General features: G+C 49.4%; 2 protein-coding genes across 10 annotated transcripts; one reads left to right on the top strand and one right to left on the bottom strand.

Annotated features, from left to right (window-relative positions):
* Positions 1-11,865: 11,865 nt before the first annotated feature.
* On the top strand, positions 11,866-63,913 carry CFAP100 (cilia and flagella associated protein 100). Of its 8 annotated transcripts, XM_042912799.1 has the most exons (18): positions 12,961-13,045; positions 14,888-14,961; positions 21,482-21,542; positions 22,893-22,967; positions 30,346-30,446; positions 32,994-33,186; positions 35,386-35,453; positions 35,544-35,707; positions 35,917-35,997; positions 36,465-36,646; positions 37,026-37,058; positions 37,135-37,261; positions 41,296-41,344; positions 41,430-41,581; positions 60,248-60,383; positions 61,515-61,720; positions 62,676-62,769; positions 63,710-63,913. In XM_042912799.1, exons 5-18 carry the CDS (start codon positions 30,387-30,389, stop codon positions 63,821-63,823), a joined length of 1,659 nt encoding a protein of 552 aa, XP_042768733.1. In that variant the 5' UTR covers positions 12,961-13,045; positions 14,888-14,961; positions 21,482-21,542; positions 22,893-22,967; positions 30,346-30,386; the 3' UTR covers positions 63,824-63,913. The 8 variants fall into 8 exon arrangements, with proteins under 8 accessions (XP_042768684.1, XP_042768717.1, XP_042768743.1 ...); XM_042912750.1 differs by lacking the exons at positions 14,888-14,961; positions 21,482-21,542 and adding an exon at positions 11,866-11,931 and having other exon boundaries at positions 12,938-13,045; XM_042912775.1 differs by lacking the exons at positions 14,888-14,961; positions 21,482-21,542 and adding an exon at positions 11,906-11,935 and having other exon boundaries at positions 12,938-13,045.
* A 404-nt stretch (positions 63,914-64,317) lies between these two features.
* ZXDC (ZXD family zinc finger C) lies at positions 64,318-102,262 on the bottom strand. Of its 2 annotated transcripts, XM_042912732.1 has the most exons (11): positions 101,287-102,262; positions 98,621-98,773; positions 98,444-98,522; positions 97,393-97,523; positions 92,108-92,278; positions 87,858-88,546; positions 86,640-86,702; positions 85,897-85,981; positions 68,644-68,813; positions 67,204-67,305; positions 64,318-66,029 (listed from the first exon to the last, which is right to left on the bottom strand). In XM_042912732.1, the coding sequence occupies exons 1-11, from the start codon at positions 102,260-102,262 to the stop codon at positions 65,943-65,945; spliced, it is 2,706 nt and encodes a 901-aa protein (XP_042768666.1). In that variant the 3' UTR covers positions 64,318-65,942. The 2 variants fall into 2 exon arrangements, with proteins under 2 accessions (XP_042768666.1, XP_042768675.1); XM_042912741.1 differs by lacking the exon at positions 86,640-86,702.
* Between the last annotated feature and the right edge of the window lie 4,515 nt (positions 102,263-106,777).

Raw genomic sequence — 106,777 nt, 5'->3', positions numbered from 1 at the left:
GGCCTCTCCACGTGGCCAGGACTTCCTCACCACGTGGACACTGGTTTCCAGGGCTGAGAGGCCTGACAGAGAGCCAGGAAGAAATCTTATCATCCCTTCTGATTGAGCCTGGAAAGCCAAACAACCTCCCTTCCGCCACATACTATTTGTCAAGACAGTTGCAAAGGCCTCCAGGCTTAAAGGGATAAGAAATAGTCTCTGTGTCCTGATGGGCAGTAGCAAGGTTCTGGAAACACATGCGGGGCTGGACATATTACTCTGGCTATTTGGAGGAAATATTATCTGTCACAAAGGGCTACAAAATGCCTTAAATATCCCAGAAGAATAAAATTATTCCCACCTAGAATTCTGTACCCAGCAAAACTATCAGTCAGGTGAATGTCTGGAAATGCAATTCTTAAAAGTTCACCTCCTGTGACTTTCTCTCGGAGAGCTACTAGGGAATGCTCCACCAAAGCAGGAAAGTAGATCAAAGAAGCAGAAGACACTCCTTGCATGGATTCAATCCAAGGAGGAGGAGAAGGGAGCCCTCAGATGACACAGATGGTACAGAGCAAGAGGGTGGATGGGTCCAGAAGAGATGTGTGTGGGAAAACATGCACATTTATGGAACTGATGGAATATCTTGTGTGTCTGTCCATTAGGAAATGATAGTTAGAGTGATTGTAAGGATTTGTGATCATGACATATAGAATGGAACGGAGGACAGAAAGACCAATTGAATAAAACAGAGCCCAGACACAGGCCTGTGTGTAGATACTATATGGCCATGATAACAGTGTAGGTCAGACTGGCAAAATTTAGTATTTATTCTTTATTTTATTTTTGAGAGAGAGATCGAGCGAGCAAGGGAGGAGCAGAGAGAGGGAGACACAGAATCTGAAGCAGGCTCCAGGCTCCAAGCTGTCAGCCCAGAGCCCAACATGGGGCTTGAACTCATGAACCAAGAGATCATGACCCAAGCCAAAGTCGGACGCTTAACCCACTGAGCCACCAAGTCATCCAAGAGTGGCAAAAATTTAAAAGCTTGATGATACAGAATGTTGGCAAGGAAATAGATCAAAGGACACCTGAATTCCCTGTTTATGGGGTGTAGAGTGACCACTTTGGAAAATGGTTTGGTATCACCCAGGAAAACAACAAAAGCATATCTTCTAACCCAGCAATTCCACTCACCGGTGCGCACCCAAGAAAGATTTTTGTATCTGCACATCAGGAGATATGTACACAATTGGCTTTAGAAGCATTGTTTGTAAGAGAAAAAACTGGACACAGCCCAGTGTCAATAGCAGTAAAACAGAATAACTGTGTTATATTCTTACGATGAAATGCTACCATGCAGTGATGAAAACGGTTGAGCCACAGGCACATGAGCCAACACAGATGACTCTCCCAATGCTGAGCAAAAAAGCAAGTCCCCGAAGAAGAAGGGAAAAGGCTTCCATTTCTATGTTCACCACCAGGCAAGACTAAACAAGCTGCTGTCTAAGGACACATACCTGGATGATAAAATTGAACAAGCCAGACAAGGTACACCACAGAAGTCAGGAAGAGGATGCCCCAGGGATTTCTAAGAGACTGGAAAAGTTCCAGTGCTTAGCCTGGGTATTTGTTCTTTTTCTTAAATAAAATTGTTTTTACACATTCTTCTGTATGGTGTATACGTTTCATAATTTTAAAAATGGGAAATCGGGGCCCCTGGGTGGCTCAGCTGATTGACTGACTCTTGATTTCAGCTCAGGTCATGCTCTCACGGTTCATAAGTTCGAGCCCCGCATCGGGGTTGGTGCTGACAGTGCGGAGCCTGCTTGGGGTTCTCTCTCTGTCTCCCTCTCTCTCTGCCTGTCCCCTGCTCACTCTCTCTGTCTCTCTCTCAAAAAAACAAACAAACAAACAAACAAAAAAAAAACGGGGGAAAACTGAGAAGGTGGAGAATGGAGTGTTTAATTTCAGAAAGAATAGCAAACATTGTACAGGGAAGTGTCAGGAGGGAGCGACACCAATGTAGTCACAGCAGGACAAAGACACGTGGGTTCTCAAACCCTGAGCCAGCCACGCCAGGAACCTGATGGACAGAAGCCAGGGCTGCATGAAGTGCTCAATCTTCACCTGCCATGAGAGGAAGGCCACTGATAAATTATCTGAAATCAGTAAATCAATAGATGGACGTTTAAACATATTATTTACAAAAACTGAGAAACATATCAGAAGAAACAACCAAAAGAGTCTGAGAAGAGGGGAGGGGTGTCATAGGGCCGGGAAGTGCTGGGTTTTATCACGCGGCTTAAATAAATGCTGAGTGTGTATTTAATAAGTGGTTGTTGGGGGCTTGAGAAATGCACATTAAAATGATACTTGGGCTTTTCTCTCCATCAAATTGGCAAAAAAGACAACCATTATTAATTCTCGGCGCTGGTAAGTGTTGAGGAAGCCAGCAGCCACCATGGGGGTGGAAGTGAGTTGGCACTCACAATTTATGGGGCATTGTCTATTTTTTCAGTGTTTTGAAGGATCTATGCATCCATGGTTGGGTTTGGAGTTGGCTCATATTACGTTTTACTGCTTTTGATTTAAAGGGGTGCTCTGATTGGTCAGAAGGTGGAAATCTCGGGTTAGGAACTGGGCTTGCACTCAAAGCCCAGCAGAATTAGGGTACAGCCTTCTCGGGTTCGTGTTTCAAACTGTGAGCCTGAATCGAGATCTGGAATTAATGAGGATTCTGAGGGGGCCAAGGCTAGGATGAATGGCACTGGATTGGAGTTTGTTAGGACGTAGATTTATTTCTCCAGTAGGTGTGAAATCAGGCGGCTTAGAATGAAAGCGCGTTCGCATGTGGGCAAAAGGAGCTGCGTAGGCCTGCCCCCATCATCTCCCTGCGACTTTCTGCAGCAATTCAAGGCCGATGCCTTCGAGGTTCCCAGCCCAGACGCTGTGGTCCCGGGAGCGGCGGCTGCGTCCGCTTCTGCAACCGTGCTGGAGCGGACGAGCAGGACTCCTGTCCCTGCGCTCATCGCGCACTGGGGGTAGCTGGACATCGGCCGCGGGCGAGGGAGCCAAGGTCGCGGTGGCTCTGTTTGCGCGGTCTCGCTTGACGTGAGCCCGCAGGGCAGCGTCTTTTCAACTTGTTTACCAGCCTGCGTCACCCGGGAACCTTTCACCAACACCTAGGACAAAAGGTTCCTCTTTTGTAAGTCTCCTTTGGGCAGAAAGGGCATTCGCCAGAGCTAGGGACTCCAACTGGTGCAGGGCGCCACCCCGTGGTAGATTCGGACAGCGCGCACCCACCCATCTGCCCATTCCTCCTTTAGCCCTTCTGTACCCACCATGCATGCATCATCCATCCACTCCATGCTCCCATCCACCCACCCACCCTCCCATCTCATCTAATAATCATCCACCAACCCCATTCATCCACATCTCTACCCCTCCACCCAGCCACTGCATGTGGCTCCATCAATACACCACCCACCCATCCACCTACATTTGTATAACTCAGCCATACGTACACTCTCTCCACCCATCCACTCATTCGTCCCCCAGAATTTTCATCCTTTCATATAAATATTTATTTTTTCCATTCATATCCATCCACCATCCGCTATCCATTGACTCATTTGACAAAATATGGAACACCTTCTGTGTGCTAGGTACTGTGCAAAGCATTGGAATCAAGGGATCACAGGACACTCTTCTTGTCCTTATGGAACCTACAGGACACCAGAAGCAACACACAGAGGCCCTTGCTTTGAAGGGGGTGCAGGGCACTGTGAGGATGTATCAGCCCAGATATGGGGGCCAAGGGTAGCTGGGCTGAACAAAGGACTTCTAGGCTGAGGTTTACAAAACAGTGGGAATGAGCCAGGCAAAGAGGACTAGGAGGCCAGAGGCTGGTGCCCTGGAAAAGGATGCCATGGAGACAAAGGCCTGGAAGCCAAGTGGGCTAGAGGGGTGGAAGCTATTTGGGCGTGTGTGTGCATCTGTGGAGATCTCCCTGTGCATCCAGGGGAAAGTCTGCACAGTGTTCTTTGGTGCTAGATGGTTGGGGTATCAACACATTGTCCATTCAGATCCCCCCATCTCCTTGCTGACACAACTCATGGGGTCCAGGCATGCCCCCTCTTCCCCAGGGCCATATGCCCCAGGGCTGGGATGTCCCACTGAGTTCCCATTTTCCATGCTATGACTGGTTTAGGCATGTGAAAAATCTCTCTGGCTAAGGAGATGTGACAAGTGTTCTGAGGGGCTTCTCATTGTGTGAGATGATATTGCCTTATTAAGTCATTTCTCATAGAGCTTTCTGTTTCTTGTAGCAAAATACAACCTAAATGCTATCAAGAACTATTACTGAGAACCTCTTGTGGGGCACAGTTCAGGAAGTGACACCTTGCTGCCTCAAATCTCCTGGTCACAGTAGAATGTCCTGCCCTCCCACCCCAGCCCCATATCTGGACTGCGTCTTCAGCGCCATGGTCCCTCTATCTTGTCCTCTTCCTCCTCTCCCTCCCTCTCTCTCTCTTTCTCTCTCTCTCTCTCTCTCAATCTTGCTTTCTCCATGCCCTCAAGCCTGGTCTAGTCTCAGCCCCTCTTCCTGGCTAACCACAATCCCCAAGACTGCCTGGGACCCCCACTCCAGCCACCCCAAGCCCGTGAAGGCCAAGCAGGGGAGCGCCATCTTTGATCTGGAACGACGTCATTGTATCTTTTCCAGCCAATTCACAGAGTCCCCCAAGACTTGGCCATCTGACTCCTGAGCCATGGCACTGAGTCGGCCTCTGATGACCTAGGCTCCAGCAGAGCTGCAGGGAAGAACTTGGTCAGGGCCCCCAGTCCCACAGTGGATTAGCACCGGCCCTGCCCTCAAGGGGGCAAGATAGGGCCCCAGCCAAGATCTTTGTGTCTTCTCACCCACCAGGTCACCCTCAGCATTTCCTGCAACTGTTACCCAGGCCCCTAACGGCTTTCTATTTGATGCTTTTCAGTCTCTTAACCACTTGAAATTTCTTCTCCTTTTTAATATATTTATTGATATATTCACACATCAAACAATTCATTCATTTAAAATGCATTTAGTCATGGGGCGCCTGGGTGGTTCAGTCGATTGGGCGTCCAACTACCGCTCAGGTTATGGTCTCACAGTCCATGAGATCGAGCCCCACATCAGGTTCTGTGCTGACAGACAAGTGCCTGGAGCCTGCTTCAGATTCCATGTCTGTCTCTCTCTCTCTCTCTCTGCCCCTCACCCACTCGTGTTCTGTCTCTCAATCTCTTTCTCAAAAATAAATAAACATTAAAAAAATAATTAAAAAAATAAGATGCATTTAGTCAGGGTGCCTGGCTGGCTCAGTCAGTAGAGCATCTGCCTTTTTTTTTTTTTTTTTTTTTGCATCAGACTCTTGATCTCAGCTTTTGGGTTCAAGCCCCACATTGGACGTGGAAGCTACTTAAAAATAAATAAATAAAGGGGCGCCTGGGTGGCTTAGTCAGTTAAGCGTCCAACTTTGGCTCAGGTCATGACCTCACAGTTTCCGAGTTCGAGCCCCACATCAGGCTCTGTGCTGACAGCTCGGAGCCTGGAGCCTGCTTCAGATTCTGTGTCTCCCTCTCTCTCTGCCCCTCCCCTGCTCATGCTCTGTCTCTGTCTCTGTCTCTCTCTCTCTCAAAAATAAATATTTTTTAAAAAAATTTTTAACAAATAAATAAATAAAATAAATTTTAAAAATATGTTTAGTATATTCACAGGGTTGTGCAACCACCACCATAATCTAATTTTAGACATTTTCTTCACCTACAAGAAAAAACCTACGTCTCCATTAGCTGTCACTGCCATTTTTCCCCTAACACCACCCCTCCCCCTGGTCTCTATGGATTTGCCCGTTCCAGATATTGCAAATGGAATCAAACAACATGTGATCTTTTGGGACTGTCTCCTTGCACCTAGTGTAATATTTTCAAGGCTCATCCATGTTACACTATTTACCAGTACATTTCTTTGTATTGCCTAGTAATATTCCGTGTATGAGGGTAACATATTTTGTCGACCCAGTCATCAGTTGATGAAAATCCAGGTTGTTTCTCAGCCACTATGAAGAATGCTGCTAGGAATATTCATGTACGAGTTTTTACGTGGACACATTTGCGTTTTGCTTGGGTCTACACCTACGAGTGGAATGGCTGGGTCATAGGGTAACTCTAGTGTAACTCTTGAGGAGCTGCCAGACTGTTTTCCAAAGCAGCTGAACCATATTACATTCCCACCAGCCGTGTATGAAGGCTCCGATTTCTCTGCATCCTCATCAACGCTAGTTATCAGCTGTCTTTTTGATTAGGTCTATCCTAGTGGGTGTGATATATCTCGTCGTGGTTTTGATCTGCATTTCCCTGATGACGAGGTATGCTGAGCATCTTTTCATGTGTTTGTCTGCCATCGATATATCTTCTTTGGAGAACTGTCAATTGCGATCCTTTGCCTGTTTTTAAATTGGATTGTCTGCATTTTTATTAATGAGTCATAGGAGTTCATTATATACTCTAGATACAAGTCCTTTATCAGATGCATGCTTTGCAAATACTCTTTCCCCCTCTTTCCACTTTCTTGATGGTTATCGTTTACAGCACAAAGTTTATATTTCAGTGAAATCCAATCTGTCTTTTTTTTTTTTTTTTTTTGTCACTTGTGCTTTTGGTGTCAGAGCTAAGAAACAGCCACCTAACTCAAGGTCACAAAGATTCACTCCTGTGTTTTCCTCTAAGAGTTTTAGCTCTCACATTTAGGTCGATGGTTCCTTTTGACTTAATTTCAGTGTCTGGTATGAGCTGGAGTCCAACCTCCTTCTTTTGCATCTGGAAACCCAATTGTTCTAGCTGCACTTGTTGAAAGGCCGTTCTTTCCCCCATCGAATTGTCCTGGCACCCACTCTTTAAACTCTCTGTTCCTTTGGCTTTGTTTCTCTGTTCTAAGGAACACGCTTGCCTGGTTTTCTTCCTCCTTTTTGGCGCCTAGCTTCCCTTTTTGCTGCAGCGGGGGCCTCTTTCTTCCCCCTGGCGATGGTGTCTTCTCACTCCCAGAGAGCCCCTCTCCCTGACTTTTCACACCTGCTCCAAGGACATCCTGCAGGCCCCTCCCAGCCATCTACAATTCACCCTGTTCTCTCTCCCTCAGCACTCCCACTCTCCAGGTCAGTGCAGATCCTCCAGGAAGCAAATGCTAAGACAGAAACAGATGTACAAGAGATCTGTTGGGAGTGACGCCCGTTTGGATAAAGGGCAGGAGGAGCCCCAGGCTGTGGCTCTGAAGAAGTCTTGTCCAGGCCACAGGAAGCAAATCTCGCCCACGGGAGGAGTCCCTTGCAAGGCAGAAGTGGCCTCTGGTGCTCCCACGGTGCCTGGGCATTGGCTGGGGTGGCCTGGGGAAGGTATGGCTTCAGTATAAGTTGTGCTTCATCCCAGATGTGCAGTAGCTGGAGCCTGTCAGCCAGCTACACTCCTAGAAGCTTCTCTCCAGAAAGCAGACCTGAGCCCATGTTCTGCGCCCCACCCCATTCTCATCTCAGCCAACACGCTTAGGCTGCCTGAGTCCACTTAGCTCTGTCTACTGCCACAGCCAGCCTCTGACCCTGTTTGGTTCAGCCTCCTGCCCTCCTAACTGCCTCCACCTTAAATCTAAGTCAACATTAGCTCTTGCTGGGAAATGGTTTCCTAGGACCTCTCCCCAGCCCATCATTTCCACGGAGCTAAAGGTTCAACTAAATAGCAAATCTGACGGTGGTTTTCTCTTGTTTGTGCTCCATGAGCAGTGATGGGACAAGATTCTAGCCTCTGTGACCTGGCAAGGACCTCCCTTCCTTTTCCTGGCACCCCTCCAAGCCCTCCCCCCCACCACCCCTGCCTCTGCCAACAACACCTGACACCCCCAACCTCACAAGATCACTCATGCTCCCTGAACTGGGGCTCAGTCTCCCCTGCTCCTCAAATCCTTTCACTCATGGCCCTATCTGCCTATTTACATCCTATGTAGCCTTTGTTTTTTATTAACATTTATTTATTGTTTGAGAGTCAGAGAGAGACAGAGCACAAGCAGGGGAGGTGCAGAGAGAAGGAGACACAGAATCGGAAGCAGGCTCCAGGCTCCGAGCTGTCAGCACAGAGCCCGATGCAGGGCTCGAACCCACAAACCGTGAGATCATGACCCGAGCCGAAGTCGGTCGCTTAACCGACAGAGCCATCCAGGCGCCCCTACAGCCTTTGTATTTTAAAGTTTATTTGTTTATTTTGAGAGAGAGAGTACAAGTGAGGGGGGCAGAGAGAGAGAGAGAGGGAGAGAGAAAATCACAAGCAGGCTCTGTGTTGTCAGCGCACAGCCCAACATGGTACTTGATTCCATGACCTTGGGATCACAGCCTGAGCTAAAATCAAGTGTCGAACACTTAAGGACTGAGCCACCCAGGTGCCCTAGACTCTATGCATCTTTTTCCAAAAGTGTATTTATTTTGAGACAGGCAGAGAGAGAATCCCAGCCTAGAGCCCAATGCTGGGCTCAATCTCACCAACCGAGACATCATGACCTGAGCCAAAATCAAGAGTTGGACGCTTAACCAACTAAGCCACCCAGGTGCCCCTTATGCATCCTTTAATCTGGTCCCAATGATGTCACCCCCGCACGATGCCTTCCATGATGATTCAAGCCAACAGAATCTTACCCTGGGCTTCAAGACCTTTCTTGTTATCCCCCTTAACACTGTAGTCAAATGTGGATGCCAAAAGTCACCCTGTTTTCTCCCCAGACACCAGTGAAATCATCTGTCCATCTGAGCTGGCAGGGAAGCAGTCTGATGAGCGGGACATAAAAACACACGGGGCCAGAGCACCACAAGGACCGGTGAGGGCAGAGGGGTAAGGAGGCGACCCCGCGTGGGAAATGGCGTGGTGCTTCAGACTCATTGTCAAGACGTGGCATCTTTCCCTGATACACAGCTCACGGAGGGACTGCAGACCACAGCTTGAACTGGGGCCACGGCCACGTGCAACAGGTAAACTGGAAACAGCACACATGGTCAGTAATGCCCGTGAAGAGCCGACACACCGTGAAGTAGAGTAGACGTGGTTTAGTCTCTTTCCATGTCCTGCAACCTCGGAGGCTGAAGGAAGGGGCAAAAGGAAATCCAGACGCAGGGCACACAGGCGAGTTGAAGCATCTGCCCGCTGGGGTGCCCTTCCAGTCCTGACGGGGAAGAGTCACCGAAATCCTCCTGCGTCTCCTCTTGCTGCAGGTTTGCTCCCTTCTGCTCCACAGGAAGCCTCCAGACATCCAAGAGCTATCAGCACGTGTGTTGCATATCATCCAGACCCGTCTACTGCAGTGGGAGAGAGGTTCTAAGGTTGGCTTGCATTAGGGGCACCCAGGGTCCAAGCAGCCCAGGCAGACAAGTGCAGGTGGGGCTGCAACGGGATGCTGCCTGGCTGACCAAGCAGGAGAGTCCATCTCCAACCCCGGGCCCCACGCCTTGGCCCTCCCCAGCTGGCCGAGAGAGCACTGCATCTCCCAAGGCCAGTGGGAGGAGGCATGGGGTGGCCTTTGATAGCCTGGACTACAGAGCCAGGCTGCCTGGGTTTGAGTCCCACTTCCACCACCTACGGACAAATGCCTTCGTGTCTCCCACCCTCAGCTTCCTCGCAGAGATCACAGCACCCTAGCTGGGATGCCCCTTATGCAGACAATAGCACATGGACCTTCTCAGTCAGCCACACCCCTCAGATCGTGCTATAATCCCGGCACACAAGTGTTATCTGAGGCCCCAGATGTTTATTATGAATTTTCGTAATGTAATTGTTCAAACTTCAACATTCAGAAATATTGCAAGAATTTTGTAATAAACACTCACATACCACCACCTGGATTCTACAATTAACACGAATCTCTCCGACTCTTCATCACCACGTATCCATCTATGTGTGTATCCAGCAACCCATCTCATATTTTAAATTAGCTTTTAATTGACAAATTGTGTTCATAGTTAGATCTTGTAGGCTCAAATTAAGAGTTTAAAAAGGCCACATTTTCTAAATAACTGACAGCCAAAGACAAGAACGTACACATTGACTAGAGAATGTGTCTTTATTATGAAGTATGCCCTTGGATTTCTTGGGCTTTTTCAAAGTGTATGCATCATTGCTTTGGATAATTGTATACAATTATAAAACAATTCCAGGTCAGAGTCCATACGTGTCTGATTAAGAGCAAAAATAAAACTCCACTGCCTGTAAATCCTGTCTTGGGCACACCCTGGCTTTGCTGGGCATGTTTCTTAATCTCACCGTGATTCAGTCTCCTCACTAACCCTGGAGGTACTAACAGGACTTACTTCACAGGCGGACTGTGCTAGATGGGCACAGAGAACAGCAGCAGGCACACAGAAGCATTCTGTAAAAGTGCACAGGTAATTCACAATAGTTCGTAAACTCACCTGTTAATAACAATGAATTGGTAGTATGCTCAGTAGCTTTTCCCTCTTCGGGTCAGTCATTTTCCAGATTCCTAAAAGTCTCAGACCAATAAGTGTCTGAGATAAACCATTTTGAAAGTGTTTGCTTTCCTGCTGATACCTGACTCCAGTGCACAGCTCTTTATTCTGCTGCTGCACAGACAGGCAGGGGCTAAACCATTTGGGGTTTTACCTGACAGTGTAAGGAGCCTCTATCCTGGGGGTAAACACCACTTGTCTATTCAAGGTATTGAATGCTAGCTGCTGTAATAAATACTCCCACACATATGTGAGCACACTCACACACACACGCACACAAATCACGTATATGGCTTAACATAATATTTCCTTTGTCCCTGTACAAAGCCTATGGTAGATACTGCCAGTTGGGACACTGTCCTCCAGTGGGAATTGAGGGATCCCCGCTCCTTCCACCTCAGGGAGCCCCTCCATGTTCCTTGGAACTCGTCTCCCTACCCGCTACACCTGCCTTGGGCAGAGCCAGGAGCTGCTGGGATTCTCCCTGGCATCTACTGGCTGGCAGTCTGCTCCAGAGCACAGAATACTGCTAGAAAGACAGTGAGCTAGAAAGACAGAGCCCTGACTGTGCTCCAGCTCCAAGCAGCCTTTGTCAATCTGCAAATTCCCTAGATGCATGGGACTATGTGGTGAGGACTGGAGGGGTTCTCCTGTTTTGAAGGAACAAGGGATGTCAGCTGGGGAGGCAGAGGGCCCACCCTAGCCCACATCCGCTGGTGAATCTGGACTATCTGAACTGGATCCCTGCTCTTTAACATCTCATTTCTTCCCTGTCTTTTGATAGTCCTTGCTCGTCATTCTGTGTCTTTCGTACATGTCTCATTCGCCCTCTGGAGTAGGGATTCTCAAGCCTTAGCCAGCAATGTAACCAGCCTGTTACCGCCCTGGTTGCACGGCTCTGCCCCTAGACTTTCTGCTTGAGAAACAGGCAGAACATTGACTTCTCCAAAGAGTTCCCGGCATCTCTGATGCTGCTGGCCCCGGGGCCACACTTTGAGAACAGCCCCTCTAGAGAGTGAGGTCCACTCGACAGAAAGGACAGGTCTGTTTTTGCACCACAGGTATCCCGAGGTGCACACTGAAGAAATGAATCGGGGAACGACAGGAAAAGAGCAGGAGTGAGGAAGGAGGAATGACGGAGGGAGGAAACTCCTGTTCCCCAGGCCCCATCCCGGACACCGTTCGGGCGGCGACCCGACAGCTCGGACAGCAGGACTCCACGACTTTCTGCGCCGGGACCCTGCAGCCTGCAGGCCCCACCCCCACGCAGCCGGGGCGTCTAGGCTTTGTGACGTCACCGCCCTGGCCTGCAAGAAGAATGGTTGCCATGGCGACGTAAATAGAAGGCCCGGACGCCCCGAGCCGTGAACTGCCGCGCGGAGGTTTCGGAGCTAGCCGCTGCGCACGGGGGCCGGTGGGTGCGCGCGGGGTCGCATGGGGGGGTGCGCGGGGCCGGGGATGCGCGTGGGGCCCGGGGAGGGCTCCTCTGGCGCCCCTTGCAAGCCCCCTTTGCAAGGCTGCCCGTGTGTCCTTACTCGTTACTTTGCTTTATCATATACCTAGCTGTCTAGCCACCCCTGTGTCCTTCCATGCCTTGTGCACCCCCGCTGTATGGCCCACTGCTCATCCCAACTGAGTTGGGGTGTTGGGAGGCGGGGCGCTGCTAACTCGTCCCTCTCCAGGCCTGGGCAGTAGCAGAGTGTTGCTGGAATGGCTCGGACTTTGGAGTCCAGGAATCTTGAGCTGGAATCCCCGCTGTGGCCTTTCTTTGCTGTGTGACTTTGGACGCCTCGCTGAATCTCCACTTTGCTTCTTCCTTTGCAAAAGGAAAATTTCATTCAGCGAATCGTTAAGACGCTCCAAAGACGCCACGCTAGGCGCTTTGATGAGCACATTGGCTCCACGTGAGAAAAGACCCCTGTCCTCTTGGAGGTTGCTTTCAGGGGGGAAAAAGGCAATGCACGGATTTTTTTTAAGTGATAACTCAGACAGCGGTAACTGCAGCGAAGAAAGTAAGGTGAGGTCATATGGGGTTGGGGAGAAAGAAAGCATGTGGACGGTGTGGTGAAGGAAGACATCTCTGAAATGGTGCAGGGGGAGCACCCTCCCACCCACAGCTGGGTGTGGGTGAACGTTTTTTGGCCAAGGAAGTGGTACATGCAAAGACCCTGAGACAGAGCAAGGCTGTGCAGGAAGTCTGTGTCTTGTGTGGCGGTGCATGCTCTAGAAACAGAAAGATAAGGCAGGGCAACTGGAACCAAGTCAAGGAGGGGAGAGAGGATGAAGGAGGGGGGAGGCTGGGAGATATAGGTGTTGGCCACACTGTGAGCCCTCAGTAGATGCCAGCTGTTCCCAGCCACCCAGGGATACGGGGGTGAGGGCCTGGGGTCATCTGGCTCAAGCACTGTGTCACTCCTCAGGTTGGAATCGCCTTTAGCCAAGGCCAAGTTTTGCAACAAGCCTTTGTTCCTCTGCCCAGATGTCCAGGATAACATCCACTATGGTCTCCAAGGACATGATTTACAACAGTAAGTATGGGGCTGGCCTAGGCTCAGAATCAGTGACAGCCTAGGGAGCTTGGGATAGTGAGGTCCAGGGTCAGTTGAGGTGAAGGTGTTTCCAAATCAGGCCATGAGGCAGAAATCCCAGGTGTGCCAGGTTCCCTAGAAACTCCATGTTCCATTCCTAGGGCGCTGTAACAAAGTGCCACAACAGACTGGCGGCTTAAACCACAGACATTTATTGTCTCACGGCTCTGGGGAGCTGAAGTCCAAGACATAGGTGTCCCCGGCAGGATTGGTGCCTTCTGAGGGCCACGAGGAAGAGTCTGCTCCAGGCTGTCTCCTGGCTTCGTTGGCTGGCAATGTCTGGCGTTCCTCGGATTATGGATGCGTCATTCTGCCTTCATCGTCACATGGCATTCTGCCTGTGTGCGTGTCTGTTGCAAATTTCGCCTTTTGATTAAGGTCGGGAGTCATACAGGATAGATGCCCACACTACTACCCATGACCTCATCTACGTCTACAATGACCCTATTTCTTACCAGGGTCATGTCATGAGGTGCTGGAAGTTAGGATTTCAAGTACTCAGAAACATTAACTTGGAGGGGTGGGGGACACAATTCACCCCATAATAGGTTTTGTAGAAGGTACCATAGTGGAGGTGGGGCTCTCTCAGCCTTTCTGCAGCTATGGTCACTGGGATGAGCCCAGAGGCTGGCCCCAGGCCCTTGTGGGAGGACATCCTGCCTCCTCTGAAGTCACACACCTGCTGCCAGGTGCCCCCCCTGGGTGGCCTGGAGGGAGGCCGCCAGGGCTGGGGGGGGGGCGGGTTGCAGAGTAGGAAATACTGTCATCTGTGTGCTCTTAAATGCCTTCAGCTTGTAATTTGTTTTTGAGTAGGTAAACTATTGCCATGGTTCAAAATTCCAAAGTGTTCAAAGCCCCCTCTTGTGAAAGGTCCCACCTGTCCCCAGATACGCAGTATCGCCGCCTCAGAGGTAGCCCTTGGCTCCAATCTCTCACCTCCTTCCACAGAGCTCCATTCATAAGCTCTGTGCACACTGGCATATAGATACAATTCATACAGTTTGTCCCTCTCTCACACAGATGGCCACACAAGACACAGGCTTCCTGCACCTTGGTTTTTTCCATTAACCCAGATACCGTGGAGACGCTTTCTTATCAATATATGAGTACCCTTAGACTTCTAGTGTTGTGAGCAGAACAGTAATCCCATAGTGTGGATGTACCATAGTTTATTTAATCAGTCCATGCTAATTGGCATTTAGTTTGTTTTAAAACATGTACAGCTATCAGGGCCCCCCAGGTGGCTCAGTCGGTTAAGTGTCCATCTTGGTTCAGGTCATGATGTCACGATCCATGAGTTCGAGCCCCATGTCAGGCTCTGTGCTGCCAGCTCAGAGCCTGGAGCCTGCTTCAGATTCTGTGTCTCCGTCTCTCTGCCCCTCCCCCACTCGTGCTCTATCTCTGTCTCTCAAAAATAAACAAACATTAAAAAAATATTAAAAAACATGTACAGCTATCAACATTTGCCCCCACTATTGCCATTCTGTGCTTACTCGCTCTGTTCCAGAGTGAATTAAAAAATGAAGAAAGGCTGAAATGGGGTTACCAAAAAAAAAAAAAAAAAGATAGCTTTGAAATGTTTGCAGACAACAAATCGATTCTAAACACACATACATACACACACACACACACCAATGCAGCAACATGACTGCACTAGCACAAGACCATTGAAGACTTTATAAACTATGTTGATTCATCCAGAAGAACCAGGAGGGTGGTTACATGGCGGGGGTAGGGGGTACCCTGTAACCCTCAACACTATGTATATCACTTCCCTTGCAGGTGACATGTAAACAGGAGGCTTTCCTGGTCTGGGTTGAGGGTCTGTGCCTTTGGGAGGAAACCAGGCCAAGCAGGTACCTCAAGTGTACAGACCCAGGGCATTACCAGGCCAGGCCAAGCAGGGGCACACAGGGGGGTACGTGAAATCGCTCCATGGGGGCGGATTGTTGAGCCTGACATCCTGGGTTCAGCTGCAGGAGCTGGGGACTAAGGTAAGGGCCAGAAAGACTGAGTTCCCTGGAGGGGGAGGGGAGCCTGGGCCAGGTACAAGTAGGCTGTCTGGACCCCAGCCCTACCCAGAGAGCCGAGGGCGGAGGCACTGGGGTCAGACACACCCGGTGGAGCACCGCACCTCTGCGAGCCTCAGCTACCGCATCTGTGGAATGGGAGCAATCCCCAGTCCCTAAGGCTATTGTGAGATGCAAATGGAAACACAGGTCAAGGGCTCAGCATGACGCCCTGTGCACCGTAAGTGCCCTATAAACAGTAGCCTCCTTGACATTGCTATTAGTCTCTCCACCGTCACCATTATTACAACCAGTACCCCACCTTCAGGGCCTCGGCTGGTCTCCCAGTGTGAAGCCTGAGTCTGAAGAAGATGCTCAGAGAATACAGGTGGAGCAGTGGTTAAGGGGTCTGGGCCAAGACGGCCAGAATTTGACATCAGAGAAGTGAGCTCTGGGTTTGCTCTTCATTCACAAACCTTTCTTAAGTGCCAGCTGGATGCAGGCATCTGTTCTAAGCTAGGGATTCAGGAGTGAATAAAACCCTCCCCTTGGTGGGGACTCATATTGCGACAAGGGAGGCAAACATTGGAAAGCAAACAGTCTGTATTTACCAGCCAAGAAGCAGTAGAAGGGAGACCTACCAGAGGCTTTGGGCAGGGGCATAGGGCATAATTTAAATGGGAGCAGTAGTCCGGGAAGGCGTCTCAGAGGAGGTGACATTCGATACCTATCAGTAACGATCCTGAAGGATGAAATAAGAGAGGACATTCAAGGCAGTGGAGAAGGTCCAGCAAAGGTCCTGAGGCCAGTATGAGCTTGCAGTGTGAGAGGAAGAGACAGAAAGCCAGTCTGGCACAACTTGGGTAGGGCCTTGCAGGCTGGGGAGGATTATTCAGTTCTGTTGAGGTGCTAGGAGGGGTTTAAGCAGGGAGATTGCACCATTTCTGGGCCTTATGACTTCAATGAGTAGGGATGCCATTGTCTGTGACACAGGAAGAGGGGCTGGTTCACCCACAGCCTCCCTGGAGATCCTGGGCAAGGCGTCACCCCTGGTGCGGAGGTGGACACTTGACAGAGACCTTGTCCAGGCAGAGGAGCCAGGGAAAGCCCAGACTAGACCCAAGGCTTCCCAGTCAGGCTTGTGGGGAGGGGTCTGCAGGACCCCTGCAGAAAGTTGGAGAGAAAAGCAATAAACAGCTTCCCTCTCAGAGCTGCTCCATTCCTGCCACTCCGCTGCCTGTGTTCCTAGGCCAGAGCAGAATGCTCTTCCCCTAGATCTCCCTGTGGCTCCCTCTTCCGCCTCCTTTAGGAGTTCATTCAAATGTCACCTTCTGTTTTATTTTTCTTGGTGCCACTTTCCACCTGCCAACGTGCGTCAGCGTTCCCAACTTGTCTGTCTCTCCCCAGCACGTCGTAAGCTCCACCCAGGCAGGGGTGTTTGCCCGTCTTGCCTGCCATATTTGCTTGGCAAGTAACAGGTCCTTGGTACAATCCTGTTGGCCTGAAAGCTTTCCCCTGAAGGTCAGAGTTCGGCAGGGATGTCTGCTAGCTATTCGACACTGTGCTAAAAGCTCAAGCCAGAGCATTTATGTTTCTTTTCTGAAGATTTTGTTTTTTGGGGCATCTGGGTGGCTCAGTCGGTTAAGTGTCCAACTTCAGCTCAGGTCATGACCTCGGGGTTCGTGAGTTTGAGCCCCGCGTCGGGCTGTGTGCTGACAGCTCGGAGCCTGGAGCCTGCTTTGGATTCTGTGTCTTCCTCTTTGCCTCTCGCCCACTTGTGCTCTCTCTCTCTCTCAAAAATAAATAAGCATTAAAAAAAAGATTTTGTTTTTAAATAAACTCCCCACCCAGTGTGGGGCTCCAACTTACAACCCCCAGATCAAGAGTCACATGCTCCACTGCCCGAGCCAGCCAGGCGCCCCCTCTGTAAAGGAAGACGGGAAACTACTCCTATATATAAAGATAATCCCAAGGAATACACCAGAAAGCTGCTTATGCAAGTAAATGAATTCAGCCAGGTTGCAGGGTACAAGATCAAAACACCAAAACTATTTGTGTTCCTACACGCCAGCACCAAGCCATCCAAAGTGGAAATTAAGAAAGCAACTCCATTCACAAGGGCATCTAAAAGAGTAAAATCTCTATGCTTGGGGTGACGTCATGGGAAATGTTAAGAGTAGGAAGATCCAGGAATCCGTCTCTCCACCAAAACAACTTCTGAGCTGGCAGGAGCTATCAGAATCCCAATTTGGAACTCTAGAGTCTAGATGGACACTTGCAGTTTCCAGGGCAGAACTGGATGAAGAGGCTGGGAGGGGAGTGGGGGATGGGTGAAATAGGTGATAGGGATTCTGGAGAGCACTTGTCATCATGAGCACAGGGTGATGTATAGAATTGTTGAATCACTGTATTGTACACCCGAAACTAATATAACACTGTATGCTAACTAAAAAGAAAAAAAAAAGAGGGGCTCCTGGGTGGCTCAGTCAGTTAAGTGTCCAACTTGGGCTCTGGTCATGATCTCGAGGTTCGTGGGTTCGAGCCCCACATCAGCTCAGAGCCTGGAGCCTGCTTCGGATTCTGTGTCTCCCTCTCTCTCTCTGCCCCTCCTCTACTCACATTCTGTCTCACTCTCTCAAAAATAAACATTAAAAAAAATTTTTTAAAAAGAGAACAAAAGCAATCATAAATATGCCATGTAGATATATCAATGTAATGAAAAAGAACTATGAGAATGTAAATCCATATATAGATATTAAAATTGACACACAAATAAAAAAATTTAAAAAAATACAATGTAGGTTGCATTACTACTCAGGTGTGACGAGGCCAACAGATGAGGGGGTGGCTGCCATGGGAGAGGTAGTTTATTATCCTCACAGATCCCTAGAAACAGGAAGCAGGGCCACACAGGGAAGGACCAGGCTGGGTCAAAAGCAGAGGGAGCAGGGCAACTGTGGGCAGGAGCCTCTGTTGTGATTTCCATGGGAAGGAACGGGTGAGGCAGGGTATATGGGCTTAGGGTTGACTGGATTGAGTAATTTCTGGACTCGGGGCATAGTGCTGTCTTGAGATGTCTGGTACCTGGCCCTAGGTGATTGGAGCAGGGGCCAGTGGCCCTCGGTATGAGAACCTGATAGCAGAGGTGGGAGGTGGGTGTGTGAGCTCCGGATTAGTTAGTTTGTACTCTTGGACAACTCCTTAACTCTCTCTAGGGATTGGCCAACCCCAGGGTGGAGAGGCAGGGACAGTCCCTGCAGGGTCAGTAAGATCCAAATATTAGAGCATCAGATATAGAAAGGACAAGCCACAGTTAATGCACCCGTCCTCAAGGAGTTCCCCATCTTATGAAGGAAGGTGACCCCTACAGAATGGCAGGAGTGGCACTTACCAGAGAGGTGAGGGCCATTAGACTCCTCGAGTGGCTGGAGCAAGATAAGAAGCCACAGAGATGCCTGGGTGACATGACACAGTGTCCCAGACTGTGTGGATACGGGTCCCAGTCCTATAAGCCACTGAAGAGTGTGCTGGTTCTCTACTGCTGTGTAACAAATTCCCCCCAAAACTTGGTGGCTTAAAACAATAGTAAGCATGCGTTAGCTCAGTTTCCGTGGGTCAGGAACTCACGAGGGGCTTGGCTTGGGGTTCTGGCTCAGGGCATCTCCTTTGCGGTCAGCTGAAGGCGAGGCTGGGGCCGCAGCATGGGCTCCCAGCAGGCTCAGTCACGTGGCCGTTGGCTGGGGCTGACACTTCCAGAGCAGGTGATCCCAGAGAGAGCAAGGTAGGACCACAATGTCTTCTCTGACCTCGCTCCAAAAGTCACACACTGTCGCTTCCACGGCTGGAGGGGTCATGGCAGGGCGTGAGTGCCAGGAGCCCAGGGACGCTGGGGGCCATGGTAGGTGGTGGCCACCACAGAGGATACAAGCGCATGATCATTTTTGCAAATTGTGTCTTAAACGGTCTGCCAGGCTGCCAGGTATGGTCAAGACTCCATGCAGCCACCTCTTTGGGTTCTGGAATGTGTCTCTCCTTTGCCCTCTCACACCCAGGGGTGGGCAAGGCCCCTGCTGTTAAAAGCACCGAATTACTCCTCTCGGTTTTCCCTGCCTCTCAAATACCTCCCTTGAGTGGACCTTCTGTGTCCTGCGGGGAATCTGGTGGTGGCCCTTCCCCAGCTGTGTGGCCCCTTTCTGACTGTGCACCTCCCCCGCATTCACAGCCACCCCTTGAGCGCTGGCCAAACCTACCGTGTCTACTGGCGTCCCCTCCCTAACCCTGTGGGATCCTGGCTTCTGCCCCGTCACTCCACCCTGCCCATCTCGCTCTGGGGGCGTGGCTGAGGCCTCTCCAAGGGCACCTCCCCTCCACTCGCTCCTTCTCCGGCCCTCCTCCCTGGGCTCTGGTCCTCTCTGGCCTGTCTATCTGCTCCGTCGGCCTCCCTGCCAAGCTCTTCCACCATCAGGGTTCCTGGGGCTGTGTCCTGGGCCGTCCTCTCTCTCAGCCACGACCACAGCCTCAGTTTCCATCTGTTCACCAGGGACACCCACATTTCCGTCCTCTCTTCCCATAGTCCCCAGGCCTCCATCAACAGTGGCCTCTTCAGAGCCCCTGTTTGGCGGTTGCCACGGGGACCTGAACCCAGCACCCTGCCTGAGCTCCGGGCCTCCTAATCCCCACCCCTACCACCCCAGATCCCTCCTTCCCTCTCTGCCACCTCAGCAAACAGTGCTTGATGCAAGGGCGTTCTTGCCTAAGGGATGGAGTTATCCCCGGGGCTCCCTTCTCTCCCATGCCCACACCCAGTTAGGCACCAAGCACCCCCCCACGCACACCGGGCTCTTCTGGAAAGCACTGCATCCATGCCTACTCCCGCCCCGTCCTGCCACTGACTCCCACCCTCATCTAAGCCCCCAGCCGTCTTCTGTGGGGAGCAGAAGGTCCTGGTAGTGCGGAGGACAGGCTTGGCAGTGTGCAGGGGAGATACTAAGTCCCAGAGTGAAGGAGGGACGAGGCTGGGTCCCACAGTGCTGGCCCATCCCTCTTGTAGCCGGAGTGCAGAAAAGGTGTCTCAGGAGAGCAGAGGCAGAGAGACAGCTGGCTGCTGGAGAAGGAGCAGGTCAACAGGTGGCTTCCCCAGGGAGCCAGCATCTTCCCCCCCCCCCCCACCCACCGCACAGGTGCTACTGGAGGCAGGAGGCACCCACACCCTGTCTCCCCCTGCTGGGGGCGGGGAGGGGGCATGTTATCACTTTTTATGAGGACATGTTGCAGCCAGCTCACCTATCCCGGAGAATTTTTCTAAAAGTAGGCTTCTATTTTTAAAGCTTTTTAATTAAAAAAAAAAAAAAAAGCATCCTGTTAAAGCACTAGAAGAAAACAGAGATTTTTTACATGTACTTAACCTTCAGATGCAGAGTGCCTCTCTAAGCAAGATACAGAATGCCAAAGCATTGCACTGAGTAAACATTAAAATGTCCTGTAAGGCAAATGCATGAGAGACAGTCCAAAGGTAAGAGTCGTATCAGCGGGAGCAAACATACTGTCAGCAGCTCCGACGAACAAAGGAGCTAGTGTCCTCTAATAGGTAGAAGTGCTCAAGATCATTTAAAAACCACCACATCCCAATTTAGAAATGAGCAAAGGATACTAACAGAGAGAAGCCATGATAATCAGCATCTGAAAAGATACACGATCTTTTCTGAGATCAAGAAGTGCAAAGTGCACATTAAAATCGAGATGAGTTTATTGCCTCTCAGACTGACAAATTCCAGGTGTGTGGGAAACAGTCCAGCTCAAGCTGGTGATAGAGAGCAAGGATTGTGCAAGTTTGGAAATTGCATGAGATTAGAAATAGCCTCAGGGTCCTGACTAAGGGGCACCTGACTAAGGGGACCTGACTATGGAGCAAGGAGATTTGTGCATGAGCAGATATACTGTTTCTGAGAGAGAGAGAGAGAGAGAGAATGCAAGAAGGGAAGAAGGGCAGAGAGAGAGAGAGAGAGAGAGAGAGAGAGAGAGAGAGAGAGAATCCCAAGTAGGCTCTACACTCAGCACAGAGCCCGATGCAGGGCTCGATCTCATGACCCTGGGATCATGACCTGAGCCAAAATCAAGAGTCAGACACTCGACCGACTGAACCGTTCCTCTATTCTTTTTTTTCTAACATTTTAAAAATGATGGGAAATGATCCATAACAAAATTTACTCCTTTGAGCATTTTTAAGTATACAGACCAGTGGCATTGTAAGTACCTTAGCACTGGTGGGTAACCGTTACCACCATCCAAACCCAGAACTTTTTCATCTTGTAAAACTGAAATTCTGTCTCCATTGAACACTAACTCCCCATCCCACCCCCTCCCCCAGTGGCTGACAACCACCGTCCTGGTTTCTGTCCGTAGGAGTCTGACTGCTCTGGGGACCTCATGTAAGTTGGCTCATACAGTGTTTGTCCTTGTGTGACTGGCTTCTGTCACTCAGCACAGTGTCCTCAAGGTTCATCCATGGTGTAGCATGAAAGCAGACGATTTTGCAGTGAAAAAGTAAGGGGACATCTAAGCACGTGTATGCAAAAATACCTCTCGTTAGAGAAACAAAGATCCATTTGGTAGGGAGGGCTCCGGGTGAGGATTTTTCGTCGTATCAACATGTCATTTCAGTGGTCATCGTAACACAGCAAACCACATCGTTAACCCTTTTTGCCATGCCTGTGCATTGCTCTTTTAATTAAGACAAAAGTTGAATTTCATTAGAGTTTTGGTTTGTTTGGCCTGGGTTTTCATCTATTTAAATAATAGCAGTATCTGCTGACTTTTGTGATCTAGTTAATTAAATGTTGCTACCTGGCAATTGAACCATACAGTCAGCCAGATGGAGAATATGCACCCAGCAGTCTGTGCTCCTGAATTCTCCACACACCTCACTGCTCCCTATTGCCTCCCCTCTGCTCACCGTTATATATGCAGTTTGACCTGCAGGCATCTGAGTTGTCAGCCCCATGCCCTTGACCCGCCTGCCAGGGCCACAGGACAGCTCTCCTCCTTACTCTTTCCACAGCCCATCACCCAGCTGCTCGGGGTCTGCCCTTGGTATACGTCCCTCACCTCACAAGCCCTGCCTTCCCGGCATCATCCCAAGTCTCCTCCCCCAAGCTGGTCCAAAATGACCGGCTGCCCACCTGAGCACATCCCCAGGCTCCCTGGCAGCCCCCTCCCTATCTGCCAGCAGCTGGCTGCCCTCCCAAGCTGGCATAGACTGGAATCTCCAAGCTACAGATGATTTCTGAGTTGGGGTAGGAGGACCCACCAGGCCAAATGCCTCCATCCCTGTGGGTGTCAGTTGAAGGGAAGGCATCAAGGACATGGGTTTCCCCCAATCTTCCGCTGCAGTCCCGAGGGAAGCCCTGGGAGGCTCACGGCAAAGGCGCAGGCAGGACCCTGAAGCAGAGGGCCTGGGTCTGTGACCTCCGCATAAACGGGCCCTGCGCGCCTCTCACGGGGCAAATGGAAGGATGCCGAAGAGAAAAGCGCAAAACGTGTGTGTCAGGCACGTGTGCACACGGGCCATTTTTGTGCGCAGTTATCACAGCTTGCCAGCAAAGTCCATACAATCCTCTCAGATGTGGAAACTGAGGCTCAGGGAAGCTGGGTGACGTGGGGGGGGGGGGTGCTCAGCAGGCAGGCAAGGGCACTGGAGTCTCTCCCAGCCTCCTGCTGTGTTCACGGCTTCAAGAGCCAATGAGTCATTTGCTGTGGCCTTTGCTTTCGTCTCCCTGCAGAGAACATCCTGGAGTCCACGGACAATAGTTCTACTTCAGTCATTGAAGAAAAAAAGGAAAAACGCAGGAACACAGGTAAAGGGAGCCCTCAAGCTGGGAGCTGAAGTCTGCATGGGTGAGAGTCATACATCTCCCTCCGTAGGCCTGTCTCCAACACCAGTGGCAAAAGGGAAGTCTTCTGCTTCCAATGGGTTACTGAGACCCAAAATAATAGTAATGTAAACAAAGTAGGATTTATTTTTCCTCCAGTAAAGGGAAATGTGGGAGGCAGTCCAGAGCTCCAGGAGGCCCCACAAACAGCAGTTCTACGAAACTGTCCCGGTGACCAGGTCCCAAGTCTTTCTGCCTTCAAGCCAATTTTAGCCTTCGGGTTTCAACTGCAAAGTTATGTGGTCACAAAATAGCTGCTGCAGCCTCAGCCATCACATCTGATTTCAGACATGGGGAAAGGGTCAAGGGAGGAGCAAAACAGCCTCCCAGCCAGCTCAGTCCTCCTTGGAAAAATACCCTTCCCAGAGGACCCACACAGCAATTTCTGCCTACATTCCATTGTCTAAAATTTGTCCCGTGGCCATCAGTATCTGAAAGGGAGGATGAGCCATGTAACTTTTCAACTAGGCAACTTCCCCTTGTTAAGAGAAAGAAGGGTAGGCAGCTGGCTGCTTGTACTGCTTCCTCTGAGCCTCTGCAGTGCTGTTCCATCCCCCTGGCCTCCTGTGCCGCCCCCCAGGTTCGCAGGCCAGTCTGATCCTTCCACAGAAGGGGGCAGATGGGAGCACGCTCCCTGAGCCTACCTCTCACAGGCTGAGCTCCCACCTCTCATTCCCCTGCCCCCCCACCCGCCTGGTTTCCTCTTTTAATTCTGAAAACCCAAACCTGTCCAGGAATAGAGACTAAGGTCCTGTGAACTCAGGTGCCCATCACCAGTACAGAAGATTTAGCCACATTTGTTTCATCTATCCTTCTCTTTTTTTGTTTTTCATCTTTGCCAGAACATTTTTTAATTTTAATTCTTAAAATTTTAATTCCAATATAGTTAACCTACAGCATTAGAATAGTTTCAGGTGGACAATATAGTGATTGAACATTACTCAGTACTCACCATGATAGTTGTATGCTTTATTCCCCAACACCTGTTTCTCCCATCACCCCACGCCCCTCCCTCCCTCTGGTGACCATCAGTTTGGTTCTCTATGGTGAAGTGTCTGTTTCTTGGTTTGTCTCTTTTTCTGCGTTTGTTCATTTGTTTTATGTTGTAAATTCCACAAGTGAAATCACATTGTATTTGTCTTTCCTTGAGAGACTTAACATAATACTCTTAGCTTAATACTTAGCTTAGCATAATACTCTCTAGCTCCATCCACGTTGCCACAAATGACAAGATTTCATTCATTTTTATGGCTAATATTCCTGTGTGTGCACACGTGCGTGTGTGTGTGTGTGTGTGTGTATCACATCTTCTTTATCCATTCATCTATCCATGGACAACTGGGTTGTTTCCATACTTGGCAAGCATACTTTAAATTTAAATCCAGGCAGGGCGCCTGGGTGGCGCAGTCGGTTAAGCGTCCGACTTCAGCCAGGTCACGATCTCGCGGTCCATGAGTTCGAGCCCTGCGTCAGGCTCTGGGCTGATGGCTCGGAGCCTGGAGCCTGTTTCAGATTCTGTGTCTCCCTCTCTCTCTGCCCCTCCCCCGTTCATGCTCTGTCTCTCTCTGTCCCAAAAATAAATAAAAAATGTTGAAAAAAAAAAATAAAAAAAAAAAAAAATTTAAATCCAGGCAGGGCACCTGGGTGGCTCAGTTAGGCGTCTGACTTCGGCTCAGGTCATGATCTCCCAGTTCATGAGTTCAAGCCTCACGTCGGGCTCTGTGCTGACAGCTCAGAGCCTGGAGCTTGCTTCAGATTCTGTGCCTCCCTCTCTCTCTGCCCCTCCTCCACTCACACTCTATCATTCTCTCAAAAATAAATAAACATTAAAAAAAAAAAAGTCAAATCCAGGCATGTCCTTGCATTATTACATCCCACAACGTACATTTTTCAAAAATAGGGCTTTTTCTTTGCAAGACCACAGTGAAGTTACCCAATTATCTCGGATATGTCTTCCTATAGAAGATTCGTTGTAATTGATTCGAATGAGATCTGATCATCTTCTCTCTTTACAATCTAGCAGAGCCCCTCCCCCACGTCCTTTCATTTTCTACGTCTTGACTTACTGAGAAATGGCGTTAATTACCTGTAGAATGACCCCTGTTCTGTATGTATCTGTTTGCTACCAGGTCATTGTTCTAGAAACTGTTTCTCTGTTCCTCATCTTTCCTTTAATTGTACATTTTAACCTTATGTACTTGATAAGATGTTCCATTTTGTCCACAAGAATGCTTCCTACCACCTCTCACAAGAAGCCCGTGCGTCTAGCTGCCCCCCACTCGTGGCATTGCCACGCTCGGTGGGGTCTGGTGGTGACCGCCTGGCCCTCTGCCACATTCCCATCAACCATTCACCCAACAGCTTCTTCTAACCATGGATCCCTGTGCCTGAACTGATCACCACATTAAGGGTGAGGCATCTGGGTTTGGTGTGATTGGTTTGGTCCCTTCGCTAAGGTATAATTAGGTGAAATGCACAAATCATAGGTATACAGTTTGACAAATTTCAGTAAATGTATACACATTTGTAGCTTCCCTCTCATTCACCATCTAGAACATTTGCAACTTCCCGGAAGTTCCCTTTCCCCCAGAGACAGCAGGGCTCTGCTGTCACCCCAGAATCATTCTATCCATTCTCGAACCTCATATAAGTGCAGTCACACTCCGTGCTCTTTCGGTCCTGGCTTCTTTCACGCAACATCACACCTGTGAAATGCCAGTCACAAGAGTCCCTTCTTGGTTGTTGCTGTGTGCATTCTGTTGTGTGCATATGCCGACAGTATATCATTCTTTCCGGGATGGATGAACATTTGGGTTGTTTCTGGGTTTTTGATATTCTGAGCAATATTGCAGTGAACATTGCTGTGCATGCCATTTAGAGGACATAAACACTCATTTCTCCTGGAAATGAGGAAGGAGTGGAATTGCTGGCAGGATGTTTAACCTTAGTAGATAGTGCTGAGCAGTTTTCCAGAACACTTGTTCCAATTCACAGTCCCACCAGTAATAGGCGTGAGCAATCCAGACGCTCCACATCCTTTCCAACACCTGGCACGTTGTCAATACTTTTGCTATTACCTGGCCCTTTGGATATGGATTAGTATCTCATATTCCCTGTGATCCATGAGAGTGATTACCTTTTCATATGTTCACTGATGACTCTGTTGTGAAGTGCCTGTTCCTGACTCTGCCCACTTTTCTGCTGGGTTGTCTTTTCATTTTAATGATTTCTAGGAACTCTTTACATATTCTGGAAACAAGTCATTCACCAGTTCTAAATATGCAAATACCTTCCCTCACTTGGCAGATTGCTTTTCCCTTCTTAGTGGTGCATGTTTAATGAACAAAAGTTCCTAATTTTAGTGGAGTTCACTTTCCCAATCATTTTCTTATCGTTGGTATGTTTGATGAACTGTTTTAAAGCTCTCTGCTGACCCCCAAGGCCATGAAGATACTGCATTTTATACAAGTTTTGTTTTCACTTTACAATCAGACCTATAAATCATCTCTAATCTAGTTGTAACCATTTTGTTTGCAGATTCTTTGGATTTTCTCCTCTACAATCACATCACCTTGAGATGACATTATTTGTCCTTCCTTTCCAATCTTATACGTTTTATTTCTTTTTCTTGCTTAACTACAACCCTGAGTAGAAGTGCAAAGACAGGCATCCATGCCTTGTTCCTGATCATGGGGGGCGGGGGAAGCACGCAATATTTTGCCTAGAGGTTTCTTGTAGATTCCCATACTCATTTCCTGTTGATGCTATAGCAAATTACCACAAACTCAGTGGCTTAGAGCAACACAGTTAAATTATCTTACAATTCTGGAAGTCAGAGTCCATAATGAAATTTAGAAAACTAGAATCAAAGTGTCCATGGGTCTGCGTTCCTTCCAGAGGCTCCAGGGGAGAATCTGCTTCCTTGCCTTTTCCAGCTTAGAGGAGCCTGCGTCCTTGGCTCCTGGCTCCTTCCTCCATTTCCAACTCCAGCAGCACAGCGTCCTCCGGTCTCTGTGACATCACTCCAACCTCTGCTTCCATTGTCACACCTCCTCCTCATGCTGCTGGCCTTCCTGCCTCCTGTTAGAAGGACCCTCGTGATTGCATCAGACCCATCTGCAAATCCAGGACCATCTCGCATCTCAAGGTCCTTAACTTCATCCCATCCGCAAAGTCCCCTTTACCATATAAGGGAGCCTAGTCACAGGTCTGGGGTGTAGGCCATGGACATCTTTGGGGGGCCATTACTCAGCTCACCACACTTCCTCTTATCAGACCAGGGAAGTCTCCTTCTATTCCTATGTTGCTAAGACTCTCATTAAAAATCAGTTTCAAACTGTATCAAATACTTTCACTGCATTTCTTGAAAAGATCATATAATTTTCTCCCCCATTCTGTTATTGGGGTTACTACATTGATTGGTTTCTAAATGTCAAACCGACTTTGCCTTTCTGGAATGATCTGCTCCAAATGACTGCCATCCTTGATCATGGGCTCATCTTCACATTAATACATTAACCATTAGCCGTTCGGAAACATTCCCTACTTGCAGGACTGCAAATGCAATTTCTGTTTTTGGAAGCCCATCTCCACATAGCTACTTCTAGCTCTGTGGCCTCTGGTGAGCTGCTTCCCTCTCTGTGCCTCAGTTTCCTCAATGGGAGTAACAAGAATTCCCAACTCATAGGATTGCTATGAAAATCAAGTCTGGCCCACGGTTAAGTGCTCAGTGCTTGCTAACTATTGTAATTAATCTTTTCGTTGGGGACACGGGACATGCAGCCCAGGCGTGCTACCGGCCAGTTTGGGGACATAAAGACTCCGACTCTGGCTCAGTCCTCACTCTTCTGAATTTAGGGAGATGCCTCTGCCCGGGGCTGCTGGGCAGATGCAGGGAGTGAGAGAGACAGGCATGAGGATGTGAGGAGGGGGTTAGCTGTGGCAGTTCTGTCCACCCCCGTTGCTGCGCCCAGAGCCATCACTTCCTGCACACCCTCCTTCCGCAGCCCAGCCCAGTGGGCCGCACTTCCCCACTTAACCCCAGACCCGCTGCCTCCCCAGTTCCAACACTACACTCCCTGTCTGCCAGACTCCCCCCTTCTTGTCCGGAGCTGTGTCCAATTTCTAAACTTATGTCTTTTCTGGGGGCAGGGGGTGGCTTGGTGAGGGAGGCGAGCCACATGCCCAGGGCACCATCTCCTCCGACCTCCTCCCCCCGCCACCTCCCCCCACCTCCCCGGCCACCTGACACAGAGAGGCCCTTGGGCAGTCTCTTCTGGAACCCCTGTGTCGGAATCAAAGGATATAAAAGAAAGTTGTGATTAGGTGTGGGACAAGAGTGCACGACTCCAAACCAAACCTGCACAAACCCGGTCCCTTCTCCTCCCATCCACCACCTGTGTGACTACCACCCACGTGACCTCTCCCTATCTTGGGCGCCCCCCCTCCCACGGGCTCCCCTCTCCAGAAGCCCGGCTGAGAATGGACTACCTGCTTCCTCCTCCCGGCTGGGCCCAGGAGTGGATAATCTTTCTTTATTCTTCTCACTCGTTTTCAAACTATTTTGACCGGTTGAAAAGTTGAAAGAATAGTACAAAGATGTTGTGGACTCGGGGCTTTCCTGACACCTCCACAGGACAGGTGTGGGTGAAGGGTCCTGGCAGACTGCCGGGGTGACATGCTGGGGTTGCACTGGCCAGAAACGGCCCACCCCTCTGGCTTCCGCCCTGGTTCCCTCTGATGGCCTGAGCAGGATGGAGTCTGTCAGTTTCTCCACTCTTCCTAGTTGACAAGGACTCTGTGCGGCGGTATTTTGAGTCTCTTAGAACTTCAAATCCCCCCTTCACAGCATCCCCTTTCTGCTGGTGAGGGTGTGAAATAAGACAGGAAACGCAGGCCAGCATCAGACTTCGAAGTCTGGAAATGCTCACAGCCCCTGGCGTCTGTTCTCCCTTCCCGAAATCAGTTGCAAAGACCCAGTCCGTGGGGACACACAGGTGTGTGCCGCGGGGTGTCCGAGGCGGCTCCTGGGCTGCTGCACATGTCCCGGCAACGGGTCCTGATGAAATCACGCATTACCGCAGCCTTTTACATTTGCCTACAGGTCCACAAAGAATTAGTAATTTCACAGGCAGCTGCTGAAGGTAAAGTGTTTTTAGTTATTTATTTTCTTAAAGATGTTTTTATTTTATTAATTTTTTCAAGTGTTTATTTACTTTTGAGAGACAGAGCATGAGTGGGGCAGGGACAGAAAGAGACGGAGACACAGAATCCGAAGCAGGCTCCAGGCTCTGAGCTGTCAGCACAGAGCCCGATGTGGGGCTCGAACTCATGAACCATGAGATCATGACCTGAGCCGAAGTCGGACGCTTCACCAACTGAGCCACCCAGGCGCCCTGGTCAAGTGTTTTTTAAAAGAAGATATGAAATTATTAAAAATAGGTGTTAGCATGTACTAGAAGAAAATACCCCCAGAAATATTACCAGCAATTGTTTTGAAGTGGAGGAATTATTTTGTTATTATACTCTTTAGCTTCCAAGAATGCTTTAGTTTGTTTTACAACGAATGCTGTGTCCTCCAAATGGAGGATGTGGGAGAAAGCAACCATATTTTTAAGACCTTAGTTTGGTGCTTCTGGGTTCTGTCCTCCCTGATCCCTGCTGAGCTGAGCAGTGGGAACCTAACCCTTACCCAAAGGGGTGGGGGGGAGCAGCAAAATTAGGGTCCTTGGCAGCTCCCATCTCTCAAAGTCCTGCCCTGCCTCCCCAGGCCTCAGGTGTTTTGCTGTCACTCGCCCCCAAACTCAGCCTCCCCCTGGGGGGCTTGTGGAGAATCCTGCGGACAGGGCATTGCCCTACAACACTCACTGCCCTCCGCAGGCAGGTGCCTCTGCTCTGGAGTCACTGGGCCTCCCCGACCATTTGGCCCCATCACTTCCCCACTCCTGCTTCTCCCCTCTGCAGAATGGGGGTTCCTGGGACTTTAAATGAGAGGGGACAGAGGGCCACATGTCTGAGACGGGGGGCGGGGGGGGATTGGGGGCTGTGTTTACCAGGCCTCTTTCAGATGCCAGGGACAGAAGCCCAAGCCCACCTAGGTTAAACCTGACAGGTGAGTTTCTGCAGTCAGAAGGTCCAGGGTTGGATTTCAGGCACAGCTGGATCCAAGAGAACATTCGACACCTGCTCACGCTTTCAAGGAAGCTCCTCATGCTGGGTTGGGAGGGCACCAGGACTCCAGAGGCACAGACCACCTGTTTGGAAGAGCTGGCTCGTCTCTCCAATGAGATATCTCCCTCCCCAGTGCCCGAGATTGTTCCTGACCATGCGGCTAATCCTTTCCACATGTCTGGAGACGTGGATTTCTTCTTGCTCAGAGATCAGGAGCGGAATAAGTCTCGCCTAGTGAGTATCCAGGACTGAGGCCTGCCTGCAACTCTTCCCTCCCTCATGCACGCAGACCCAGATTGCCCTTCTCAGAAAAGTACTTTCCTCAGGTCACTCTCTCACTCTAGAATAGTCAATGGTTCACTATTTTTAAAAAATGTTTATTGATACTTGAGAGAGAGAGAGACAGAGACAGAGGGTGAGTGAGGGAGGGGCAGAGAGAGAGGGAGACACAGAATCCCAAGCAGTCTCCAGGCTCCAGGTTGTCAGCACAGAGCCCCACACGGGGCTCGAACCCATGAGCCGTGATACCATGACCTGAGCTGAAGTTGGATGCTTAACCGACTGAGCCACCCAGGTGCCCCTCACTATTTTTAAAAAATCAACTCGAAACCCTGACGAGCTCTCCAATCTCTGACCTGTCCCACTGTCTTACCCAGCTTCATCGCCACTCTTCCTGGGCCTTGTCAGAGTGGGCTGTTGGAAGCTGCTGTGGCCACTGTGCTTCAGCCACCAGGTCTTTCTGCTGTCCCTTGCATGAGATGCCACCCTCCTGACACTCCCTGTCCTTCAAGGCCCGTCTCAGACCTCAGGCCCCCTCTCGCCTCTCCCAGGAGACCCCCCCCTCCAACTGCTCCAGCCTTGCACAATCCCTCTCGTGGGAATTCTTGGAGGCCAAATCCACACACAAACATGCACCTATGCATGTGTGTGCGTGCGCACACACACGTACACATATGCATGGCCCTCAGCAACACCTGGGAGTCCCTGAGCTAGCCCCGGACCCCCCTCCACCGGCCCGCGCCTTGTCTGCACCCCAGCATAGTCTGTCTTGCCTCCCCACCCAAGAGCCCACTTGCCCACTCCCACCTGCCGTGGCATGGCTGGAGTGAGCAAGCGTCACTGCAGCCAGGCTCAGGGAGGACTCACCAGTGGGCATCTTCACTGAGAAGTGCTCAGCATGGGCCAGGTTTCTGGGACACGGTCTCAGGCACATGCATATGACCAGCCCTCCCGGGCTGACTCTGTCTACTTCAACTCATGGCTCAGTATCTGAGATTCCTCGGAGAACTGGCTCCGGCCGAGACCCCAACCGAAGACACAAAAGGAAATGCACGTTTTCCAGCCCCTACTCAGACCTCCCTGCCCCACCAACTGCCTAGAAGCTCTGTGGGGGCCACCATCAGTGTTTTCCCCATCCTGCTGCTATGCTGTGCACCCACTCATGCCCTGGAAGGAGACACTCCCACAAAGCCACACTGAGCAGCACACACTTCTATGAGGCCTCTAAGTGGGCAAATACAGCAGAAACACACACAACTTTCTCTGACGGACTTAGAGACCTTCCTCCAGGGCAGGATTATCTCTTCCCAGCCTGGCCCTGCTTCCATGGTCGCTTCTGCCTTCTTCCTAAACCCCCCAAACATGGCACCCGCCCCCCCCCCAGCACAGCCCTCCCCCCTCAATCCCGCACCCCAGCAGAGCCCCCCCAATGTCACATTGACCCCAAGCAGCTGCCCAGTTTCTTCTAAGTGCAGACCCTCTGCCACTGGGAGTCTAGGTGATATTTCCCCAGCTTTGCTATATGGAGGTGCAATCTAGGGGCCTCGGGCTGGGTCCCGCCACAGATGTGGTTTCCCTAAGCAGCTTTCTAAAGAGGCTGCATTCATTGCTGCACCTGGCAGCCCGGGGGAAAGGACAGATGAAGAGAAGAGGATTTGTTCAGGCCTGTCTGATCCTGCAGGCTGAGGTGCCTGGGCCATGGAAGGATGTGGAGAACCCCCAGGGCTTGGGCTGCAGGAAGGGCTGGGCTCCCCTGAGGGGGCCTTTGGTCTGCACTAGTTCTCAGGGAAGAAAAGCCCCCATCCCCACGCCATCCTGGGGTCCCCCCAAGCTGAGGGCTCAGGGACGGGAGCAACGCTGGGGCAGGTTGGAGGCCAGGCTGGGTGGAGAGGAGCAGATCCCCAGCGACCTGCCCGCCGCCGCCAGATCTGACTACTGAGCTTGCAGACCAAACTCAGGATTTCCAGTTTCTTTTGGAAACTCACAAGATCTAGCTTCCGGGAACCTTCGGTGTGTCCGATTTAGCAAATCACAATATGAGAATATGAGAATAGTGTGAATGAATTTCAGGAGGAACCATCGTTTAGTGAGTATGTCCCTGCACTACTGACCTGGAATGCACACCTGGCTCGGCATCCTGTACTTAATCTGGCAACCCCACCCCTACCTCGCCCTTAACCCCCGCTCTCAGCCCCACTGCCCTCTCACCCCGGGAGCTGTGCTCAGAGTCCCCAGGAGCGTTTTCCCCGGCACACAGCTCCGCAGCCCCCTCTGAGCGCAGCAATGCTCAGCCCCGCCAAGCGCACCCCCACCCTGACCCAAGTGCGCCCCCCGGACAATTCCCCCTTTAACTCCCCGCGCCGCATGCGCGTCCCCTCAAGGCTGTGCGACCCAGGGACAAAGCGTCGCCGCCGATGGGAGGACGCTGGTCCCAGGCGCGGTGGGGGAGGGGGTGGAAGTGGTGGCCGCCCCCGCCCGACCCCGGCCGACCCCGCCCAACAGGAGCGGGAGCAGAAGAAGACGCTGCGGATGCACCAAAAGATGACCTACGCGTCCAAAGTGTTGGCCAAGCACACCAGCCTGCGTCGCGAGCTGCAGCTGGAGGACGAGATGCAGGACCAGGAAGTGCGCGCCGAGGCGGAGCGGCTGCGCGCCTTCCACGACAACACGGCGTGGAAGCTCTCCATGACCAAAGGTGGCCCTCTTCCCCAGCGTCGGGTCTTGACCTCGGGGCTCGCGCAGTGCTGTTCACGTGCTTGGAGAGGCAGGGCTCCGGTGCAGTGGGGAAGGAGGGTCGTTTCTGTGTCTGACCCCGCCTCCCTCCATCACAGGGATGGATTCCAGCCGGACTGCCAATCTAAAAGCCTTTGAATCCCAACGTTGCTTGCATTCGGAAGGTTCCCGTGCACGTGAAGGCAGATTGCGCCCATATAAAATATAGTCCCTTAATATGGTGGAGGGAAAGAGCATCAGTGTGGAACCAGGTTCCCTGGGTTCAGATGTCAGTTTCAGCACTGAATGCCCTCGCCATCCTGGGCCAGGTGTTCGCCTCCTCTGCACGGCAGTTTCCTCTCCGGTCTGATGACAGTGGCGACCTCGTGGGTTGTGGGATTCAGCGTCTTTAATGCTACACGGAAGTCGTGTGTGTGTGTGTGTGTGTGTGTGTGTGTGTGAGAGAGAGAGAGAGAGAGAGAGAGCTGTTATTAATTTTATGAGCCAGTAGGAAATCTTAAGTACCAGCATTAATACTCTACCAGCCCAGATGATAGAGTCCTGGAACCCAACTGGTGTACTGAATGTGAATATTAATCCGAGACCCCCCAGCCTCTACCCCCTGACCCCGTGGCTTGTTATTTGGGGGAACAAAGCCCCTGAGCTCACTTTGACAGTATGTGTGCTGAGCTCTGCATGAAGAGACACAGAACTGCACGTTTTTCCTTTTGGTCTCTACCCTCCATTCCAAGATCTGGGAGAGGAAGCTGGTCTCAGGGGAAAGACTGGACCCAGCAGGTTTAGGCACCAGACCTGTCGGTATCCCAGATTTGACTTGCAGTGAGGAGCTGGGTCTCCTTGAGGGAAGGGCCTTCCCACAAGATGGGCCAGGGAGGCGGAGGCCCAGCTGGGTCTCTGCCAGGCTTCTAGGCTTGAAATACCACTCCTACACCACACTAGGGTCTTCTGGAACGGAGAGGGTTTAAGAGATGAGGCAGAGAGCCACATGGCTCTGCTGTCCTTTCCTTGGCTCCTGCTCTCTCCAAAGTCAGGACGTCTCTGGGCTTTCCTCTCCAGAAAGACCAGGGAAAGAGGATCCCGTGGCCCTTTGCCCTCTGCTTGTGCTCCAGAAGGTCTTACAGGGGCCCACCTTAACTTTCTCCCACTTGCTTCCCGCCTGGTGTGTAGACCTAGCTGATGAGGGTTTTTGGGGTGATAGTGGGGCCCATGCGGCCCGGAACCAAAGGCCAAGAAAGAATTCTTGAAGACGTCTTTGGTGCAAAAGGGTGATTTTCTTGAAGCACGGGGACATGACCTGTGGGCAGGAAGAGCTGCCCGGGGACCATGAGGAGACACTGGGGGAGGTAGAGGCCAGCGGAAGTTTCCAGTGAGATTTTCATGAGCTAAAGAAGACTCACAGGATACTGGAGGCCTAGCTAGTGTCAAGCTAAGGTTGTTTTTACCTCTAGCAAAGCAGTAGCATTAAGACAGCTCCTGGAGAAACTTACTCTGCCTGCCTCAAGTATCTGTCAATGGGCGGCGGCAGGTTATAAGGAAATTTAGTTCTGCCATTTCCTTCTGCCTTTGTTTCCCACATCGCTATGGAGGGGTAATGGAGACTTAGGTCCCGAAGGACTGTGATGCTCTATCAGTTAACCATTTGTTTTTCCCCTTTCCTTTGTTCATGGGCCGCCTGGGCAGGGGGTGGGGGGGGCGGGGAATGTTTGCAGCCTATCAGCTTGCCTTATGCTCCCTCATCGTAGCTACTATCTAAACTGGATCCTGGGGACTTAGAGCACCCCAAATAGAGATCATGCTGCCCTGTTTTTCTCTCCCCATCCCTTTGCAGTTCCTGGCCCAATAGGTCTTTCATTATTAGGTGCAGCTGGGTGAAACTTCCTGGGCAGGGCTGTCCAGAGTCTCACTCCAGGTGAAAAGAGTACTACGGCAGGAGAGGCTCAGGCCAGACTCAGGAAAGGACTTCCCACCTGGCCCGATCTCCAGCAGTGGAGAGTGTGATATATCCACAGAGCCTCCTCTCCTGTTGCTAGAGACGGAGCCCAGTCTCCCAGAGTCCCCGTAACAACCCGGGCCTCACAGCAGAGCAGGTGCCTGGAGAGGTATCCTGGCCGGTCTGGGTCTCTCTCACCCTGCCCACCCCACCCCTCTCCTCTCTTTGCAGAAAAGAAGATGGAATCTGATAACCTGAACAACTACATCAACCAGAAGCGCCAGATGTTCCGTATCCAGGTTGGCCCAGCTGTGCTGGCGGGGGGGGGGGGGGCCCGGGCGGGGGGCTGTCCCAGTGAGGGGTGTGACTCCCACTCTGGTGGCCCTCAGTACGCCCTGGACATGAAGCAGCAGGAGATCCAGCGGCTGGAGCTGCTGGTGACCAAGGAGGAGGCAGAGCTGGAGCGGGCAGAAAGGTCCCTGGAGAATGACGCCGCCCTGTTCGAGGAGTTCCTCCGGGAGAATGATCGGAGCTCGGTGCAGGCCCTGAAAGCGTGAGCCCACACAGAGGGCCCCCCAGTGCTCATGGGCCCTGAGCATCTGCGCCCACGCTAGCCTGCAGCCCGCCTGCCCCCCATCCCCTGCCCCCACCACCTGACCCTGGCAGCTCCCCGCACCCACCGCCCCGCCCCAGGGCAGTGTATATGCCCCCTTTAACAGTTTTGCGACTGGCCCCCTGCCCCCATCCCATCCCCACCTCCAGGGCTGAGAAGGAGACCAAAGCAAAGGTGGAGAAGATCTTGGAAATCCGGGACCTGACCACCCAGATCATGAACATCAAAAGGTGAGCGCGGAGGGCAAGCCACTGAGGTTGGCCTGCCGCAACTTCCCTCTGTCATTCGCCCCCAGCCAAAAGAAGCCCCCACGCAGGGCAGACCTCGTGGCTTTGCCTCTCAAACCTAAGTGGTTCAGGGACTCAAAGCCCTGCGGGACGCAGCTGCACATTTTACAGAGGAGGTGACAGGGGCCAAGAGAGATCCAGTGACTTTCCCAAGGCCACAGCACCAGGAGGCAGGCTCACTTGGAGACCAGGGTCCCCGGGGTCAGCTGCAAGTCCAAAGTCACAGAGGGTTATACCTGTGGAGGTGTGACCCACGTAGGTCCCCAGCAGGCCGGTGTCCTCTCCCAGGCACACCTGTCCCCAGGAGAGCCAGGAGCACTCTGGGCTTACCCAGGCTGCAGAGGCAGTTCCCTCTGGAGGGGTCTCCCCACGAGGAGGAAGCTGACCTCCCCTCCCCCTCCCCAATCCAGCGAGATCTCCAAATTTGAAGACACTTTGCAGCATTACAAGGCCTACAAGGACTTCCTGTACAAGCTGTCGCCCAAGGAGTGGTTGGAAGAGAGGGAGGAGAAGCGTTTGGCTCTCAAAAAGGCCAAGGAGGTCACTGAGCCCCCCATAGAGAACACTTTACACTCCACGATCCGGGACAAAGGTAACAGGAAAGAAGGTAGTTCCCTGGGTCCACCCAGACCCCGTACCCTGCTGGCAGCGGCCTTGGAGGTGTCCAGGCCACAGGCTGGGCCCCTTCAGTGCCTGTAAAGCCCCAGCCAGGGGCAGCAGCTGCCCCTTAGGGCCCACACATTCCCTCAGGGAAGACAGGGCCATCTCTAACTCAGACCCAAGGGGCTTTCCTCCCTTGTAGGTCTTTCTGAAACTGCGGGGGCCCTAAAACTGTGTGAGGGCCCTGAAACTGTGGGGGCCCTTTCTGAAACTGTTGGGAGGGCCCCAGGGAACCCTGTGCCCTCAAGCAGTATTGCTGAAGGCCTTGCTCCAGTGGAAGCCATCCGAAACCCCTCCCTTGTTTCCTGTAGGACCAGGGACCAAGGGCAAGACAGGCTCCAGAGGTACGTGGCTGGCGCAAGCTGGAGGGGCCCTGCCCCAGGCTGGGGCATGTGAAAACCATCCCTCTTTTTCCTCCAGAGGGGCAGGGCCCAAAGAAGTCCTGGAAGTTCCTGCAGGTGGCGCAGCTGGGGCAGATCCCGTCCAGCACCCTGAACCTCCAGCATAGAAGCCAGGCCAGTGTGTATAGTGGGCTGAACGCCAAAGGGTGAGTGGGTCTGGGGTAGGGCAAGGAGGCTGGGGTAGTGGCTGGGGCCCTCTGGGGACTGCTCCCAAGTGGCTCCAGGCCAGGGGTGCCTAGGACAAGCCCAGCCTCTCCGGGAAGGGTGAGACCGTGACGAGGGGGCTGTTCCCAGCTTGAAGGGTGTATAGTCTGACTTAAGCCCCAAGATCGAGATGTTTTCTAAACCGTTTTATTTCTGTCCGATTTGGTAACCTTCTGTCTGGGGTGGCCCACTTGGGTGCTAAAACGAGACAGTCAAATATAAACGGATGCAGGCAGGCAAGTGGGTGCAGGGAGTGTCAGAGCCTTTTAAGAGAAGCCAGAGTCTGGGTTTTTACATAAAATGCTCTCTGGGCCTGGCTCGTCTCTGCTGCATGCCTGCGTGATCGTGCGCAGAAGCAGGCGTTGTTGGCAGTCGCCGCCTAGTGCCCCACCGCACGAAGCCCCACTCTCCAGGTCCTCTACGATTGGTGGCCTTTTGTGTTGTTCCCAATTCTTGGCTATTTTGATTAGAGCTGCTGCAAACATTCCGGTACTTTTATGTTGGAGCACTCTTTGCATGAGTATTTTTGTTGGAAACAAGAGTGGGAGTGCTGGTTCACGAGGTGAGTAGATGCTTAGCTTTAGCGGCTTCTGCCAAAGACCTGCCATGGCTGCTACGTTATACGCTCCAGCCAACAGGCAAGAGAGTTCCGGCTGCCCTGCCACGTCCTGTTCAGATCCGGCTATCGTAGGTCCCTTCCATTCTCGGTATTCTGGCATGGTTAGTTCATAATAGAGTGTCTTGGGATGCCTGGCTGGTTCAGTCGGTTGAGCATCTGACTCTTGATCTGGACTTAGGTCGTGATCTCACAGTCTGGGGATTGAGTCCGCACCTACCGTGCGGAAACTGCTTGGGATTCTCTGTCTCCCTCTTTCTCTGCCTCTCCCCTGTGCTCTCTCTCGGCCTCTCTCTCTCAAAATAAATAAACGTTTAAAAAATAAGAGTGTCTTGACAAACAGATCAGGAGATGAGGCCACTGAAATGGTAGTTTTTTTGTTTTTTTATTTTATTTTATTTTTTTAAATTTACATCCAAACTAACATATGGTGCAACAATGATTTCAGGAGTAGATCCCTTAGTGCCCCTTACCCATTTAGTCCATCCCTCCTCCCACACCCCCTCCAGTAACCCTCAGTTTGTTCTCCGTATTTATGAGTCTCTTATGTTTTGTCCCCTTCCCTGTTTTTATATTATTTTTGCTTCCTTTCCCTTATGTTCATCTGTTTTGTCCCTCAAAGTCCTTATATGAGTGAAGTCCTATGATTTTTGTCTTTCTCTGACTAATTTCGCTTAGCATAATACCCTCCAGTTCCATCCACGTAGTTGCAGATGGCGAGATTTCATTCTTTTGGATTGCCGAGTGATACTCCATTGTAGATATATACCACATCTTCTTTATCCATTCATCTGTTGATGGACATTTGGGCTCTTTCCATACTTTGGCTCTTGTTGATAGTGCTGCTGTAAACATTGGGGTGCATGTGCCCCTTCAAAACAGCACACCTGTACCCCATGGATAAATACCTAGTAGTGCCATTGCTGGGTCGTAGGGTAGTTCTATTTTTCATTTTTTGAGGAACCTCCATACTGCATTGCCAGAAATGGTAGTTTTTAAATGCAATACCACCTCACACCTGTCAGAATGGCTAACATGAACAACTCGGGCAACAACACATGTTGGCGAGGATGCGGAGAAAGAGGAACCCTTTTGCACTGCTGGTGGGAATGCAAACTGGTGCAGCCACTCTGGAAAACAGTATGGAGGTGGCCCCGGGGGCTCAGCCTCCCCACCCCTCTCCTTTGTATCTTCTCTCATCCCTTAGGTGTACCAGCCTCTGTCCTTCCTCCTCTACGACAGCCTGACAGCCCTCTCCTGTGCTTCCGTCCCCTACCTGCTCCTGAGGGCCAAGCCCCTATGCAGATGACCCCCCCTTACATGTTTGCTCTCACTACGCAACCTCCCATGTCCCCCAGCTGATGCTTCTCAGGCAGGAAGGGGACCTGAGTGCTACCGGTTTCCAAGCTCACTTTCATCTTGATGTGTCACGGTCCTGCCTTGTGAAGAAGACTGGCCACCGTTAGTGGGCCAGGCACATGCCTCGGGTTCACTTTTATCCCTGCAACCCTGGCCAGTGGGAGCTATTGTTTACAGTTTGGTGTTGAACAGATGCTCCGGGGGGTTTAGCTCTGCATGCTTCCTCTACTGGGACTGCCCTCAGCCCTGGAGCTCCCACCATCCAGGCCCCTTGTTGGGGCAGTCCCTCAGACTAGAGGTCTAGGATCACACTATTCTGGGTCCCTCCATCTATTAGCCGTGTGACCAGGGTCACTGAGTACAGTTGAGCAGGTTGTGGGCTGCAGAAGGCACTCAGCTGAGAGGGCAAGTGGGAGCTAAAGTCCAGCCTACCCCCCAGACTACATCCATCTGGAGGCAGATTCTCAGGCACCTTATGGGCCAGCAGTGCCCTGCAGGTGACATGGGGCAGGTGGCTAGTTCTCAAAGCCCCATGTTCCTCATTCGCCAGAGGGACATCAATGTATTTGGTGTGAGGTACAGGCCTGGTGAGTGATTTGGTTGTTCCTGTGGCCCTTCCTCTGAGAAGCCCTCCAGGGTTCCCCCTCAGGGCTCCCACAGAGCCCTGCACTTATCACCTCCCCATGTCAGGTGGGTCAGAGCCTGGAGTCACATGAGCCTCAGCCCAGGTTCCTAGGGGTGGAGCCCAGGCTCCTCGGGCTAGAAGCCTGCCCCACCTGCTTCTCAGCCAGCAGAACCTGCACATTGAAGGCAGGGGTCCAGGCCGAAGCAGGCCAGGAGGGGCAATGAGAGCAGGTTTGGAAGTCATTTGGGGTTGGGTCCCATCCAGCAGGACCTTCCAGGGCCCACGCTGAGTGTTCAAAGCCCACGATTTTTCCAGTACCCCCGAGGGTCTGGGAGAGCCCCCGCCCCTGTGGGGTGCTCAGGGTCCATCAGAGGTGCTGCGAGTGTCACAGGATAGCCCAGTGGGACCATCAAGGACAAGTGCCAAGGCCATATCTAGATAGGGGAGGTGGGCAGAAAAGGCCCTGAAGGTGGCTCCTCGAAGGTAGGGGTGCCTGGGTGGTTCAGTGGGTTAAGCATCCGACCTAGGCTCAGGTCATGATTTCACAGCTCATGAGTGTTAGCCCTGCATCAGGTTCTGTGCTGACAGCTCAGAGGCTGGATTCTGTGTCTCTATCTCTGTCCCTACTCTGCTCGCTCTCTCTCTCTCTCTCTCTCTCAAAAGTAAACATTAAAGGGGCGCCTGGGTGGCTCAGTGGGTTGGGCGTCCGACTTCGGCTCAGGTCATGATCTCGTGGTCCATGAGTTTGAGCCCTGCGTCGGGCTCTGGGCTGACAGCTTAGAGCCTGGAGCCTGTTTCAGATTCTGTGTTTCCCTCTCTCTTTGACCTTCCCCCATTCATGCTCTGTCTCTGTCTCAAAAATGAATAAACGTAAAAAAAGAATAAAATAAAATTTTAAAAAATAATAATAAATAAATAAACATTAAAAAAAAAAGAAGAAGAAGAATGGTCAATGAGGGGCAACCCTAGCAGTGGCAGTGGGTGCAAAGGCCCTGAGGTAGGTCAGCACCCGGAGAGACAGAAAGAGGGCGGGTAATGCAGGAGCAGGGGAACTTCAGGAGTAGAAGGAGGCGAGGGGGGCAGCAGGGGCCCTGGGCAGCAGGTTCCAGGGAGGGGGCTGAGTTTTATTCTGTCTGAAGTGACATGCACTAACTGAATTTGAAACAGTCCCCTGACTGCTGAGTGACCATTGTGGGGCCAAGAGGAGGGCTAGTGCCCCTGCCTGGTCAGCTGGCAGGGTGAAGGAGGGGACGAGGACATAGGGAGCAGGGAGGTGCCCTGGTGACTCCAGGCGGCTTCACCGCTGGGGCGGGAGAAGATGACCACCATCTCTGTGCACCAGGTCACTGCTGTCCTGACCCTGCATCTCTCTGCAGGTCAGACTCTACCACCACTATGACTGAGGACTCAGGCAGCGACGGGGAGGTCAGTGGCCACGCTCCGGGTGGGGCTGCGAAATCCGGTCCCCCTGCACCGACCGGCCAGCCCACACGCATGGCTCTGGTTGCAGGAGCTGGACCTATACTTCACGGAGCCCCAGCAGCTCCTGGACATCTTCACGAAGCTAGAGGAGCAGAACCTGTCGCTCATCCAGAACACGCAGGAGATGGAGGAGACCCTGGAGGATCTGAACTGCACCCTGAAAAACACCCAGATCCGCATGTAGGTCTCCTGCTGGGGCCAACTGGGCAGGGCAGGGGAAGCTTCCGGCCTTGGCTGTCATCCTGGGACCCTGGGATGCCACTAGGAATTGGGCTATGGCAGCCCCCCACCTTCCCCATCCAGGGCCCTGGCCCTGCCCTAGCTTTAGTTTTCTGGAAAGCTCCACAGGAAGCCTGATTCTGGGGAGAGGGCATGTCCTTTTGGGCAGAGGGGCTGGGGGGTGGGAAGAGGTCAGGTGGGTGGAGCCACATGGGGCTGGTCCCCTCCCTTGGAGCAGCCTGCAAGTCAGAGGGAGGCTTCAAGGAAGGACACCCCCCCGCCCCCCCTCCCCCGTCCAGGTGCATTCTGCTGACGCCAGGCCCAGCAGGGCTGGGCTGTATCAGGCCTGTCAGAAGTGAGGAATCATCCCTTCATACCCAAACACTGACCGAGCACCCGTTCTGGGTCAGGCCCAGGTCTAGGCTCTCCAAGGATAAGGCCAGGCCCTGCCTCATGGAACTGACATTTGACAGAGACAGGCAGACGGGCTCATGGATTGGACGTGGAGATACTGACATGTGCAAGAGGAACACAGACAATGATATGAAAGGGAGGCTGAAGTAGGGGTGGTGGCAGATAGGAGGGGGACAGGGGAGGCTCCTGGGGAAAGTGTCACTTGAACCAGGCTCTTCCTGAGCGATGGGAAGCTGCACAGAGATCTGGTGGTAGAGGGTTCTGGGCAGAGGGAAAGCAGGTGCAAAGAAGTAAGGAAGAAGCCCACCCAAGACTCGGATGCCCCACATTAGCCATGTTCTTGAGTATCCATGTTTTGTTGGCCCGTGTTCTGCCGCGGAGAATCTCCTGCAGGTGCTGTGAAACTACTGGTTCTCAGGCGAGATTGTGTTTCCCAAAAAGCTGAGGGTAGCAGAGACAGAGGGGGAGATGAGCTGGGGAGACGCAGGCAGCCTCCCGGTTTCCAGGAACCTGGCGAGAGGACACACACACATGCATGCATAGCAGAATCCCAGAGATGCTGTCCCCTCACTGGTCTGTAGCCTGCTCAGCCATCCCTGAGTACCAACACTTTATTTCCAGAAAAGTCATAGCCTGTAGACATTAACTTCCATGAATCCAGCCCCCTCTCTCTGAGAAATATATATTTTTAAAATATATGCAGCTCACTTGCATGAGCACTCTCTCTCTCTCTCAAAACTAAACATTAAAAAAAAAATTTTAAGTAATAAAAAAATAAAAATATATGCCACAAATAAACAATCTGAATAGGCCTATCTATTAAGGAAATTGAATCAACAATTAATAACCTGTAAAACAGAAAGCAGCAGACCCAGATGGGTGTACTGGAAAATTCTACCAAACATTTAAGGAAAAAAATTTTACCAATTCTCTACCATCTCTTCCAGTTGATGGAAACAGGGAATACTTTCTTTTTCTTTTTCTTTTTTAAATTTTTTTAAAATGTTTATTTATTATTTTTGAGAGACAGAGCATGAGCAGGGGAGGGATAGAGAGAGAGGGAGACACAGAATCTGAAGCAGGCTCCAGGCTCCAAGCTGTCAGCACAGAGCCCAACATGGGGCTCAAACTCACAAAGTGTGAGATCATGACCTGAGCCGAAGTTGGATACTTAACCGACTGAGCCACCCAGGCATCCCAACAGGGAATACTAACTCATTCTGTAAGACCAGAATTAACTCAATTCCAAAACCAGGCAAAGACATTAGAAGAAAAGACTACCACAGACCAGTATTTGTCATGAACACAGATGTAAAAATCCTCAACAAAATATTAGCAAATTGAATTGAACAATGTATAAGAAGAATTATAGATCATGACCACATGGGATTTTTCCCAGGTACGCAAGGCTGTTTCAACATTTGAAAATCAATTAGTGTAATCCAACACATCAACAAGCTAAAGAGGAAAAATCACATGATTATATCAATAGATGCAGAAAAAGCACTTGATAAAAATCTAACACAAATTCATAGTAAAAGCTCTCAATAAACTAGGAATAGAGGAGGACTTCCTGAACTTGATAAAAGGATATCTACAAAAACCCTACTGCTAACTTACACTTGAAGCCTTCTTGCTAAGATCAGGAATAAAGCAAGGATGTCTTCTCACCATTCGTTTCCAACATCTTACTGGGAGTCCCAGCTAATGCAATAAGACAAGAAAAGGAAATAGAGGTACAGGTTTCCCCTGCTATCAGAGTAGAACGTCCCTATAAAACCTTTCATAAGCCAAAATAGTGTAAAGCAAAGGAGAAATTACCATTAATTTATATGGAAAATTTTCTTTGTGTTCCCAGATGTGAAAAATAATCTCTCCTGGGCTTTTCCGATACCTTAGGACACCTCTCGCTAATAGATGCATGAAAAAGAGGGAAAGCACAGATGTGCAAAGACACGGTTCAAAGCTGTGGCGGCTTGACGCTGCGATGCTGAATGTAGTTCCCAGGGAAGGAGCTTGGCAGGGCCAGTCTCGCTGCCTCCAGAATGGCTCACTGCACAACAGACACTGAACACTATTGTCACTTCTTGCTTTTTTTCATAAAAGTGAAAATCCTCTGCCATTTTCTTTCAGTTAGCAAAAACAGGTACTAATGCAGGTCTTTCCTTTCACTGAAAAGGAGAGTGACCTAATATGAAGCTTAAATGTATTTAGGGAATGCCTAAATACAGATGGGGAAGAAAGAAATAAAACTTTGTTGGCACATGACATGATCATCTACGTAGAAAATCTCAAAGTATCAACAAAAAACTCCTAGATTGGTAAGCCATTCTAGCAACGTTACAGAATACAAGGCCCCTATAAAAAACTTCATTTCCTATGTACTAGCAATAAACAAGTGGAATTTGAGATTGAAAACACAATAATACCATTTTCATCAGCACCCTCAAAAAAGAAATGCTTACAAATCTAACAAAACATGCACAAGATGTATAAGAGGAAAAATATAAAAATCTGATGATGGATCAAAGAATTAAATGCTTCACCTTTATAGGTAAGAAGGTTCAATACTGTCAAGATACCAGTTCCTCCCAACTTGATCTATAGATTTAACACAGTCCCAGTCAAAAGGCCAGCAAGTTATTTTGTCAATATCGACAAACTGATTCTAAAGTTTACACAGAGAGGCAAAAGCCCCAGAATAGCTAACACATTTTTAAAGGAGAAGAAAAAAGTTGGAGGACTCACACTGCCCGAGTTCAAGGCTTACTGTAAAGCTACAGTAATCAAGACCTGTGCTACTGGCAAATAATTCAGTGGAACAGAATAGAGTAGCTCAGAAACAAACCCATCCAAATCTGTCAGCCGATCTCTGACAAAGGAGCAGAGGCAATACGGTGGAACAAAGATACTTTGCAACAAGTGGTGCTGGGACGACCAGACGTCCACATGCAAAAAATGAATCTAGGCATGGACTTGACACCGTTAATAAAAAACTAACTTAAAATGGATCGTTGACCTAAGTGTAAAATGTAAAACCATAAAACTCCCAGAAGGTAACATAGGAGCAAATCTAGATGATCTTGGGTATGGTGGTTTTTCAATACAATACCAAAGTGACAATCCATGAAAGAAAGAATTGATAAGCTGGATTTCATTGACATTAAAATTTCTGCTTTATGAAAGGCAATGTCAAGAGAACTGAGAAGACCAGCCATAGGCTGGGAGAAAATATTTGTGAAATACATATCTGATAAACATCTCCAAACTATACAAAGAACTCTTAAAGTTTAACAATAAGAAAACAAACGGGGTGCCTGGGTGGCTCACTTGGTTGGGGATCTGACTTCGGCTCAGGTCATGGTCTCATGGTTCGTGAGTTTGAGCCCCGCATCGGGCTCTGTGCTGACAGCTCAGAGCCTGGAACCTGCTTCACATTCTGTGTCTCCTTCTCTCTCTGCCCCTCTGCCACTTGTGCTCTCTCTCCCTGTCAAAAATAAATAAACATTAAAAACAAAAGAAGAAGAAAATGAACAACCTGGTTTAAAAATGGGCCAAACACCTGAACAACACTTCATCATCAAGAAGATATAGAGAAGGCAAATAAACATATGAAAAGATGTTCGACATCAGGATGTCTTAAGGAATTGCAACTTAAAACAAGATACTGCAATATACACCTACTAAAATGGACAAAATCTAAAAGACTGACAGCACCAAACGCTGGTGAGGATGCGGAGCAATGGGAATTCCCTTGGTCGTTGGAGGGAATGCAAAATGGCGCAGCCACCTTAGAAGACAGTCTGGCAGTTCCTTACAAAGCTAAACGATCCAGCAGTCTCACTCCTTGGTATTTACCCAAAGGAGTCAAAAACTTATGTCCACACAAAACCCACATGTGGTCGTTTATGGCAGCTTTATTCATAATTGCCAAAACTTGGAAGCAACTGAGATGCCCTTCAGTAAGTAAACAGATAAACAAACTCAGTACACCCAGATAGCATATCGTTCAGTGCTGAAAAGAAATGAGCTACGAAGCCACGAAAAAACATGGAGGAACCTTAAAAGCATACGTATTATTAAGTGAAAGAAGCCAGTCTGAAAGGTGACGACTGAGTGATCCCAGCTATAGGACATCCCGGAAAAGGATAACTATGGAGATGATAAAAGGACCAGGGGTTGCCAGGGGTTGGGGGGCGGGGGGAGGGATGAGTGAGTGGAGCACAGAGGATTTTTAGGGCAATGAAACAAGTCTGTGTGACACCATGATTACATGTCCTTATACATTTGTCTAAATCCATGGACTGTACAACACTAAGAGTGAACCCCCATGGAAACTGTGGACTTCGGGTGATAATGACGTGTCAGTGTGGGTTTACCGATTGTAACAAATGTATGTCGGCGGCAGTGGGGGAGGCAGGTGGAAGGAGAGGATATTTGGGAACTCTACCTTCTGTTCATTTTGCTTTTAAAGACAAAGTCTCTACTAAAACATATATACAGGGGCACCTAGGTGGCTCAGTCAGTTAAGCGTCCGACTTCAGCTCAGGTCATGATCTCACGGTTCGTGAGTTCAAGCCCCACATCGGGCTCTGTGCTGACAGCTCGGAGCCTGAAGCCTGCTTCAGAGTCTGTGTGTCCCTCTTCTCTCTGTCCCTCCCCTGCTCGCGCTCTCTCTCTCAAACATAAAATAAACATTAAAAATTTTTGTTTCGGGGCTCCTGGGTGGCTCAGTCGGTTGAGCATCCAACTTCAGCTCAGGTCATGATCTCGCGGTCTGTGAGTTTGAGCCCCGTGTCGGGCTCTGTGCTGACAGCTCAGAGCCTGGAGCCTGTTTCAGATTCTGTGTCTCCCCCTCTCTGCCCCTTCCTCGCCATGCTCTGTCTCTGTCTCTCAAAAATGAATAAATGTTAAAAAAAGTTTTTTTTAAATTTTCGTTTCAAATATATACAACAGTAAACGAAGAGTCTGTTCCAACACTGGAAGGAAGAGCCGCCGTGTTAGAGAAAATGTCCAAAAAAAAAAAAAAAATCCCAGAATTCCTCACTGCAAAGTTCTTCGTGATAGGCAGGAACTAGAAACAGCACACATGCCCACAGCAGGGAAGTGGACAAACCATTACTGCTGCTGTAGCAAAGGACTGCACACTATATTCCCTCACAGAGAGAGGCCAGAGTTCCAAAGTGGGCCTCACTGGGCCACCATCAAGGCATCGGCAGGACTTTGTTCCTCTCTGGAGGCTGAAAGGGAGATCCTTTTGTTACCTTTTCTAGCTTCCGGAGGCCACCTGGGCCACTTCCATTTTCAAACCAGCAACTCCAGCCGAGGCTTCTCACGCCGTGTCACCCCTGACCCTCGTTCCTGCCTCCTCCTTCCATTTCTGAGGACCCTTGTGATGACCCTGGGCCCGCCTGGGCAATCCAAGATCATCTCCCCAGCTCCAGGTTTGCTAGTTTGCAACCTTAACTCTATGTGCAGCCTTGGTTCTTCCTTGCCAAGTCATCTACTATATCCACAGTTTCCTGGGATTAGGCATGGACACGTAAGGGGGTCCATACACACCATAGAAATCTATTCAGCAAGAAGAAAAGAACAAAGTATTAACACAAGGTGGCAACAACGTGGATGAACCTCACAAACATTATGCTGAGGAAAAGAAGCCAGGCGCCAAAGATGACCTACTATATTATTCATTTGAAGTGCCAGAACCAGGTATTGGTTAACGGTTGCTGCGTAAAAAACCATCCCAAAACTTGGCTTACTATAACACATATATTATTTCGCCCTTTCTGTGGGTTGGGAATCTGGCCAGTTGGGCTGACTCCTCTGCTGTGGGGCCTCTCACGGATTGCTGTCCAGGTGGTAGCTGGGCTGTGGCCATCCCACGACTGCACTTGGGGAAAGAGCCACTTCCAAACTCACCCATGTGGCTGTTGGCAGGACTGGATTCCTTGCTGGCTGGAGGCCAAAGGACACTCTCCGTCTCTTGCCACATGAGGTCTCTGAAAAGGCAGCTTGTTTCTTCAAAGTGCGCGAGCTGAAAAGCCACCAGAGAGTCTGCAAGCAAGATGGAAGTCACGATCTTATGTAACCTAATCTCAGAAGTCACATCCTGTCCCACATTGAATTGGTTAGAAGCAAGCCACTGGGGCCAGCCCACATTCAAGGCTGTGGGTAACTTTGAGAAGACAGGTGTCACTAAGGTCCATCTCATAAGGGAAAAAAATGAATGGCGACATCAGCCCATTGGATGCCCGTGGCTAGGGAAGGGGAGGGAGTTGATACAAAGGGACATGAGGAAACTTTTGGGGTGATGAAAAGGTTCTATGTCCTGATTATGCTGGTCCTTACATAGGTGTTTAAATTTGTCAAATCTCATCAGTTGGCACATAAAATGGGTGCATTTTCTGATAAGTAAATTAAACCTCAATAACAATATTTTTGGCAAACATAGGATTTTTTTAATGTTTATTTATTTTTGGGAGACAGATCATGACATGAGCAGGAGAGGGGCAGAGAGGGAGAGGAAGACACAAAATCCGAAGCAGGCTCCAGGCTCTGAGCTGTCAGCACAGAGCCTGACATAGGGCTTGAACCCATGAACTGTGAGATCATGACCTGAGCTGAAGTCGGACACTTAACCAACTAAGCCACCCAGGCGCCCCAGACTTTTTTTTTTTAATGTAGGACCTTTTAAGGCTGTCTTTATCACTCACCTGTCTACATTGACTAGGTACATAAGGGCTGTAGGACGAGCCATCTCCTGACTCCTTGGTTGAGAGAACAGCATCATTCATTCTTGGCCAGGGGGACTGGGGTGAGGTGGGCAAGGCACCCAGAACATAACATTTTAGGGAGGTGCATGTGTGACCCCAAAGGTGAGCACTTCCTTGAATTTTGTGTACTGTGTCCCAGCCCCATTTTCTGCCTGCCTTGCTGCGATTTGTTTGAGATGCTCACTCTACAGTCCCTCCAGTGAGGGCCAAGAGGAGCCCAGCCCCAGAAAACGGACCCTCGGACGCAGAAGGGAGCACAAACACCCCGGGACAGCCTGAGGAAAGCTGCAGAGCCTGATCACCAGCGTGAGCTCCTCACTTCCAGCAGCCAGACAGCACAGAGGTGATGGGACCCAGGAGAAGAAGGCAAGCAGAGCCACTCAAGTGAGAGGAAGCCCAACCCCCCCTGGTTTCAAGAAAAGAGAAACGAAGCCAGAATCCCTTCCTGGAAACCATGCAAACCTTCCTCTTGGAGAAACCAGCCCAACCAGGAGGTCAGAAAATAAGCAGGAAGGAACCCAGAAGAACCCCCAGACACCTAAAAGCTGCAGTGAGCCAGAGGTGGGGGTGAGGGTCAGCCTTGCAGCAGCCGGAACCGCCACGGCGAGGCCAGCAACATACAAGGCACCGCAAGCTTCAGAAAGCACTTGCCAGCGCTGACCTCTGGCTGAGGCAAGACCATGTGTGGGCTGAGTCTTAGCAGTCTTGCTAGGCACCTGCCACCATGGCTGCCCCTCAGACATGGAAGTGAGACCCCACGGCCCAGGGGAAGACCAGCCTGCACCTTTGCCTCTTGCCCAGGCTCCATCTGGACACACAAAGTGGCACAACTCATCTGAAGTCCTTGGTGCTGGACTTGCCCTGACCTGGAGCCTGAAGGACAAGCGAACAGGAAAATGTCACCAGAAACACGAGAAAATGCATTCATTAAGGGGATGAGTTTGAGACATGCAAGTAAATGTAGATTCTGCAGACATCAAGAAGCAGAGAGGCACGCCTGGGTGCAAGCAAGGATTAAGGGATTAAGACCACAATAAGGACTGGATGCAGCCAGCACATGAGTCGGCAAGGGGGACAACATTAAGCTGGGGACAGCTCCCAGAACTCCGTAGGAAAGGACACGGAGACGAAGCGACAGGACCCCAGGGAGATGGCGCGACAGGACCCCAGGGAGACGGCGCGCCAGGGTCGCGTGGAACGAATTCAGGAGATGGCCACACATGGAAGGGAGGAGCAAAAGTCAGCGCGGTGACGGATGAAAACTACCTGTACTGGAAGGCCAGGTGAACGTGCAGGGAGAGGCACCCACACTGCACACCCTCCCGCAGGGTTGAAGAGTGAGCAGAAGGCGCGACACCAAGGCAGACAAGGAAAACAAACGAAACATCAGGTACCCTATAAAGGAACCAAAACAAAGTGCGTGTTGCCTGTTTCTCCCAAGCTCCTAAATGCCAGCCAGGGTCTAGGAGAGCATTGCTTTTGAGTTCGGTAGGGTGAAAGGGGTCTCTATTTCATTCTGTTTCCTTTTTCAATGTGGTCAAGTCCACATAACATCAAATTTATGTACCTTTACGTAGTGCAGCCATCCCCACCGTCCACCCCCGCTCCCCAGCTCTTTTCATCTTGTAGAACTGTTAACCAATAACTTGTTAACCAATAACTCTCCATTCTCCTGCCCCTCAGCCCCTGGCAAGCCACTGTGCTGTCAAAAATGTTTTGACTATTCCAAGTACCTCATATAAGTGGGATCATACAATATTTGACTTTTCGTAACTGGCTTACTTCACTTAATGTCCTCAAGGTTGATCCATTTTCCTTCCTTTTCAAGGTTGTATATAATATTCCACATTTTGTATAATGGACCACAATCTGTTTATTATCCATCCATCCATCCATCCATCATACACACTTGGGTTGCTTCTACATTTTTAGCTATTGCAAACAGTGCTGCCGTGAACACGGGTATACGAATGTTTCTTCAAGACTGTTTTTAATTCCTTTGGGCATATACCCAAAAGTGGAATTGCTGGAACATACAGTATTTCTTTTTCCTGTATTGCCTCTAGCAGGTAGGAGTAGTGAAATGCCTTTCACTACTTCTACAGTGCTTTTTTATTTAAATTCAAGTTAGCTAACATACAGTGTAGTCTTGGCTTCAGGAGTAGAACCCAGGGATTCATCTCTTACATCTGACACCCAGTGCTCATCCTGAAGAGTGCCCTCCTTAATGCCCATCACCCATTTAAGCCACCCCCCACCTGCCTTTGCCCTAGCAACCCTCAGTTTGTTCTCTGTATTTAAGAATCTCTTGTGGTTTGCCCCTGTTTTTACCTTATTTTTCCTCCCCTTCCCCCTATGCCCATCTGTTGTGTTTCTCAAATTCCACATGAGTGAAATCATATGTGTCTTCCTCTTACTGACTTATTTCAACTAGCATAATACCCTCTAGTTCCATTCCACATTGTTACAAAGGGCAAGATTTCATTCTTTTTGATGGCAGAGTAATACCACATCTTCTTTATCCATTCACCCATCAATGGACATTTGGGCTCTTTCCATACTTTGGCTATTGATGATGGCCCTGCTATAAACATTGGGATGCATGTGCCCCTTTGAAACAGCACATACCTAGTAGTGCAATTGCTGGGCTGTAGGGTAGTTCTATTTTTAATTTTTTGAGGACCCTCCATACTGTTTTCCAGAGTGGCTGCACCAGTTTGCATTCCCACCAGCAGTGCAAAAGAGATCCTCTCTTTCTGCATTCATGCCAACATCTGTTGTTGCCTGAGTTGTTAATGTTAGCCATTCAGACAGGTGTGAGGAGTTCTCTCACTGTGGTTTTGAATTGTATTTCCCTGATGATGAGCGATGTTGAGCATTTTTTCATGTGTCGGTTGGCCATCTGGATGTCTTCTTTGGAGAAGTGTCTATTCATGTCTTCTCCCCATTTCTTCACTGGATTATTTGATTTTTGGGTATTGAGTTTGGTACGTTCTTTATAGATTTTGGATGCTAACCCTTTATCTGATATGTCATTTGCAAGTATCTTCATTCATTCCGTTTGTTGCCTTTTAGTTTTGTTGATTGTTTCCTTTGCAGTGCAGAAGCTTCTTATTTTGATGAGGTCCCAATAGTTCATTTTTGCTTTTGTTTTCCTTGCCTCCAGAGACATGAATAAGAACTTGCTGCAGCCGAACTCAAAGAGGTTGCTGCCTGTTTTCTCCTCTAGGATTTTGATGACTTCCTGTCTTACATTTAGGTCTTTTGTCCATTTTGAATTTATTTTTGTGGTATATAGTATTTCTATCTTTAACTTTGGGATGCTATTTTATTGTAAATGGGACTGCTTTTGTTTTCCTTTTCAGATTTTTAATTATTTGTGTATACAACTGCAACTGATTCTGCTACTTCACTAAATTATTTAATTCTAACAGCTTTGTTGTGGAGTCTTTAGGGTTTTCTATCATCTGCATCTGTTACATCATCTGCATCATCTGATTTACATCATCTTCAAACAGATGATTTTATTTCTTCTTTTCCAACTTGGATGCTTTTTCTTTCTTTTTCTTAGTTGCTCTGGCTAGAACTTCCAGTACTATGTGGAATAGAAGTGGCGAATGCAGGCATCCTTACCATGCTTATTGATCTTAGAGGAACAGCTTTCAGTCTTTCACCACTGAGTATGATGTTTGCTGTGGGCTTTTCATATATGGCTTTTATTATATGGAGGTAGTTTCCATTTTCCTATTTTGCTGTTTTTTAGTGTTTGGTTAAATCCTTTTTCTGCACCAGCTGAGATGATCATGTGGTCTTTTTCCTTCATTCTGTTAATGTGGTATATTATCCTGATTCCTAGCATTCTAGGAGTAAGTCTCACTTGTGTTGTGTAATCCTTGTCAAATTTGGCTGAATTCTGTATGCTAATATTTTAAATTTTGTGCATGAATGTTCATAAGAGATGTTGGTCTATAGTTTCTTTTCTTGTCAGTGCCCTTGACCAGCTTTGGTATCATGTTTATGCTGCTCTCATAAAATAAATTCAGAGGTGTTCCCTCTTCTTCAACTTTTGGGAAAATTTCAAAAGGATTGGTATTAGATTTTTGATTACTGATTCAATCTCCTTACTAGTTATAGGCCTATTCAGATTGTCTGTTTCTACATGATTTAGTCTTGATAGATTTTGTGTTTCTAGGAATTTGTCTATTTCATCGGTTGTCCAGTTTGGAGGCACACGGCTATTCATGGTACTGATCCTTCTTATTTCTGTAGGATCAGTAGTGATGTTCCCACTTTCATTTCTCATTTTAGTAACTTCAGTCTTTTTTTCCTTAGTCCATCTAAGTTAAGGGTTTGTCAGTTTTTTTTATCTTTTTGAAAAACTGTTTTTCTATTCTTTATTTTGTTTTTCTCCTTTCTTTTTTTTTTATATTAATTCCTTCCTTTTGCCGGCTTCAGGTTGAATTTGTTCTCCTTTTTCTAGAAGTTCCTTAAGTTGTAAAGTTAGATTGTTGGCCTGAGAGCTTTCTCTTTTTTTAATGTAAGTTTTATAGTCATAAATTCTCCCCCTTAGCACCATACATTGTGCTGTTTCCCATAAGTTTTGCCCTGTTGTGTTACCAGATGTCTTCATCTCTATTTTTTTTTTTTTTTGGCTAATTTCCTTATGATTTCTTTTTTTTCTTAATGTTTATTTTTTATTTTTGAGAGAGACAGAGCATGAGTTGGGGAGGGGAAGAGAGAGAGGGAGACACAGAATCTGAAGCAGGTTCCAGGCTCTAAGCTGTCAGCACAGAGCCCAACACGGAGCTCGAACTCATGAACCACGAGATCATGATCTGAGCCAAAGCCAGATGCTTAACCGACTGAGCCACCCAGGCACCCCTATGATTTCTTCTTTGATCCACTGGTTGTTTACAAAAGTGTTCTTTAATTTCCACAACTTTGTGAAATTTTCCAGTTTTGCTTTCGTTAACAATTTCTAACTTCATCTGATTTTTAACAGAAAAGATACTTTGTATGATATCTATCTTTTTATATCTATTGAAACTGAATTTGTGGCCCTAATATTTGGGACATCCTGAAAAATACCCCATTTGCACTTGACAGTGTATGTTGTTTTGCTGGGTAGAGTTTTCTGTGTATGTCTGTTACATCTAGTTGGTATATTGCAATGTTTAAGTCCTCTGTTCCTTATCTTCTGTCTGCTTGTTCTTCCACTATTGCAAGGGGGATATTGGTCTCCAACCATTCTAGTTCTCCCTGTCAGTTTTTGTTTTATATGTTTTGATAGTCTGTCATTAGGCATGTAAATGTTTATAATTGTTATATTTTCTTGGTGTAGTGGACATTTATTAATATATAATGCCTTCTTTGTCTCTTTTAAACTTTTCTGGTTTAAAGTATGTCTGATATTAGTATTGCTACTCTCATTCTCTGTTTTGGTTACTATTTGCAGGGAATATCTTTTCCTGCCCTTTCACTTTCAACCAGTTTGTGTCTTTGGAACTCAAGTGAGTCTCTTATAGACAACATATAGTTGAATCATGTGTTCTCCATTCTGCCAGTCTCAGTCTTTTGATTAGAGAGTTTAATCCATTTACATTTAAAGTAATTGATGAAATGGTGGTACTTCTGTCATTGTACCTTTTGTTTACTATATGCCTTATAGGTTTTTCCCCCATCTCCTGCAATACTGTTTTATTTGTGTTTAGTTGATTGTTTGTAGTGAAATGTTTAAATGCCTTTCTCACTTCCTTTTTATATATTCTATAGGTATTTTCTTTGTGGTTACCACAGGGATTACATTTAATAACCTAAATTTGAATCTCTACCACCATAACTTCAGTGACATACAAAACCTCTGCTCCTTTACAGTTCCATCTTCATCCTTTTTGCTGCTGAAGTCACAAACTTACATCTCTATACATCCTGTGCTCTAAAACATAAACTAAAAATTCTTTAAAATGCAGGAGTCTCTTAAATTATGTAGAAAACAGGATTCAGAGTTACACTCCAAACAGTTATAGTAATGCTACCTTTATACTAATAATTATGTTTTCTTTAAATGTATTAGTCTCTTAGATCATTTGGAAATCAAAGAGTACAGTTTCAAACCAGTGTTAACTTATACTGGCTTCTAGGGGCCCCTGGGTTGCTCAGTCAGTTGAGCATCTGACTCTTGATTTTGGTTCAGGTCATGATTTTAAGGTTCTGGGATTGAGCCCTGTACTGAGCTCTGCACTGAGCATGGAGCCTACTTGGAATTCTCTCTCTCCCACTGTGGCCCTCTCCCCCACCCTCTCTAAATAAATAAATAAATAAATAAATAAATAAATAAATAAATAAATAAAATTTATACTGGCTTTTAAAACTGCCCACATTTATGGGGCACCTGGTTCAGTTGGTTAAGTGTCTGACCTCGGCTCAGGTCATGATCTCATGGTTTATGAGTTCGAGCCCCACGTTGGTCTCTGTGCTGACAGCTTGGAGCCTGGAGCCTGCTTCAGATTCTGTGTCTCCCTCTCTTTCTGCCTCTCCCCGACTCATATTCTGTCTCTCAAGAATAAGTAAAACATTAAAAAAATTGTTTTAATTGCCCACATTTTACCTTTATTGGGACCTTTATTCTGTCATACAACTTTAAGTTAATGTCTGATTTCATTTCACCATGCAGGACTCCCCTGGGCATTTCTGGCAGGGCAGGTCTACTGGTCACAAACTCCTTCACTTTTGTTTTTCTGGGAATGTCTTAACTTTACCCTCACTTTTAAAGGGCAGTTTTTCCAGATACAGAATTCTTGGTTAACACTTGGTTTTTTTCCTCTGAGCACTTTGAATATATTAGGTCTTCTGACCTCCAAAGTTTCTAATGAGAAACTTCTGATAATCTTATTGAAGATCTTCTGTATGTGATGATTGCTTCTCTCTTGCAGCTTTCAAAATCCTCTGGCTTTGGCTTTTAATCATCCCATAACAGTTTGATTATAACAATCTCTCAGGGGGCGCCCAAGTGACTCAGTCGGCTAAGCATCCAACTTTGGCTCAGGTCATGTTCTCATGATGGGTGAGTTCGAGCCCCACATTGGGCTCTGTGCTGACAGCTCAGAGCCTGGAGCCTACTTGGATTCTGTGTCTCCCTCTCTCTCTGCCCCTCCCCTACTCACTCTCTGTCTCAAAAATAAATAACAAATTAAAATAATAATAATCTCTCAGTGTGGGGCTCTCTGATTTCCTCTTATTGGAGTCCCTTAGGCTTTTTCGATGTCTTTCATGTCTTTCATCCAATTTTAGAGTTTTCATCCATCATTTCTTCAAATCCTCTCCTCCCCCTTTTCTCTTCTCCTCCTGGGACGTCCATGATGCATATATTAGTTCTCTTGATGGTATCCCACTAATTCCTTAGGCTCTGTTTGCTTTTTCCAATCTTTTTCTTCCTGTTCCCCAGCCTTGATAGTTTCCATTGTCCGATCTTCAAGATCACAGATTCTTCTCCCTGCTCAGAGCAGCCTTTGAATCCCTCTAGTGAATATTTCGTTTCAGTTACTTATCAGGTCCAGAATTTTTTTCTTTTTAGGTTTCCTATCTCTTTATTGATACTTTCATTTTATTTGCACATCATCTTCTTGACTTTCTCTATATCTTCTTTTAGATCTTTGAGCATCTTTTTTTGACAGTTGTTTTGAAGTCTTTGTGGTATGTCTAACATCAGGGATTTGGGAGGAAATTTTCTGTTTTTTTTCCTTACTGAATGGGCCATACTTTTTGTTGCCTTGATTTTGTTGTTGGGACACTGAACACTTGAATCTAATAACGTGGTAACTCTGGAAATCAGATTTTCTCCTTACTCCATGGTGTAACATTTTTGTTTATTTGAATGTTGTAGGCGGTCTGTGTTGAGAATCACCCTGAGGTGTAAACCTACTGAGACTTTCCCTTGGCATGCATGGTCACTGTCTAATTTTCCCCATATATGCTGTTGTTTGTACATGTCCTTGGTCTTTAATGTCTGGCTCTCCAAAGGGGAAAAGGCAAAAAAAAAAAAAATAGAGGGAGGAAAAAGAGCACTGGTCCTTTAAATCCCCTGGAAGTCAAGTGGACTTGTGACAATGAGGGAATGTTAAAACAGTGGCTGCCTGCCCATTTGCCTGTACCTCTGTGGTCAGAAGCACCAATCGGGGATCAGGGCAGAGATCCCCCGTTATTTTGGAGAACAGGGCCCTTAAAAAAAGGCTCACTCTAATTCCCAAGGCTGTGCTAGACTAAAATTAACTACAATTACCATCCAAGCCTTCCCCTGGAAGTTGCAAGCTTTAGTAGACTCCAGAGTTCCAAAATGGCTTTATCAGATTCTGCCAGTGCGATCGCTGTCCAGTGGGGACACAGATTCCTGATGGTCCTACTCTGCCATCTTTCTCTATTTCAAAGTATTTTATTTTTTTCTTTTTGCCGCTATTTCTGCAGGAATATGGTAACTTTCTCTTTTGAATGATCCTTATTCATATTTGGTGATGTTTGCTTTTTTCTTTTTTTAATACCAGTGGAGTGAACTTTCTAGCTATATGTCCCCAGGTATCTATGAAGGGATCGTCTTTCTTGCTATCTTTCAAAAAACTTTTTATAACTTCTGCAGTTCGGCCCAATACCACTAAGGAAATCTCATACAGGGGCACCTGGGTGGCTCAACCGGCTGAGCGTCTGACTCTTGATCTCGGCTCAGGTCATGATCTCACAGTTCATGAGTTTGAGCCCCACATCAGGCTCTGTGCTGGCAGCACAGAGCCTGTAGGGGATCCTCTGTCTCCCTCTCTCTCTCTCTGCCCCTCCCCTGCTCAGCCTCTCTCTCTAAATAAATTTAAAGAAGGAAAAAGAAAATCTTGTACATATAAATGTACAAAAATGGAGAGACTAGTATCATGAGTCCCCAAGGGCCCATCACCAGCTTCAATACTGATCACCTCATAGCCGATCTCCTTTTCCCTAGACCCCACTGACTTCTCCGCCTCCCATATTATTCCAAATTCCAGGCACGTATCATTTCATCTGTAAGTACTCCAGTAGAGCTCCCTCAAAAGATATGGGCTCTTTATCGTAACCACAGTACCATCGTCACATCTAAAAAAACAAAAACAAAACAGTAATCCTTAATACTGAATATCCATGATCCATAAATGATTGGAGTTTTTAAACTGTTGGTTTGAATTAGAATCCAAATAAGATCGTACTCTGCAGTTGGTTGTGTCGTTAAATCCCTTTTGATGCATAGGTTCCCTCTCCATCTTGTTGTCCCCCTGCAGTTCAGTTGTTGAAGAAACCAGGTCACTCTTCCAACAGTGAAGTGCTCTTTAGACTCTGGAATGGCTCCTAAAATCAGCACTTCTGACAAACACTCAAGTGACGTGCACACTGGTCTGAGGCCCGCTGCTGAGCAGTGGGTCCCTTATGCCTCTGCATTCCTGTCAATTGGTGGGATTTCACCGAGAAAATCCTGGCCCAACAGTGTTACATTTCAAGAGAACTATTTGGGAAAAGGTATCTTTTTATGCCAGTTACCCTGATAAGAAATAGAACAACGAAAACCCTACCACCACGTCCGCAGACCAAAGGCAAAATGGCACTGTACCAGCTGTAGGATCACACTTAGCAGTTAAGGCAATGACGGTGAAGGAAGTATTTAAGAAAAAAAAAAAAGGTTAAAACTGAATGCAGTCACATGTCCTTTGGGAGGAGTACCACTGACCCCAAATGCACTCGTCCCTACGATGGGCACTCTGGGTTGGAGGGAAATTGGGCCTGACACCCAGGAGGCGCTTTATGCTGTCATCCCAGGTGACCTGCATGAGCCCCACCAGCACCTGGGTGGGTGGGTGGGGATGAGCTGCATGTGGTCTCTCTGGCCACCCACCAGCTGGTCCATCTGGCCTGACCAGCTCAACCGCCCTCACACTCACAAGCTCCTGGCCTCGGCACTCAACCCCATAGCCAGGGGAGTGTAGCCTGCACCCCTGTGCTGGTGCATGTGACAGGCCGTGGGACCCGCAGCAGGCAAAGGGCCAGCAGCCCATGATGCTTTGTTTGCTTAGAGTTGAGAAAATGTCCGTGGGTCCTATCAACAAATGGGGAGACAGCCACAGAATCATCATGGGGGTGGCAGGGTCCCTTTGGGCCTCCCAGGCACTGCTGGGAGTGGCCCGGTGTCCATGTGCTCTAACTGGGACCTGCATGCAGCTGACCACAATGGGTAGACCTCTGTCAGCCAACACATGATGGTCGGTGTCTGCCATGACTGTGAAAGATCTTTACTTATTATTCTTTATTATTTCACTTAAAATTTGATTGTTGGAATTCTATTCCTAAATATATGCCCCAGAGAATTGAAAACAAGTCCTCACAAAAACGTGTGAGTGTTCACAGCAACATAATTCCCAGGAGTCAAAAGGTAGGACTCCCCCCCAAATGTCTATTTCAACACAGTGTGGTCCATCCATATAGGGGACGGTCACACAATCATAACAAAGAACAGAGTTCTGACACACGCCACACTTTGGAAACATTCTGCTGAATGAAGGAGCCAGACACACAGACCACTGATGTATGGCTCCAGGTTTACCAGACGTCCAGGAGAGACACGCGGTGGGGGGGAGGAGGAGTGGACAACAGGGAGTGACTGCTAATGGGGACTGGGTTTCTCCGGGTGATGAAAATGTTCTAAAATGAGATGATGACGATAGTTGCAAATCTGACAACTACCGAATTGTACATTTTAAAAGAAGTGCCTGAGTGGCTCAGTCGGTTAAGCATCTGACTCTTGATTTTGGCTCAGGTAATGATCTCCTGGTTCTTGAGATCAAGCCCCATGTCGGGCTCTGTGCTGAGCGTGGAGTCTGCTTGGGGTTCTCTCTTCTCCCTCTGTCCCTCCCCTACCTGTGCGCATGCTCTCAAAATAAGCATTTAAAAAAGAATTTTCTAGGTATGTGAATTATACCTCAATAAAGCTGTTACTTTTTTTTTTGTAGTGTTGATCATTAAAGATCTTAAATCTTTTTAATTTTTTTAATGTTTATTTACTTTTGAGACAGAGACAGAGACAGAGTGCGAATGGGGGAGGGGCAGAGAGAGACACACACACACACAGAATCTGAAAAGGCTCCAGGCTCCCGACTGTCAGCACAGAGCCCAATGGGGGGCTCGAACCCCCGAACCGTGAGATCATAACCTGAGCCAAAGTCCAGCGCGTAACCAACTGAGCCACCCAGGCACCCCTAAAGACCTTAAATCTTACCCCTGCATCTCAGCAGCATCTCTGACCCCTGGGCCACGCAGACCCTTCACAGTCATGGCCCCTAAGCCCTCAGGACCAGTGGCAGGGTGGTCGGGCTCTGAGAGGTGAAGTGCCCGAAGCAGCGCTGAGTGGGCGGGGCCCTGCTGGTCCCCTATCCAGGGACAGGGAAGTCAACCAGCTGAAGCAGTGGGTCAACACGCTGATGACGTCCATCGCCAAGGAAGAGGAGACAGTGGCCGAGCTGCAGCTCAAAGCTCGAGTGTTCCACTTCGGCGAGTACAAGGGCGCTCAGGAGGTAGGCCCCCGGTCAGCGGTCAGCGGGTGTGGAGGGAGTGTGGGCGACCACAGGCCTGGGGCCCGGTCCCTTCAAGAGCACCCCCGGGAGCACCTAGTGCCCAGTACTCAAAGCCAGTCCTGAGACACTGAAATGTTCTGGGGCAGCCACGCCCCTTGCCACTTTCCAGGCTCTGTAGGCCTGACTGAGGGGCACCGGCTGGAGAAGGCCCTTGGTCCCCAAACTGGAGCCACCCCATGTACTTATGCCCCTTGGCTGCTCAGCTGCCCCCAGCACACCTCCTCCATTCCTTTGTCCTTCCATTCAACAAATACGTCTGCTTCTTCCACACCAAGTGTCCGGAAGGCGAGCCTGCCAGGAGGAAGAAGGCATGTCCCCAGGCCAGGCTGAAAGAGTGAGAGTGTTCTGAGAGCACAAAGGGCCAGGAATGTGCCGGGCAGTGGCACGACCTTCCTGACAGTGCCGCTGGGGTCACAGGCATGGCCCCAGCTTCCTAATTCAAATTCCTTCCTTCATTCAAATTACTGATGAGCACCTACTGTGTGCCAGCACCAGGCCAGGGACAGAGGATGCCACGACAAGCTAGGCCAGTGCCACCGGCCTCCTGCCAGACAGACTCACTGGCTGCCGGCCTGAGCCTTTCTGTCGGCTGTTCCTCACTTAATCCTCACACCCAATCCATGTGGCAGGGGATGTTACATTTCTGAGTGTCAGCGGGCTCAGAGGGAGGGGTTCATCTGCCCCAGGCCACACAGAAAGTAACTCACAGGACAGCGTCCAGTGGAGAGCTGAGGTCAGTCCAAGGGTGGAACAGGAAGGCTCCCTGGAAGAGGGGACTAGGCCACGTGCACAGCAAGGCAGCTGGGGTAGAGGCCGAGGCACAGGTTTGAGTCCCAGCATGGGGGCTGGAAGCCTGGACCGGGCTGACCACAGGAGGGCAAAGGGGGTCAGGCAGCTGTGGCCTAGAAAAATCCAAGTGTCCAAGCTGTTTCTCCCAGGGATCCTGAGTGTGCCGGGCAGAGCTCGGGGAGGCCAGCCGTGTCTCAGCAAGGGGCCCTGGGTCTGGCAGGCTGTGCAGTGGGGGTGCACGGAGGCCCACGCAACCCCTCTGCAGGCCTGCCTGCCTTGCAGGACAAGCTTCTGGAAAGCCTGAACCGCAAGGTGCTGGACGTGTACCGGCACTGCATCGGCACCCAGCAGGAGTCCAACCTGGGCACTGTGCAGATGCTCACCATCATCGAGCACTACCTGAACGAGCTGCTCGAACACCTAGAGCATGTACCCCAGGTCAAGATCGAGCAGGCTGAGAAGGCCAAAGAGAAGGAGCGCCGCATGAGGTGAGAGCCCAGGCCCCTGTCCCACCGGGCCGCCTCACGCAGTAGGGAGGGCCCTGAGGGCGAGGATGCCCTCCACACCCCTGCCCCTGCTCCGGGCTGGCCTGTCCTCTGAGAGCTCCCGAACCAGGGAGAGAGGACCCTGATGCTCTGACCTCAAAGACGAAGCCAGGGGGTCTTCCAGAGGGGGCATCAAACTCAGCCCAGTGAGGGAAGGCCCTCTCCTGGAGTGGGAGACGATGTGGACTCGGGGAGCCCAGGAGCCAAAGTGAGGGTGTGGACAGCATGGCCTTGCCCTGAGGACAAGGGGCAGCATTGGCCATTTTCTCTGATGGATGGGAGAGGGAGAGATTGGCGTTGCCAGAACCCGGGGGAGGGAAGGTGCAGACTCAGGGAGAAGCTGAGGAAGGCCGGTTTAGGGGCAGAGGCAGGCAGGAACACTTGGCAGTCATGGGTAGCATGGACCCATCCTCCAGTGGGAGGCCCAGGGAGCTCCCCACAGACCCAGTGGCTCTGCTGGCCTGGGGGTACTGCCTGCTTCATTCACTCCTGTGCAGGGCCCTGAGACACGGCCACCTGCAAAGAGCCATCTGCCTCTCCCACAAGCAAAGGGGCTCTTCCTCTGTGTCCCCTGTCCCGTACCCTGGTAGAAGCAGGCACTGGGCAAAAGTTTGATGAGCAGAGAGGCACACACAGAGGTGGACCAGTGACCAGGGAGGGGGACCGAGGAACGTGGGCCTCCAAGGGGTAGGAGCCGATGGACCAGAGCTGGGACCTCCAAAAAGCAGGGGCAGCAGCCAACCTGGCCTGGCAGGGAAGGGTGAAGAGTGGGGAGTTCTCTCAGAGGGAGGGCCATGGCCTGACAGAAGGCTGCATCAAGGAGCTAGGAAGGGAAGCTGGCAGCCTTCCCAGGCTCCTCCCGTCTTTTGATGTGTCCTGTGCTGCCCCCCGCACCCAGACTCCGGGAAGAGAAGGTGCTGATGCAGAAGCAGCTGCAGGAGGAGCGTCTGCAACGGGCCCAGGCTCGGGCCCAGGCAGAGATCAAGAAGAAGGTGGGCATGGTGGCCCTGGGGAGTCACTGCTGGGGAAGGGGCCCCACCGGCAGGCATGGTTGAGGCCGGGAGGGGCTGAGGGCCTGGCTCACACCGTTTGCAGAAGCTACTGCTGAGACCCCGGGGGAAAGACGGAGCCATCAGAGCAAGGCGGGGGTAGAGCAGGGTCTCCCGGTCCTGGCCCACCGATCCCGCTGCCCCTCAGGGCTGCCCTCCACCTCCGGACCCGCTTCCTCTGCGAGTCCTCCCCTGGGGCTGCCTGCCCTCTCGCACAAGCACTCCTGGTGACTGGCCTGGCTGCGCACTCCCGGCCCTGCCCAGGTGCAGGCCCCCGGCTCAGCCCCTACAGGGTCCCACTGTACCACCTACACTCCAGCACGACCCCATCACTGCAGCTCATCCTCTGTCACTAGGGGTCCCCCCGGCCACCCCACAGGGAACAGGTTCTGGCCCTGGCAGCAGGGGGTGTGCTCCCTCAAGCAAGCCCAGGCCTGAATACAGCCCCCAACAGACAGATGAGGCCGAAGGGCCACTCTCTGAAAGGTAGCACTCTCCACGCTGTCACGTGGGGATGGCAGACACTGGGGCGGGGCGTCTCCTCCTGAATCCCCAGCGCAAAGGAAGTAGGTTCCCTCTGTTCAGCCAGGCATTCCCAATCCGTTTTGAGGTACATCCCTGCACACACACACACACACACATCTAGGGGCCGGCACCCCAGGGAAAAGGCTTCATAAACGCAGGCTGGACTCACTACCGGGGCACTGAAGGGCAGCTCCGGCCCAGAGCCCACAGGCTGAGCAGAGGCTGGGACCTCCACGGGGTCCCCTGGCCTCAGCTCCGCAGCCTCGAGAGGCATGCTGCCTGGTGTCTGGGTGTCTAGGCGGCACCTTCCGGCGCAGCAAGGCTGCGGAGCGCAGGCTCACAGGGTCTTACTCTGCAGAGAGGCAGGAGGCTGGTGTGTCGCTCCCAGCTCCCAGTCCTGAAAATAAAGGTGGAGCCTGAGCACGTGCTGATGGACAAGGACAAGGAGGAGCAGCTGCTATTCTTCACCTAGCCCTCCGGCGCTGGCCAGCCCCTCTGCCCACAGCACGGCAACAGCAGCAGCAGGAAGCCCGGGCAGGGCAGGGCAGGGTGGTCAGCTGGACGTGGCTGGCGCAGGATCGCCGTGCCCCCGCCCCCCCCCCCCCCCCCGTGGCCTCCCGCTGTGTTCCCTTACCTGTGTGAAATAAACTCTCCCTCTCTGGTGTCTTAATGGCCTGTTGCAGGAGGCAGGTTGCTTTCCACCTCCATGCCCTGCCCTTTAATCCCTGACCCCTGAACAAATGCTTGAGGGAAGGAGCCCCTGCTGCCCTCATCCGAGGTGGCTGCTTTGAGAAACAAGGGCCAGTTCCACGCAGAGGTGTGATGGGGGACTAGCCCCAACGCAGGGACAAGAAAAGGAGGCAGCAGGCTGAGCAGACGAAAGGGTTATTACTCCTGACTGAAGGAAAAACAGGACCTCGACGCTATGCACACAGTTCTGTGAATGAAGCCAGGGGACATCTCCAGTGAGTGATTATACAAAAACTTTTATTCATTTGTACTAGAAATTGGGCCCGTTGCCACCAGGGAACCTAGTGCCCAGAAAACTGACGGCCAGTACCAATCACTTCACAGTGGTGGACATTCACAGGGGGACGTTCCAGGGAAAGGCCCAGCGACACACCCGAGAGAACATTCCTGTGGCCCGCCCCCTCCTCCCATCAGAAGGACAGCACAGTGTGATCAATAGGCCACTTTGCCCCCAAGGCCACCCTGGCAGGCGGGCTGGCTCCTCGTAGAGAGAAGGGGCTTCCGGGTGACCTGGAGGCCAAGGTGCCAGATGGTCACAAAACTTTAGTCTGTGCCGCAGCACAGAGTTCTGTGGGTAAAGACCATTCATAAATGGGGCCCAAGTTCCTTTGGAGGGAGCAGCAGCCTGGACAGACAGCACCTCAGAGCAGGACAGAGAGAGGACTCACAATCAAATGCTGGGGTGATTCTCAAAAGCCCAAGTCCAGAAACTCAAGTAATGAAGAAACACAAAACAGAGTTTGGACAATTCCAAGTCCAACAACCCAAACAGCATCTGAACAAACATGCACTTCCAAAGGCACAAGGCAGAAAACCAGCATTTCTGAGTGACCCTGTGTCCAGTCCCGCTAACAAACAAATAAATATGTGCAAGGTTATCAGCTCGCCTTCTCTGGCCAGACAGACCATACTCCGTAGAAACGTACGGTGACACAGTAGATGCACATGAGCGGCCTCAGCAACAAACACACACGCCACTGTCCCTGGCCTACATGTGACGTGTAGGACTCAGGACATGACTTTAGAAGCTGCGGACGAATTATCGTTAAACATTAATAGCCAAATCCAGAGTTCGGAAAAATTACCTTTGAAGTTTTAACTCTAACATTCCTGAATCGGGAGCTTCAAATCTGCTCTATGCAGAGGCCTCACTAACAGGACCCCAGGTGCTCCACTTCACCCCCATCATTTTCTTCTCATGCCAGCCACCTGCCCGGTCCTGCCAAAACGTGGATCTGAATTTGGCTTCACTGGGACAAATTCTTGTCTGCTTCTGCCCCAGAGGGTGACAAAACCAACCCAACTACAAACACCCAAGGGGGTGGGAAACAGCCTGTTAACTGAGAAAGGGAAAACGGTTTCTAGGTCTGTCTCAGGCCAAATGCTAAAACACAGAAGCTGAAAGACCCCACTTAGATTTACTACGGATACGGTCATACTTGACTAGGGAATCTGTACCCCACCCGACTGCCTGCAGAAGTCTGTTTTCTTAATGCAGCAGGTGCTCCACAGTTTAGATCAAACTGGACAAAGGCTGTCCGTGCACAGCCAAGTACAGAAAAGGCATGTGCTTTTGCCCCTGAAGGCAATCCTTGCCTCACGAAGCACTTTGCTCAGATAAGGCAATTTCAGCTAATACAGCCCCAAACCGGTTCCTGATAAAATGTAAGGAAGATATTTTTGAGAAATGTGCCCAAAAGTCTCCAAAGCACTCGGCTAGCCTCCTGAGCAGAAACCACGTGGGGGCTGGGCTCACTCAGGCCTGCGAGAGCACGTAGTGGGAGTCCTGGGGGACACGGACCGGAGGCATCACCCTCGGGTCCCCAGGCAGAGGGCTGCTGTCACTGTAGGTCCTGCAGATTGATGGTGCTCCTTGCACACTGCACATCCTCAGGCTCGGCGTCCCCTCCAGCTGCAGGAAGCACTTCCTGAAAAAACCAAGCAGAGCAGTGAGGGACGGGGCAGGGCTGGGGGCAGGGGGAGGTGCGGAACCACCTCCCGGACGCGGCCCTGCAGCCACACACAACCAGCAGCATAACCCATGGGCCGGCAGGTAGGGCACCTCTCCCTGTTCTCGACTCGAGTCTTGTTTTCCCCTTATTATATATTCTTCGAAGAAAGGAATTTTAGCATAAACAAAAAAGGAAAAGTGAACTTAATAATACTGTGTTGCAGGTTTGCTCATAAATGTGACTGTCCTTGTTTATCTCATAGCCCTTTTCCCCATTTTGTATGTGGGTCGCACCCTTCCCAGTTCCCAACTGCCCCCTGCATCATCACTGACCGCCCAGGACTCTGGCCTCCCGGCCACACCATCACCCACCTAACCCACCCCCTCCTGCCTGAAGAATATTCCCACAGCATTAGATTCAAGGCGACGGTGAACATCTTCTGGCTAGTTATTTGTACACTACCAGGCTTCTTTAAGAACCATCTAATGAGTGGGAATACCAGACAGAATGGAGTTGACATCTGTGAGGTTTTCTGAATATAAGTTCCCAAACTACGTTCCAAGGACAGTCTGGGGCCCCACCGCTCCTCTGTATACCAGCACTTGACTCAATAGTTATTTTTGGTATTGAGGAAAATGCTCAACAGCCCAATTTGAATACAAGAAAACTAAAATTACTGTGTATGTGGATTTTAAAAACATGTATTTAAACTGAATTGTTAGAAGTTCGATTAGCTACATACTCTCACTATTGTATAGCCAAATCTAAATTACCCATTGCCGCCTATACCCACTGGCTTATCCACTTACTTAAGCAAACTAATTTTTCTGGGTCTATTTTCCTACAGGTTAAAAACTGGCCAGCCTGTTTCCCAGAAAAAGTGACTAGAATTTCTAAATATAAAAATACTTGAGGAGTATATCCAATTTCACATTACAAGTAGGAGCTACAATGGTGAACATATCTGATTTTTCTTACCAGCCTTTTATTTCTTGGTCATTCACCCATCTTTCTAGAAAGCCGCAAAAGATCCTGGCAACGAACCCAATGGGTCTCCATTCAACGCCTACCTCAGTAAAACAAGCCTCAGAAAGCCAGAAGCTTCTGACAGTCTTACTAACAAAGCCAAAGAGTTGTAAGGCATCCACACCTGGAGGACATAGACGGGCAAATCGACAGCCAACAGGGGGTGGAAGGCGGAAGGCTGCGGGCTGAGAACCAATGGTGAGACGGCTTCACCTGAGGGGTCGTCCTGGGGAGGCAACAGCACGTGTTTCATTTACCAGCCATGGCAACATTCCTCACCTTGGCCTGAGGAGTCCCCATCAATGTGCTATACCCACCCACCCCGGATTCCAGGCAGGGCAACACGGGGAGCCACGTGAGGCCTGAGGACCCAGCAGTAACTGGAACTGGGCAGGGGGCTGCCTGCCCTTCCTCCTGGTCCTCAGCCTCTCATCTTGCTCCCAGCTGGAGACCCATACCACCTGCCATCTGGCTGTCCCCCGACTCCCAGGCCCTTTCCCTGGAGCTCCCCCCAACTCAATACCGCCCCTCAGTCTAGGCTGTTCCTCAACTCTGGCGGAGGCTCCCAGCCCCTCCAGCTCTCCAGTGGCTGCCTCACCCTACACAAGAAGGCCCCCCTCTGCCCCAGCCCACCGTCGAGAAGGGATAAGAGGGCACAGGTCTCCTGCAAGGGGGAGGCTCCTAGGCCCCTAATCATGCAAGTAAGAAAAGGGACACTGGCTACCATTTCAGCTTCATTGGCATGCCCGGCCCACAGCCCCGCCACTCAACTCCTGGTGCCGGTGTCACCGTCAACACCATCATTCCCACTTCTTAGACAATAAAACTGAGGCCCGGCGTACATAAGTAGCTTGCCCCAGACAACACTAGCTAGAGAGGGAAAGGCAGAGAATCAAAAGTGAGTTTTCTCCACCTCAAAGCTCACACCTTCTATCGGGTGTCTCTTAAACAGCAGCTCCTCCCTTTGCAACGAGCGCCTTTTCTGCAACGGTGCCAGCTTTCCCGGGGGAAAGCACCTTAAACATAAAGGCTACGTCCTCCGTCGCACTGAGCACCCCCCACACACAGTGGCGCCAAGCTGCCTGAGGAAGCCCCTTCCGCCCCCCCACTGAGAAGACAAGTGAGGTCTGGGGAAGGGCAGGCAGGGGAGGGTGAGGAGTCAGGCACCACAAGACGTCCTCTGGCCAGCCTCGGGCAGCCCTTACGGCTGCTAGGAGGCCTCAGGCAGGAGTGGGGCACGGCACCCCCACTTCACAGAACTCCAAGTGAGGTGTGGCACGCAGACCGCACGGGGGCAGTGCGGACACTGAAGCGTCAATCCTCATAAGGATGAAAGCTCGGACAAGTACAGAGAGACAGGACAGGAGGAGCTGTGGTGACAGAGCGATCATCCAGTGCTTGGGATGGTTAGAAGTCGAGAGGCGGTTAGAAGTCTCTCAGTTCCTGAGAGGAAGCACTGGACAGCTGCAGCCCCAGGGAGATGCACCCTGAAGCCTGGCCCCCAGCTGCCGCCCGGCCAGCGTCCTCCTGGCGACCAGTGTCCTCCTGGCTCGCTGGGTCTTACCTGCAATAACTGGACCTGAACACACGGCATCCCGGCTGCTGGAGCGGGTCCTGGCAGACCTCCACCGGGTACCACAAGGTTCCCACACAACCAACCGGTCTGGCTTGCGTGCAAGTGAGTAGGACTGACTTTGCCACCTTTCATCTTCCTCTGAGCAGACCCCGAGGCTCCTGAAATGAAACAGACCAGCCACATGCAATATACAGTGTGACTGCGCAGGCCCCTGCCCTCACGGGGGCCCCACTCTGGGGCCACACGGTCCCGTTGTCGCGGTGCACAGCTCTGCAGGCTTAACACGAGTCAACAGGGAGAGTCGGGGGGGTTAAGAGACGAAAAGAGCCGAGATTATGATCAGAAAGTTTAGCAAACTCACACACGTCTCCTGGACGTGCAGCAATCAGACCCCAGGTGCCCATTTCTTGGCGGGGGGGGGGGGGGGGGTGGGTGGGGTGGGCGGAGGCTCCTCCTTACCCTGCAACCCCAATACTGCAGGCACACAGGAGACCCGACACCGTGGCGCACAACCACTGCGCGGAGCAGCAGGACCACAGAAGCGGAGAAGGGAAGAAAGCGGCCATCACACCCCACCCTCGGGCACCACGGCACGTGCCCAATCGCTGCCAAATCCTTCAAGCTGTTTTCTGTCCGGCTTCCTCTGCAAGAGTCATCGCCTCACTGATTTCATAAAAACACGCTTTTCAAAATACTTAAGTACAAAGAAGAAAGAAACGATCCGGACGCCCAGAAAGGGGTTTTCTAACACCCATGTGGCTTGTGAGCAGGGGGGAAACCCCAGAGACCAGCGGCCTGGATTCAAATCCTGGCTCCACCAAAGACTCTGGTACCTGACCTTGGACAAGAAACCTAAGCTCCGGCCTCAGTGTTCCCTACCTGTGACATGGGAACAATACTCCTTACCTCAAAGTTTTGGGAGGATTAAATAAGTATGTGATACGAGTTGAGAACAGTGCCTGGGTCACGGTAAGCGCCAAGGAATTTTAGGTGCTGGTGATTGCTGGGTACAGACAGCCCTGGACACGTGTACATGAATGGCTTCGGAAAGACAGTTTTACAATGAGTATCGCACAACTTCATGTTAGTAAAAGCATTTGCTTCCGTTGAATTTAATAAAATGAAAAGGAACAAGTGAAACTGAACAAGTGAAACCGAAGGACTTGCTGAACGTCCAGAAAGCATTTCCTCATGAAAATTTCTAATGATCTAATGGGAAAAGAGGAAAAACGTGAGAGGCTGCATTCTTCCTTTAGGTCTCGTACTCTGAGTTTCCATTTTAAACGGGAACGGTCAACTCTGGCACACAGGACGGGCCACCCCCGTTGGCAGCGAGTTTTCCTTTCACCTTGATGCCAAAACCAGCCTAGAGGGCCCAACTCTGGAGCCGCACTATGTGCTACCTGTGTGCACCCCACCACTGCCTGCCTGATCCTGCCCATCACCCTCGCGGTGTTTCCCACACGCCCAGCGCACAGGACTGGCAGGAAACTCCAGGATGATGTCTCCTTAACCCTCAGCACTTGACAGACTCAGCTCGGGGGGGTGCTGTAGGCCGCAGTGTGTTTCCACCCACGGCCTGCTCTTTCCCCCCTGGGTGTCTGAGGGATTCATCTTTGTGGCAAGTCTCGGTTTTTCCCGGGGGCACATTTAGTGCCCCCCTTCACTGCAGGGAATCGCAGTTCCATTACAGCCCTGAGTACTTCCTTCTCGTTTCTGTCTGCCAGGTTCTCTGCCTCGGGGAACCCAATCCCTCCTGCTGGATTAGCTCTGGCTGTTCTCCATGCTCCTCCTAACTGCTCTGCGTGCTTTCAGACAGCAGAGCAAGGCTGGGACAAGGGTGAGGAAGCAAGGCGAGGTGCTAAGGTGCAGGATCCACTCGCTCTTCTTTAACAGTAAAGAAATTCCATGTCACTTCCTATTCTCCCTGAACATGCTTGATATTCCACTCCACTCTGAATTTTACCTGACGCATTGTTCTGCTTTGAAGTCTTCAATGACCCTAGCATATCTCCCTGAGATAAAAAATATGTACATAAATTAAAATTTTAGGGGCGCCTGGCTGGCTCAGTTGGTTGAGCGTCCGACTCTTGATTTTGGCTAAGGTCATGATCCCAGGGTCATGGGATCAAGCCCTGCATTGTTGGGTTCTGCACTGAGCATGGAGCCTGCTTGAGATTCTCTTTCTTTCTCTCTCTCTCTCTCTCTCTCTCTCCCTCCCTCCCTCCCTCTCTCCCTCCCTCTGCCCCTCTCCCTGCTCACTCTCTCTCTTAAAACTAAACTAACTAAATTAAATTAAATTAAATTAAATTAATTTTAGGGGTGCCTGGGTAGCTCAGTAGGTTGAGTGTCTGACTCTTGATTTAGACTCAGGTCATGATCCCATGGTTCATAAGTTCAAGTCCCGTGTCAGGCTCTGCACTGACAGTGCAGAACCTGCCTGGGATTCTCTCTCTTTCTCTGCCCCTCCCCTGGTCGTGTGTATTCTCTCTCTCTCTCAAAATAAATGAATAAACTTTAAAAAGACAAAATTTTAGTTTAAAAACTTATTTCAATATACTTTCTAGGAGTTAAAATCATCTGAAAACCTGCATCACCATTGCAATTAGTAACACAAACCCAACCAAAATAACAGAACATACTAGAAACTCTGATAATTATGAAATGTTAAAAATAAAATTGTACTGATGTATCGAGAACAGTGTGATGGCCTGTCTTCCAGGAGGCTCATGTGGCTGTGTGTAAGTATTACTCATTGCTAGACTCAAACGGGGTCAACATACATTTTTGCTAATTAAAAAAATATTACAGATAAATGCTTGTGTGCTTTAAATGTAATTTCATCACAATTATAGCACCCTGAAGCTGCAAATTCAGCTCCTTTGGGCAGCTCAGGGCAACTACACGAATGAGTGCGAGCACCACGGTCAGCATGCACCGTCAGGATGGTGCCTGTTTCTCACAAAAGGTCCGATTTCATTTTTCAGGTCAAACAAACATATTGCAACATGGATCAAGGGATGTTATGAAAATCACTATGAAGGAAAGCACCAAGTAATGTACCTTTTTAAGCTACTTTTAAAAGCAAGATTTAAATATGTGTATCTAATACTTACTAGCCAGCTCTATAAGATAAAAGCAAGGTCATTCTGAGCCACTCCTCATTTATTTCACAATGATTCAATGACAAGTGCATAGGCCACACTCTATCTTACCTATGAAGCAAGAACTATGATCAAAGCATCGTATCTCTTCAAAACATGTGCTAGGGGCGCCTGGGTGGCTCCGTCGGTTAAGCGTCCGACTTCAGCTCAGGTCACGATCTCACGGTCCGTGAGTTCGAGCCCCGCGTCAGGCTCTGGGCTGATGGCTCAGAGCCTGGAGCCTGCTTCCGATTCTGTGTCTCCCTCTCTCTCTGCCCCTCCCCCATTCATGCTCTGTCTCTCTCTGTCCCAAAAATAAATAAACGTTAAAAAAAAAAAATTTTTGAAAAAACAAAAAAAACAAAAAAAAAACAAAAAAAAAACATGTGCTAGCCTGTATGCCATGCAACTAGGGGGAAATGAAGTAAAAATGCTGAGAACAGAATCAGAAATAGATCCCACTTAATTTTCCCAGACAACAGCATTAACATGCTTCCTTTATACCTCATGAAAGACAACAGTATTCCCTGCTGAAAAACAAGCCAGTAACTAGAATATGATTGTATTTTTGTTAAAGGGATATAAGAGGTATTGATTCTGTAACAGGAAATAAGATGGACTATGAATGAGAATATTCATGATACACGTAAGCTAAACTGGTTTTAGCTACTCTATTAGCACACACTCCATCTAAAAGGAATCACATACATTCTCTTTTCAGTGTGTACCTTCAAGCCAATACCTAAGAATCTGGTAGTCCCACAGACGCCACAGTTAAACACTGAGATGAGAATCACTGTCTAACCTGGAGGGCTCTAGCACCTTCTCCGGTTAATAGTCCGTCCTAGGGATGCAGTGTCACCAGCTAAAAGGAACTGCTCAGGCTTACGTATCTGAACACTGCTGTTTTCATGGGATCCTCCTTAAAAGCAGTTCATGCTAGATCAAGAGCAGAAAGGTGGGAAAGGTGAGGGCTCTAAATGAACGCAGCTCCCACCCCCACAGCTCCCTCTACACTGTATCTTGGTGCAGAACCTCTCAACATGGCCCCCTAGGAGAACCCATGCACGAGAAATGCCAAGCTGGCAAGACTGCCTCAAGGCAGTCTTGACGCCTGTGTGAGTTAATCCATACACAATGCCTCCACGAAGCCAGCACTCTCAGGTGTTCTGGGTCTGGGGCTCTGGAAGAGCTTTTATATAGGCCCTAAGGGGCTGCGCCACAGGGAGCTTGGTGGAGGGACGGGACTCGCTGTCATGAAGGAAAGGCGGACAGGAAAGCCTGCAGAAGTCCTAGACCCAAATGCATGGTCTCAAACTACAAATGGAAGATGACGATCTGAAAGCAGATTCCCTTCCAACTAGCCATGCTCGCCTCCCCTTCCAAGTCTTCTCATCCATCCAAGTTCCTGGAGCCAGGCCAAGGGCTCCCATCAGTACCCTGGGGAAGCTGCGAGGGGAAAAGGTGGGCCATAAGAGGGAACCTGAGCCCGCACACACTGAGCGCCCAAGTGCTTGAAATCTAGACTCCCTGCTCAAGAGAAAAAACACCTTTACCTGCTGGAGCCATCAGCACAGGGTGCTGGGGTACATGGCCCCAAATGATACACTGTGCCATCTGGTAACGTGCCATCAACATGTAAAACAGCTAAAAATGAATTACACACTGCCTGAGTTAGTTATGCAAGCCCACCAATCCACGGATGCTTGAAGGCTTACAGCCAACACATGGTGTCTACATGGAACTCCATGACGGCCATGAGGCCGCCCTCACTAGTAAAGATGCCATGACACTACGTGCAACGTGACTTAATAAACTTAATAAACCAATCTCAAGAAAAACTAAAGAATCCCTTTCTCACAGTGGAAATCCAGAAACCTTTAAAAGGCAAGTCATCTTCATAATGAACGAATTTTCCTTCGATAACCTCAACACTGATCCGAAACACTGGTTTTGTGCTAGATAACTTGAAAGAGCCGGGAGAGGAGAGAAGGAGAAATCCAGCTGGCAATTAAGTTTCTAGTTAAGTAGACCTAAAAAGAGAATCCTGTTCAGGCATGAAATAGCCAGGTGAGCCGGAGTGCACAGCGAACTGTGGTGCAGCATCACCTCACCTCACCTCACAGAGCCATCATCAGAATTAGGTGAGACCAGCAGCACAGAGCCTGGCTCAGGCAAGGTGCTCCACACATCTCCTGGAGATGCCCCTATGCTAACAGCTACAGAACCCAGTGCCATCCCAAGCACGTGCCATCCTCGCCCCCAGGAGGGATGTGCAATGGAGATGGTCAGCTCCCTATCCTACACACTGCTGGCTCAGAGGGCTCCTTCCCCCCACCAGGTGTGTACCGGGGAGCATGATGAACTTTGGGCTTCATGCTTTCACACTTCCTGTTGCTTAGTTCTACGCGGCTGTTAAAGGATGTACCACAAGAACATGTTTATTCACAAGAAAAAATGTTCGTGTTTAATAGCAAAAAGCAGGTAAGAAATACACATGTATCATTTCTTCAAAACAAGTAACAGGTATAGTTTAGACACGTAGGCAAATGTTTAACATCAAAACGCTGGAAGTGGTTTTCCCTGGGTGGTGGAGCTGCCGGGGAAGGTACGTTAAGAAATCCATGATTTTTCCCTAAGAGCACACCAACATTACCGGAACCCGACGGAACGTGCACCCTCAGTTTACGGGCCCGCACGTCTGTGCTCCGGCTGTCCCCACTTGTTTGGGGGCCTTGCTCTCCACCAGAGCACTGGCTGGCTTTCGTCACGGACACCCTTCAGCAGGCCTGGGTCACCTCCAGCACAGTGGTCTCCCTGCCCCATCAATTCTTTTTCGAAGCCCGTATGGAGATTTTAACCAAGTAAGTCTTCCAAATGAACTTAAACCTGACGGGTATTTTTTTTTTTTTCTTTTAAAAAGTTCCTTTCGGGGGGCGCCTGGGTGGCTCAGTCGGTTAAGCGTCCAACTTTAGCTCAGGTCATGATCTCAGGGTTCATGACCTCAGGCCCCCCGAGTCAGGCTGTCTGCTGTCAGTGCAGAGCCCGTTTCTGATCCTCTGTCTCCCTCACTCTCTGCTCCTCCGTCACTCGCTCTCAAAAATCAACATTAAAAAAAAAGTAATAAAAAGTTCCTTTGGGGGTACCTGGGTGGCTCAGTTGGTTAAGTATTCAACTCTTGGTTTCGACTCGGGTCACGATCTCACGGTTTGTGGGTTTAAGCCCCACATCAGGGACAGCGCAGAGCCTGCTTTGGGATTCTCTCTCTGCTCCCACCCCCTCAAAATGAATGAACTTAAAAAATAAAATAAGATATAAAAGGTTCCTTTGGGATTTTAAAGGAAATGAATAAAAAATGTAAATTAACAGTACGAATTGAGTGTTCTATCCAAGTACACGGTAAGCTGTAAACAGGCCCTTATCCAGGCCCAGCATATCTGTCACTAGTAGTTCTGATACTTTATTACTTTCATTGCCATTATGAGTGACATCTATTTTTCCGGATTGTTTTTCCGATTATTCTGATAGAAAAGCAACTCATGTGATATATGCAAACATTTTTTATACAATTAGCTACTGGTTTACCCTTATTTGTAATTATTCGAGTCTATTCCCTTGGGTTTTCTAAGGCTGATAATCATCACTGATGGGCAATCACATCTTCCTATTGATTTTTCTCTAAAGTTTCCATAAAAACGTCCAATGTTATTGTAGTGCTGGTGTGGCTGCATCTTCTGATTATAACGGGTTCCCCACTGAAAATAATGTTGACTGTTTTTCTGACTTGCTCTCCATTATTAGGGAAATCTTTTTAGTTCCTAGTTAAAGGTTTATGATTTTTGAAAATCAACAATGATGAGTTTTATCGACTGCCTTGTTTGGCATCAGTGAAGATCACGCGGTTCGCCTCTGGCTCTCTGATGTGGCAAATCATACTGACAGCTGCCTAACCGTGACTCACGTGGAACCCTGCACAAGCCCTAGTCATCTGGAATTCAGGGGCTGGTATTTTACTCAGGGGTTCTACGCCCACTTCACTCGCTGAAGACGAAACGCTCTTTTCTTGTGTGTAGTACCGCTGGCAGGCTGACTGAAGGTTCTGGAGCCAGTTGGCCTTGGGTGCCATCCCCGGTGCGGCCATCCATCAGCTGTGCAGCCCCGTCAAGTCAATCTCTCTGTGCCTCAGCTTCTTCATCCAGAAAGTGGAGCATCAGCACTTACATCTCATAGGGTTGCTGTGAGCAGTACATCAGAACAATGTTGGGTATATGAGCTTCGATGAACTGTTACGCTTCGGTCAGGCGTAGCTCTGGGGTATGCTAACTGAATGCCTCTTATTTGAAATGTGGCTGGTGATTAGCTATTTGTTCATGGTTTGCCGTTCTTTCAAATACTGCCTGGATCTTTACTTCATTAGGTACTGGGCTGTAATGGCAATCCTCACCATGAAGCTACGACCGCTGCCTGTGTCCTAAGCACACATACGTATGTTTTCCAGGGACATACAGATGAAGCTACAATCAGAATGCAATGATGAAGCAGTAGAGCGTACCCTGGAAACACTGAGAGGGCCAGTGCCAAGAGATCTCGAAAAAGGTTTGGGATAATCTAGCAGCCATAATGCAGTCATCATAGCCCTTATGAAACTGTCCATAGAGGATTAGTCAGGGGCCCATCAGGGCCCCAGGAACACTCTAGGTATAACACCCAGAGGGATTCCACGCAGACGGTGGGGTACACCAGTGACAGCACACTAACGAGCAACCACCTAAGTTGGCACAGCAGGTAGGCACCACCACCCCAGAATCCAGAAGAGGGACAATGCCCAGGAGCCAGAACTATATCAGGGTCAAGGGCTGCCCAGCAAGAACTGGGACCGCGGGGGAAACACAGCCATTGTCATAAAACTCCTACCAAAGCAGAGCGTGAGCAAGGTCCTGGTTCCTCCTTCCTCCATCCACCTAATCCCCTGCCAATGCTCCTGCTGGCCAACCTAGGCTAGGAGTCTAGGAAAGACAGTCCTGAGGTCGTGAAAGTCAAACTGGCAAGCTGGAAAGGAGGACTCTAATGGTTCACATGAAAAGGCTGTCCAGGAGCTCCCAGGGTAACAGAGAAACGGGGGACAGAATACGCCTCCATGTACCATCCAGAGTTCAGGACCACCAGACCACACACATCTGGCCTTGGCTCCCAGGGCCTGGCTCCCACCCCTGCCCGCTGAACTCCAAAAGCCAGTGGACTGGAGCCACATACACACGAAGTCCTGCCACTGTTTTCCTTATTTTGCTCCAATAAAAACTAAATGAATGTACAGAAGCACATGCTGTGATGAGCAAGACATACATGCTACTGAACTAACCACTGGGTCCTCTAATCAGCACTGGGCTAAGTGTTTTACTTAGAATCCTTTACCATAAGAATCGTCACGGGTAATCCACACAACCACCTGGAGAGGCAGGTCCTGTACTGTCCCTCGAAACAGAGGAGGAGGCTGCAGCCGAGGGGTCAGACACCTGCCCAAAGCCACTGCAACCAGAGGAACAGATCTCAACCCCATCCCTGACCCCCATGGTGGTGCTCCGATCCCTAACCACTTAGCGCTGTCACAAGTCGCCGCACATGGCGGCACGGATATAGCACAGCTCTCCAAAGTGTGGCAAAGCCAATCACATCTTCTATGCTGCACAAAGGCCCCTCCTCACAAGGATCAGGAACCTGCCAGAGAGGGTTTTCGGCAGGCTGCCAGGGTCAGACTTCCATGCTCACTTGACAGCAAGGTGAGAGGACCTGCAGGGGGAACAGGCGTCTACCAAGGAGACAGAAGGGGAGGGAGACACCCGCTCCAGAAGGGAACAGCACAGGGCACGCTCTGTAAAGGTAACAGAAACAAAACAAGGGACAGCAGCTAGTCAGTAGAGGGCAGGCCTGTACGACCAGGACTGAGAAGAGCCTCATCACCAGCTCACCACCGGGTGCAGGATACCTCAACTCCCAGCCTATTCGGGGACAGGGGTCACATTTCACCACCACCACCACCACCACCACCACCACCACCACCATCACCACCACAGGAAGTCCGCTGCCCTCAAGCCCCTTTATCTGCTTCAGATCTCCGGCCATACCAGCTCTTCAAACCATCGCTCTAGTCCAGGAAGCAAACGGAACCTGGGCCCCAAGGGATGGGCGCTGCCCTGCCCACAAGTGTACTGCCAGAAGGCTCCCTCTCCGAAGAGCTGGTCAAACGCGCTGTGCTTACGCTAACCTGCACGGTCTAACCCTGGGTAGGTGAAGGTCAGTGGTGCAGAGGGTACTACCATGGACAGCTGAAGCAAAATCATCCTAAGGACAAGACCAGGTGGCCTCCCTCCCCATACCCCCCCCCGCCGTCTGCAATCCACTTTGCTCCCCCATCACGGGCCACGCCAGCCACCCTGGGCGCCTACATGGAGCCTACGGGGTGTAAAACAGCCCCAAGTGATCCTGACACACATTCTCCCACACCACCAGGGAGCGTTTACTCCAGCCGCAGTCCAGACTCCCCATCCACCCTGCCGGGGGCCTTCATGACGCTCAAGTTCACAATCCACTCTTGCAGGTCCAGTGTCTGCGTGAATGTTCCCAGAATTCTCTTCTAGAAAACAGGCTGTAACTGAGGCATGTCCTCAGTTAACGGCCAGCCCGCGCTGGGGCCTTTCTCCCGTCTTCCCTTAGTGTGGCTCTCCTGCTCTCAGCATGGCAGCGCGGGAAGAAATGGAAGGAGCCTAGTGACTCCAACGCCTAAAAATTTTTGCTTTAATGTGGGGGGGGAAATGTGTGTACATGTATTATAAAAAACAGATTTTTGACTTAATTTCAGAGCTCAAACCAACCCAATTAATCAAACATTCCAGTGGCACAGACTGACCAGTGGCAGCAAGCACAGCATCTCACCTGGCCGTCCACCCGCACGCCCATCTTCCAATGTGGGACGAGCTGGCTGTGCTGAAGGAGCCACAGAGGGCCCCACCCCGTGCTGCCAGGCCCTCACCTGTTCCTTACTGCTTCCATCACCCCCTTCTGGGAAGGGAGACCAGTTCCAGACTCCATGTCTCGGTTTACAGGTAAAGCAGCTGGGGAGCTCGCCCAAATGCCCCAGGTGTAACCCCCCCCCCCAAAGCCTCCACTGGTGTGCTCCATCCTGGCAGAATAGCTGTTCCACTTCCCACGACTTAAACTGGGAGTCGATATTTATTAATTACATAATTAATGTATTTTCAAGTACAAAAAACAAAAATGGTGAAAATGATTTAAAAACCCATAATCTTAATACTCAAGAAAAACCACTATCCATGCAAGGATATATGTTTGCTCTACCATTTGTGTTTCTATGCAAATACATGCACAAAATGTGTCTGTCAAAGACACACTCGGCTTTTCTTACAAACACGGACTTACCAAACCTATGCACGTGTGCTTTGCTGGCATAATAATTATGAGCTATAAATATTTAGTAGTACACAGCTCCACACTGAGCAGCAGCTGACACGTGGGCCCTTACGTAGATCCCTGGATACTTCCCTGAGAAAAGTCCCAAAATAGTTATTTCATGATTGAACGTTACGCAGATCTTTTGGCTCTCGAAAACAGTATCAAATGACCGTCCAAAAATGTCACACTGCATCCCCAGTGAGGCTCTCCCCAGCACAGCCCGGGGACGCGTTCCTCGCGCCCCCGTGTGGGCTCTGGGTGTCCTCGCCTCCGAGTACCGAGCACACCCCTCTGACGACGAAGGGGACGCCTCCTCGTGTCAGCTGCCTTCTGCACAGCGCTTGCTCAGGTCCCCTACCCCTTTTCCTAAGGATGCTTCATCTTTCTTATTTCATGCTGTGTCTCTTCATTCAAAACCTTTCCACGTCCGCGGATCTCCAAGGCCTGTGCCTCTGCTCTGCTCTGGGCATCTGTGCCCCATGAGGAGCGTGCTCCCCAGGGAGAGTGGCGTGGCGGCCCGGGCATGAGGCCGGCTGCTGAGAAGTGTCTACCTTAGAGAGCTACCGTGAAGATCAAACGCGAGCTGAACCACAGAAACCACAAAGCTGAGAACAAAGTAGGCACTGGCTATCTGAACAGCTTTCCATGCCTTTCAAATTCCTTAAAGCCCTCGTCTTCGTTCTTTATCCTGCACGGAACCTTAGTGTTTCTTCCCAAAAGGCCGTCACTCGTTTGCCATAATTGGAAGAACCATATTGACGCGCACAAAGAAGAACGGCCACAGGCCTGTTTATCAACGTGCGTCCCTCTGTGTCCTGGCCTAAGGCCACGGCTCCACCACGGTTTTCATGGCTGCAGCTTGTGAGGCATCTCCAGGCAGAGGGCACATCCTCCAGGTCAGTGTCCCACGTGTCCTCAGGAACCTCTGCCCCTAGGTTCCTACACAAGTGCTCTGAAATCTCCGCGGGATTTCAGATAGAATTGTGTTAAAGCCTGCAGGAAGAGTCTGCCTGACTGCTGTAAAGGCGGCTTTCTCTTGAGCACTCCACTGCTGTTAGCAAATCTTGATGGCTCCATCAAAACAGCTCCAGCATTTACCCACTTCTTCCTGCCAGCAGCCACCATCTGCCCTGCTGGGGACAGCAAGGAACCCCTACCTGCTCTCCTTGACCCTTGACCTTAGGGTTTACTTTCACCAGAGCAGCTGGAATGATCCTTTTAAAAATATGTCACTTTCAGAAGGCGCCTGGGTGGCTCAATCGGTTAAGCGTCTGACTTCAGCTCAGGTCATGATTTTACAGTTTGTGGGTTCGAGCCCCGCATCGGGCTCTGTGCTGACAGCTCCGAGCCTGGAGCTTACTTCAGATTCTGTGTCTCCCTCTCTCTCTGCCCCTCCCCGTTTGCGCTCTGTCTCTATCTCAAATACAAACATTTAAAAAAATGGTTTTTAATAAGTAAATAAAAAGGTGTCACTTTTCTAATTATGTCTTCATGTTTCCCCATCCGACTGTGAGCAAAAGACAAAGTTCCAGCACAGCCCCAAGCAGCCTGGCCTCCCACCTGCTCTCTGATCACTTCCGAAAAGTGAGCCTCCTCAGAGGCCTTTCCACTGAGAGCACCCTCCAGCCTCAGGCTGGCAGGGGCTGTCCCTTTGTCCACATCTACCCACACGGCTATTTCCCTTCCTCCCCTCCATCAAGGGTCTCCTCCTCTGTTGAGGCCTCTGTCTACCCTATTTGAAAACTGCAAACCAACACAGACCCCTTTCCTTGTTTTATTCACATTTACCGTTTGAGTTACTGTTTTTGTTTATCCAAAACTCCCTTCAACTCCACCCCCACCCCCAACTCCCACATCAGAATGCACGCAGTGATGCCCATGTTATTCACCTGTCCCTGCATGGCAGGCACCAAGGACGTGTATCAAAAGGAAGGAGTCACCACATTTGAGAACATCATCTTTTCTCTGAGTCAAGTTTTGTTGTCTTCTTCTCTTCCTCCTCCTTTATGTCCTGCCCACTCACAAGATTTCCCCCTGGTTGCTCTGGAATTTTTGTCACTACTGTGAATGTGGTATTTTCTCCACTGTATTTCCTAACTAGCCACATCGGACACTTCTCATCGTTACATGTTTATGTTATAAGCAGTTACTTACATGTCTTTAAACCAAAGAGTTTATTAAGTTTTCCTTTGTTTTCCAAGTAATTTTTACTTTCTATTCTACCCCACTATGGTCAAAAACATGTACTACCAAATTAGGTTCTTTCCCCTAAAGACTTTACGGCTTTCCTAATTTGTTCAGTTTAATTTTGATAAATATCCCATGGTTATGGAGTAGGACCTACGAAATCAACTTTATTAACCCCATTGTAAATATCTTTCATATCTGTATTGTTTTGTGCTTAATTTGCAAATAATGAGCTAAATTACCCATTTTCCAATATTGGTAGGTTTTCATTTACCCAGTTCTAGATTTCCACCACTTTTTACTTTATCTTATTTGGTATTATAAGTTTCATATAAATATTCACATAATGGTTATTCATATAACCATTATATTCATATATAAATATTCACAAAAATGTTATAAATCTTAGTCTCGCTGTTGATTACACATGTGAACAGCAGCCAACAAAAGGGAAAGTCTTCTCTACCCCAATTGCTTTGAATTCTACGCTTCTGATATTTATGATTAACCCCTGCTTTGTGATGGTTTTATCCGGTCTTAATTTTAAGCTTCCTAAATATTCCCATCCAGGGTGTGCCACCTCTAGACAACCCGTGATAGAGATTTTCGCCTTTTGACTCTGGTCAAAAAAAAGTTAGGGCAGTCACGTGCATTTACATTTTTACTGCCACACAGACACGGTTTTGCTGTTTACTGCCTCTTCTGTTAAGTGCTATACATTCTTTCCTTTCCCCAACCTCAGAGACCAGAAAAACACACATCCATTAGTAGTCCTGATGTCGGTTGCATTAAAAAAAAAGTTTGTTTTGCTATCAGCTTCAAGAATGAAAGTTTCTCTTTACTTTTTATATTTTTATATTTGGCAGGGGACCACAATACTAAAGATACAGAAAATGGCGCAATTTTACTTTCTGTACACAATAGCAACCCAATGGGAATAGTCTTGAATTTCAGACCCTATACCTTATTTTTCCAATCATTCAGATTGCACATTTTCTAAGAATCAATATGCACACTCTGCACTTAACTACACTGACAACGATGACCCCCAACGGTGTTTAAATGGCTTAACTCCACTGAGTCCTGTTTCCCTGCAACTTCTCTTAAGACTTATTATTTTTTTGTTTCTTTATTTTTGAGAGACAGAGAGAGACAGAGCACGAGCAGAGGAGGGGCAGAGAGAGAGGGAGACACAGAATCTGACACAGATTCCAAGCTCTGAGCTGTCAGCACAGAGCCTGACAGAGGGCTCGAACTCACGGACCATGAGATCATGACCTAAGCCGAAGTTGGACGCCCAACCAACTGAGCCACCCAGGCGCCCCACATCTCTTAGACTTATTACACAATAATCATTGAATCCTGAAAGCCAAAAAGCTCCCAAACCCACATTTCCCCCTCTAAATCTGGTGCCAAACAATTATTTAGTGGCTAACATCTGACATGAACTCACAGAAATATATTTAACTGAAAAGAGCTGACATATTAACTAGGCATGTTAAAAAATATAGAACAGATGTACCTTATTACCGTTTAAAAGGTAAAATATTCCAAGTCCAAACCTCAGCCAGCACAGGTTAACATACATGAAGATATTCCCTGGCCCTTTCTGCTGGGAAGGCCTAGGCACAATGACACCCAGGTAGCAATGAGCAACAACCACAAAGAGTGCCCTGACCTTGGTTTCTGAAACCATTTTCCAATAAAAGGAGAAGTGGCTGAAAACTGGGCTGGGGCAGGGAAAATACAAGACGGTGCCATAAGTTAGGGAAATGCCCCTGAAAAAAAAAAAAAACAGGGCATGTTGAAACAGCACAAGAATCCTGGGGCACCTGGGCGGCTCAGTGGGTTAAGCGTCCGATTTCGGCTCAGGTCATGAACTCGCAGTTCGTGGATTCAAGCCCTGGTCGGGCTCTGTGCTGACAGCTTGGAGCCTGGAGCCTGGAGCCTGCTTTGGATTCTGTGCCTCCCTCTCTCTGCCCCCCTCAAAAATAAATAAAGATCACACTGTCTCTGTCTCACTCTCTCAAAAATAAAGATCAAAGAAAGAAAGAAAGAGAAAAAAAGAGAAAGAAAGAAAGAAAGAAAGAAAGAAAGAAAAAGAAAGAAAGGAAGGAAGGAAGGAAGGAAGGAAGGAAGGAAGGGCACAAGAATCCAACTGAAAGAGCTGCCAGGAGCCAGAGCTGGAGCAATCTGAGCAGCAAATAAATACTGATAATACTGATTATTGTCCAGTACTCCTCACAATAACCTAAAGGATAATAAACACTTCTGAGTCCACACTAATGTAACCAAAACATAAATGAGGGAGAAGAGACCGCTTTCCCTTAGAGAAGTACAGGGATGAGGGAGAAAGAAAATCACCACTAGAACACCACAGTATCAAAGTCCACCCTTAAGCGCTGAATGAGGGGAGGCTTAAGGAGAAACAGGATATTTGTATGAGCGCAGGAGCAGATTAACCTTGCCCAAGGACAAGTCTGGCCTTTGCCTCTCGATCCTGAAAAGAAATCGCAAGGTCCCTGGAAGGTCCAGCCTGGTAAGTGTGTCTACCTGGGAGCCCTCAGGCACTTCAGACAGTCTACCGATGTGATTTATGGTGGAGGTCTCGGGTCGCAGAGTCAGCTCAACCTTCGGAGGGGCTGGAGACTATCAGCCACATGGACAGGCACCCATCTGTGCAATCGAGACACGATCAACGTGTGGATATGAAGGCCCAGGTGAGCTCCCCTGGTTGGCAATACTTTGTCACACAATGGGAGAAGTCAGCACTGTCTGCAAACAGGACAGACTGCCCACCAGAGGTCTGGGACCTCCAGAAGGAAGAACACCTAATCACTTGCAAGGGAGTTACGCCACCCGCCAACAACTGACCCACTGGATCAAAGCTCGATTAGATCCAGCCTCTAGATGGGATCACTGATTTATAGGAACCACAGAAGACAGAGGAACCGGTTAATCTCCAGCACAGTGGTACAACCAGCCAAATCTAGACTGGCCAACTCCGCGGGACAAACCACCCAGATTCTCCCACAAGCACACGGGACAAAAATGGAGGGAGAAACCTACAGATGACAAAGAACATTAAGAAACATATCAACCAATAGTAATATGAGGCTTACTTGGAATGCAATTCAAGCAAATAGCTATAAAAATCATTTACAACGTTTGAGACAACTGAAAATTTGAACACTTGCTAAATATTAAGGAAATACTGTTAATTTTTAAAGAAGTGATAACATCATATGGGTTTGCTTTTTAAGTGTCATTGTTTAAAAGATAATGTGGAACTATTTAAAAAATTAAAAATAAGTAAAACCACCTCTACAGATAAAAACAATTAAAAATAAAAGTACCTCCACAGATGCCACCCAAAAGCAATGCAGTCAATGTAACATGTACCATACACCTGAATGTTCAGTGTCCTTTGTCCTTCAAGTGGAGGTTACCGATCGGGTTAAACAGAGGCATCTGCTTCCCTTCACTGACTCTGCCTAGCAGGTGCTAGATTCTTTCACTCTATGGACGTCCTCTACCACCACATACTTTCTTCTATTATCTCTACAAGTGCCATAGGGACAGTGTGTGACCGCTGTGGAGGTAACCCTTCCCCAGTCACAGGGAACAGGGCCACGAACAACATTCGCTGTAGGGCACTATCTGCTTTAAGAAAACGGATTAACAGAAAATAGAGAGTGATTTTAAAGAAGCCAAGATATTAAGAAAGATACAAACTGTACTGCTAACCCTACATACTCTTTGATATTCTTCAAATAAATTTTAGACAAAGAGACACATGAAACACTCGAAAAACGGTACTAGAAGTCGTCGCTGTTTCCTTTACAGAAGGATTTACCAGTTTCTTCACGCACGGCATCCCGCCATTCCATTCTCTAGACGGACAACAGACAGATGCACGAGGCCACAAATTAACAGGTCTTGTCTGGTCCACTCAAGTGTTTTTTAAAAATTCGACAAAGTTGCTGACATTTTAAAATTACAAGATTTTAACAGAACGCTGAACTACGCATCCACAATGCCACATGCCACCCAAGGGCTGGCTCCGCAAAACCCTGCTCCTGGGACAGCAGCAGCCCCGTCCCCAGGCTGTTCCCAATGCCACGGTCAGGGGCCAGTTGCCATCTGGCAGCAGGTTCCCACCTCTGCTCTTCTGACCCTTGGCCTGGCTGTTCTTTACCTTAGCGGCCTACTAGGCAACAGACACTGGCGTCTGCAACCGCTAACTCTCGCACAGCCTTTTCAGGTCAGCAAGACATCTCCAGATGGATGCTGGAAATTTTGCGGTATCTTCTGGAGTTCACATAAAGGGCATTTTGAACGTAAAAGTAACACAAAGAACACAGAAATGCCTATTCGTGTGTTTCTTCTCATTAAGGCCCAGGGTGACTCAGAGCCCTCACTCCCCCAGCACACACAGCCTCACCTGCGATGCTCCCAGCTCCTTTCTGCTTTTTTTTCTTGGCTAGTTGAATGGCTCGGGAATCAGTTCTTGCTGAGCCCCCACTTTCCTGGGACCAAAGAAAAGTGTGTCAGTCACTTGTTCCAAATGGCAAAAGAAGGGTAGCAAGGAAACTATGGAAATGTACTAAGTCTGCCTCCTGAACAGAGTAGAGTCCGATAATCTCTGAGGATCTCCAGCAAAGGTTCACCGAGAATCAAATGCTACATCCAATTACGGTGACAACTAAACAGAACGAGAGGTGGAACAATATACATGATTTTATTATCCAGAGAAGCAAAGTTTATTCCTCCAAAGTCTAAAACATATTAAAATATTTTACACAGAAACTGTTATAAAAGGAGTTACATACTTCTCTGCTGTCCGAAACAAATAACCAGCTTCCCTCGGTGGTTCAAGATTAATTAACTGCAGCACTTCTCAACATTTTCCAGAACATGCCACACGATACTTGTACGGCAGACCTAGGGAGGTCCTATTTCATATCCCCACTACAGAAGCCGCTCTGGTGGTGAGGCCTGACTCAAAAGTTATATACACCAAAACAGTAACTACATTACCGAATTCAGGAAGTTTACTGAGGGGGCCAAACAGTATTCAAATGGGACTTGGCTTCTATAAGTTTGTGAATGTGCTGATACGAAAAAGAGTTTAATACTTATCACTACAAGAAGAAAAAGAACAGCCCTCATCAGCTCGTGGCATACCTGTAACCCATTCACCACACACCATCTGTGCTCAGAGAATCGAGGCAGCCCAACGTCACACAGCTAGCGAGAAAATGAACAAGGAGTCAGGATCAAGGTCATGGCGGCTTCTCCTGCCTCCACCCACAGTTACAGCTCCGGAGATACCGTGGTACCAAGGATCTCCTATTTCCCAAGGCACCAAGGCCCTCTACACAGGCCTGGCCTCCCCACTGATCGCTGAGCCTTGGCCATCTCCCCTCCTGGCCCAGTCACCTGGTGGTTCAGCAACTGCTGTGGCCACTTAGGCAAAGGCTGGCAAGTATGGCCATGCCACCGCCAAGCAAGAGCCGTCAGAAAAGGTACGACTGACCGTGCTTCTCTCAGACTGAAAGGCTCCATGGTAGATGGGTTACCACATCCCTCACAATGGATTCTAATTCAAAGGATTTAATTTTTTTTTTTAAACTATGGTAAAATAGGATTTAACGTTTTGAACAACAGAAGTATCACCACCAAATTTAACCCATGCCACAAAGAAACCTATTTGATCATTCCCATCTGAGACTGAGGAAAAAAAAGAGACTCTCCCAAGAATCTTTAATTAAATTATTTTAAATTAAATTATATTAAATGTATTAACTGACATAAATATAATTAAAAGTATATTAACTGTGGAGCCTCACAACTGGAGAGGTCCTCTTATAACCCTCCAGAAACAGAAGCTCACAAACCACTCCTTTTCTTTCTTGTTAATTCTAATTTAAAAAAAAATTTTCTCTTTTGCATGGTTTTAAAGTTTCCATTAAACCCGATGTCATGATTCCTCTTCCTCTGGCCGTTAGGAAGTCTAAGGACCTCTTATCCCACAGAAAGCACAAAGGCAAGACATTTCAACGTTACGAAATACCTCATTTTTTTTTCCAGAAAAGAAACATCATCACAGAATCACAAAACTCAAAAGGACCTTAGAAATCATCTAGCCAAACCCCCTCATTTGAGAAATAAATGAGAATTTAAGGTTCAGACAGGATAAGTGATTTCCTCAAGGTCATAAAAACTAGTCAGTTCCAGACTCAAGATCAGAATTCAGATTTCCAGACTTGTAGTCCAGGGCTCCGTCTCTTTTCGCAAACCAGTAAGAAATGTCTGCACATGAACGATTAATCCAGAACATCCTCAAGACTGAGTGTAAGAGAAGCGAGTTACGCAGTGGTGACTGAATAGAGCACTTCATACCAAATAGAAGCTGCCGGTCCCCGCACTGAGCCCCGTGTCTCTCTGAGGACTGTGCTTGTCCGCAGGGCTGCAGAACGCCGACCGGGGCGCCCCTCGGCTCCGTTCCTGCTGCCTGACGGTGTCGGGGCCAGGAGGCGAGTCCGGTTCCACTTTGATTGGCGCCAGCAGCTCCGGGCCACTGGTGCTTCCTGGTGGGGGGCTCGGAGAGGTCAATGTGGTGGTGTTGTCTGCTAAATTACCTCCTGAGGTCAAAGCCTGTGGGTCCTGACTCAAGTTCTTCACAGGCACCGCTACCAGACAGCCTAAGGCTCCTGCACTTACAGTCTGTACATCATCCATACTGAAGCTGCTCTGCTGAAGAACTGTGGCTGCTGTCCCAAGAACGAGAGGGCCGTCCAGGCTTGGAGGAATGTCACTGTGGGCCACCAACACCAGCGGGTCCATGGACCCCAAGGAACTATTATTAGCAGGGAGGGTCCCTCCAAGAGAGGAGCTCACCGAAGTAACGTCAATAGTCAAGATTCCAGAGTTCAGCGCCTCATCTGAGGCCCCCGCGGCACTCCCACCGTCCCCAGGTGCATCAGAGAAGAGGGCCGCCAGGTCTATGTTGTTGAGCTCACTTTGGCCCGGGCTGCCGAGTTCACTGTTGTGTGTAAGAGAACTCGGAGCTCCAAGCTGAGGGAAGAGATCTGAAAGAGAAACGAATACTCTGGTTGTTATATGCCCTTTAGGAGATCATGAAGTTCTTTCTGAGCTTTGGATGTCATGCTAGCAAGCGACCCATCAAGGTAACACGTACACTTCCTGCACCTGCCGCCTGATGTATCGAAGGTGGCCACACACCAAAGAAAGGCACTGCTTGATAACCTTATCAGGCTTTTTACATACATTGTCTCAAATCCTTAAACCGACAGGGATTTCTGCAACCGGAAATAACTTGAGAGTCTACGTAATGTTTCGCGAAGTCACATCAACTGGTGACAGGAAGTGGCAAGACTTGAATTCACATCTTTCTGGCTTCAAACCCAATGCTCTTTCTGCTACACAACATGAACTGCCCTCAAGAGGACTGTAAAACCTTCCACGGAACACAAATCTTCAGAAGTCAAACATAAGCTGAACTCTGGCTCTGAGGTATTTTTGGAATCAGCTTGTGTCAGCTCATGTCTCATCAAAATCTAGCTACCACTCCAAAACAAATTGGAGTCATCGGAGGTTGATCAGAGGGAATAAAAACTGTTCTGCCTGGAGTGCTCTGGGATCAAGGCCCTGGCTCAAGGCCCCAGCTCTAGGGACTGCAGAGAACTTAGACATCAGCCACAGGGCACCCAGGAGCTACATTCCCTCCATGGGGCCTCTCCTGATGGGCTCCCCTCCTCCCCACCACCACTGTATTTCCAACCTCTATCACTCCTACCTCCCCCTAGGCCATGATCACCTGGAGGTGGGGAGTCTATCTGACCCACACGGTCCCTTCAGCACCAGGCACTGGTGCCTGGCTCCTAAATAGCATTTAATGATTATAGCAAAAATTAATAAATCCCTCTTGAGTCTTAAGTGTTCATTCAGTCTCAGTTGTTGGTCATATCACTCTTTAAATATTTGAATCTTTGTCATTCAATTAAACACTTTAAACACACTTCCCTTGGAGGAATAATGAACATTAAGTATATTTTTAAAATATTTCGAGGAACACTCAAAGCAGGGATTTATACACCACTACACCCAATCAATCACCCCAAATCCTAGGACTCTTCAAGCACCAAGCAAACACAAAATATTGGGAGCACAAAATATTTGGGAGCCAAACAGGGCCTTGAAATTATTCCTTCCCAAGAAACTTCTACCTGAAGCTTCTAGAACGTGCCAGTGCCTGGCCAGAGGGAAAAGGCTCTCTCAGTTCTCTGGCTCTATTCCGCCTACACCAACTGTTAGCTAATCCCAAACTCCTACTTTCCAGTTGTGCACACCAGCTCCGAGAGCCTATTAGAGTTCCAACACAAATCTATGAAGAAAATCCGCTACAGAGAAATAAATTAATAACCAAATTCTGAATATATCTTCTTTAGGTGTCACACTACTTCAAAATTTAAAAACAGTATTAAGGGGTGCCTGGGTGGCTCAGTCGTTGCGCGTCTGACTCTTGGTTTCGGCTCAGGTCATGATCTCACGGTTCATGGGATCAAGTCCCGTGCTGGACTCCTCTAACAACTCAGAGCCTGCTTGGGATCCTCTCTCTCCGCCCCTGCCACGCACACATGCACACACGTGCATGCTCTCTTTCAAAATGAATAAACTTAAAAAAAAAATCGCAGTGCAAACAGAGACCAATTTGCTCATAAATTTCCTATTTAGCATGACATTAATTCCATAGGTATTTACTGGACACCTATTATTGCGAGGCCCAGATATTCAGAAATCATTAAACATTAATTACTACAGCTTCTGGCCCAAGGTTACAATCGTGACCTCGCTCCACCAACTCTCTTTGACCTTAGACAAGTCCTTCTCCTTTCCACCTCAGCTTCATCAGTGACAGGGCCGTGAGGACGCTCTGGCCCCAGAAGCACCACGAGGGGAACTCCCACAGTCAGCCCAGGGCCTGGCAGAGCCCCTAGCAGTATATATCCACAACAACGGACGTTCCCGAGCACGTTTCTCACGGGGCTAGCACTGGGACACTACCTAGTTATCCACCCCTGACTATGGCAGGGAATAACGACACCCAGGTCAATGTCATATTATAAATTCAGAGCCCAGGAAACACAGGCACTACAGAAGCAGCTGAGAGGCTCTCATATCCAGACAGAGACTAAGGAAGCTCATCTGAAATAAACAATGCCATCACTGACTTGAATGAGCCAAGCCAGGAAAGTGGAAAGAACAGGAGCAAAGCAGAGGCCTGGGTGCACAGCATCCCATAGCACCTGCTCAGAACTGGGAGTGGTGAGGGGTAAGTTTCGTAGACAGAGGGAGGAACCCAACCACTGAAGGCCTCTCAACACCAGCCTAAGGCTCTTGACTGGACTCTGTGTGTTGAGGTGCCAGTCCCTGACAGGAGCCCTCAGAACACCTAGAGGCTAGAAGGGCAGATTCTTCAAATACAAAGCTAAATGGCAACTGCTGTTAGGGCCACAGGAGTGAAGTGACCGCATATCAACAGGATGGAAAGAAGCAGAAGAAGGACGTTTCCCTCAGAGAACTACTCAAATTCTCTTCCGTGCTTGAAAGATGAGGAAACAGGGGACTGCAGACCTGTGCCCTGCCCTGGATCACACAGCTAGGAAGCGGCTGTGCCCCAAGGCTGGTGTTGCCTGTTGCACAGATGGCAGGGAGCGGGGCCCAGTTAGCAGCACACTCAAATGACCTGAAGGCCAGCCAGGACTTCACCAAACAGGCCCCGTCGGGAGAGCAGGCTGGTGCCAGTGGTCTGGGGCAGCGGCAGTGCAGTGGCCCAGACCTCACAACATCCTGCCCACAGGGCTGTGCACGCAGCCTCTACAGGCAGCCTGTCAGTCCCACGCCACCATGTAGCCAGAGAACCAGGCCCTCACATCCCCGGAATCCCCACTCCAGGCTACTACTGTGGTTCCCTCTCTGCTTTCCCTTCCCCAGACCCTCAAGCCAACTACCCCCACCCCCTGCGCCTCCCAGCCCCACCACAATGTGAAACACAACTCTGTCTGGTCTTCGAGGACTGTCCTCACCTCGGTGCTGGGAGGGAGAGGAGACAGAAGGGAAGTACCCAGAGACCACAATGGGACAGAGAAAGAGGAGTGAAAAAGACAAATGGGGGAGAGGCACACTCAGAATTCAGGACAGAGATCACAGAGCGAGACAGATTTAGGAGACACATATTAGGAAAAGCCAACCAAGTGGAAGACTGATAGGTAGGTAGAGAGACAGACAGCTACCTAGCTATACACACACACACACACACACACACACACACACACACACACATATATGTAAATAAATAGTGGAGGACTGAATACTCCTCAAAAGAAGCACTTCAGACACAAGGGAAGGAATAGAGGGTCAGAGGCAAGAAGCGGCAGGAGAACCCAAAAGATGCCACCAGACTTGGCAGTGTGGTCCACAGGCTGGTAAGGCTTCACTGTGTTCGCCTTAGTGACTTCTGACCACCTCTGAAAGGAGGAGAGGAAGGAAGGACGTGCGTTTGCTTCTCTGACACACATCGAGCTTACACATCTGTGCAGCACTCTGGGAGGGAAGTAAACCGAGCAGACCTGGGCGCTGGCTGTGCTGTCGGACCACATGAGCCTTCATGCTGTGCTTGGAGGTGAAGAGTCTGTTACAGCTGGAGACCGGGCAACGGCTTTTTGGAGCACCCACGTCCTGCAGGTGTTTCTTGGAGTGAATGTAGAGGCTGCTACGAGCAGAGAACCTGGCACAGCACCCTGGAACAAAAAGAACAATAAGCAATAAACCTAAGGATTCCCAAGGAACTAGTGGTTTCCTTTCTTCCCATCAGAATCGTAAGACAGTACATGTCTGTGCTCTGACCTCTGGCAAGGGACAGACACAATATCCTTTGGGGGTATCACAAATGTAGGGGCCAAAGCTAACTGCCCCCAAGCCCACCACTTTGGCATGCAGATTATGCCAGCTGGAAACAATCAAGGCCTAAAAGACTCAAGAATAAACTGTGACACCCCTCCTCCCGAATGCCTAAAACAACTTAGATGGAGGACCTGCTCCAAGAAAAAAGCTATCACCATAGATAACTACGTTATGACACTAACGAGGTATGGTGGACAGGGAAGGCCTAGCAAGGCCTATTTGATCAAAGTCCTCTCTGTGTCCCATTGTCATCCATGGACCCAGTAAACATTTGTTCCCCAAACATTCACTCTTTTCATCTTCTTGTGAATTGCTTTTCTTCCCTTTGAAAATCCCAGATCCCAACCCCCACCTCTTTCTAGCTCAGGATAACATATATACCTCATTTTGCCTGTACCTGGAATCTCACGTCTGTGTGAGTTTCCCATATATATGAAATTAAATTTTATTTCCTATTAATCTGTCTCCTGTCAATTTAACTTAGTCCAGCTAGAACCACTTGGAGAGGGCAGAAAAAAATTCTTCCTCCCCAATACAAAGGAATTAAATTTGAAAGCAAACTGGATTTAAAAGGAGATATAAAATTCCCCTGCATAGAAGACACATAACCTTGGACTAGTTAACTCTGAGCCTGTTTCTTCACCCATTACACGGTGCTGCTGTAAAAAGTCAGTCAAATTAAGTGCTAAACAACCCCTTCAAAATTCAATTGCTAAAAATGTATACCAATCATCTACACTTAGCTACCACTATAAAAACCATAACCCTAGAACATTTAAGAGTTGGAAACTACCTCAACAGATCACCGAAGCCAACTCCTCTCATTTTACCACTGAGAAACTGATGCCCAAAGGGACCCAGCAAATGACCCTAAATCGGGTATACAAGTGGAGCCTGCAGGTGGCATCACCTTGCTGGCTGTTCGACAGCTTAGCCGGAGTCAACAAGACCACAGACCTGTGCACACATCGGAAGGTGAACAAGACAAATTCAAAAACTCCCCACTTTCCTCTTGTCCTGATCCCCCACTGCTGGAGCTCTGCACCACAGGGACACAGAGAGGGCAAGCGGGGTTCTTGGCAGCTACAAGCTTGTGACCTACAAGCACATGACCAACCAGCTGTCCTGACAAAGGGGAAAAATAAAACCAGTGCGAGTGCCATGAAGTGTTCTGGAAGCAGAAGAAAGAGCGCACCTCCTGAGGCGACAGAAAAGGTCTCAAGAGGCAAGAAGCATCTGAGGTGACTGGGTCCTGACATGGAGTCAGGGCTGCACAGCAGAGCAGGAGGGGCGTGCAGGCCAAGGAGCTGCCTTCTAAGGTGTGGAGGCCACAACAGGGCAGCAGCGTGGGCAGGGCCTGGACTCTGGAGCCCAACTCTAGTTCAGCCCCTACTGGCCACGCCTCATTTCTTCTTTCCAGGTCTCCTTTTCCTTTCAGGTGGGAATGACAACCCGCCGCACAGGGTTATAAAGACAACGTGAAAACGTTCCAAGCTACAGAGTGTTCGCGCAGTGCCCAAGAAAATGGAAAGCGCATCAATGCACTGTGGCACCGTCTTGGAATGGCGAGGTGGAAATGCTGGAGTCTGGGACCCGTGGGAGGCCTATTTCAGGAAAAGAGGCTATGAGGATAGGATACGGCCAGATGACGAAAGGCTCTGGCTGCCTCTGAGAGGAGTTTTGAACTTATTTCATTTTCAAATGCAGCTTCAAGCCTGTTTCCAGGTCAGGCTCCTAAGAGAACATTTGGAAAACACAAGAGAGAACAGACGCCTCCAGTCCCAGGTGCACCGTCTGTGCTTTGCTCCACACAGTGCCCAGGAGGGACGCCTCAGCCCCTTTTCCAGCTGGGACCCCTCAGCACAGACTTACAGAGGAAGATCGCAGAGCAGAGGTGCCAAAAACACTTCTTACTAAACTGCTTTGCCAAGGACGGGGCAACCACAACAAGGATGTCTGTCACACTCTTGCCACAGTGGTTTCGACTTTTTAAAATATTTGCTAATTAAATAGGTAACCAAATACATTTCATTTTAATTTGTACATCCTTTGATGACCAGGAATATGACCATTTTTTCCATGTGGGTTAAAGGCGGTCTTTTTCTTTTAATGTTTGATAATCACCTTTTTTGTTTAAGATGATTGCATTTAAGACTGTATTTTTTTAAAGTAATTTCTACACTCAACGTGGGACTCAAACTCACAACCCCAAGATCAAAAGAGTCGCACACTCCACCGACTGAGCCAGCCAGGCGCCCCATGGCTGTCTTTTCGTAACTGCAACATCACCTGTTGAGATGCGTACCCATTCTTCAAAATCAAAGTCATCAATGCTCGGCACCCCACATTTATAGCAAGTTACACCCCCCGCCCCGAGGAGGGGCAGAGGCAGCCCGTCAATGACAAACGCCAAGGGAATGTCCTCAGCTTGAATTCACCACTTACATAAGGACCACACATTCCAACCTCGACTCGGTGCACATAGTGACACACCATACTAGACACGCCCCAACACACACACACACACACACACACACAGTCCTCATTCCACCACCTTGTCCTCCCTCAACACACTCACTGCTGTGTGGCCCTACCCTCTCCATCTCCTCCAGTTACTACAAAAAGATGGGTGGTAGTTGTTTTTTGACTTTTTGTTATGAAACAGTTCAAACAAAGCAGGAAAAATGGTCTAATCACCCAGACTTAAGAATCATCAACTTTTCCTTAAAAAAAAAAAAGTTATCAACTCTCAGCCAACCCAAAAGAGTTCTAGGATCCTTTGCCAAGGCTCCAGCCTTTACCTCCACTCCCTCGAGAAGCACGCTCTTTGACCAAGCACCACTCGATCTCCCCACCCGCACCCGCCTCTACCAGCTCAACGCTCAGACGTGCCCACAGCCCCCAAGGATACAAATACAGAAAGGCAGAAGCCACCCCTCCTCTGTAGCCAGCCACCACCCCTTCCTCTTTCCCTCAGTCACCTCCAGGAGAGGGGTCGGCACAAGCCACCCCCCCCCACCCCCCCGCCTCACCAGAGCTCACCGCTCAGGGCACTAGAGCGGGGCTCTGCCCGAGTCACTCCACTGAACCTCGACCCTCCCCCTGCGGGACCCCGCTGACCCTACCGGAGGAGCCCCTGGTTCCTCACCGCCCTGCCGCACTACCTCAGCGCCCAACCCCTCTCCTTCCCCGCACATCCTCCTCTACTGGCTTCAGTGCCACCAACGCTCCCACTTTCCCCATTCCTTCCTAGGACCCTCCTAGGACTCCCCTTCTACTTTCCCACCGGCAGGAGTGGCGGTCCCCAGGGTTTTGTGCTAGGCCTTCTTTTTCATTTAATAGCATTTAATTTCATTTAATGGTAACAACGGCAGTAGGTGACATCTGTGGTTTTTTCTATATGCCTCCATTCAACCTGCTACCTATAGAGCCCTCTCGTAAGCACCCTGTGTGGGTTTATGACCACTTCAAAGATGAGAAGAGGCACAGTGCCCTCACGCTGCTTGCCGGAGGTTACAGAGCCACTTACGTGGCAGGCTCGAGGCTGGAGTCCAGGATGCGTGGCTCCGGCACTCAGGCCTTCAATCGCGCCACACCACACCGCCTCTTTTCAGAGCACACCTCTCTTCGAGCGCCACATCCACTTCTGCGGCTTAAATCATCACCACGTGCTGCCTGCCTCACCCCCGGCCCACCTCCTCACCGAACCCCGAAAGCAGTGCATCCCTGCCATCGGAATGTGGAAAGCCTGTGGGCACCTAAAATGCAGCCCGTCCTCTTCCTTCAACCACCAGCCTGTGTGCCCACCTCAAGTGAGATACGCCCATATCCACCACCCAGCACTGCTGGTGCATGAACTTCTCTCTCTCTCTCTCTCTCACTTGCTCGCTCGCTGGTGCCTTCTCGCCCTTCCCACCGCTAAGCTCCAGTACGGGTGCTGGCCGTCTCCCCAGGAAACCGGACCCAGCCTAAGCTCAAACAAGGGTCCCACCACTCCCCTGCCCCGAGCACTCAGACTGCCGCTCTGGGAGACTGCCTCGCAATGGCCTCCCTGCCTCCTCCACTGCACTCCACCCCCCCACCCCCCCAACCCCCGCTGCCCCGGGCTAGCTCTGCCTCATTCTTTGGCTGACTGGGAGGCCACTCCCATGCCCCCGTGCTCCAGGAACAGTCCGGGTGACCTCTGTCCCCACAGCACCCTGCACATTATTGGCCTACCTGGAGCGCCCCAACTGGAGCTCTGACAACAGGAGGAACCGTGTCTTGATTATGTTTAATCAACACATTATCTTCGTGACATTCTAGCAATTGGTCTCAGTTTCACACCGGTCTTTATTATCCACTTTCCAGATAAAGGAAACTGAGGCCCAGAGAAGCCGGCCTGAGATCTCCAACCAACGGGTGAGGGCCAAAATCAAGATTCACAACCACATGCTGACCCACTCTGCCATCCCGGCGCCTCTGCGGCACCTACAGCAGGGCCAGCACGGACAAGCCACAGAGCTGACTTCTGGCCAACGAATCATGCCTTCGGTGTTTCAGAGAAAAAAAATTCCCAGTACGTTTTTTTAAAAAGCCAGCCTGACTACTGCCATCCATGTGGCTACCATTTACTGAGTCCGTGACAGGTACCAGATGCCAAAACAGGCATTTTCACACGTTCTTTCCCCTGATCCTCACAACCGCCAAATTAAACAGGTAATAACTAGAGCCACGGATCTCGTGAGTGCACTTCAGAGCCAGGAATCAACCCCGGTCTGATTCTGAAGTCTGTTCACTACACTGCTCCCAAGGTAAGACAACGAACTAAAAACCAGCCAATTAAACCCAATGCTGCAACTTGTGCTCAGCTTGTCGTTATGTAAATAAAACTTACCTTGGAACAACTTAAACTTACAACAACGTGGACGTGTGCTAGTTTAGAGCTCAAAGGAATGTGTTAAAAATCTACCTTCCACAGGACACTCGAACGGCTTTGTGCCCAGGTGGGTGATGCTATGGCCTTTCAGGTGCTCTGCTCTCGTGAAGGACTTCCCACAGCCTTCCACGGGACAGGTAAACCTCCGATCGTCATCGTGTTTCCTGGGAGAGCAAAGAAACAGGAACGGTGATTACGCACACCACCCGGAGACACCAGGCCTCAAGAGGGGATTCTTTGTTTAAAATCCCGCAAATTACAAACTCTCAGCATTTAAAGAAAATGATCAGTACATTTCAGAAAATCTGAATTCTCTCTAGCCCTTATGGGCAGGTTTGCAATTTAGCTACCCTGTAATTAGAAATTCTACTTTAATGACAAGGCTGACTTGAGAGTCAGACACAACAATTAGTGCTGCTTCCATCAGAACAGCTGGGTCCCAAATGTATTGACGAAGCTACTTCCGACGGTTAGAGATTCTGGTAACAAACAAGGTTTCCAAGCTACGGAGGGCAAAGAGAAGCGTGCACAGAAAATCAACTGCAATCCTCAAGTCCTTGCATAAACACCACCCTTTCCTGAGTAACGTTTTTACAGTAAACCCCTCAATCCCCAGCTGTGCAAACCACTCAACCTCTCTGTGCCCCAATGCAAAACAGCGAGAAGAACATCAAGGCCAGAGTTGCTGTGAAGGTTAAATGATATCTCGTTTACGTCAAGTGCCGACCAGTACCTGCACACAGGTGAAGCCTCCAGGGTCGTCGTCATCACCACGGAAAGTTTGTAATGACATAAGGAAAGGTTCTTCCACAGTGTTAACTTTTTTAAAAATATTAGCTTGTATATAAAGTACACAAATTACATTCAAAAACAAGTATGCATAAAAAACCTGACACTAGGTGATCAGATTCTGAGTGGTTTTCTTCTCACAGCTCTCTGAATTTACCAAATTATCTACAACGGGCTCCTTTTCTCGTAACTTAAAAAAAACCTCAACAGATACATGTCATCCACAGGCTTCTGCTGCGGACAAACAACAAATTCATTTCCCATACTGGTAACTGAACCGAAATGTAAAGAGTACCTTTTGTGCCGTAGGAGTTTAGACATGCTGGTGAAGGTCCAGCCGCAACTGTCAGAGTCGCAAATAAAAGGTCTTTCGCCTTGGAAAAGACAAAAATTACACCTCATCACCATAAATGCAAGCTACCACAATGACAAACTGTGGGTGCAAACGATGTTGCATTCTCTAGCTCATTACCTGTATGACTTCTCAGGTGAATTTTCAGGCGACAGGCTTTGTCATATTGTTTGCTGCATCCAGGAAAGGAGCAAGAAAAGAGTTCTTGTTCCCTGAAGTGGGCTCGGTTATGGGAAAACAGAGCACTCACTGTGATGAATGTCTTCTCACAGCCTGAACAAAGAAAACACAAACGCTGCTCACTGGTGTGACAAAAATCACATAACACGGCTAACCTAGCCACCACTCCAGGACACCGTGAAGCAAACAAGGAAGAAAATGAGTCAGAAGGTCCTCCAGAAAGTTACAACCATTGTTACAACCGCTGACATCTGGCTTTGTAAAGGCAGCCGATAGGCACACGCAGGCCACCTGTTGTCATCTGACTTCAATATGAAGCCACCAATCAAGGGAGCTCCAATCACAGCAATGTGCTCCCAGTTCCACAGCACAGATCTTGCTTACATTCTGTGAACTCAAATGTCAGGGCTGCCTATGCGAGACCAAAGAAAACCCAATGAAAGAGATCAGATGCTAAGGAACAAGGATTTTGTCTGGCAGGGGTTGCACTTGGAAGGACCACAAACCATTGTTATGTCTGAGACTTTTTCACCCCTTGGGGGTGATGCACTGTCCTATACACACTCTCTGTGTCCTCTATGCATCCTCTGTAACCGGCAGCATCCCCCTGTCACCAGGTTTCTTTTTTTCCTTTTGCCTGTTTCCCCAGGGTACCCTGCTGTCAAAGGAGGCTACCAGGGTCATCTTCACTCCCCTAGCTTTTTCCTTCACCTCTATCGCCAACCCCAGTGGAGCCACCAGAAAGGAGCCTACTTCAGCAATTCACAGACTTTCCACATCGAAAGCTCTCCTTTAACAAAAAGGTTCAGGGCTCAAATGGAGTAGAAAATACCAGGTTGTAAGATGCTTCCCAGGTATCTTTGTTGCAGCTCTTCTCAGAGCCTTTAACATGCTACCATCGTGCCTGTAAACCACTAAGCAGATACACGCTGTGCATCATCACCACATCAAAGCACTAGCCCAAGGAACCCTACTTTCCCTAGCAATGCTTAATTGGGAAGTGCTCATCTTCCTAAACGCCCTAAAATCCTCCTCCTCTTTAGCATAAATCTGCCCTCCCTCCCCACTCCCACCCATTCCCTATTTTGGGCTTGGATGTATTTTCATACACTCCAACAGGTAAATCTCTCAGCCCTTAGCAAGATTCACCCACCCTGCAATCAACAACTAAGGCCTATGATCCTCCCTCTGAAATCTTTCCTACATGGAACTCAGGCCTAGAACATTTAACGGGGCTTCACTGGTCCCTCTCCTGACCCCACCCGTCTTAAAACACCCCACTGATCATCCAACTCAAAACTTTCGGGGGGACTTCATACCCGAAAGCAAGCTACAGCCCTGATCTTCCTGGTATTATACGTGGAACGACACGCTTGGTGCATTTCACTAGGGAGCAGACTATAAGCCATCATCAGATTCACGGTATGTAACTGAGAAAGGTTCTGAAACGGTGCTCTAAACTCATATTCTCCACAAAGAGGATGCACAAGACAGTCTACAAGCATGTGGGAAGAAAACAGAAGAATCTATTAACATGTGTTTTTCATTTCACCCTTTAAAAATCTCTATATATGAGTGTATTTTTTACAACATGCACATTACTAGGAGACCGCTGCACGTATGTAATACATCAGTAACACGCTGGGTGTGTGCTAGGCATATAGTTGAGTTTTTGTTTTGATGAACAGGAAGTGGAAGGCCCCTCACGCTCTACGGGCCCTCCCACACCCTTCCAACTTCATTCCCCACCCCACACCACCACCACAGCCCATATTCCCTGCCTTGGCTTGGCAGTGTCACTTCCCCCCCAAGTCAATTCCTTCCCAGGCTGGAATTTTCTCTTCCTCCTGGGGAGGCACATTCTTCCCCTTAGAGCACCTGAAGCTGCCAATCCTGGTGGAGTTTACTCTTGTGGAGCCTGCATTCCCTCTCACTGCAGACAACGAAAGAGGAGAAAACCCTCCACTGGATTTTACCTACACTGCTGGGCCTCGGACTCTTCATCTGTGAAACGAGGATAATTTTTAGGACTTCCCCAAACTGAAGTCCAAAGGAAATAAAAGCAGAAAAGCCACCAAAAGCACAATGCACCACACCTGTGACCATCCCCTCAGGCCTCAGGGCCTTAGGATGTGGCATCTGGCCAGATTCATCTGTGTTCCTCCCACACTGGTGCGTGCCAGCAGAAATATCTGATAACTGACCATTTCTAACCGATGAAAGCCCGAAGAACACAAACACCTGACTCATAAGACAAATCTCTGCGAAGATGCTTTATCACTTTCATTAACCTGAAGCACTTTAAGAGAGAGACCTGTTGCCTCCACCGCGGGGAAGGAAGGCTGTAATGATTTGTTAGTACCTTGCTGTTGAAATCCCCGCAGCAATGCAGGGTTGAGATATCTAAGCGAATCACCTGGAAAGAACTGGAACACAGACACCAGAGTGCTCCGTTCCCGCCCCTCACTCTAGGCCCACGGAATTTAAATCCTGCCCAAGTGAGCAGAAGGCAGGGCGACGCCGCACCCACTGTGAGCGACTGAATTTGGCCCTGGGGCCCCGGGAGCCCCCCGAAGCCCGCCCGCAGGCCCGTGGCGCGCGGTTACCGGGAAAGTCACACTTGTAGGGCCGCTCGGGCTCGAAGTGGCTGCGCTGGTGGGAGCTGAGTTTGGCGTGCGTGGGGAAGCGTTCGGAGCACACCTCGCACTTGAACAAGTTCTCCTGCTCGTGGCCCTTCATGTGCGCCTTGAGATTGTACACTGTGGTGAACTTCTTGCCGCAGCCGCCCACGGGGCAGCCGAAGGGCCGCAGCTTGTCGTGCGACTGCAGGTGCCGCTTGAGCTTGTAAGAGGTGGTAAAGGCCCAGCCGCAGCCGTCCAGGGGGCACTTGAAGGGCCGCCGGCCCTGGCTGCTGCCGTGCGTGAGCAGGTGCACCTTGAGCTGGTGCTTCTTGGCGAAGGAGAGCGCGCACTGCGGCTCCGGGCAGCGGTAGCCTGGGGCGCCGGAGCCCGGGCCCGGGGGACCGCGGCGGCCCTCCGCCGGGCTCGCGGCCTCCTCCCCCGGAGGCGCGGGCGGGCCCCGGGGCGGCTGGTCGGACGGCGGAGGCGCGGCAGCCAGCGTGAAGACGCCGTGATCGAAACGCACCAGCAGGTCCTGGCTGTTGATGGTGACGGTGCCCGCGAGGCCCGCTCCGGGCCCGGGGGCGGCGGCCGCGCCGCTGGGGCCCTGCTGGGGACGGCCGGCCGGGCTCGCGCCCGCGCTGGGCCCGACCTCCCGCCGCCCGGGCGCCTCGGCCGCGGCGCCGCGCGCCACTTCCAGCAGCACCACGAAGGAGTCGCTGCCATCCTCGGGGGGCGGGGGACTCGGCCCCGGGCCCTCCGACGCCGCCCGGGCCTCCCCGCACAGCGGCCCCGGCCCGCCATCTTCAGGGCCCCGCAGCAGCAGCAGACGGCGGCGCGCGGGGCCAGGGCTGGGCGGCGGCCCCGGGCCTCGGCGGAGCCGGCCGGGACCGCCGGCGCCGGCGCCGCCGCCATGTTGGGCTCCGCGCGCGGTCGGGGCGGCGAGCAGCTTCGGGAGGTCCATCTTGGGCCCAGCCGCGGCGTCGCAGCCGCCGCCTCGGAGGAAGCGCGGTCCGCCCCGCCCAGCCGTGCGCGACGCCGTGCGGCCGCCGCGGCGGATCGGCGCCAAAGCCCGGCGCGGAGCACGGCCGGAGTCCGGCCTGGAGCTGCGCGTGCGCGTGAGCTGCGGGGCGCTGCGCGAGGCCTGCGGGTCTCTGGGTGGTCAGCGCGGGGCCCGCGGGGCCTGCTGGCCGCCGAGCCTCGGGGGCTTTGGCCGGCCCCGACCTCGCGAGCTGCGGTCCGTCTCCCTCCGTGGGGAACGACGCTTGCCCCTGACTTAACAGTACTGGCTTTCCACTGGGTAGTGGATTAGTAATAGCAGCCAACTATCTTCACACTCACAAGGGTGAGGAAGCTGAGGCACTGACGGTTCGAGTCCCTTGCCCGAGATCACAGCCAGGTACTGGGAGAGTCAGGGTTCCGGCACCAGGCTGGGCTCACTGGACTGGAAACCGCCCCGCTGGCTCTGGCTCCTGGCACACAGACGTTGTGAGCAGTGCCCGCAGATCCTTTCCCCCTGGACGGGACCCCCGCCTACACTTTGCATTTCCTACTAAACTTCCTAAAGCCTTACACCTCCGCAGCCCTTACTCCATTGTTGCCTGAACTCCCCCACCCCACCCCTCAACCCGGATTCAGTCTGCTCTCCTGACCCAAACCCCTACTTCACGACTAGCTTCCTAGCAAAATAACGCTGCATCCGCCATGCCCTCCACCCAGTCTAGTCTCCATAGGGCATAGCTGTGTACTCATTTGGTGCACCCCATTGCTCTTATGCGTAGCTGGTCTCCCCTGCATTTGTCACCACTGTACCCCTCACTCTACAATCCCATTGCCCCCCCCCCCCCATCCTTATCACAGTTCCTCCAACAGGCCAAGCCAGTTCCACCCACAGAGACTGCACAGCTGGTCTCTGATTCCTCTAGGAAGAGTGGCCTTCTGATCACATACACCCTCACCCAGCTTATTTTCCGCCTCCCCTCTGATTTGTGTCCCCTTATAGCTCTCAAGTGCAGTTTTTTTTTATTTGCCCTTTTTGTGGCTAATTCATGGTCTATATCCGCCTGTAGAATGTAGACTCCTTTAGGGCAGGAACTGTGTCAGTCTCATTCAAGCTGTATGTCCAGAGGCTAACAGCGAAAATTCTCAGTTAAATGTTTATTGATGAGTGCCTTATTATTAAAAGTACTTTATTTTTTTTTAATGTCTATTTATATTAGAGAGAGAGTGTGTGTGAGCCGGGTAGGGGCAGAGAGAGAGGGAGACACAGAATTCCAAGCAGGCTCCAGGCTCTGAGCTGTCAGCACAGAGCTTGATGCTGAGCTCACGGACCCGGAGGTCATGACCTGAGCCAAAGTTGGATACTTCACCGACTGAGCCACTCGGGCACCCCAAAAATATTTTAAAAATAAGGTACATAAATAATATTGAAAAGAATAGGACAGGGGTGCCTGAGTGGCTCAGTTGGTAAAGCGTCCGACTTCAATTCAGGTCATGATCTCATGGTGCCTGAGTTCTAGCCCCACGTCTGGCTCTGTGCTGACAGCTCAGAGCCTGGAGCCTGCATCAGATTCTGTGCCTCTGTCTCTCTGCCCCTCCCCCACTCACACTTTGTCTCTTTCTGTCTCTCAAAAATGAATAAACGTTAAAAAAAATTTTTAAAGAATAGGAAACACTATATATATATATATATATATATATATATATATATATATAAAATTTATGTCCGCAAATACATTGTTCCCAGGCCATTCCATGGAGGAAAGAATAATCTTTTCAAAAACAAATGGTTCTGGGACAACTGGATATCTACATAGGAAAGAATGAATTTGGACCCGTACTTCCCACCAGACACAAAAAGTAACTCAAAATGGATCAAAGACCTAAATGTAAGAACAAGAACTACTAGAAGACAACAGTATATTTGTGTGACCTTGGATTAGGGGATGGTTTCCTCTAGATGTGAAACTAAAACACAAGTAATGAAAGAAACAAATTTGGCCTCGTCAAAACCAAGAACTCTTTTACCTCAAAGAACACCAAAAAGAAAGTGAAAAGACAACCCACAGAATGGAAGAAAAATTTGCAAATCCTGTATCTGATCAGCAACTACTACCCAGAAAATAGTTTTAAAAACTCATGACCCGACAGCAAAAAGACAACCCAACTTAAAAACAAAGGATTTGAATAGATATCTCTCCAGAGATGTACAAATGGCCAATAAGCACACAAAAAGATGCTTGATATCATTACTCATTAGGGAAATGTAAATCAAAACCGCAAGGATATAACATTTCTTCTCTACTAACAGCTATAATTTTTTAAAGTGAAAAAGAACAAGTGTGAGAATGGCAGAAAAATTGGAACCCTCATAACATTTCTGGTGGGAATGTAATATGGTGAAGCCAGTGTGCAAGTAAGCTTGGCAGCTCCTCAAAAGTTAGATATAGAATTTCCCTATCACCCAGCAATTCCATTCCTAGGCATATACCCAAGAGAAATGACGTAGGCTACAAGAGTGAACCTTGAAGACATGCTAAGGGGAGAAAGCCAGACACGAAACCACATGCTGTAAGATTCCACTCATGTGTAGAAAAGGTAAATCCATGGAGTCAGAAAGTAGATTAGTGGTTGCCAGGGATGGACAGTAAAAGGAAATTGGGACTAACTGCTAATAGCTATGGAATTTCTTTTTGGGGTGATGGAAATGCCCTGGAATTAGACATCGGTGATAGGTACGCAACACAGTTGAGTATACTGAAAACCACTGACTTGTACGTTTTAAAACAGTAACTTTTGCATTCTGTATGACTCTGCTAAAAATATATTGGTAGGAAAAGTCAATGCACAACATTGTTTAGAAGGATCCTGTTTGTATACGGAGGGAGAAACGATGTGTATGTTCACATATTTGCACATCCTTAGAACATTTCTAGAAAGATACTCAAGACACTGCCAGTACTTGCGACTGCTTCTAAAGAGAGGTGGGGAAAGAGGAGTACCTTCCCTTAGTACTTCTCTCCTGTTGGCACGACTTGCTTTTGTTTTAGATCATGAATGGATTTTTTTGTTTTTGTTGTTTCGTATTAATTCCAGCATAACAAACATACAGTGTTATATTAATTTCAAGTGTACAATATAGAGGTTTAACAATTCTGTACATTATTCAGTGTTTCATCACAGTAAGTGCACTCTTAATCCCCTTCACCTATTTCACCCACACCCCACCCCCTCCCCTCTGGCAGTTTGTTCTTTATGTTTAAGAGTCTAGTTTCTTGTCTCTTTCTTGGTTCATTTCTTTTGTTTCTTAAATTCCACATATGAGTGAGATCATGGTATTTGTCTTTCTCTGACTTATGTAGCTTAGCATTATACTCCCTAACTCCATCCACATTGTTGCTAATGGCAAGATCTCGTTCTTTTTTAATGGCTGAATAATATTCCATTGTATCTTTACACCACTTCTTCTTTATCCATTCATCGGTGGATGGACGCTTGGGCTGCTTCCATATCTTGGCAATTGTAAATAATGCTGCATAAACATAGGGGTGCATGTATCCCTCTGGATCAGTGTTTTTGTGTTCTTTGGGTGAATACTCAATAGTGCGATTGCTAGATCTACAGTTCTATTTTTAACTCTTTGAAGAACCTCCACACTGTTTTCCACAGTGACTGTACCAGTTTGCATTCCCACCAACAGTGCATGAGGGTTCCTTTTTCTCCAAATCCTCGCCAACACCTGTTGTTTCTTGCATTGTTAATTTTAGCCATTCTGACAAGTGTGAGGCGATATCTCATTTTTTTGATTTGCATTTCCCTGACAAATGAGTGGTGGTGAGCATCTTTTCATGTGTTGGCTGGCCATCTGGATGTCTTCTATGGAGAAATGTCTGTTCACGTCTTCTGCCCATTTTTTAATTGGATTATTTGTTTTCTGGGTGGTGAGTTATATAAATTCTTTATATATTGTGGATACTAACCCTTTATCAGGTATGTCATTTACAAATACCTTCTCCCATTCCATAGGTTGCCTTTTGGTTTTGTTGATTGTTTCCTTGCCTGTGCAGAAGCTTTTTTTATTTTGATGTAGTCCCAATAGTTTAATTTTGCTTTTGTTCCCCTTTTCTCAGGAGACATATCTAGAAAAATGTTGCTGTGGTCAGTGTCAGAGAAATTACTGCCTGTGCTCTCTCCTAGGATTTTTATGGTTTCAAGTCTCACGTTTAGGTCTTTAATCCATTTTGAATTTATTTTTGTGTAAGGTGTAAGAAAGTGGTCCAGTTTCATTTTTTTGCCTGTTGCTATCCAGTTTTTCCAACACCATATGTTAAGAAAGTGGTCCAGTTTCATTCTTTTGTGTGTTGCTCTCCAGTTTTTCCAACACCATATGTTAAAGAGACTGTCTTTTTCCCATTGGGTATTCCTGCCTTCTTTGTCGAAGTTCATTGACCATGTAATCATGGGTTTATTTCTGGGCTCT

The sequence above is a fragment of the Panthera leo genome, chromosome A2 (genome assembly GCF_018350215.1).
Source record: "Panthera leo isolate Ple1 chromosome A2, P.leo_Ple1_pat1.1, whole genome shotgun sequence".
In the NCBI taxonomy this organism is placed as follows: Eukaryota; Metazoa; Chordata; class Mammalia; order Carnivora; family Felidae; genus Panthera; species Panthera leo.
The sequence above is the reverse complement of the archived record's forward strand: the minus strand, read 5'-3'. Positions and strand labels throughout refer to the sequence as shown.

What these genes read in the sequence shown, in the direction of transcription:
- CFAP100 (XM_042912750.1), top strand. Translation starts at nt 12,997, where the DNA reads ATGTCCAGGATAACATCCACTATGGTCTCCAAGGACATGATTTACAAC. An exon ending in CTCCACGATCCGGGACAAAG is followed by an intron (nt 36,647 to 37,025) that starts GTAACAGGAAAG and finishes TGTTTCCTGTAG; the next exon opens with GACCAGGGACCAAGGGCAAG. An exon ending in GGGCAAGACAGGCTCCAGAG is followed by an intron (nt 37,059 to 37,134) that starts GTACGTGGCTGG and finishes TTTTTCCTCCAG; the next exon opens with AGGGGCAGGGCCCAAAGAAG.
- ZXDC (XM_042912732.1), bottom strand. Translation starts at nt 102,262, where the DNA reads ATGGACCTCCCGAAGCTGCTCGCCGCCCCGACCGCGCGCGGAGCCCAA. An exon ending in GGACCGGCAGCTTCTATTTG is followed by an intron (nt 86,703 to 87,857) that starts GTATGAAGTGCT and finishes TTTTCTCGCTAG; the next exon opens with CTGTGTGACGTTGGGCTGCC. An exon ending in GTGTGGTGAATGGGTTACAG is followed by an intron (nt 85,982 to 86,639) that starts GTATGCCACGAG and finishes CTTTGGTCCCAG; the next exon opens with GAAAGTGGGGGCTCAGCAAG.